A 144,179-nucleotide genomic window follows, 5' to 3' on the forward strand; every position below is an offset into this window, starting at 1 on the left:
TTTTACCAAATAGTCCCACTCTTTCAACTTCCCCCTCCCTGCCAAGATACTGCAGAGGAAAAAAATCAATTCTAAATACAGGTGTTATTTGTATTCCTTCTGGGGTGCTTATGAAACTAAATTAATTGATGAAGAATTTAAAGTGATATTCACTAAGGTTTTTGAAGGAACTGTTTTGTCCCCAGAAAGTAACATTCTCAGATGTGATCCTAGTGTTAAAAATTCAAGACTAAAAGAGAGAAGAAGCAAATGGAAATGCAAAATAATGTTAGTTTTATTTTTAGATTTCCTTTCTATGTTTGTGTAAGGGGTAGGTACGTGAGTAAATGCAGACTTGAAATTTTCCAAAGAAAACTGTCAGATTGTAAATATGGAACATCATGGTTGTCAGTAGGTTGAGTGGAAAAGAAAAGGGGTGGGGGAACAGCACCAGAACTCAGGCATCTGGAGAGCCGAGTTTCTGCTTTGGATATGTGTGACCTTGGAGAAGTGGTTCAACACTCCAGAACTCCATTTCCTTCATACAGTTTTGAAGATGGCAGCCCCTGGCTAGTGTCTCCCCTTGGTACCTTCACTTTCTGAACAAGAGCTTCTAGAAGCTATGTAACCTAAACACGAATTAATTCCTTCCCTATACTTCCTTTAAAATTTATTCTCTTCCTTGTTTTTTCATAACATAAGTGGGATATTTGGTCAGGGTCATTTACAACAGTGCCTCATGCTAATGACCTACTATCTTGCTATCTTGAGAAGTGTTACTTTGTGGCTTGTCTAAGGTATATTTTAAAATCTTATTTTTTTTTCTTTCTGGTTCGCTTAGCACATTTTGGAAATTGTTTCCTTTCAATGCTGTTTTGTATAAATTGAAAAACGCAAATGCATTGCAATATTTTAAATATGAACAGCAAGTGTTCTATTAATAACCAAATGGAAAAGAAATAAAATATTTAATGTTATTCTTAGCTTAGTAGCTCATCATTTATGAGCATTATTTATAATTTTCTAAGCAACTTCCTCTTGTTTCCTACAAATGTGCAGCTTCCCAAATGAAGTCTATATCCTTTCATACTTGTTCTACAATTTTATTTATTTATTTATTTATTTGGTCATTTGTTCATACTTCAAGGAGCAAATTTCCTTAAAGTCAACAGAACAATTTCCAGTGAAATCCTACGACCAATTGTTTTACAAAAAGCAAAGAACAGGACCATCTGTAAACTAGAAATCTCATTTTCATATTCTATTTATTGATTTGTTTTTATGTGTATTTTAGCATCTCTGTATGTGCATATGTGCATGTGAGTGAAGGTACTCTCAGAGACATCAGCTCTTCTTGTGCTAGAGTTGCTGCCATTTGTAGGCAACCTAATGTGGTTACTGAGAACCAAACTCAGGTCCTCTGGAAGAACAGTGAGTGCTCTTAACCACTGTATCTCTCCTGTCCTTCATTCTCATGTTTTAGATGACATGTCAAATTTCCAAACAACATATAGATTAGGATTTCTTAAACTTTCCACAGAATCATTTTTACCTATGCAGTGGTTTGAATAAAAATGCCCCTCACCTCCCAGGCTCATAAGGAGTGGCACTATTCAGAGATGTGGCCTTGTTGGAATAGGTGGCTTTGTTGGAGAAAGTCTGTCACTGGGAACAGGCTTGAGGTTTCAGATGCTCAAGCCAGGCCCAGTGTCTCTCTTCTCTTGTCTTTCCACTGCCTGCCCATTTGGATGTAGAACTCTCAGCTACATCTCCAGCTCCATGTCTGTCTGCATGCCACCATGCTTCCTGCTATGCTGATAATGGATTAAACCTCTGAACTGTAAGCTAGCCCCAGTTAAAGCTTTTCCTTTATAAGAGTTGCTGTCATCATAGCACCTATTCACAGCAATAAAACACTAACTTTGACAACCTGAGATAATTTTATGTGCACCTGACTATATAAGTATATAACACAATTATATCATCTAGTGTCTTGTCTTAAGCCAAGAGATGATGCAAAGGAAATTATGCTGTATCTTCATCCAACTCGAGGCCAAAGTAAGGTCTGAGGAGGAAGTACAGTTCATAGTACTGTGATCTAAGTCTTCACAGACATTAGAATAGGAATTTTAGATCCTTCTACAGCTTAGGTAGTCAAAACTGTATATCATGCTTTTTTCTAATGTGATAACTAATTTTGGTTGTCAATTTGACTGTGTCTGGAACAGATTAAAAACCTAGAAAGAGATTTTCTTGATTGGATGATTTAAGGTGGGAAGACCAATGCTGAATCTAGATCATATACAGTTCAAAGAAATATTCTAAACCCAAGCAATGCTTTTTGGCCACTGGTCACATAAAAGCTTTTGCTTTTTGCATGCCAGCCCACATTCTCATTTTGAAGTTCACCAATCCTGCTCCTCTAGGATTCTATCACTGATATTAGAACCTACTTCATCTGGATTCCAACTGAGATGGAAGACCAGTAGCTCTCATGGAATCCACTGGGATTCACATACCAAATTAAGACTGGGGAGACATCCAATCTTGTGGACTGAACAACTCAGGGATTTTTGACCTTTTTGTCATAAGATAGTAATTGTTCAGCTATCTGGACCATAGTCTGTGAAACACTTCAATAAATTCCCCTTTTTAAATATATATATATAAACTCATCAATTCTGTTCCTTTAGAAAACCCTGACTAAAACACCTAATAAAGTTTTTCTTTAATGTCTAATATATCAGACACCACTGATAACAAATCATAAATGTATTTTAAAATAATTATTTGATGCACATACATTTTTACTATTTATTGAAGACAAAATAAAATCTGCATATTAATGATATATATATATATAATTATTTTTGCACAATGAATTAAATCTTAGATGGATATTTGATATAGAAAGACACACAGCATCTTCAGTATCTTTTATAGTTGATCAATATTTTGATTTTATACTCCAAAGTACTGAGAACATTTCTTCACATAATTGCATGGGATTAAAATGACATTAAAATGAAAGAAATTATTAAAAATTCTGTCCTAATCTCAAGCCAAAATCCATTTAACAGTTTTGAAATCAGGTCAGCAACTCAAAATGTACTAACACAGTACAATTCAAAGCATACTAATTTGGTACTTACAATCTAAGGAATGATGATAGGAAAACATTAAGCTCTTGTTTTCCATAATTAAGCCATTAAATTTCTATAAGAGCATAAAAATAGATAAATATGTAATAAAAACACTGTGACTCATAACATACAACAGACTCAGCTCTAACCCAAGGCATTTCCATGAAAGCTTGTGACCTTGTTTGACATTTGCTATCTTTGCATTACACGTTGCATAAACTGTACTTTATGAAGGTGCAATGTAGATGATTAAAAAACACACTTCATTTCCGCAGAAGTTCTGAGAGTGCCCCCTTTAACTTCAGACATTTCGAGAGCCCTCTTCCTAAGAAGACAAGGCATCCAGTATCTGAGCATCCAGGAGAAAATAACACAGTCAGGTATGGAAAGAAGTGAAAACAAGAAAGGTTGGGATGTGAACAAAGGATGGCTAGAAGATGTGTGTGGTTAACAGACACTCATTTTCTCAGTGTCCTCAAGGGAAAACATATTCAGAGGTGGCTTCCCTTGACAATTCTCTTCTTGGTTCACAGTCTGCTGCCTTTTCCTTACATTCTTCAGCAGTAGAAGGGATCTCTGTCCCCAATGTGACTTTTCATGGGGAGATTTCAACAAAAGTCTCTGCATCGCGGAGACAGCATGGAAGACAGAACAAAGAGAAAAAGAAATGACTCCATCCAAGTCTAGTTTGGTGAACCAGTGTGTTTCTTAGGATTACTTACAGGATTATGAATTACCAGAAGGGAACTGTCAGTTCAGCATAGGTAACAACAAAAAAGCTGAATTTCTGAAATTCTCTGCTAATCTCCCCAGACTACAGTCTTCTCCACAGCAACTGCTTACTGCTTCTATATCTTTGAGGGGCCTTATGAATCCTGTAGTTTTTCCTAGCTTTGTCAACTTTGCAAGTTACCCTGGCTCTTGAGTTTTATGAGCTTCCTTCCTCCCAACCCAGAGGAAAATGTTTCAATTATTTAAAAAAAAAAAAAAAGAAAAAGAAAAACAAAAAAGATACACATCACACTTTTCTTATAGGGTTTCAGGTCTACCTTTGTAACCTCATTTAAGTTTAATTAACAGCCAAAGATCCCATTTCCACATATAGTCATATTGGGGGTTAAGACTTCAACATACAAATGTATAGAGGACACAATTCCATCAGTAGCACCACTAATACAAAGATAATAAGGAAGAGGAATAATAAGAACATGCCTTAGAGCCAGGCATGGTGGTACATGTCTTTAATTCTAGTTCTTTCAAAGCAGAAAAGCAGAGGCAGACTGACTCTGTCTCAAAAAGAAAAAAAGAAAAAGGAAAAAGAAAATGTGCCTTAGTTTGATGAACGAATTTTCAAACCATACATATTAATGTTAGTTACAGAAAGTGCTTGGAGATACATGGTTGATATATTTAAGATAATTGCCTCTATGTGATTCAATCCCATGTGAGATCTAATTCACTTCCAGTTTTATTCACATGATTTCTTCTACCTAGGAAAACACTCTGCCCCCTTTTGCTGTGATTTATAATCCTCTAGCTCAGGTCACTCTAAGTGAAGCCATTCCTCTGTTCCAATGAACTCTCAACCTCAGAATGTTTCTGCAAGTTCTCCTGGAGTGTAAATTATGAGATTATTCCTAACCTTGTCAGGCTCTAGTGACATACTGCCTACTATAATATAATAGAAGCAATTCATAAAATACTCTTTCACCTCAACCAGTGTCAATATCTGTGGCTCCACACCTACCATTGTTCCTGTTCCACACTGAACATTTAATACAAAGGGTGCCTTATAATACAAAACAGACATGTGAGAGTTCATTTGACTTGCTAATTCTCTGTTGTTGCTGTAGCATAAAGGTGATATTAGCAGGATGCAGAGGTGTTTCATGAGAGTAATCTGTGTTCCAGTTGGTACTCAATGAATGCTTCCAAGGTGACATGGTCAGTAAACTTGTTTATTCGGGTGGAGCCTGTGGCAGACATAAAACTTTAGGTATTTCCAGAAGCCTCATCAACAATGTCCAGAGAATGGAACAAAGAAATACCTTGCAATCATCACAGAAAGCATGCAGCATAATCCAAGGTCAGCACTTGCTGGATCTCAGAGACAAACATAGCAAAATCCTAACCTCAGCATTTCCATCCAACAAGGAAGTAAAAGTAAAAGAAATATACTCCAGTTCTAGAGAATCAACAGTTGTGTTTGGGTACAGAAGACAGAAACACAATTCTTTATATCCTTGTGAATTTCAAAGCTGATGAACTATTTCAATGACATCCAAATTTGTTTCATTTGTGATTTTTGGAGCATTTACTATCTTAAAAAACTTGATATCTGTGTTTATCATTACATTAAAAAATTTTGGAACATTTACTATCTTAAAAAACTAGATATCTGTGTTTATCGTTACATTAAAAATTGAGAAGCAGTGAGTTAATCAAATAGCATTTTTTTTTCATCTAAATTCAACCCAGTTATGAGAACTCAAAGCAAAGGAAGGAGATTTAGGTGTTTGATAGTAACATACAAATAATTAAATATGCACAGTTCCTCTTAGCTGCCTATTTGACTAATAGTCTTATCTACAGATGGTTTAAAATTCAATTTACTTAGCGCTTCCTCTGCTGTTGAGCAAAACCTGGTGCACACTTCTCTAAGATGCCACTTGGTTATTTTCTCAGCTGCTCCCTGCTCTGGCTGTCAGCTCATCTCATCATCCAGCCAAGAGACCTTGAAGACTGTTTACTTCCCATTCTACTAATTAGGAATGCATATTTGACCTTACTAATCTCTTCAGAGGAACCTGAATAAAAGTGATGTGTTTTCTGAAGTGATGATCTCTGAGTGAGAATTAGTATAAGAGAAAAAAAAGTAAAGTCTTAATGTTTGTCCAGGGGTGCAAACATCAGTGTCTCAGGACCTCTTATTGTCTTGATCCAAAAACTAGTGCAGAGGCCAGATTGGAAAACATGTCAATGATGCCATCAGCTTCATTTGTAAAGCATCATACAATATAAATAGGGCTAACATTAGAAGAGTCTACTGAGAGAATCTTTTCATGGTTTGGCTGGCATTCTCCAGAAAAAAGTTAAAACATTTGTCAGCACTTCAGTTAAGTTAAATTATCAGTATACTTTTCTTCATGGAATCCACATTCTTCTTCTCTCCTGTTTAATCTATTGTTTTCCATATATACCATGCTTCTTTTGGAATCAAGACTTGCTGACTTACATAACTGTGAGGGCAATGGAAAACATGCTCTATTGACATTTGAGATTTCTTTGTAATTTGCAAATTATGAACTCATTTTTTTCTGCCTTTTGTTATACTTAAAAATAGATAACAGAAAATCTAAAAACCTGAAATCTTCTTTATTCATTTTTCTCCCTTCTTTTCTATCTTTAGTGTCTCTTCATTTTATGTCTTATAGAAACAAGGAAGGTGACATTTCCAAGTTCCAAAAGCATTATTTTCTTTCTCTACACAAACATAAAGAAGGATTCACAAACTTGGATTCAAACTTGGTACTATGTAACCCAAAATGTTATTTGTTTGTTTGTTTGTTTTTATTGTTGTTGTTGTTAATTATTTAGGGGCATGCCCATGAGAGCAGCAGCATGTGCTGTGTGCGTTTATGTGTAAACCAGAAGAGGAAGTGTTAATTCCAAAGGTGGGAGGAGAAAGACTACTGACTCCAATTATGGCCAACTTAATTATAGCAAGCAATTAATTTAAATAAGCTTTCTTTTTCCTGTACATGGGCTGCCTCACCCTAAGGCAGGATTCGAGAGGTCAGCATTGAATGTGAGGAAGACAAGGCTTTTATAGCTCAGGGATAGTGGGTTTTCAAACAGGGGATTTGGTGGGTAAAGTAGGCAAAGTTACAGGAGCAGAACATAAGCATAACAAGTCATTCCTAATGACCTCCTGAAACTTAGAAGTGGTAACAAGGTGGGCATAACAAGGTAGTCTTAACAACAGGAAGTCAAAACAACATAGTCATAGGTGGTCATAAAACCTTTTGAAACGAAGCTAGGGTTACAAGATGATTATGAACAATTTTTTGAAACAAAGACATGATTGCCATTCCTGCAACAGACGGTACAGAAACATTTGTAGCTAAAGTTACAGGTAGGGCATAGCCCAATCCTTCAGAAACAGAGGTTTAATCATATATAGGAATGAATCTAATTTGTCTTTACTTGAAGATGGCTTTTAAGCCTAAAATGGAAGCAGGTTAGTTTTTCAGAAGTTCTAGATATTTCTCTATCACTCCTAACCTTATCTTCTTGATATGGAGTCTCGCTGGACTTAAAGCCCACCATGTTGACCAGGATAGCTAGCCAGAGAGCTTCTGGGATCGCCCTGTCTCCATCTCCTACTCTACAGTCATAGGCACACAGACCAGCTTGGCTTTTTAAGTGGTTGATGGGGATTGAAGATCAGATCCTCATACTTACACCACAAGAGCTCTTACCTACTGAGCCATCTTAATCTGGAAGTTTTTTTTTTTTTTTCTCTCTCTCTAAAATAACAAGAGAAAGCTCAGGGTGCTAATTTGAAGGTGATAAGTCAAGTACAAGGCATATAGTCCTTGCTCTATCTCTGTCTCTGTTTCTATCTTTGTCTCTGTCTCTCTCTCTCTGTGTCTCACACATACACAAGACAAAAAACATTTATTATTATGTACAGGAGTTTGTTAAGCACGAAATAGTCAGTATTACCTCACTAATTAACACAGAAAAATAGACACTCCAAATATTAAATACCATATAGTAACTCACCTGATTAAAGGATAACAACCCATCACTCATGACTGTTAATAAACTTCCACCATATTTCCCTTCCAAATTCAAATGTATTGAGTTTTTGTTTTTATGTTGCCACAATTTAAATCACAATGAAAGGTAAAGATGAAGGAATCGAATTAAGAATACAACAAATGTCCAATGGCCACTCTTGGTTTTTTTTATGCAACACATATTAGTAGCTACTGGATTCAACTTGTTGTCAGCAAATCTGTCAGGTCTTGGCTGCAATGCACAAGGAAGAAATACTGAAGATACTTCTTTGCTAACACAATTTGTTTGTCTGTTTGTCTTTTTCTCCCCTACTAGGTTTGCATTAACATTTTCTTTCTTTTACAGAAAAAAAATATTCAAATACAAAGAGGAAGCAAGCACTTAATCCACTTCTAGTACGTCTGTGAGACATATGGCCTGTGGAGTAATTTAATCCAGCCCACCATGGAATCTGAAAATTGCTTCTTCCATCCCCTGCTGAAGCTCAATCTGAATGCAGGAAGAACAGTCTCAAAAAACAAGAGCTCCTGAGTGCTGCTTCTAAGGGGCAGCATGGCAGAGGTGTGGAACAGTAGGGGTTTATGAATTCAATTTACCCATATGCAGAAGAGGGGAAGAGAAATAGTGGTAGTCCCACTCTCTTACAGAGCTCTGGGTGGAATAAAAAAGAAATGAATTCAATACTTCTGACTCATTTAGAGGGATCACAAAGCAGGTCTGAGTTTGGAACAGAAGAGAAGTTTTCAGAAATTCATACCTTGAACAAGTCAGACAAAAAAAGATTAAACAAAACTGACACCATCATCTTTTAATAAAAATAAAAGTGCTTTGTGCAATGGCAACCTCCAACACACTGTGAGAGATGCCTATTAATGATAGTTCTTCGCTACTTAGGGATAATAAGATATAAATTTGCTTACATCCTCTTTTCAAAGATTCTTGGATATCTGAGTACAGATGATTTAAATACTTAATGGTGTTTCTTTGAAAAAAAAAATAAAAGCCTCTTCAATTCAAATAGTTAGACCACGAGTAACAGTCTCAGTAATTTGTTCTTCCACAATGCCTATTCCAATTTATTCTGTTTTATTATTTTTCTTTATTTCAGGTTTCTTAGTAAGCCTTTATAACCCACAGGGCTGAAAGCTATTCAAATATGAACATCACAATTACATTAATACAATAGCCAAGTTACATAATTCTTCATAAAATATCAATCACATCCAAGAAGCATCATTTAGTAGAGACAGTTTCAAGAATTTAAATAGTTTTCTTTTTTCAACATTATCAGTAACACTTTTCAGAGAACAGCATGGCACCCAAGAGATAACACATGAACCTCCCTGGTTGCATTCATAGCTGAATTAGAACCTGAGAATCTCTTGCTTCAATTTCGGACTGTTGGATACAGCTATCCATCAGTCATTCTATTAACGGATATTTTTAGACATTTTTGTGTAGCTGTAGTTTTCCCAGTCCTGCCCAGCTCTCACAGCCCCGTGGTCCCACAGCCACTTAGACTCAAATGAACACACAGAGGCTTATATTAATTATGAACTGCATGGCCTAATTGATAAGGTTTCTTGCTAGCTTACTCTTATATCTTAAATTAACCTATTTCTATAAATCTATGCTTTACCACCTGGCTTGTGGCTTATTGGTATCTTTATGCCTTGCTTCTCATGGTGGCAGCTGGTAGCACCTCCTGACTCAGCCTTACTCTTCTTAGAATTCTCCTTGTCTGCTTATTCCACCTATAGTTTTTGCCTGGCTACTGACCAATCAGTATTTTATTTATCAACCAATCAAAGCAACACATATTCACAGCATACAGAACATCCCACATCATTTTTCTATCTGCAGAATATATGTCATAGACAAAATGAAAACCCACAGTATCTGGGTACTGACAATAAACTGATCATTTTCAGTTGTATCTGAGTGTGGCGAAGACATTCAAATGTCCTGAGTTCCAGTTGTTGCTTTTACTGTAAGGACATAGTTAAGTCTCAAACTCAGGGTAAATGGCTGGAGTACCCATTTATCTGAGCAGACCTGCTGCCAGTATCTGTTGCAGAGTCATCCTGATTGGCATACCCTGCTGTATCCTAAGCTCTCCAGCCCTGGGACTGGGCTGAGTCCATTCCCCCAGCTTTTCCTCCCTTTATAACCTAGCCATTTGGGATATGCTGAGGTCTTGGCCTTCTGTCTTGCTCCTGGCCTCTTGGTTCCTGGTTTCTCTTCTCTTCCTCTATCACTCACCTCTACCTTCTGTCCTTTCACAGCCCTGTTGATTTCCCTTCCAAAGGACTCTGCCACACTGAACCAAACTGCTGATTGACTCTCCTAAGGTATGTACAGATCACTTGTTTCTGCTGGCTTCTTTCACCCACCAAATTTGACTCCAAATTCTACAGTCCACTCCTCTCTACCTTATTTCTACTATTCATCTCTAATGTTCTACTCTGTAAGTACCTCTCTTGCCTCTGACTTGTTACACGCCTCTGGGGCAACTCTATGGCTTCCACATGGGCACATCTCTCTAAGGTGGCCATCCTCTCTTATAGAAGGACTGAACTCATGGCAGGGCCCAAGTAGCCTTGCTGAAAGACCAGGCCTCAGTTTCAGTTTCTTGGGTTGAGCTGACCCCCTTCCTCCTTGGATAACCACTCTCTGTCACCTCATGCTGACCAAAGATAGCTACCCCACCCTGAAGCTGGAATGTCCCTGGCTCCCAACCAATCCCCTGTGGATTCATTACTGCTAGGTTCAAATCCACCAATCAGCCCAAAGGTCCAATTCCCCCACCCTGGAATTCCCCTACCTATGCTTAAAAGGAGCTTTCATGCTCTTCACTATTTTACCTAAATGTCAGACCCCTGCACAGGGAAATTTTGTTTCAGGAAATAAACACTCTTGCTAATTGCATATGTGAGTGGTGGTCTTTGTAGAGGTGGAGTGATCTGTGGACCCTGACACTTTCTACTAAAGACATATACCTACCTGCAGCACTTTGCAACCCTGTTCTCTCTCAGAATCCTCCTGCAATATACTGTGACCCTTTTACTCTCCTCTCCCTAGGAGCTGCCTACAATCCCACAACTTTATTAAAGCCCTCACTCTGGACTACTGCAACTCAATTCCTTACCTCTCCCTCACAGCTCTCAGCTCTCTCTTCTCTAAGCCTGTCTGGGCCACTACACTCTCTCTGAGCTCCCTCTTGGCACTTACAGGAACCTTCCCCATGTGGGGTCTGTTTTGTGACCTCATCTTCTCCTTCTTGGACTACAAAGAAATTGACCTCAGTACAAATCAATTGCCAAAATATTGGAATGCTCAATTTTCAAATTCTCACATATGGTAACAACTTCTGCCACTGTACAGACAAATGATCCCCCAAATCTCTTCTATCTAAACTTGCTCTGCTCTATTCTTCCAAAAGTTTCTTATGTCTAAGATTTCTCTACTTCAAGCTTTTAAAAATCATTTGTCTCTATGAATTCTTTGCTCTCTGCTCTCAAAAAATCTCCTAGGACTATACTGTAAACTGTCTCAGAATTTGTAAGTTCATTGGGTATTGTTAAAAAGATCTACACATGAGTAATTTTAATTTTCTACAAAATACTATTTTTGTGATTCAGCTCTTATTTAGAATATACCTTGTATGTAATTTGGATCCAACTCTTATTAAAAAAAAATCTACTAGTAAAATAGATATTTTAAATAGTAATTATGTGACTTGCCTCCATCTTAGCTAATGTCCTTATCAATATGGAAGCAATCACTAACATGACTGGCAGCCATCTTTACTAAGGTGAAAGAGAATACATGTCATGTGACTTCATTACCTTCTTGATTAAGATGACCATGTGGTACAAACAAACAAAGGCAACATCTATGGAAGTTCTTAGTCCTACTGAGCAATCTGCTGATCATTATATTTCCGTTTGGATTAAGGAGACAACAGTAGGTCTCCAAAATATTTTGAATTACTATGGATTTTTTATGTTGTTATATTCCTAAGGTTATGAAGATATACTCAGGTTAACAGAAACTGACTTAGTGATGTATGTCTAAATACTTATATCTTTTCCAAATGTGTTCAACACCAAACTCCTAGAGACTATAAATAAAGAATAAAATGTTAAATAAATAATGTATATTTATAAATTCCTATGGTCTAGTACGATTAACAAAAGCTGATTTATAGATTTACATGTAGCTACTTATGTCTTTGTCAAATGTTCAATACCAGGTTTCTAAAAATTTTAAATAATAAACAACATTTGTTTAATAAATAAGGTTTATAAATTCCTAAGGTTATAAAAGTATACTCAGGTTAACAGAAACTGACTTAGAAATGTATGTCTTGTTATACCCAGATGGTGGGGACCCCCCAAAAGACCACTATGAAGACCTAATCTCATATGTAAAAGCAAAGAGCCTTTATTCCAAGATCTGGGTCTTGGTCCCTCTGTTTGTCTGATGGAGCATTGAGCAGAGATCTCAAGCAGGGTAGGGTTTTTATCATAGCAGAGGTTGGGGTGAGGGGATTTCCAGAGTTCAGGATCCTGATTGGCTGACAATTCTCTAGAGATATCTGTAAAACAAAAATAGGTGTGTGCTAGACTAAAGGACATCTGCCCACCTTTTCTAATGGTTGGAATGTTTGGGATGTTAGGTTATTTCCCCATCCTTGTGTAGAACCCTGGGTGGTATCAGTTTAAGGCTTTTCCTGGATCTGGTTGTTGCCTGCCAGTAAGCCTGTCACAAAAGGCTTACTGTCATTAGGCCCCTAAGCTTGTCATGGCAGCTGTGTAGTCAAGCTGTTTGGGGGCCTCTCCACATGTCTAACTACTTATGTCTCTACTAACTGCTCAACAACAGGTTCTAGAATATTTTAGATCAGTAACAACATATGTGTGAATAAGGTACATTTAATAAATAAGGTTTATAAATTACTAAGATCTTACTTGAGTTAACAGTTACTGACTTAGAGATTATGTCCAGCCTCTTTGTCTTGCTAACTTTGCAAGACTGAGTGATTACTGATATTCTATGGTGATGTACTACAAAAGAATCAGGAAAGTAAGGTTCTAGCCTTTCTGTAAACTGTATTTATGACTTAAAGTTTTATTTTGATGCTAAAGGATTTTCAATTAAACCTTCAACTTTTTTTAGGCTCAAACTTAATGGGATGAAACTGTAAAATCCTAGTCTTATAAAAGCTACTAACTTGTTGTAAACTGTTAAAAGATAATTAAGACATGCAAGTTAATACTCAGTCACTTTATTCTTTAATGTGATTAGAAACAGACTCATAGTCATGCTTAATACAAATGTGATTCATTTAGCAACAAGCTTTATTTAGTCTTCTGTGTATGTTTTCAAGGTTAAGCTTAGAGCAAGTAACTAAAGACTGTAAAACAGAGCGGGCCACCTGGTTTTCTCAGCATCTCTCAGTAGTGTGCTCCTTCCCCCTGCCTCCTCCAATGGAGTCTCAGTAGTAAATGAAGATTCCTTTTGATTTATTCAGGTATCTGTGGAGTTTTCCTCTTCAGTTATATCATAACACAAATATCATTCAATGCTCTGGGAATATTAGGGCTACAATTTTACTCCAGTGTCTATGTAAATAAAACACAGTGACTGGAATTCTTTCTATTTCTACTACTAGACTCATTTCCAAGAAGCAGTCCTTTACTGAGAAATGAAATTTGCTAACTCTTCATTTTTTTGTAACAATATTGTAATGGACTCTGTACATCTAGTCCAGTGCATTCACTTTCTTTTTTCATTCTGAAAGAAGGAAAAAAAGCCCCAGATCATGAAAAATTATTTGTCTAAATTTTCAGCACCTACACTTTAGCTTTAAATTCTACTTTTTTTCCCCCCTGGCTTTTTTGAGACAGAGTTTCTCTGTGTAGCTTTGGAGCCTGTCCTGGAATTCTCTCTGTAGACCAGACTGGCCTCAAACTCACAGTGTGCTGGGATTAAAGGCATGTGCCACCACTGCCTGGCTTAAATCCCACTTTTTAATGTACTTAGTTCAATGGTAGAATGAAGAGTTTGCCCAGACAGAAGTGACTAGGATCAAGTTCCATGAATTTGGTTCCCCTCTTTAAAGCAGGTATATTTATAAAGTGAGTAAATTACCTACCCTGTGATTGACTGACAATTTAAAAAGAATAGTGGGTACATGTCTCACCAACAGAGATATAGCTCATAGCATATACACGTGTTATAGCATAGTAAAAATGGTATATTGTTTTCTTCTTCCATGAGACATGTAATAAATACCTAATTATAACACCTAGTTAATTAACATCTTACAATATATCTGACAAACACCTCTGAAAACTGCCAAAGTCTTCAAAAACAGGGAACGTTGCATAATTATTACATCCAAGAAGAGCCTAATGTGTGTGGTTCTGAAACAACAGCCATACCAAAGTCTACTAGGTAAAAACTAAAGCATCAGAATATAATACACACTCCAATTATTGATAATAATTGACTGCTGTGGGTTGTCTTTCTGGATGCTGTGAATATGTGTTGCTCTGATTGGTTGATAAATAAAGCTGCATTGGCCTATGGCAAGGAAGCTTAGAGGCAGGCAGGAAATCTAAGCAGATAGGAAAAGAAAGAGGAGGCAGGGAGATGCCAGTGTGCCATCAAGGAACAACATGTGCCAGCATACCGGTAAGCCACAGAATACATGGCAAAATAGATTAATAGAAATGCGTTAATTTAAGATACAAGAGCTAGCTAGCAAGAGGCCTGCCATAGACTATACAGTTTGTAAATAGTATAAGCCTCTGGGTGTTTACTTGGGTCTGCTTCAGGACTGGGCAGGAAACAGGAAAACTTCTGACGACAACTGGCAGTAGTCCATGAACTTCTGAAGTGCATAATGCAATATAAAATGTTACTGAGAAGAGAAATTGGACGGAATCTAAATTAGAATTTTCTCTACTATTTTTAATTTTTCTATAAATTGCTATTTTTTAAAATATAAAGTTTACTTTTTAATATTTCTAATAACTAGCAGAACTATATAGGAGGAAGATAGCTTGTAAATTTTACTATTATTTCATTTTTAAATCAATAGTTGCATAATTTTTGCCTCATTCTTCTGTATCATAAATGAGGAAAAGCAGGAAGGTGGCTTTGTATAGCTGAATCAACCTGAAGAATAGTAGAGCCAAGGAAATCAGCTAACTAGCTTCCTTCAGCTTGACACTCATCCTTCCTGGAAGTATACAGAGTCCCAAATTAATCACAGGTGCATAGACCTGATTCTAGTCTGTGTAACACAGTTTAGGAAAGGGGACTCAGAACCTTGAGAGCAAACAGCTTTTCACTTGCTTATTTTTTCTCATTGTGATGGAAAGCTGATGGCTATTATCTTTGGTACTCCATACCAAAATGTGAATGCATTATTGTGGAAAAGATAATAGAAGCAATAGCAGTCAGAATTTTATATCACTCTGTGTGTGTGTGTGTGTGTGTGTGTGTGTGTGTGTGTGTGTGTGTAATCTGTTGAGAAAACTATGACATTTGGCACATCCACACGCTAATTGAAAGTGATTATCAGTACTGCAGATCTATGGCAGTGTGTAAGCAAGCTAAAGAGAATTTCCCATAGCTAAGCACCCTGTGCTTTCATCTTCATTGTGGCTCAAGCAGCCCTCTTCAAAAATTTCTCTATGGTCAACTTGCCAAGTCTACTTCATCTCAAGGAAAATGGAGACCAGAAACTCATTACAGACTTTAGAGTTGCAGATCTAGATATTTAAAGCATACTACAGGGGAATCCTACTTAATTCCAGAGTGTCTGCAGAATTAATAAATGGGAAGGATTAGGAGATAGCCAGTAAGGAAATGAAAGAGGCAACTTATAGTCTTTTCCTTAAAAAACAGAGCTCTGTTAGAAAGTTCTCAGAGCTCTTAAACATATGAATCATGCATTTGCTCACATAAGACATTCTATCTATTCTGACAGAGTTACATAACACAGAATAAATTAATAACATCTTTGGTAAATCTCAAGCTTTCTAATATCATCTCTTGGAGCTGCAAAGTTGGAAAGGAGGGCAGGATAGAAAGAAGAGGAAATGAATTTGATATATTTCACTTCATTGACTGTCATATTTTTATAAATTATTGGGGAGAGATACTTAGACAAAATTTAAGCTAAATGAATTATTTAATAAACAGATGCCAAGTGCAAATGCATAATTTATTACTACTATGCATAAGCTAGTTTAAGGATACCAAAGTTTTTCTTCTTTTGCTAAACTAAAATATTTTCACATATAACTAATGCATATCTGAGGGAACAGTGCAGGTATTGCCACACTCAGTCAATTAACCAACCTTCAATTGAGCTTAACCAATACTTTCACAATATATACATGTTCCTATGGATTTTGAAGGATGCAGAAGTGATTGGGGACACAGGGTTTAAGGAAAAATGTTTAAGCACTAACTGCTGTTCCTAGATTTGTGTCTACAATTGTTCTCTTGCATAAGTTATCTTGTTTTGGTCACCTGCCCACCATTGTGAAATTCAGAATACATCTTACTAATTCTCACCTGTGCAAACATTTCCATTTATGAACAATTTGGGGATACTTGCCTAAATCTTCAGCCAGTGAATAGGCTTATTTATTACATTTCATTCATTTGATGGGTAAAAACTGTACTCTAGGGATTGGAGATTAAGCTCTTTAAGAGACTATGCTTAGCATTCAGACTCTAAAAGTAAAAAAAAATGATAATAATAATAATAATTGATAATAATAATGAATTGAAAGATAAAAAGTAATATAAGCCTTACTGTGTACATGATGATTGTAATTTAGCAAAAAGTGTCAAGCAGCCCATTAAGATCTCTTTAGGAAGTGTTCATTTCTACTGTGCATGTGTGCAAGGTACTGTCATTGAAAGAGTAAATATGGAGGAAAAACAAACTAAAAAGAATACAAGTGCAACAATGTGTAGAACTCTAAAATTTTATTATTCATTATTCTGTGCCTGAGTTTCATCTTTAATGAAAGTTTCATGATACAATTTACCTCTTAACATTGTTGTAATAAGGAACTGAATTTTAACATAAGAAATTAACTATAGAGTGGTCTAGAATTCAATGAAGAGTTAAATCTTGGAAAAAGACAATACTAACATTCAATAATCTCTCAAAAGTACAATGATGATTCAATATGATAATGATTTAGTTTGGGCTTCTTCTTACCAGTATGTAGGCATATAACTTTCATAAAACAGTATACTTCCAGAATCTTAGGCTATTTGTCTATACAATAAAGTTGTGAAACATTTTGCCTCAAGTTTTTTGAGTGAAAGTTCCTGGATAGAACAGGACCTAATACTGAAGCTTTTGCAAAGTTGATTAAATGATTAGGATGTCAATGATTTGTAGAAGTTAAAATGCAATTTATTTGAGGCTACCATTAATTCATTTTGTAGCTATTCCTTGCCCATCTATGTGTCTATCCTACGTTGTGACTAGCAAGTGAAAAAAAAGTGAAACATTTTGAAATGCATTAAGTGAACATATCATAACTCTTCATCAGCCAAAGGCTAAAAATGTAGTCTGATAGCATCCAAGGACTACAACAGAGATTTTCCCACTTTTTAAATAACTAGCCTATATGATGTCTCAACCAATGTGTGGTTTTCACATCAACATCTGTCCCACAGACACACTGCTGTATGAGTACCATGTATTAAATGACTATGCCAATGGATCCTCTTCAACCACTGCATTTTAAAATCATCTTGATTTATTACTGTCTATGCTACATGTTATGAAAGTTATTATGTTGAGACAAGGAAGTATCATGAGCCTATATTTGTGATCCTGGACCATGGTCACTTATATTCAGCTCTAGAATATACTATCATTTACCCACTATCAGGTTAGAGCTGTCTTGTGGTAGTAGTGATAGCTTCTTCCATTTTTAGTTCTTTTTTTTTTTTAACATTTTTTTCTTTATTATTATGTGTTTTAAATTTTATACATCAGCCATGGGTTCCCCTGTCCTCCCCCCTCCCGCCCCCACCCCAACCTTCCCCCCAGCCCCTCCCCTCCATTCCCATGTCCTCCAGGATCAAGGCACCCCTGGGGATTCATTTAAACCTGGTGGATTCAGTACAGGCAGGTCCTGTCACCTCCTTCCAGACTGAGCAAAGTGTCCCTGTGTAAGCCCAAGGTTTCAAACAGCCAGCTCATGCACTAAGGACAGATCCTGGTCCCACAGACAGGGTGCCTCCCAAACAGATCAAGCTATTCAATGGTCTCAATAGTTCTTGTTTTAATTGTACAGAAATGGGTTTTCTGAAGTGAATTCAGTGGTTTTAACATGGATTCTTAGTCATAAGTAGGTTTAAAATGCATTATTCTTTCAGACATGTCTTGAATAGTCCAGTGGGTTATTAGTAAATGTGGAGGTCAATGGCATAAGAAAGCAAGAGCTGAAAAATGAACAGCTTGTTCAATTGATAACTTATCCCCCATAAACAGGGGAAAGTGATAACTATTTATGAATAGCAGATGTTGGTGCAATTGTTTCTGCTGGAGCCATAAATACAGTTTTGTAAAATGCAGTGGGATCTTCAAGATAACCTTAATCTTTCATTTCTGAGAGTTGTCAAATTCCCCATTATAGGAAAATAAAATGTCTTTCCCTGGTAACTAGGTTAGAGGAATTCTAGATAGTCAAGATGATCACTATTAAAATTAAACAGTTGTCTCCCATCATTTCTTCTCTTTCTCTGTCTCTATGCTTCCTTATCTACTTTGGAACCTAGAGACCCTTGGGCTTTTCCCAAGATAGATGCCTGCATGATAAGAGCAGCACGCTCTCATTGTTCCCACTACTGATCACAATAGCAGAGAATTTTCAGTTAACAGTAAGTTTCTCAGCCTTCCACAGCAAGTCATGTTTTAAGTTTTGATCTTTCTTTTTGAGGTCTCACATCTGTTTTGATTCTACTGTGGCTTCTGACCTTGAATTCACGTCACTAAGCATCACATGATGTTCTTTACTGGCTTTAGTTAGACCTAGAAAGTATTTACTGACTACCTACTATGAAGGAGCCTATATATTGGCCAAAATGAGTTAGCTAACAAATTAATGTTTTTCAGTATGTGCAGTTATTGAGCACATGAAACATGCCTAGTATTACTAAAGAATTGTGTTTTAACTTTTAATTTATTTAATTTAATTAGTTTAACTTTAATGTAAAGTGCTATGTATTTCTAGGGCTACTGCAAAATATTTTATACCAAAGAATATAGTGGGGTAAATATACTCAAAGAAAATTATATACATTCATGAAAATACCATAATGAATGCTATTTTATACAATTAATTATGTTAATTTACACTATTTAAATTGATATTAAAGTTACTAGATTAAATGCCACATAAGCTTTAAAACCCCTAATTAATCTCAGCCTCACATTTTCTCCCTAAAGTCATTATTAATCCATCTATAAAGTTTAAGTTTAAAGTATATTTAATGTCTTCAGATATTTTATGCCCATCTTGATTACTTCATTTAGGTCACAATTCTGTTTGTTCCTATCCTGTGTAAGTTACAAGAGGCCCTGCAGAGAATGGTCCCCAGTCTGTCATAGAATAATCATTTTGTGCACTGTGAAGATGTGTCATTGCCATAGCAACTTCTGATTGGTTTAATAATGAGATGAATGCCTAATAGCTTGACAGGAAGAGGTTATGCAGGACTTCTGGTCAAAGAGAAAAGGAGATGAATCTAGGCATTGGGCAAAGGGGATGACAACACATACATATGCCAGAGGAGATAGACAGGAAGCAGGATGTGCAGGAGGAGAGGTAACAGCCAGAAGCCACATGGCAGCTTGTAGATTAATAGAAATGGGTTAATTAAAGTTATAGGAGCTAACTAGAAACAAGCCTAAGATAAGGCTGATCTTTCATAATTAATAACAAGTCTCTGTATTATTGGGAGGTTCAGGGAGCTGGTGGTACAGAGAAAGACTTGCAACACTAACCCTTCTCTGAAATCTCTTTAGAAATCTCACCCTCGTTCTTCTCTCTTATATCTTGGACAAGGTCCTTGCTGCTCCCTCAACATTCCAGGTCTTTACACAAGTAGTACTCTGTTTAGACAAAGCCCTTTCCCCAGGTATGTGTGTGCAGTGGAGAGGATAAAGATGAACTTAATCAAATTTCATTATATGCAGATATGACTGTTAAATAGTGTTTTAAATGAAAATGTATATTTCTGATAATATGTTGAGCCACAGATGTATTAGGCACCATAGTTGGGCACTCATATTAACAAGTTAAGAATGGGACACATTAACCTATGCTACCATACAAATTTTATTCAACTTAGTCAAGTGCATCAAGGGAATATGAACAGAAAAGGAAGACCTTCAAAGGCTTAGATATGGACGTATACTTGCAGATAATTTGTTATATTACAAGTGTTTGTGGCTGAGAGAGCATGAGACTCTAAACAGCTTTGTAACTCTTTTGTTCATCAATCTAGACTCTTGCCTTACTTCAGCTCCCTTCTGAACATTTGCCCCACTAAATACAGTATACATATCGCATAGCAACTTCACAGAATTAAGTTGTCAGCACATAGGGAGGTTTTCTTCCTGACCCTTTAGAAGTGATCTTCTTTGAAGTGTCTCATTTTCTCCTGACCAGGATCTACATGATGTCATGTTTGCAGGTACCTTAGGGGACTCCCCTTGACATTGAAAGTCCAACAGTGCTTCTTCCTCAGATTATTGCCTTATAGTCCCCTCACATCCTTGCCTTGTGTATAACCTATTTTTACCACAAAGTTTGATATTTTGAACATATTTTATATCTGTCAGCTTGAGTTCTGCTCAGTGCCCCTTCCTAAAACATAAACACTTCTTAAAGGTCTTTCTGACAACATATCAAGCTTTGTCTAACACAGCTGACAGATCTGCACTTTCTCCTAGACTGAGTTTCTACTTACTAGGCTCAACTGACGTGTTATGGTACTGACACAGGCGGCATAGTCACATTTCTGGAGTATGTAATGTGATCAATGACTCTAGAATATATGTCATAGGAGAAAATAAAGCAACACCAATTCATCATCTTGGGTGTGTTCTGGTATCATTTACTGAGCCAGCAAAAGAAAACACAACCCAGATTTCTAGCACCTCAAACTTAAAGGAGATTTTAGGACTTATACAGAATTCAGAGTATTGGGAATATTTGAATACAATACTGAAATTCACTGAACTCAAAGTATTAGCATTATTTCTCCAGTTTAGATTCAAACTTCACATCATAAAATCTTCCTATGCTTAACTCCCAAATGCCAGTTCTTAAAACATGTAATAGTAAGCATAATCTGCTTTAATAAATGCAATGAATGATATGGGATTAGCAGAATATTATATGTCTTCTTTTGCTATGACACTATAAAGTTTTGTCTTTAATAACAATGGAAATGGACAATAATAAGAATTTAGTAAGAGTCAAGAATTCCATTAGGTTCCTTATTTATGGTAACACAATTCATCCACATTGGAATCTTAACAAAATATTTCAACAAATATTAAGCTGTGAGGAAAACATGATATGAACTAACCAAACCAAATTATAAATATTTTTTAAAACCTGTAGAAATAGAAGACTCACAATGTAAACCCAAATCTATATAAGCTTAAAAATCTATTCTCCTTAAATTGTCCTTTGAACATCTAAGGAACAAATATCTTGGGATTCCAAAAGTCATCCTCTGTGGCTATGATAAAAATGGTTCTACTTACTCCAATATTCTTACATCTGTGACTTTTGTGTTCTATATTTTTTTCATTTTTCTATAAAATTCCCACCAAATTTAAGAAGAAAGTCCAGTCAGGCTTTTTCTACATCATGTCTGAACATTCCCTCAAATGTTCTAAGAACCAAACTCCATTACCCTCAGGAAGCAATCCAAAAGGTATACAAAGAAATGAAATTTAGCAGATGGATGTGTTTCACTTTGCAGAATTTGGAAGATTAAAATATGTATACCATACCAGTGACACCTATTCAGGATTTCAATGGGCAACTCCTATGAGCTCTGAAAAGGCTGATTCTGTGATTACACACCTATTAGAAGTTATGGCCATCATGGGAATACCTGTACAAATTAAGACTGGCAATTCCCCAGCATATGTCTCAAATACAATGAGACAATTTTTTTGCTCATTACAATATAAAGCATGTTACAGATGTACCGCACAATCCCACAGGCCAAGCAATCATAGTAAGATACAATTGAACTTTAAGGGATATGCTAACTAAACAACAGGTAACAATGACTCCTAGAAGTAGATTGCATAAGGCCTTATTAACCTTGAATTTTCTCAGTGCTTATGAGAAAGGAACAACAGCTTTGGAGAGACACTGGACAAAAGAAAAAACTTCAGAGCTAAAACAACTGGTTTATTTCAAAGATGTGTTGACCTAAAAATGGAAAATAGTTTACATCCTATGTTGGGGAAGAGGTTTTGCTTTTGTTTCTGCAGGAGAAGAAAAGCTACAGATGCCAACAAAATTAATTAAAAATTTGATTCAAACAGGAGAAACCCCTTGATGAGGAGAAGTAAAAGTTCATCCACCAATGTGACATCTCTACAGTTGTAAGAAAAATTTAACAAACAAAGGTTGGGACAGGGTTCTGTTTTCTGTCTTTACAGGATAATAGAAATACCCATCTTCCAGAAATCAGAAGGCCTTGGATATTCAGATATAAACAACAGAAGGAAAGAACCTATTGGTACCAATATACTCTACAGGATAATATCTCAAAGCCTAACATCAATACCTCTTTAACTCTAGAATAAATGTGGTTCTGGTTCAATTATCAATCAAGCTGGCTTTGGAGTTGGAATTTGGCTCTCTCCTTCTCTAAACCCAAGAATATTACTAAAACAAAAATTAGGAGATTCTGTCTCATATCAGAAGAGCCAACTGGTGTGAGACAGAAGAAAACCAATAATTTAGGAACAGTTGTCATCTAGACTCTATTTCTTACTATGCTTCCATTGCCTTTAAAGAATTCCTTCTCTATCCAGTGTAAATCCAAAACTTTCCATCTTGATATTAAAAATATTCAAGAAGTATTTTCCAATAGCAATCTCTGAAGTCTCCAGAAGAAAGATGGGGCCCCACAAGAACAACTCTACCTAGTCCAGAATGATGTCATGGTACTCATGAACATTATTCAGTGATAAACCTTGGATTGAAAACTCTCCAGGACAGTTCCAAGATGAGATGGTCCATCATACAACACTTCTATCCAGAATCTCAGACAATTTACCAATTACTCTGAGACTGGCTGCAGAATCTACAGATAGTACAATTGAGACCTAACAATCTGAACTTTCTTACAAGACCCCACAGAGACACCACTGACCCCTAAACAGCAGGAAGCAATTCTAAGAAAATGACACAATTTCTCCCAAAGTTTTCATGTTTCTCAGGGTTATTAATAATGGTTTTAGGGTTGGGGGTAGAAGAAAATATTGGACTCAATGCTCTCCTTAAGAAAAAAAAAAGTGGGGGAATGGATAGGTATAGGATATCAAGATAGATTATTGTATAGACTAGTAAACTGATTTAGTAAAATATCAGCCTTAGATAATTTGCACTATTATGGATTCTTGTATATTGATACAAATGTAAACTATTTTTATATTCCTATTTAAGATAATTTGTATATTAATACAAATATAGAATTACATTTGTTGTAATGTACATATGTTTATACTCTTATTTGAAATATTTTGCACAGATAAATGTAAAATTATATTTGTTATTCTGTATGTATGCTCTACCTCTGTTTAGGGTATTTTGTATATTGATACACATATAGGATTATTGTCATATTGCACTATACATTCCTATTTCTGCTTAAGCTATTTTGTCTGTTGTCACAATTTTGAGGTTATTATCCCTTTACCACACATTTGCTTACAGACTTTTTACCTTGCTTACATGAAGCCTTAGTCCTTAGGTTATTTAGGTAGATAAGACTTACAGATTTGTAGTCACTTATGCTTGTCATCTCTATAGTTATGTTAATTAAGTTGTCCAGATTTATAGATATATATATCAGATGGACAGGTAATCTTCAAACACTTCATAGACCTAGAGCATTTAAATAATTTAGAATTCTGTTGACATGAGACGTAATTGCTCCTGGCAGCACCAATTTTATCCTGAGAGAATGCTGGGCTTCTAAGACATTTCTATTTGGAAGTTTGTCTTCTTCTTGGCACAAAATGGACCACAGAGCAAAGGACTGCCCTTTTCTTGACTGCTGACAATACAAACGCTATCCTTTATAGATAAGCAGGATACAAGGAAAAGCAACAATTGAGCACTGCCAAGATAGGGTAAGATGGTCTTTCAAATTTCCTGCTTCTGATAAGTCTGTCAGATACTCTAGGCCTATGGCCTATATGATTGCAACAATGATGCTGAGAAACTGGGTGACTATCCAGGCTGCCAGCTGTCTTTGTCTACTCTTGCAAGACTCCCAAAGGTTGCTTATATCCATCTCCCATTTTTCAGGTATTATTATATTCCTTTCCCGGTCTTTGATGAGATTGAAGACTAACAGTTACAGTGTAGTTAGAGTTTTCCTGCCTGGCCCAGTCAGGACAAATCTCTCTTACCCGCCAGTCCCACAGTCGCTCAGACCCAACCAAGAAAGCACACAGAAACTTACATTGTTTACAAACTGTATGGCTGTGGCAGGCTTCTTGTTATCTACTTTTTCTGTCTTAAATTAACCCATTTCTATTAGTTTATACTTTGCCACATGGCTTGTGGCTTACCGGTGTCTTTACATGTTGCTTCTCATGGCGGCAGCGGCTGGTGGTGTCTCCCCAGCCTTCTACTTCCCAGAATTCTCTTCTCTCTTGTCCCGCCTATACTTCCTGCCTAGCCACTGGCCAAACAGCATTTTATTTGTACAGAGCAATCTCCACAGCACTTCCCCTTTTCTTTTTTTTTTTTTAAGGAAGGTTTTAACTTTTACATAGTAAAATTACATATAACAAAACAATTATCAAGCAAGAATTATAGTTACATTATTAAAGAAGATATCCTATCTTATATTGGTGAGTCTAAGGTTTTATATCTAACTTATCATTTATCATAACTAAGCAAAATTATAACTATCTAGTCTTCAACCACATCAAAGACCTCAGAAGGATATAATATTACCTGAGAACTGGGAGAAGGATGCAAGCATTTTTCGGGAGTCTTGCAAGAGTAGACAGAGACAGCCGGCAGCCTGGACAGTCACCTAATGTTCCTTTGTAAAGCTGGGGCATTTGTCTTCAGCTCATAGGGTTAGAGTCTCTCGGTCACTTCTCTCAATGTCCTGTAGAATGTCTGGCAGTTTCCTCTGCAAAGCAGGAACCTGAAGGACCATTTTGTCAAGCAAAGTTTAGTGGTCACCTTTCTATGGGTCCTGCATGTCCAGTTGATCAAGCAGTCCAGGCAAGAACAGTTTCTTGCCCAAATGGCTATTTTTTGCCAAGGTGAAGATAAACTCCATATAAAGTGTCTTTAATGCCCATCCTCCTCTCTGAAGTAAATCGGTGCTGCCAGGAGCAGACATGTCTCACTGTCCAGAAAGTCTAAATTTTAAAAGTATTTTAAATGCCATATTCTGTAGGTCTTTGAAGTATTTGAAGATTACCTATCTGTCTGAAATATCTCTATGTATACCTAGAAGACTTAACTAACATGGCTACGAGTATGATTATCACAGATGATTACTTATTAATCTATTTTTAATTATCCATTACAATTTTAAATGAGCTATACAAACATAATACCTTAAACATGAGTAGAAATATATACAGAGTATAACAAAATTAACTCTAAGTTTGTATCAATAGACTAAAATCTATACCAATGTAAAACATTTTAAATGAGTTGTTCTTTAGATGTAAGTTCATTAATCTACCCTTTTATCCTATCCTATCTATATCATATCCCCTTTTTATCTTTAGAAAGAGATTGCATTTATAATCAACCTGTTTTAAATAAAATAGTGGTTTTTCTCTGTCCCACATCAGAGGGCTCTTCTGATTTGGGACAAAAGAAACACTTAACCTTTTTTTTTAACAATATGTCTGGGTTTAGAGAAGGAATGAGCCAGCTTGATAATTTGGGGAATGTGGGCGTAGTTTCTCTTACTACTTCCTGCTGGAGGGGGGCGCTGTATCTTATGGGGATACAAAGAAAATTTTAGGATTATAGAGTAGTCCATTAGGGTGAACCTCTGAGCCAGTTGCCTTGAAACAATTCTGGATGTCAGATCATCTGGGCCATGGTGTCATCGGAGACCTTTCAGGTGGTCTTGGCTGATCAAACCTGATATATCTTAATCTGGAACAAATCCACAGCCTCTGGCTTTCTGTGAAAACAAAAGCAGAGACTCTTTTCCAAAGCAACATATCCTTATATCCAAATTTTGAAGTCAAGTTACCTTTAAAATTTACATATTTGTTTAACTCAACAGCTTTTACGATCAAATCTTTTTCTGCAGTTAAAAATCCCAAAGACAACATAAACCAGATTCTCTGTGTAATATCCATCTTTGTAAGACTGAAATGCCCTGTGGCTGCTGGCTCCACCCACCTCAGCTTCCCAACATGGTGGTGGTACAGTTTACCGCCAGCTCTGGGTCTGGAGCCATGTGTACCATCAACTATCAGAAGCAGTTCTATCAAAGCAGTTCATAGCCCAGAAACTTTTGTTGTTGTTGTTTTTAACTAGCAAAGGCTAAATCTACCACACAGCAGAGTAAGGTGCCACTTGTAGACTCCTCATTCCTGCCACACTGCAGGTCAGACGCACACGCCAGGAACCCGCCATAGTAGCTCAAACCGGCAGGCTGCCGCTAACTTGAGAGAGACAATTAGGAAACTGTTTTTACCTCCGTCTTAGAATCTTTTTTTCTCGGATTTTAGGTGGAAACTCTGCCAACACGTTGGACGCCATTTGTAGTTAGAGTTTTCCTGCCTGGCCCAGTCAGGACAAATCTCTCTTACCCGCCAGTCCCACAGTCGCTCAGACCCAACCAAGAAAGCACACAGAAACTTACATTGTTTACAAACTGTATGGCTGTGGCAGGCTTCTTGTTATCTACTTTTTCTGTCTTAAATTAACCCATTTCTATTAGTTTATACTTTGCCACATGGCTTGTGGCTTACCGGTGTCTTTACATGTTGCTTCTCATGGCGGCAGCGGCTGGTGGTGTCTCCCCAGCCTTCTACTTCCCAGAATTCTCTTCTCTCTTGTCCCGCCTATACTTCCTGCCTAGCCACTGGCCAAACAGCATTTTATTTGTACAGAGCAATCTCCACAGCATTACAGTTACAAACTTCTTGTATCATAGCTAGAACATATTAAATATTAGATTCAGGTTCTTCAGGATAGGACACCTTTTGGAATGATCTCTGTACATGCTATTTATCTATAACTCTAGACTTCTCTGGATGCTAGAATGTAACTCTTGTTTGATGTTGCTTTTGTTGGTTGTAGTTCCACTTATTTATATCATTATCCTTTATTTCTCCCTCATAATTATTCCTATTGTATATAGTTTTGTGTTAGGTTAGAACTTTCTTCCTTAGACAAAAGGGGGATATGTAGGGGTGGTGGTCTGTGCTTTACCCTGAAGCACTACCCATAGTGTGGCAGCAAGTAACTGCTAGTTACATGCCCACCCTGGCACGTGTCCCAGACAGGGACCCCTTAAGACCTGGGAGGAGTACATGCTCTCTCTCCCTCTCTTTGCTATGTCATGGTCTTGGATGCTGGTGCTATGGATCAAGGCAGAACTCTCCTGAGAACCACATTGGACCACATCCCACCCCTCCTGGATTCTGTGACCAACTCCATTATACTTGTTGTGAGTTAAACCCTGAATAAATTCCTTTGACCTTCAAATAAACTCCATGAAATTATCCCATTATCTGCCTTCCCTCTTCACATTAGTGTACCCACTTGAAGGAATACAAAACTTAAAAGGAAGACTTTTAAATCACTCATGTGTCTGACCATTTTAGAAATCCAACAAACAGAGACCAACCCCTAGCTCCCAACCACACTGGAACTCCCATCTGGACTAGAGGTGAGTGCCTGGGTTATAGTCAGAGAGGCAACTGCCCTTGGGTCCCACCGCTGGACACAGGCCACTCCAGGAGGACCTGACCAACTTGGCCCCAGTTTCCTGCCAATCAGCGGGCCCTACAGGAAGGCTCCCCTTTTCCAAGACTGCAGGCAGACACAGCAGTCTCCACACCCTGCCCCCACACCCATCTGCTGGAGACCCCAGACACTTCCTGAGAATCAGAGACCAGCCCCCAGTGTCCATCCTGCCCTGGAACTCCCATCTGGACCAGAGACCAGAGGAACTCCCATCTGGACAAGAGGAGCTCCCATCTGGACAAAATAAGGAGACATCAGGGACTTCCCGAGACTCAGAGTCCAGCCCCCCAGCTCCTATCCGGCCAGCACTCTCATCTGGACCAGTGCTTCCATCTGGCCCAGAGCTTCCATCTGGACCAGAGAGAGGCTCCCGAAATCTGTCAGGTCTCTCTGGACCAAGTACACTGATAAGACCAAGAACGAACCCAAGAGGAGATGGGCAGATGTCAAGGCAGAAGTACATACAACAAAATAAAGAGCAATACATCATCACCAGAGCCTAGCCCTTCTCCAACAGCTAGACCTGAATATCACAAAATGGAAGAAGAAGAAGAAGAAGAAGAAGAAGAAGAAGAAGAAGAAGAAGAAGAAGAAGAAGAAGAAAACAACCTTATAAGTAACATCATGAAGAGGCTAGAGCCTTATATAGAAGAAATCAAAAATAAAGTAGAGGAACAGACAAACAAAAAATGGGAAGAACACTATAAAAAAAAAAAACTAGAGGAAAGGACAATTAAAGCAGAAGAAAACAATAAATCCTTGAATGAAAATCATGAAAAAGCAAGGGAGACAATCCAAGACCTGAAGAGGGAAATAGAAAAAATGAAGAAGACACTAGCAGAAGGAATGTTGGAAATAGGAAATCTGAGTAAACAAACAGGAACTTCAGAGGCAAGTATAACCAACAGAATGCAAGACATGGAAGAGAGGATCTCTGGTGTTGAAGATACGTTAGAAGAAATATATTCATCAGTCAAACAAAACACTAAAACCAACAAAATCATGACCCAAAATGTCCAAGAAGTTTGGGACACCATGAAAAGACCAAACCTACAAATAATAGGGATAGAGGAAGGAAAAGAATACCAACTCAAAGGAACAGAAAATGTATTTAACAAGATCATAGAAGAAAACGTTCCCAACTTAAAGAAGGAAATGCCTATGAAGATACAAGAAGCCTATAGAACACCAAGCAGACTAGACCCCCCAAAAAAGTCCCCTCACCACGTAATAATTAAACAACTAAACTTACAGAATAAAGAAAGAATATTAAGGGCAACAAAGGAAAAAGGCCAAGTGATTTATAAAGGCAAACCCATCAGAATAACACCTGATTTCTCAATGGAGACTTTGAAAGCCAGAAGGACCTGGACAGATATAATGCAGACACTAAGATACCATGGATGCCAGCCTAGACTAATATACCCAGCAAAACTTTCAATCATCATAGATGGAGTGAACAAGACCTTCCAAGGCAAAGCCAGATTTAAACAATACTTATCCAAAAACCCAGCCTTACAGAAAGCACTAGAAGGAAAATTCCAACCTAAGGAAGGCAGATACACCCATGACAACACAGGCAATAGATAATACCACAGCAGTAAACCCCAAAGAAGAGAAGTACACACACACTACCACCAAAAAAATAAAAATAACAACAGGAACAAACAATCACTGGTCATTAATATCCCTTAATATCAATGGACTTAATTCACCTATAAAAAGACACAGACTAACAGAATGGATATGAAAACAGGACCCATCTTTCTGCTGCATACAAGAAATACACCTAAAATTCAAAGACAGACACCTCCTAAGAATAAAAGGCTGGGAAAAGACTTTCCAATCAAATGGTCTTAAGAAGCTAGCTGGTGTAGCCATTCTAATATCCACCATAATAGACTTCAAACTAAAATCAATCAAAAGAGATGATGAAAGACATTACATACTCATCACAGGAAAGATCCACCAAGATGAAGTCTCAATTCTGAACATTTATGCCCCAAACACAAGGGCACCCATATATGTAAAAGAAACATTACTAAAGCTTAAATCACATATAAAACCCCACACATTAATAGTGGGAGACTTCAACACCCCACTTTCACCTCTGGACATATCGGCCAAATTGAAACTTGACAGAGACATAATGGTCTTAACTGATGTTATGGCTCAAATAGACTTAATTGATATCTACAGAATATTCCCCCTGAACAAAAAAGAATATACCTCTTCTCAGCACCCCACAGGACCTTCTCTAAAATTGACCACATACTTGGCCACAAAGCAAATCTCAACAGAAACAAAACAATTGGAATAACTTCCTGTGTTCTATTGGACCACCATGGTTTAAAGTTAGATTCCAACAACAAAAACATAAAAAACTGCAGAAATCCTACAATCTCAGGGAAACTGAATAATGCTCAATTGAATCACCAATGGGTTAAGGAAGAAATAAAGAAAGAAAATAAAGACTTCCTAGAGATCAATGAAAAGGAATACACCACATACCCAAACTTATGGGATACTATGAAAGCAGTGCTAAGAGGGAAATTCATAGCACTGAATGCCCACATAAAGAAGCTGGAGAAATCTCACGCTAGTGACTTGACAGCACACCTGAAAGCCCTTGAACAAGAAGAAGCAAAGTGTCCCAGGAGGAACAGATTCCAGGAAATTATCAATTTGAGAGCTGAAATCAATAAAATAGAAATAAAGAGAACAATACAAAGGATTAATGAAACAAAGAGTTGATTCTTTGAGAAGATCAACAAGATAGACAAGCCCTTATCCAAACTAACCAAAAGACAGAGAGAGAGCATCCAAATTAACAAAATCAGAAATGAAAAGGGGGACATAACAACAGACAATGAGGAAATCCAGAGAATCATCAGGTCATACTTCAAAAACCTCTACTCTGCAAAACTGGAAAGTCTAAAAGAAATGGATAATTTTCTGGATAGGCACCACATACCTAAGTTAAATCAAGACCAGATAAACCATGTAAATGGTACAATAACTCCTAAGGAAATAGAATCAGTCATTAAAAGTCTCCCAACCAAAAAAAGCCCTGGACCTGATGGTTTCACTGCAGAATTCTACCAGATCTTCAAAGAAGACTTAATACCAATACTCTTTAAATTGTTCCATACAATAGAAGCAGAAGGAATATTACCAAACTCCTTCTATGAGGCTACAATTACCCTGATTCCTAAACCAAACAAAGATGCAACAAAGAAAGAGAACTACAGACTGATCTCCCTCATGAACATTGATGCAAAAATACTCAATAAAATTCTGGCAAACAGAATCCAAGAACACATCAAAACAATTATCGACCATGATCAAGTAGGCTTCATCCCAGGGATGCAAGGGTGGTTCAACATACAAAAGTCCGTCAATGTAATACAACATATAAACAAACTCTAAGAAAAAAAACACATGATCATATCACTAGATGCAGAAAAGGCATTTGACAAAATCCAACACCCCTTCATGATAAAGGTCTTGGACCAATCAGGAATACAGGGAACATACCTAAATATAATAAAGGCAATCTACAGCAAGCCAACAGCCAACATCAAATTAAATGGAGAGAAACTCAAAGCAATACCACTAAAATCAGGAACAAGGCAAGGCTGTCCCCTCTCCCCCTACTTATTCAATATAGTACTTGAAGTTCTAGCCAGAGCTATAAGACAACATAAAGAGATTAAGGGGATACACATTGGAAAGGAAGAGGTCAAGCTCTCCCTATTTGCAGATGACATGTTAGTAGTATACATGAGTGACCCCAAAAATTCAACCAAGGAACTGATACAGCTAATAAAAACTTTCAGCAACATTACAGGATACAAGATCAACTAAAAAAAAATCAGTAGCCCCTCTTTATACAGTAGACAAACAGGCTGAGAACGAAATCAGAGATACATCACCATTTATAATAGCCACAAATGATATAAAATACCTTGAGGTTACTCTAACTAAGCATGTCAAGGACCTATATGACAAGAACTTTAAGTCCCTGAAAAAAGAAATTGAAGAAGATGTCAGAAAATGGAAAGATCTCCCATGCTCATGGATAGGCAGGATTAACATAGTAAAAATGCCGATCTTACCAAAAGCAATCTACAGATTCAACACAATCCCCATCAAATTACCAACACAATTCTTCACAGATCTGGAAAGAATAATACTCAACTTCATATGGAAAAACAAAAAACCCAGGATAGCCAAAGGAATCCTGTACAATAAAACAACCTCTGGAGGCATCACAATCCCCGACCTCAAGCTCTACTATAGAGCTACTGTTATAAAAACAGCTTGGTACTGGCATAAAAACCAACATGGGGACCAATGGAATCGAATTGAAGACCCTGACATTAACCCGCACACCTATGAACATACAATTTTTGACAAAGAAGCCAAAAATGTACAATGGAAAAAAGAAAGCATCTTCAACAAATGGTGCTGGCATAACTGGATGTCAATGTGTAGAAGGCTGCAAATAGATCCATATCTGTCACCGCGCACAAAACTTAAGTCCAAGTAGATCAAAGACCTCAACATAAATCCAGCTACTCTGAACCTGATAGTCGAGAAAGTAGGAAGTACTCTTGAATGCATTGGCACCGGAGATCACTTTCTAAATATAACACCAGTAGCACACACACTGAGAGAAACAATCAATCAATGGGACCTGTTGAAACTGAGAAATTTTTGTAGAGCAAAGGACATGGTCAACAAGATAAAGCAACAGCCTACAGAATGGGAAAAGGTCTTCACCAACCCAACATCTGACAGAGGGCTGATATACAGAATATATAAAGAACTCAAGAAATTAGACATCAAAATGCCCAACAGTCCAATTAAGAAATGGGCTATAGAACTAAACAGAGAATTCTCCACAGAGGAATTTCAAATGGCTGAAAGACATTTAAGGAATTGCTCAACATCCCTAATTATCTGGGAAATGCAAATCAAAATGACTCTGAGATACCACCTTACACCTGTCAGAATGGCCAAGATCAAATACACAGAAGACAGCTTATGCTGGAGAGAATGTGGAGCAAGGGGAACTCTCCTCCACTGCTGGTGGGAATGCAAGATTGTACAGCCACTTTGGAAATCAATATGGCACTTCCTTAGAAAACTGGGAATCCATCTCCCCCAAGACCCAGCTGTAGCACTCTTGGGCATATACCCAAGGAATGCTCAATCATACCACAAGGGCATTTGCTCAACTATGTTTGTATCAGCGTTGTTTGTAATAGCCAGAACCTGGAAACAACCTAGATGCCCTTCAACTGAAGAATGGATAAAGAAAATATGGTACATATACACAATGGAGTCCTACTCAGCAGAGAAAAACAATGACATCATGAGGTTTGCAGGCAAATGGATGGATCTAGAAAAAATAATCCTGAGTGAGGTAACCCAGACTCAGAAGGACAAACACGGTATGTACTCACTCATAGGAGGATACCAGATGCAAAACAAAGATGACTAGACTGCTAGTCAACTCCAGGGAGGCTACCTAGAAAACGGGACCCTAGGAAAGACCCAAGGATCACCCAATGACAGAGAAATGGATGAGATCTACATGAACAACCTGGACGACAGTGGGAGTAATGAAGGGCAAGATTTGAAGGAAAGAACGCTTAGGGGAGCAGGAGATCCCAGCTGGATCAAGAACAGAAATGGAGAATGAGGAATAACAGACCATGATAAATGAAGACCACATGAGAACAGGAATAGGCAGAGTGCTGGAGAGGTCCCCAGAAATCCACAATGATATATCCTCTGTAGTCTGCTGGCAATGGTCAAGAGAAATCCTGATCTGATCTAGTCTGGTGATCAGATGGCCAAACACCCTAACAGTCGTCTTGGAACTGTCATCCAATAACTGATGGAAGTGGATGCAGAGATCCTCAGACAGGCCCCAGGTGGTGCTCCAGTGTCCAACTGTCGAGAAAGAGGAGGGTCTGCAAGAGCGTGAATTGTTGAATCCAAGATTGCAAAAAGCACAGGGACAAATACCCAAACGAATGGAAGCACATGAATTATGAACCAAAAGCTGTGGAGCCCCCAACTGGATCAAGCCCTCTGGATAAGTGAGACCATTGAATAGCTTGATCTCTTTGGGAGGCACCCAGTCTGTGGGACCAGGATCTGTCCTTAGTGCATAAGCTGGCTGTTTGAAACCTTAGGCTTACACAGGGACACTTTGCTCAGTCTGGAAGGAGGGGACTGGACCTACCTGTACTGAATCCTCCAGGTTTAAATAAATCCCCAGGGGTGCCTTAATCCTGGAGGACATGGGAATGGAGGGGAGGGGCTGGGGACGGTCGTGGTGGGGGCGGGAGGGGGGAGGACAGGGGAACCCATGGCTGATGTATAAAATTTAAAACACATAATAATAAAGAAAAAAAAAGAAATCCAACAAACATTAATTATCTCTCAAATTAAAAGAATTCTACATTGGTATGTTTCTTTTACTTCTTTCTTTATAGAAAAGCCCAACCTTGTAACATTTACATCATGACATTGTCACCTAAAGTTCATACTTGAGGCTCATAAAACTGAGTTATAAAGAAAAGCAAAAATCATTGCATAACTTTTCAGTGTGTTCAAAATAAATTTACAACGTTATTTTGAGCTTCACTGATAGCTATCTGCGGCCACATGTGGCCCAGAGGACACGGGTTGGATAATGCCTACAAAGTGGAGAAATTTAATATAATACAATTTTAATAACAGGTTAACTTAATTAATTGTTATTATTACTTGTTGTAATTACTTTATATTTTAGCATCTTTTTCATAAAGTTCACTTGTGTACTTTTATTTCTTCTTTGACCTGATCATTTGTTTTCAGAAACCTAACCGAAAGGGGGAAATTTTCAGTCCTAGGTGCTTTTGAATATTCAGAGATCTCTATAATGTGTGCCTTTGAAGTTCCCATCCACATCCTTTGGCAGCATTGAGACTAGTGCTCATACGTACTATTTCTTGAGCCATAATCATTGTTTGTGATTTATAGGCAGATGCAGGAAGCTCCAACAAGTTTTGGCTGACATCCTTTCTGCTTCTTGCTAATTTCCATGTTGGAATGCAGCTTTCATTTCATTAGCACTGTGTTCTTTTCTCTTCCTACACTGCACGTTATTTCTCCCCTTTATTATGTTTCCTTTGGTAGCCTAACACTTGGATATATATAAAAAAAAAAGTGTTACTTTTGTTATCTTCTTTCTTTTTGACTAAAGGAAGAGAAATTAACACGCTGATGAAAAAAATCACATGTGTTGAACATGCCAGCACACTAGAACTTTTCAAGGCCTCTCTCAGTCTGTCATTATTCCAAAGCTTACAGAATGGCACAGCTTTACTCAGATTTCAGTTTCCATCTCTGCTCCATGGTGGCCCACAGTGGAAAACCAAATGGACCTTTTACTGTGTTATTAGTCCTCGTGAGGGAAAGGAATCCAATTTGTGCATTTATAAATGAACTAGGCAAAAAGGATAAACTCGGCAGGAATTAAAATAAACATGCCCTGTATTTCAAAATAATAAAACAGTATTTACACAGAAGTTAGGATGACTGTGTATTGAGGAACAATTTCTCAGGTGTACTAGAAAGGGGAGGGTCATCCACTCAGAAGCTATACCAAATGACTGGTGACTGATAAAATAAATAGTAACTAATGAATATAAGACTGAAGTAAAGGTAGGCACACATTAGGAAGAATACTGTGTGTGCTACATTGTGTTAAAGAAATAATATTGGTTCTTAAGTAGAAAGAGACAGGAAAGAGAATGGGGAGAACTGGATAAATTTGGCGACTGCTTTCTAGGTACTAAGATGTCAGTTAAACTTGAAAAGATGCTTAGCTCAAACACCTGGTCCTGCCTTATTGGTTTAAACTGGCAGCTGTTGTGCTTTTAAAAGATAGGCTATATTCTCCCTAGTGGTTCCATCAATCTTAGTTTGTCTCACTCTCACATCTAAGTGCTGACCAGAAAGGCGAAAGTGGAAGTTCAAAATAAGCAATTTGGGCTCATTCTTATGCTTTTCATCTTTATCTTGGAGGCATCTGGTCATCCAGGTATGCTTTTATCATGAAAAAGAGAGAGATACTACCAGCCCACAGAAACATATAAGACATCTCAAAACCTGGGCTTAAAATTGGCACGTTTTTTTGTTTTTGTTTTTGTTTATCTGATATCACGTAAAGCTATATAGACAAACCGAAAGCCAAAAGTCAAAGAAAAGTTCAAGACTTCTAAAACAGTGTGAAGTTACTAAAATGTTACATACACAGCCAAGAACAGGAATACAGGAGCAGTATGCCAATCAGAGCTAATAACAGTGTACTCACAAAAACAAAATAGAGATCTTGTCTAGAGAAAGGGAGATTGAATTTCATAGTTATTGCTATAAAGACTAAACTAGAACAAAATTTAAAAGTTTGTGAATACTGAAGTAAATATAAAATAAAAGCAAGCAAAAAAGATGTCTATGTTAGAGTTCTGTACAGGAACAGGGTTGTTAGGATGAATCATAAAAGGAGGCTTATAAGATTGGCTCTCAAATAAGGGAAGGTTAGTCCCCAAGCTGGAGAGCATGAGATCTGATAACTTCTCGTACACAAGTCTAGATGTGCCAGCAGTCTCAATCCAGTGTTGAGGCTTGCAGGATTCTTGAAGCTTTGCTTCCCTTAAGTCCATTTAGGATGGACCAAGAAGTTGAGATCCAACTTCAGAGAAGGTGGCAACAGCAGCAGCAGAAGAACAGACACACTAAACAGCAAGACATGTAGGCAGGTGTACCAGCAGCATGCTTTTCCTAGGACTCCTTTCTGTTTAGAAAGTGCTATCTGCTCTGAGGAGGGTATTATTTCAATAGTTAACATTCTTGGAACCACCCAGAATGTGTCTCTTATTAGGTTCGAGATCCAATCAAGTAGATAATGAAGAAGGAGTAACCATTACAAAACCAGACCTCAAAATGAAATAAAGTTAACAATTAAATGTACTAATTTTCATTTAAAACAATGCAACTGATGATTGAGTGCATCAGTCTTTTAATAAGCAAAAATGGGCTTACATGGCAGAAGGGGATGAATCAGTAGTTCACTGTGCATACTTCTCTTAAAGAAGGCCGAAGTTCAGTTCCTAGCACTCATATTGCGTGGCTCACAGCTACATATAACTCGAGCTCCAGGGAAACTGATACCTCTAGACTCCATGGGCACTTGAACTCACATGCATATACTCACTCATAGACTTGCATGCACTTAAGTAAAAATAAAATGAAAGTATTTTTAAACTTAGGCATAAATTGCCCATTAAAATATTTCCTAACTAGGAAGCTGGTTCAGTTGGTAAAGTGCTTGGCACAGAAGCAGGAGGACCTCAACTTGGGTTCGAGTATTCACCTTAAAAGCCAGGCGTGGAAATGTGTGCTTGTAATCCCAGGACTGTGGAGCTGGGCACAGAAGGATCGTTATTTGTTGGCCAACCAGTCTAGCTGAATCAGTAAGCTCCAATTTCAGTGAGGGACCTTGTCTCTGGCTTCTACACATACATGTGCACACACGCACACACACACACACACACACACACACACACACACACACACACACACACACACACACACACACACACACACTTTTCTAAATGGCTCAGAAATTAAATACCCATATCTCCTTACTGCATAAAAGTGTCAAACATAAGTGAAAAAAGAATTAAAAGTACTTTTTAAATATTCAAGGCCAGCCTGGACTCCAAAGTGAGTTCCAGGAAGGGCGCAAAGCTACACAGAGAAACCCTGTCTCGAAAAAACCAAAAAAAAAAAAAAAAAAAAAAAATGTACAAACAAAATATTTGGGAAAAATCAAGGAAAATAATGGAGAGGTTGTGGTATGTTCTTAACAGTTTTAAAGATCAGACAAAAAGCAAGAAGGAAGTTCACAATGAGGATAGTATAATTCTCAATATTTTGCAATAATGAACAGAGAAACAAATTTTATAAAATAATTAAGGTCATACAAAAATATAGATATATATCTGTATTTTAAATCTTCTAACAGTTGAAGACTAACCCCAAGCACATAAAGTAAATAAAAAGTAAGTAGTTAGAATAAAAAGGATAGAAGCCATCTAATTTGTTTTTCAATATATATATAGAGAGAGAGAAAACAAAGTTTGCAATCTGGAATATATTTGACAAGTAAAAAACTGATTAATTGGTTATAATCTTCTTATGATGACCACAAAATAAACAGAGACCTCTGGGGCCAAATATACCAGGTTTATTATTTATTGCAGTAAGAAAATTGACACACTAGAAAATATGTTTACTGCTCCAAAGGCAATGGGATCTTGGATAATGGAGCTGATAAATGAGGTGAACTAAAGTCTCATGCAATAGCCAACTTTATTCAGAGCATCAGACAACTTATACTCTGAGTGTTAAATCACATGAGTAAACTGTACAATCACAAGGACAAGCTGCTTGGGGTGGGCAAGCAGTACACAACAAAAACAAGTTTTCAATAGAGGCACATAAAAAATAACAATAGCCAGTTGCAATAAATAATTGCAAGTAAATAGAAATAAACCCACTCCTATCTGCTACACCTGGGAGGAGCATGAAAACACATTACAAGAACAATTCTATGTTTTGAGGAAACTGAGGTCACAAGACTCTTGTTTTGGTTTCTTAGAGTTTTCTTACAAGCATTCAGAGTTATCTTCACACTACTCCATTCTTGGAGCATGTCTGATAATGTGAAATATCTCACTAGCAGCATTTAGCAGTGGCTTTATTCTAGATATTCTGGGAAAAGTTTCAGAGGATGGGAATAACCTCAGGATATGGCAGTATCACAGAGTAGGGAGAAATCAAATATTAAAGAGCTTAACTCTTCTTTGGGAGGCAGGAGAAATTAAATGGAGGTTAACAGCAACAGCAAAGAAGTACTCAATACTGACATGAGGAGGGACACTGTTCCTCCTATCACTGTCTTGTGATATCCTGTTTCATTGTGATCACAGGGGTTACTGTATTGATGGTGCTATTGTGTGAAATTATGTCAAGTCCACTGTACAATGTTTTTTATGAAACTATCATGCTCGATTTTTTAAGTATTCAAGGTGGTCATTTTAAAGATATTTCTTCTGTAAGGCAGAGTACACCATCAATATAACAATATGGCGGCCTACAGAATGGGAAGAGATTTTCACCAATTCCACATCCCACAGAAGGCTAATTTTCAAAATATATAAAGAACTCAAGAAACTAGATAAAAAACAAACCAAATAATCCAATTAAAAAATGGAGTACAGATCCAAACAGAGAATTCTCAACAGAGAAATCTCGAATGGCCAAGAAGCACTTAAAGAAATGTTCAACATCTTTAACCATTAGGATAATGCAAGTCAAAATGACATTGAGATTCTATCTTAAGCCTGCCATGAATGGCTAAAATGAATAACACAAGTGACAGCTCATGCTAGCAAGGATGTGGAGCAAGGGGAACACTCCTCCACTGCTGGTGGGATTACAAACGTGCACAGCCACTTTGGAAATCAATATGGTAGTTTCTCAGAAAAATGAAAATCGATCGACCTCAAGCCCCAGCTGTATCAATTTTTGGCATATACCCAAAAGATGCTCAATGATGTCACAAGGACATTAGCATCTCTGGGTCTGTGGATTGTAGCACAGTTATCCTTTATTTTATAGATAATATCCACTTATGAGTGAGTACATACCATGTTTGTTTTTCTAGATCTGGGTTACCTCACTCACAATGATTTTTTTTTCTAGTTCCATCTATTTACCTTCAGATTTCCCAATATCATTTTTTTAACAGCTGAGTAAATACTCCATTGTATAAATGTACCACATTTTCTTTATCCATTCTTTAGTTGAGGGGCATCTAGGTTGTTTGCAGGTCCAGGCTATTATGAATAATGCTGCTATAAACATAGTTGAGCATGTGTCCTTTTGGCATGATTGAGAAAACTTCAACATGGTTTCTGGTGACAACACAGACCACAGACCATGGATATCCACATGGCCTCCAGCTGCAGCATAGGCCACAGATTCAGCGTGGTCTCTCCCATGGCAGCAACATGGCTTCAGGTAGTAGTATACACCATGGACCTCCACATGTTTTATAAGGAAAAGTAACTGTACTAATAAAGAGTAAAGAAATATAACATGGCAATAATTCAGAGACTAAGTAGATAACAGCAAAAGCAATATCTGACTCTCAGTTTGTTGGCATGGACATGATTAGTTATGACTGTAAGAGACATGCCATTTTGGTTATGTAACAAAGCACAACTTTTTAGAAAATACAAACTGAATAAAATGCTTAGAGATTAAGTGATTTCAAGATTGGAATAAGTGTCACCTGAAGCTTATTTATTAAAAGTCTGAAAATAAAGCTGCTATGGCTGCCATGTCTAAGTCTGAAAACAAAAGCTTGGAGCCTTCAAGAGGCAGGGTCCAAGAGGAGGAACAGGAGGTCATTGTGTGCTTTTTGAAGTGATGTTAAGACCTTCTCACTGTTTTGTTTTTAACCAACAAAAAATGGTTCCTGCAATGCAAAACTGCCTAGCAGACATGACATCATGACTCTACAACTAGCTTTTATGCAGGTTTGTGAAACAGAAAACTCACAATACATGTACATATATTCATGGAGAGAAAATATAGCAGTGTTTGACAATTGACTAAGCTAAATTAGTTGGTATATAAAATTTTATTCTTGAACCCTTGAGAAATTAAATATTTCCCTAGGAATTTCAGGGTAAACAAATTCATATTTCATTTTATGAGAATCAGTGGAGAAAAATTATATGACATTCCCAGGAAAAAGTTTTTGCCTCATGTATAAGCGAATTAGAGATGACCAAATCCTTTTTGATAATAACTATCTTTGGATTGTAATTCAAGAAAACAAGACTTTTCTAATATTTATTTTATTTTATGTGGGTAGTTTTGCCTCCACATACATGTGTGTACTGTGCATGTGTATAGTGCCTAGAGGCCAGAAGAGGGAGCCTGAGCCCCTGGAACTGGAATTACAGATGACTGTGAGCCACTGTGTGTGCTCTGGGAATGGAAACCAGGTCTTCTGGAAGAGCATCCAGTGGTTTTAACCACTGAGAAATCTCTGAAACTCCTGGCATAAATTTTACAAGAGCAATTTATAATCTGAATATTTCTACAACTTTTTTCTTTTGGGGCTTATAGTATAATTACATAATTTCTCTCTTCCCTTTCTTCCCTCCAACCTTCCCTTGTACCCTACCCAGGTCTCTCTTATTCATGGCTTATTTTTCTTATGTAAATGCAAAATATACATTGTTGATAATATACATGTTATATATATTCCTAAATATATAAATACAAACTGCTGAGTTCATTTAGTGATACTTATATGTATTTTTTTTATTTTTCTTTATTAAGAAATTTTTTACTCACTCCACATACTATCCACAGAACCCTCTACTCCCTTCTCCCACCCCCCAGCCCTCTTTCCCAAGCCACCCGCATCCCCACATCCCCCAAATTGAGGTCTCCCATGGGGAGTCAGCAGAGCCCAGCACTCTGAACCTAGGCAGGTCCAAGCCCCTTCCCACTGCACCAAGGCTGTGCAAGGTGTCACACCACAGGCACCAAGTTCCATAAGCCTGCTGTATTTAAGACTGACCATTTTATATTAGCTAAGAAATTAGTGCACTATTTCTTAGGAAAGACTATTTCTCCTATCGCAACATTCCTTAGTTGCCTGCAGATTTTTGTCTAGGGATGAGGCCTTATGAGCATTCCTCCTTCCAAGTTAATATGTCTACTGGTATTGCCACTGTTCAGGTGGACCTTGATGAGACTCCATCAGTTTAGCTTCCCTGACATTTCTAGGAAAAACAATGTGCAGCAATATTCCTATTGTCTCTTGCAATATTTTTGGCCCCTCTTCTGTAATAATCCCTGAGTCTTAGGTGCAGGAGTTTGGTTGTAGATTATCAGTTGGGATGGGACTCTACAAACTTGTTTTGGTTTGTGTGTTGATTTATTGGTTATGGTTTTCTATAATGGTTTCTGTTGCAAAGAGAAGTTTCCTTGATGAGAGGTGAGAACTTTACTTATTTGTGAGTATAAGGACAAATAGTTAAAATGTAGTATAAGAATCATGTTGGTTGTAGGTTTTCCTCCAAGCATCATAACATGACTTCACTTGTAAGATGGTATATTTTCCTGTGGTTAAAAATAATAATTTGTCATATTTAATAATAATGAGTTGGTTACCATTTAATTCTGAATAACTGGTGGCTAGAAAATTCATAGCAGGACTTTAAATTTATATAAGCTATACATGCTTGTATTTTTACTTTATATTTATTCTCAAAAAAGATACCATAAACTAATGGATGTTTCCATGTTTAATAGAATCATAATGGGTAGACATTAATATTTATACATTTCAACACATTTTTTCTTTAGAGAAATAAAGATTGGTAATTTAACTTCAATAGTTTTTATGTAATTATATTTAAATGTTTATATTTAATTCTGTGTCATAAAGCATTTCAAGAAGATACAGTAATGAGGTTTTGTGTGAATACCTAAAATACAATTATCTCTCTATATATACAATACATATGTAATTTTACATATGCATGTATATACAAATAATACAACATACCACAATTAATATGGGTTCATAGTTTGATTCGTTTTCACAGTCTTTTTTTCAGTGAAATGACTTTTTTATTACAATAAAATCAAAGTGAGAGGGTGATACCCACACATTTTATAACTAACTGCCTGTACCTCTTTAGAAATTGAGGACAAAGTTATGATTTTTGTACTGCTCTCAAGTCTCCCTAGAGCACCTCAGTATTTTGTTTGTTACTTAAACTGTGAGTTCTGATCACGTTTTAGGCTAGAAGTCCTGCGTTTATTTCTTCCATACTCTTACTCTGATAGATCAATCTTTAACATGAACTTTGAGCGACTTTTGTAAACGTTTATTTACTCAACCTTTTCTCAGATCTGTATTCAAACAAAATGCCTGTGGATGATAGACACAGCCTAACCATATTAAGTCACCAAACACATTGTTCCAGTTCAAGTATACCTTGTTTGATTATAGATGTTCAGTTCAGCCTCTTTTCCCTAGAGGCAAAAAAGAAGCTAAAGTACTGTATTTATAACTTAAAACGAATTGGTACAAAAGTTGAATCAAAATGGATCCAACTAATATGCTCTGAATTTTTAAAAACATATTTTGGGAAATTCATTTAATGAACAGAACAAATATATGTTGAGATTTTAACAACAACAGGGTGTTGACCTTTCATTTTCTATGCTGAGGCAATATGCTTCTTCTCATTCCCCCATCTTTACTGGCATTGTAGGTACAAACCTGACCAAAAAACAGGTCTGCTGTGCCAGAGATTGTTTCTCAAGAGGTTATGGACACATCAACTTGTACTGGTGCTATTATGAATCTTACACAAAAGAATGTGTGTATTGACTGCATAAGAGAAAAGAAGGGCATGTCAACTCAAACCCAGGAGTTCACACACATGTCAGAATGTTAAAATGTCTCATTTACTTTCATTAACATGTATATTAAATGTGTATTCCATGTTTATTTTCATTAAAAGTGCAGTCAAATTTGTCCTTTCAGAAGCCATTATTCCCTCAATTTCATTTTGTAGCTATAACATCATGGCTTCCATCACCTTCAACATTAATAAACTAGGTTAAAATTTTGGGTAGTGAAGGTGGCTCTAGTATAAGATTGGGAGATATTTATTTTCCCATAAGATAATACAACTGAACTTTCTGTCTCTTGCTGCACAGTATTTCTTTACCTTTGTGGCAAGGATAGGTGAGCATATGCTTTTCAAACCAAAAGTTTTCTCCCTTTAATATTTTTAAAATTGGGGGGGTTAACCTATAATTATAATATTTATTTTTTCCCTTTCCTGTATCCAAATCCTCCCATATACCCTTACCCCACTCTTTCAAATTACTGGCCTCTTTTTTCATTAACTGCCATTGCATGCATATAAATTTCTTCAATAATTTTCAGTCCACGTAATGTTACATACACACACACACACACACACACACACACACACACACACACACATATATATATATTACGATCAATCCACATGAGTCTATTAAATGGGTAACAGAATTTATTAAGGTATAAATTGAGGAAATACACTCACAATTACAGAACTGACTAGACAGCAGAAGTCATCCTCTGATCTGACCAGGAGCTAATCCACCTCGCAGACAGGAGCAGGGAGAAAAGGGGCATGTGACCCTTCTCCAACTCTTTATCACATAGAATGGCAGGAAGCACTGCCTCCTTTGGGCTGTATAGCCCAAGGTCATGGGTGGAGCAAATATTACTACATATTTATGTTTTCAGAGAAAATCAATTGGTGTGCTCTTCCCTGAGGAAGGCCACCTCTTCTACATCCAGCTTTCCTCAGTTGCTAATAGTTTTGCTTTTGTTATTAGATTTTTTTTATTTATTTATGAAGCTGGCATATACTTGATATTTTATGAAGAGTTTGAAATTCTTTTTTAGAATAACCTAACCCATGTTCTTCTGTCAGGTAATGTATTGTAGAAAAACATTTATACTTGTAAAGAAAATAAATAAGGGATGTCATTTGAATTTGAGAATTATGTCATGTACCAACACTTAAGAAAAGTATACAAATTATAAAAATAACTCTGAATTTCAATACAAAATTATTTTTAATTAGCAATCTATGTGGTGGTATTGTGTTCCCTGAAATATTGTGCACCCTAATAAACTTATCTGGGGTCAGAGATAGAACAGCCACAATATTAAACATAGAGGATAGGCAGTGGTAGCACATGCCCTTAATCTTAGCATTCCAGAGGCAGAAATCCATCTGTTCAAGCATGGTGACTCATACCTTTAATCCCAGGGAGTGATGGTAGAAAACAGAAAGGTATATAAGACGTGAGGACTAGAAACTAGAAGCTTTTGGCTGGTTAAGCTTTTAGGCTTTCAAGCAGCAGTTCAGCTCAGTTTCATCTGGATGAGGATTGAGATGTTTCCAGTCTGAGGAAACAGGATCAACTGAGGAACTGGCAAGGTGAGGAAGAATTGGCTTGTTCTGCTTCTCTGATCTTCCAGCATTCACCTCAATACCTGGCCCCAGGTTTGATTTTATTAATAAGACTCTTCAAGATTCCTGCTACAAGTCTATATATGAGGTTTTGTGATGCCACCTCTCCTATCTTCTTCCCGGTCCTCTTGTACCATCTATTCCCATCAGCCTCCTTTATGCTTCAATATAGCATACTTTCCATTACTCGATCTTTCCTTTCTTTGATACCTCTTTATACTCTCTTGTGATCCCTTTTCTAGTTTCATGCACTATATCTCCATATACATCCACATATATACATAAGTAGGGGCATTAAAAGTAATGGGAGCATATAGGAGATTTAGCCTTTTTGTATATGCTGAGGAGTGGTATAGCTGAATGATATGGTAGTTCTGTTTTGTATGGTTGTGTGTGGGGAAGTAGGGGAGAATATTTAACATACTATGCAAGTGAAAGTCAGGGGGCAATTTTCAGAATATAGGGACTTAGGATCAAACTGAAGTCATCAGGTTTGGTGACAAGTGCCTTTATCTGCTGAGCCATCTTCTAGATCAGTTATACTTAATGAGTTGATTATAATTCATTTTCATACAAGCATATAATACATTTTGTTTCACCCATTTCCTTCTCTTATCTCCTGACCATCCTCAACTTATTTCTAAATTTATGTTTTAGAGTGATATTGTGTGTATGATTCAGCAAGTTTCACTAGAGTTGCTTCCATGAGCATGAATAAGGGGCAATTTACAAGAGCACATGCAACTTCCTTTTGGCTGCATCAACTGAAGAAAATGTCTGATCCTCCTCCAACAATAATTAAGCCTATATATCTTCAGGAAGGGGTAGGTTTCATAAGCCTCACATCCTAAATGATTTTAGTTGACTATATATCATGAGGGAAGGATGGGACTCTATGAGCCCCCTATCCATGAGGCCATGTTGACAGGTCCAATCTTTTGCAGCTATTAAGTAGGTAATCAGAGCTTGCTAGGTTTGTGAGTTCAAGAGTCATGCCATACCCAGAAGACAGCATTCTATAACACCCATCCCTTTCCTCTGGGTCTTACATTCTTTCTGCCTTTATCTTTGCAATGTTCTCTGAGCTTTAGATGAGATGATATAGATTACTATTTATAGATGAGAATTCAACAGTCATTTTAATCACTTATGATCTTCAATAGCTTGTTGTCTATTGCATAAAAGGATTTTCCCTGATCAAGTCTGAGAAGAGCAAGACTGTACAGGCATAAGACTAAGTTTTCAGTAGGTAGTTTAATGGGTACCACTTAACCATCTAGCAAACAATTGTAGCAATTTCTTAATGCATATGACCTCCACAACCACAAGTTTATTTATTTATTTATTTATTTGTACCAATTTTACAGGTTCATGCAGGAATTCCCCCCTATGAATTCAGCCTCAAATATAATCAGAGAGTGATTGGTGATCCCCATAGCAGTTATGTCCCAGGCACATCTTGACCAGCAGGTTAGTTCTATAACTTGCAGAGTCCACAGCTGATTAAGACTATTGGTGACTTCCTCCCCTCCTCCAGCAGTCATACAGCAGTTTTTTGGCACTTTGAAGGCTAGCCACCTGGAAAGAAGCTTCTAACTCAATTTCATTCTGATATCTTTGGGTCTTCTCATCAAAGCATGTTCTATATTTAAAAATAGGATTTTATCATCTAGTCAACTAAGAATATTAGTGTGGTTGTGGAGGTCATATGTGTTGACAATATCTGTGTTGGCTAGTTTTATGTCAACTTGACACAATCTAAAGTCATCTGAGAGGAGAGAAGATCAATTGTGAAAATGCCTCTGTAAGATCGGAGAAGATGGTAGGGCACTTTCTTAATTAGTGATTGATAGGGAAGAGCGCAGCCCACCATGGATGATTCAGTCCTTGAGCTGGTGATACTATAGTATAATAAAGCCGGCTGAGCACGTCATGGGGAGCAAGTCAGTAAGCAGCACACCTCCATGACCTCTGCATCAGCTCCTGCGTTCAAGTTTCTTCCCTGTTTGAGTTCATGTCCTGACTTCCTTCCTTGATGAACAGTAATAGGGAAGTGTAAGACAAACAAACCCTTTCATTTCCAGGATGTCCTGGTCATGGTGTTTCATCACAGCAATAGTAACCCTAATCAAGACAGCATCCTAGGAAACAGCCTTCTCCCATGGCATTGGAATTTTTGTTTAATAACTTATGCACCTGAGAGATACTTTATCCACTCAAACAGACTATTTCTGTTAACTCCTTTCTCCCTTAAACTTTATGTTTTAGTTAGCTTATAATGTAATAGTTTTCCTTATAGCTTTATCATAAATCCCTATTTCAATTTTTCCCTGTTCCTCCTTCCCTCTTCTCACCACTTCTTATCCCATGAAAACCTTTCCACCTCTGGTATTTTTCCTTGACTTCCTATCACAGTTGTTCTACTAACCTCATTCTGTCCTGAAAGCCTCTTCCCCCCTCTTCTGGGCCCCTTCCTAATTTTCCTGGTCTCTGTATATTCATTCCAACATAAGCACACATGTATAGAAATTAGAAGCTCAGATCCATATGTGAAAGAGAATATGAGGTATTTGTCTCACCTAGTCTGGGTTACCTCATTTAAAATATTTCCTAGTTATAGCTTGTTTTCTTGATAGCTGAATAAGGTTTCATTGTTTATGTCTGTTGTATTTTCAATATCCATTTTCCTAAGTTTATAGATGTCTTGGCTGATTCCATGTCCTAGCTATTATGGCCCAAAACAAAACAAAACAAAACAAAAAACAAACAAACAAACAAAAAACAATGATCATGGACATGTGGACATGCAAATATCTCTACAGCAAAATATAAAATCATTTGACTATATGCCTGATAGTGATTTTGTTAGAGAATATCTTATTCCCATTTTTAAGGTTTTTTTTTTTTTTTTTTTTTGAGACACCCATACCGGTTTCCCTAATGGCTACACCTGTTTGCTCTCTTCCCAGGTGAGAATAAGATTTCCTCTTTTTCATCATCTACCTGGACATTTATTCCTTCATTTTCTTGATGATAGCTTCTTTGATTGAGGTTAGATAGAATTTCAATGTAGTTTTAATTTGCATTTTCATGATGGCAAAGGATGTTGAATGATTTAAAAATACTTATTGGGATAATCAACAGTTCTCTAATTGAATTTAAGACCTGTTAAAAAAAGAGGAAGTCAGGCTGGAGAGATGGCACACAGGTTAAGAGCACCAACTGCTCTTCCAGAGGTCCTGAGTTCAATTCCCAGCAACCACATGGTGGCTCACAACCATCTGTAATGAGATCTGGTGCATTCTTCTCTATACATAATAAATAAATAAATCTTTATAAAAAAAAAAAAGAGGAAGTCATGCATAATACCCGAAAACTAACAAACCACCGAAGGCTAGTAAAGTCATGGATCTTGGAAGAAAATCTACAACTACCACTTTACTAAACCAACATAGTCCACAACATTCCAACTATTTGTCCTTCTACCCACAGGAGAGTATAGTCCTCACTCTTCACCAAGTAAGTTTCTCTTTGCAATAGATGGACAACATCATAGAAAACTATAACCAGTCAAAGCACAGTGTTGTGGAGCTTAATACCAAAGGGTACATATACAACTTCTTCATCTAAGGTCAGACATCATTGTGGGAGTGGGTATCGAAAGATTATAACAATAAGAAGATTAAGGTATTTGGTATGACATTCCTAAGAATGTCAGAGGCTACAACCATAAAGTGTCACTGAAATGAGTACTTAAATAGAAACTGAACAAAGAAAACAAAACATGCTAAAGTGGATGGGAGTGGAGTAGATGGGGATAAAGTGTACAGGGGTCAACCAGTTATTTAATACCAAATGGTCATTATACAGATGTATTTTGTGTATTTAGGAAAATATACATATGAATATATATCTGTATACCACATGTATGAAGTGTCCATAGAGGCCATAAAAGGGTGTGAGACTCCCCGAAACTGGAATTGCAGATGGTTGCAAGCTGCCACATGGCTGGGAATCAAACTAAGGTTCTCCGGAAGGGAAACCAGTGCTCTTAGCTGCTAAGTTATCTTTTCAGTCCTATATTATCTTCTTATGTGTTTGGAATTCTGTTCATTAGTATTTGTTGAGATTTTTATTTTGTATCTATGTTCATGGTGTCAAGTTACTCTGGCTCCACAGAATGGATTTCATAGTATTACTTCATTTCTACTTGGTGGAAGAATTTGAAAAGTATTGGTGTCAGACTTTTTTTCTTTTTATTACTGTGGCATCTACTTCTGGGATTTTCTGTCTAGGGAGTTTTTTGATTATTGGTATAACTTCCTTGTAGGGCATGGATCCGTTTAAATTTTGTGTAAGTCATATGAGTTGAGAAAGTCATCCATTTCTATATTTTTCAGCTTTGTGGAACATACGTGCAATGTATTCTCAGGGATATTTACTATTTCTCTGGCATCTGTTATAACAACTTCCTCTTCTCTTCCTTTCTAACACTGTATATTTTTTACTTTCCTTTTTCTTTTCTCTTTTTGTCACTATTAAATTTATATTATACTTATTTAACAAAAAAGGGTTATATAATGTAAGTGAGCATGCCATATGTTGACTTGTTTGAAACTATTATTGGATTGTTCTATTGGAGAAGCAATAGAGAGATCATGGAGACAGATCCCTTGGGTATGAGAGTGGCATTTTCTCTATGGTTATTTGTTATTGAGTTACTAAGCCAACAATGCAAGGCTTGTCAGACTTACCACTTTCTGAACACGATTTCTTCTTTAGAAAACTAGATCATATGTATTTTCAAGATTTTATTCCATGTACAGTGCTTATACATTTTAAAATGTCTTATGTATGTCTCTTTGTTTTCTTCTATAGTCATTAAAATTCAAGCATATCATACTAGTCAATATACCTCTGCAACATCCACTACAATGTTGTCTTTTATTCTGTCTGAAGAGTAATTTTTCCTTTTTTTCCTTTTTTTAAAATTTAATTTAATTTTACATATCAGGCATGGGTTTCCTTGTCCTCCCCCCTCCTGCCCCCGCTCCCTCCTTCCCCTCAGCCCCCCCCCCCCCATTCCCATCTCCTCCAGGGCAAAGACTCCCCTGGGGATTCAGCTCAACCTGCTAGATTCAGTCCAGGCAGGTCCAGTCCCCTCCTAATTTTCACTTTTATCCTACCATCCATGCAAACCTATTTTTAACACAATAATATATTGAGAGAGCCTTTCTTATTGTAATTTCATGATAGAAAGATTGTTAATAATAATTGAAAATTTTAATTATAAAGTATATTATATCACTTGGCATATGTGGCTTACTAAGAAATATGGGTCTTTTCTATCTGTAACCACAAAAAAAAAGTGACATGTATGTCCAGAGTACAGTTTATGTGATTCTACTGGGCTAGGGATTTTTTTACATTTTACTATTTAATATTATTCATAATAGTCATATATACTTACACTTTAATATTTTTTATTGCCACATGCTCAGTATATTTGGAATTTATTGGGCCTTCTCACATCTTGTTCTATAGAACACTACTTGATGAACTTTGCTGAACAGTCACTTTAGTCCCAACCAAGGAGACCATAGTGCTGGGCTTGTAAGTTTGGTAAGTGAAAGCCCATAGTAAGTTGATGAACATTCCAGATATATATGTATATCATATGCATTTATAGAGATAGAAAAATATATAGATACGTAGATAGATGATAGATAAAGCTAGTTCTCAATTCTTAGGCTTTTTGTGGGAATATATAATTCACATTCATGATCATCATGAATGTCACAAAAACAGTTCAGGCAGTCTATGCAAACAGGATAGCAGTGCCATATTTTAAGTTTTAGTATGTCCTAAAAATGATATAGCTGCACACAAATTTGTAATATGTTGGCAATGTTTACATGACATAAACTAAGATAAATGCATAATTGCTCCAATAAAATAAATGCTTGACAGACAATTCCACCTAAAATATTCTCCTTGTCCCAGTTCAGATATTTTATTTTATACGGAGTAATTAACACTAAATGTCTATTTGACTTGCTTTAGAAATCAAAAATAACAATCAGGAATGGCTGATGAATACCAGTTGTATCTGGCAGGGTTTTTTGTTTTGTTTTGTTTTGTTTTGTTTATAGTCACATGCTAGTTCTAAGCCATTGTGTAAATACTTCACATTCTTTGGACTTCAGTGTTGAGGGCAAAGTGAGCATGGCAATATCCCAAGGGAGATAGAAACAACCACAGCATTAAGCACATAGTAGGTCAATAAACCAAATCTGCAAGTCACTGTATCTATTAACCTTCTTGTCTTCTATGGAATCAGAAGAACTTTCTGTCCAATCTTAATAAGCTTTCATATGCTGTCTCATCTCTGCTCTGTGATGAAAGCTTGGATTTATGACTGAAGCAAACCAGGAAATTAATATCAGATCCAATCTTACAACCTTGGTGTTCCTTTCTACAGGTATCTTAATGTTGATTTTCAACATTGATGTTCATACACCACATATGAGGAAATTATCTGGTCTCTATCTATAAAATTGTTGCTAGATCTCAGTGCTCACAGCTAATATTAAGAGTTTCCTTAGACTCCTTTCACCAAGTTTCTGAGTTCTTTGAACTCATCTAAGATGGATACTATATCAACCTTTCTCATTTTCCTTCCAAAATGAAATTTCTTTTAGTTTTCTTTTTGCCCTAAGCAGAAAACACCTCTCCAGCTCTCCAGCAGCTCCAACAGCCTTTTTCACAGTATCCAAAGTTGTATGTGCTGCTTGGAATCACTTTGGCTTATTACAAAGGCTCATACTGTACTTCATTAGCAAAGCTGCTGTGAAATTATGAAACATTTTGGTGAAAATTACAAGATATTTAGACTTGTTTCTTGCTGGAAAAAAATATGCAAAGCCCTTCAGGGAAAATATAGCCAGATGGTATCAGATATGTTTATTGTTTTCCTATGTATGTGGAAACAAAGATTCTAAGAGGTTTGGAATGATCTTTAGAAATTAGAGTTAAATTAATATAAAACTAATATCAAATTAAAACATAGAAATGGAAGTATCTATTACCCTCTTATTAGTGCCTTTCATTGTTGTCTGTACTCTAAGGTTTTGAAAAGTTTTCAGAACTGAGTTGTGAAAAGTTCCAGAAAAACAAAGCCAGCAACCTCTGTTATGAGTGTTATGACTCTTGTAAGCTCAGGAATTAACACTTATCGCCCCCCCACTCTATCTCATATGTGTGTGTGTGTGTGTGTGTGTGTGTGTGTGTGTGTGTGTGTGTGTGTATGTGTCTGCATCAACATTCTGCCTCTACCCAGAAAACCTTAGATAACACACATCCATCCACAGGCATATAGATTCATATTGTACACACGTTTTCATTTAAGAGTCTAAAATTTGTAATTCATGTTCTCATTAGGTTCTGTCAGAAGAAGTGCTACCATGTTTAGGAGTTCATAGGTGCTGCTCTGAGGACATTACGGGGGCAAGTGACAGCACACAAGAAGCTGTATAGGCAGGGGATTAGCACTGGCTTCCAGATGCTCTGTCTGTAAGGCAAAAAGTTATTTACTAGTGGGAATAGTTGGAGTTCAGATCTGACTCTCATGCAGATTGGAAAGGCATTTGGGAAACTAGAAATCAGCCATCTCCTTCCTTTAATTGATTTAAACTTCCCCTTCCACATTACCTAATGTTTTCCCTTTCATTCCCATAACAATCTTCCTTCACATCCTATTTTTTCATTTTGTTTTCATTTCCATTTTGTTTACAGAAAAGCAGTGTAAACATCCAAATGAGGTATTTGGTCATGAGAAAACAGTTTCTGAACAGTATGTAGTAGAAATAATCCCCTTTTTAGAGTACACATTTGAAAATGTATTATTGATAGGCAAAGCTATTTCAGTGTAAGGCATTTTCTTGTATTTTGACATTCACATTAATTTTCTCTGGTTGAAGAAGAGGGCAAATATGGAGAGAAACATTTTCTTTCAGTGAGAAAAGGTTAACCTAGTGAATCAGTTTATTTTTCTGACTTTTCACAAATAGATATGGCCATTTTCTCCAATAGACTCATGAGAAATGAAGTTGGAAATTGAATTACCTATCCTATTCTTTTTCTTCCTTTGTTGCATTTCCTTAATTGTCTTATTGTTTCTCGGGACTGACAAGCAGACACATGCCAGTAAACTTTGGAGAGTTATCAAGAGGCCTTTGGAACATGGTGGTGCTCTTAACATCATGGACCACAGCTTAGTATTCTCAGAATGGTTGCTCATGTGAAAGTAGCTATGACAAGCTCAGCTCCACATTCTTCATTGAGTCAAGATGGAAAGTTTGGTGAAAACCATTCAGAATAGGCTTGATGTGTTTAAGATTGAAAAATAAAATCCTCTATTGAACAACTTTCTGTCCAGTGGTAGACATAATTGAAATATAACCATTTCGTTCTTTATTCATTTTGAATAACAAAACTAAATTTAATAAGAATAGTTTCAAGAATGTGATACTGGGGACCTCACTTAGGATGAAGTTAATCTTTTCATTTGTTTGTTTATGCCTTGCATTTTAATTTGAATCAATTTACTAAAAACATTCTTTAGGATAAAAATTTCTGAATTTGCAAATAGCCTCCTAATTATTTTAATCCCCAGTCTATATTCTTTTTCCATCTTGTCCTTAATTAACCAGCAACATGTACCAAAAATATCTGTAGAAATCATGACACCATATGTCAATGGATTGAGGGAGATGAATCGCATCTCTCTAGATACAGAACAAATTGACAAAACTGGCTTTCCTCCACCTTTACAAGGAAATCAGAGGCACTTGGGGACTTTGTAAGGCATCAACCTTCTTCTCTTCTTACATATAGAGAATAATTTGAGACATATGACATATTTTTTGTAGCAAACAATGTCTTTACCTTTGTTCTTTCACTGATACAAATCCATCTGTCTAAAGTTTAACCTCAAAAGCAGAGTGAGAAAAGCAATGTTCAGACAACATGCATCAGAGATTGAAAACCGAAGCTTTCTTCTTGCCAAGTGTCTATTTGTTAAGAAAACCTGGATGCTCTCTGCAATATAACTATGAAACACAAACATCCAAAGGTGACATTTTAGGAACCCAGTGAATATGTTCCTTTTTTTAAATAAAGAAAAAGCTCCCTATATACATATACTCACAAATATTTGTCTATGTATATACATATCTGTCATCACAAATATATTTATATATTTATGTCTATACATACACATTGTATATATAAACATATTTGTGTCGGTCACAAATCCAGTTTCAAGGAACTTAACTGGGCTAAGTTGCATAGGAAGACTGCAAAGCATGGCAGAGGACATCTCCAGCCTGACCTGCTATGTTGAATAGTTCAGAATGGACTTGGCCAAGGAAGGCACATATGACAGTGTTCAGGTCTCTGGATGCTTTGGATCAGTCTTGGAACCTTGATTTACTTCCAGTCACATAAAACTTCTAATTCCTGAAATTAAGTGAGTCAAGGTTCAGAGGAAAAAGGTGAAGTGTTTTAGACTCATGAGTTATTGACTGGAAAAGGTCAAAACAATCATCAGTCTCTCTTTTAATTTTTTTCATAGTTTATCTTTTTAGTATTAAGAAATTTTCTATTCATATTGCATACCAACCACAGATGCCCCTCCTCCTTCTTCCTTCCCCCCCCCCCCAGCCTTCCCACCCAACTCACCTCCCCATTCCAACCTTCTGCAAGTCAATGTCTCCTATGGGGAGTCAGCAGAGCCTGAGGATTTTTTTTAAACAGTCAAAAGTAGACCCAATGTCACCAAGTAACGTTATTGAAGCCATACCAACCTGCAGTGCCTATTCTGAATCCAAGTCATTCACCTAATTTTTTTGTGCACTTAACTGCTCATTCATTTACTTTTTAATGTATTATTTTATCTACTCATTCACAGATTTGCAAATAGATTTGCCTGAGCTAGAAATCCTGACTCTGTCTTTCTTAGCTAAATAATTGAATTGAATGATCTTTTGTCTACCTTCAAAGTTGTTGTAGCTATCAAAGGACTTGGTTAATGCAGAGTCTAGGACTGTAACCAACACACTAGACACACTCTATGTATTCACTGTTATTATTTGTCTTTAAAGGTTGTTTCAGATTAAATGCTTTAAAATCAGCCTCTCAAGGTTTAATTTCACTTTAAGACTTATTCTCAAATTTTCTAATATTTTGAGTAGGTCTTCCTAGACCAAATCTAATACCATAAATGTCTCAGATTTCACTATTTTATTTTCCAAATTAATCCTATTTGCTGTTTCATCACATCCATTGCTTCCATAGCATTATTCTCTAGATGTCGAAAAACATGTAAAGATTTACTTAAATTTCAGGATGGCTTCAATTTTCTTTGTTAAAGAAAGAGAAGGAGTTAATACATGAATAAATGGTCTCTAGTATATTTGTAATTAAAATGTTTTTAAATTTGAATTTTAGACTTAACCTATAAACAGTATATAGCAGATGAACTACTGATCTTATTTTTTAAGTAAATATTTTAAGTCTGTATATGCATGTGTCTACAAAATAAGGAAAAAACCACTTACCACAAAATATCAAGAATTTGTAGAAGTGATATTCAGTAATTAAAAATTGTACATATCCTTGTACAGGTACAATGAAGTTTCTCTGCCCTTAACCATGGCAAACAGCCAATATGACTAGTGAGTAATAACAAAGACTTTAGAAGTCCCTTCCAGCAAAGTTTTTCATGGCTTCCCTGTGCAATATGACTATCATAACTTATATCTTTGGAGAGGATTTTGCTAAGTTTTGCAAAACCTGTGGGTCAATATCTTTAAAAGTATCTATAGTAGTATTAACATATTTTAGGTTTTAAATGATACTTGTGATTCCTGTGGGACCAGGATCTGTCCTTAGTGCATGAGCTGTTTGAAACCTTGGGCTTACACAGGGACACTTTGCTCAGCCTGGAAGGAGGTGACAGGACCTGCCTGTACTGAATCCACCAGGTGTAAATGAATCCCCAGGGGTGCCTTGATCCTGGAGGACGTGGGAATGGAGGGGAGGGGCTGGAAGGAAGGTGGGGGTGGGGACAGGAGGGGGGAGGACAGGGGAATCCATGGCTGATGTATAAAATTTAAAACACATAATAATAAAGAAAAATAAAGAAAAAAATCCCATGAAAAAAAACAGTAGTATTATAATACATAGAGGATATGAGAGAATAAAAACCTTTTAAAGATTTCTTTCTCGACAATTGGACTCCTGGAGCTCCACCTGGGGCCTGGCTGAGGATCTCTGCATCTACTTCCATCAGTTATTGGATGAGAGTTCCAGCACGACCTTTAGGGTGTTTGACCATCTGATCACCAGACTAGGTCAGATCAGGCTTTCTCTCGACCTTGCCAGCAGTCTACAGAGGATGTATCATTGTGGATTTCTGGGGACCTCTCGAGCACTCTGCCTATTCCTGTTCTCATGTGGTCATCATTTAAGATTTCTTGGTTTTGGACTAAGACTTAGTAAGAAAGTTGTCCTAATTAAGGACAATGTCATTTGCAAATAATGTTTACTAAAACCATAATCCAGAAAACAGTATCCAAACACATACACATCAATATAAACTATATGGCTTACATATTATTTGTAGATCTGATTCTAACATACTCTGACTCAATCTAAAGTTCAAAATCAGTGATAAGAAATAGAGGAAGGGATTTGTACCTGGTTGCACCTAGCTAAGTTTTAATATTATTATGCTATTGACAAACACATCATAACACAAGAGTAGTATACAGGTCACAAAATGATGCCTGTTAACCTGATTCCCATTTCCTTTCTTCCCCAACTTCTTATCTCAAGGAATGTGCTACTGTGTCATCTCCCTGCTCTGTTGAGACTGGCCGCTAGGAATAACACTTCCTCATCATCCATTATAACCTGCCACGGAGAAAATTCAGGCCAGCTACAATGCTTGGAACAAAGCTATTGAAAATGTAAGTGTGGGTGTTTCAGCTTGGTTCTTATCTCATTTGAAATTGAAATATGTTTGCAGTGCTCAGATGTGGGAAGATTAATTATCACCTCTGTTTCAAAATAAGCAGCAGTAGAAACCCATCACATGAAAATGTGGAAGTGACATTGTTGACAGCTAACAGGAGAGGTTTTCAGCTGGAAAAGGGTGCAAACAGAAACAAATGCCTTCGTATTTCTAATCTGCAGCCAAGCAAAAATGATACTTGATACTAGCTCACTTGTCTCAAAAAACTGGCCACGTTTTGGTTAGGATGTCACACACAGCTTAAGGAATCCCTGAGTTCCACCTATCAGTTATAGCAAGCTTTCCGTATTTTCCAAGGTCATATGAGCTCCTGATCCCCACTGTCCCAAGTACAGAGTAAATGTGTCTGGAATGAGGTCTTAGGTAAAGAAATGAATGTCTCTGAGCTTTAGTGTCTCCCTCTACACATAGTAGGTACTCAGAGTGAGTACAAGTTGGTTATGTATTAATGTGAAGAAGCAACACAACATCTGGCATGTAGTAAGAGCGCAACAATTGTTAGCTACCACTGTTGCAAGATCATCCTACTCCTGCACTGAGGCCAGGGAGGCAACATGTCTTCCCTGCTCTGAAGATAGAGCTATCATTGAGAAGCTGGGATAAGACATTGTTAAGTTTATTCTTCCTCAAGCCTCAGTGGGTCTAAGCACTCATGATCACTTAGTGCTTCATTGCAAAAGACTCTTTTTGTTATTTTAAATGTTGTGTCAGGACTTCCACTGTTAATACTGGGTCCTCAAGAAAGGAATGCTGGACCATTTAAGTCCTAACACTGTGTACCCTAGGCCTTATTATAGGCCCTCTAGGTTAACAGGAAGGCTTAAAGCTGATATGCCTGAGAGATAACAAGAGATGAAATGGTATATATTGAAATCATTTGGCCCCCTCTTCTGTCACTATTTCTCTCTTAATTTGTGCTACACAATGACATAAAGCACCGCCTTTAAGGATGAGCGTGTCCTGTGGTTAATCATCCCTACATGGTAAAACACCACACACTATAATTTAACATGAAGAGCAGCTAGGGGCTGTGCTGAAACCTGTCATGACTCACGGGAATCTACTAATTTTGTCCTGTTCACCTTCATTCAATAACTTTGCAAGAATTTCTGCCCACATCAGTGGGGGTGGAGAAAATGGGAAAGAAAAAAAAAAAGGAAAGGAAAGGAAAGGAAAAGAGAGGGAAAAAAAAAACCTCTTTGTAAATGGCCCCTGGAGTCTGTGCCATTGATAGCGTCTTCCCAACTCCCCGGGCAAGCTTTCTGAGCCACTCTGAGCCCTCCAGAGACACGTTCTTTCATGAAAGCCAAGCTCCCTTCTAGCAGGCTCTCACATCTTCGGCAACAGCAAGTATTCTTTAAGCTGCGACTGTTGTCACGATCCGGATGCTGTTGGTGCAGGAAAAGGCAAACAAGTCATCCTGATTGTTTTAGGTTTGGATTAGTATTGTGTGCACAGAGAAACATTTTAAAAGACTTATTTTGACTATCAAAGTGAGTTGATATGATAGCAGTCGTCAGGGGAAAAATGTGCTTCATGCAAACACACAAATATCCCAGAGCAACCAGCTCTAGCTACTTTACAGTTGCACATTAGAGGGGAAATTGCCTTCCTGAGCATCTGTGAAGAAGAGGATGTCTCTGAGTTACTTAGGCAAGGGTACCAGGGAAAAGTGCCATCCAAGGTGATGTGGATGAAAGTAGTCCTCATGGCATGCAATCTCACTGCATTATGTTTGTGGCCTGATGCACATGTGTTTCTGTCAATTATTTATAAATCAGACATAGTCTAAGGATTTAGTTTGCTGTGTCCAAAGACAACGGTAACTAACAGAAAGGGGAGTCATTTTGGGGTTAGAAAATTGGGAAATGTAAGCAACTAACCTGAAAAGTAAAATTAAAAATCAGTAGAATAGATAAAATAATATTCATTCACTGAAAGCAGTTTTAAGATTCAGCATAGCTACCTAAACAACCATGTTCATGAGTGGAAGGCTCCTCAGACCACTCTTATCATATTAAAATTTTATATTTATGGTGGTGGTGCATGCTTTTAACCCTAGCACGCAGGAGGCAGAGGCAGGTAGATCTCTGTTAGTAAGCCTGGGTTATAGAGTGAGTTCCAGGAAAGGCACAAAGCTACACAGAGAAACCCTGTCTCAAAAGACAAAAAATAAAATAAAAATATAAATAAATAAATAAAATTTGCTATTTACTACCAAAACAGAAAACTTTCTTTGACATGAAAGGTACTATACAACTATCTACAAAAAATACATGAAATTAAAGATGGGTTTTTACCACAACTTCCTAATAATCTAATTAGTTTTTAATCATTTTGAAATGTCATATGATTGCCAGGTTCCAAGAAAAATCAAACCTTTCATCCATTTAGCTCAGTAAAAACATTTATATCTGCCTAAGGGTTCTTTCACAATTTATATTACCAGATCTATTTTCAAGCAAAAAAAAAAATGACTACTTACTTTGTTACAAGTATTATTTGTACACAGAAGTCTCAATATGCTCTCCAAATGTCAATCCACAGTGTCATCTGATGCCCTCCGTATTTACATACATCAAAACAGATCAAAATGACTTATTCACATTTCCTAGAAAAGAAAGTTGCACAAATTATTCTTTCACATCACCTGAATAACTACATAGATAACCATATTTTAAAATACTTCAGAAAAACAAATATTTAACATATATCTTTATATGTGATTACATTCTCCAAATTTCTTACTTCTTAATAATGAAATTGTTATAATAAACACAAAACCAATTCTACTTTTGTTACAGAGACAAATGCTAAAAGATATTATGGAGGTAGCAGAAGAAAGAAGAGACAGACATTCATCTAGTGCAAGAAGTCTGGTGATTTTGAAGACACCAGCTCAAAAGCTTTGCCAAAGACTGAGACTCTCTAGGAATGTCTGGGCCATGCCCACCTTGAGACAGAATGCTTTCCACAAGTTCCTGACTTTGTGCTAATGGTCTTTTAGTCCTGCCTGAATTTCCTGGCTTAGTTGCCAGATCAGAAGACATGAATTTGTTCTGGAATGCTTAGCATGTGCTTCTGCTTGTGTTTTTCTTGACTTTTCCTCTTGCTCTACATCTGAGATCATTTGGGTCTTAAATCTATCCAGGATTTTTTTCCTTAAATTTATGTATATGTACCCAGTTGTGACATAGGCACACACTCTGCACCTGTGGAAGCCAGAGATCAATATCTAATGTCTTACTCTCTCACATTCCACCTTACTTTTTTGTTTTGGGGGGGGGGGTGCTTTGTTGTTGTTGTTTTGAAACAGAATCTCTCACTGAACACTAAGCTTATCATTTCTGCTAAGCAAGTTGCCCAGCAAGCCTTCAGGATCTGCCTGTCCTACTCCCAACCCAGAGCTGGGTTTACACAAGACTTCCTCCCAGACACCTGTTATGGGGGCACTGGGGATTAGAACACAGATCCTAATGCTTATGCATTTTACTTCTCAAGGTATCCCCCTGGGCCTCACTATTCATTCTTTCTTATCAAATAAAATGTGGCTTTCCTATGAATATTTATTCTCAAAATAAAACAAACAAAAAAACCTCTCTTGTAGCCTCACTAAGAGACCCTGAACCCAATGTTTCATGTCCTTCTCAAGAAATCTTTTTAGGTGTACTGGAGCTTCCTAGTGGCCAAAGAGTTGTCATTTGCACTGTCAGAATCTTGTCCTGAACTGGGTCCTTGAGGAAGGTCCACAAGTCGGGTAGGATGAGGTAGGATGTGTGTGGTAGGATGAGTACTCTTTCTTGTCTCCTTTTATTTGTATACCTTACTCAAGCATTTGCTTTCCTTCATCCCTCAGTTTGGAGGCAGCTTATAGACATGTCCTTCTACTTCCCCTAAACATAGAGACTGACTCTACCCAACTCACTCTATTAGCAGACAATAGTGGAGAACAGAAGAGGGTACTAAGTAGGTCACACTGAACACAAGCTTGACTCTGGGCCAGGGAGGCATTGCAGTTGCCTCACTCAGCAACTTGTCAAAACTACAAATACGGAGAGGAGAGGTTTCTCCCAAAAGCCAGTGTGGCTATCAGAAGAAAACCAGTGATACTTGGAAGCCCTAAGCAATTGACCCTGCTGAGTCCAGTTATTGGTCTCCTGTGACTATTAAGAAGAAAATACATTAATTAACATCTGGATGGGTTTGCATTTCTCATCCATTTACCAAACATACCCATCTCATGAACAAAATAAGACACAGACTATGGTTGTTAATTTCATGTGCCCAGTTGATGGGACCATGCAGAATCCAAATATGTGCTCAAATATTTACAAGTATTTTTGATGATGTTTTCTGTTTTCAGATAATATTAACATTTACATTTATAAGCTGAGTAAAGTATACTGCTCCACCTAATGTGGGTGTGCTTAATCCAGATTGGAAACCTGAAGCAAACAAAAAGTTTGACCCTTTTATAGGTTACATAAAATTGTCTCTTTTGACAGTCTTGTGGAGGGGATTTGGGCCTTTTCTTTCCTTCAGAATTGAATTTAAATATCAGCTATTGTTAGTGTTCCAGACTTTGAACTGGAACTACACCATCAGCTCTCCTGGGCCTCTAGCTTGCCAACTCACTCTGTATATCTTGGAACTTGGCCTATATAATTATATGAACCAATTATGTGCATATGCAATTTCATATACACATATAAACATCTCTTATTGGTTCTGTTTTTCTGGCAACCCCTAAAATGTTAGCTTCCCTTTGTATCTGTGTTCTCTGTGAGAAACACTAGAGTAAAGGAAGACTTCCATAAAGTCTTAGAATCTACACAAAGAGCCACTGACATTTTTACCACTGGGAATAACAAACAAATCAAATTTTACTTCTCAGTCAACATGGACAGGGCCCAGTACAGTGTACAGGACAAATAGTCCTCCAGTCTGCCGAGTTCTGGAGCCCACTGAGTATGAATGAGTAACAATTCTAACCTCTAGCCATCACCATTATATGTTAAATAGTATTGAGGCAATCTGAAGTCTTAAGAAGTGGGACAAAAACTCTGCATTATATCTCTTCACTTCTCAGTTTCAGCTCTTCTCATAACTCATAAAGGCTTTGAGAAAACTAAAAGTACCTATCAAAGATTACAACTGGGAAGCATTCAATTAAATGTGGTTTCCTTATTTTCTCTTTGTTTATAAAAGAATTATCAAAACAGGCTTGTTACCCTGAGTAAGTCCTGATTGCAAGATGTATCCTTGGCTGTCATTTAGAACTTAAAATTTTAGAACATTCATATCATTTCCTAAATTATTAGAATGACTCACTGTGCCTAAGATACACAAAGTGGTGTAGGCTGAATGTTTGCTTTCCTATTGAGCATTTAGAACTTTTGCTAATAGAATTTGCCAGTATGACCAGCCCTTGGTAAAAACCTTGAGCACTGGTCTCTGTCCAGTTTCTCTAATGGATGACATTTCACATTTTAATGCTGGAAAAATGAAATATGTCTTATATGACACCACAGGAAGAAGATTCTTAGAGTCATGCGCCTGGCTTCCAGTTTTTTCTCCAGGTTTCTTTTCCTTTTTCTAATTTTGTTTTCATAGTAATAAATCTTAGCCATGCATAGAATTATTGTGTGTACATTTCTGTGAATCAGTATGAATCACCAGAGTTGTATCATTGAGCCCCAGACAGGTTTCTGTTTTCTTAGCCATTTCTCAAACTCTGCTTACCTTCCAAACTCTTTTACATAAGTGTCCATGCCTGCTTTGCGTAGATTCCAGGCAAATATCCCTTGCTCAGGAACAGTGAATCTGGACATATCCCAAAGTGATACTGGATTTAGCATCAAAGTCCTTCCTTCTGTGATAATTTGCTGGTGGGTTAATTAGAACATATAACCATATTTGTCTGTCTGAATTTTAAGTTTATATTTCTGGTTGACACATATGTCATAAGAACAGACATAACAATTTTTAAAGGCAAGTATTATCAAAATGTACACCTGAGCCATGAAGAAAAGAATCAACAGAGTCTCACAGATGGTCAATGAAGTAGATTAGTAGGTAAGGGCTCTTGCCACCAACTTGATGACCTGAGTCGGAGTCCTAGAATCCATATGATGAAAAGAGAGAACATACTTCTGTGAAATATCATTTGACCTCCACACATATGCTATAGCACTTGTTTACCCCCTTACCCCTTAATAATAAATAACTCTAATAATTAAAAATATTAATGCAATGACTAGCTTTCAATAATATCTTTTATGTTAAAATCTCTAAGGTGAATTTGTCATAAAATCTCCATCAAAGTATCTAAATGGGATGACTAGAAGAATGTGTATTAAGTTATGTCTTATAATAGATAATTATTTCTTCTCAGTTGATAACATTAAATTCTTTAATCTTATGGTTGTTACTTTTTACTTAAATAGTATAGTTAATGACTATTGCTGAAATTATTGTTCTTGTCTCAATCTTTCAGTAACAACAGTTTTTAAAACATTGGATTTTATGAACAGAAAACTTTCTAAAGGATAATTTTCTTAAATGGAAGTAATGCAGATTTTTTTCCTTCTTTGCAGCATAGAAATATACAAGACTCACTAAACTCTAACAAATAAGAGCTAACACACTAATTTAGGTTGCTTAATGGAGGCTTAGGACTTCAGAGGACTGCAAAATTTTAAGAGTTATACACAAACCATTTTCTATTAAGTGTAGAAGAAAGTATTTATTCACTTCCCACAAGCTCTAAGCCAGCCTTGCTATTCTCAAAAACTTCCAAACTTTATTTGCTGAAGAATAAGGCACAGTATGCCAGGCACAACAGAAGGCAGAAATGAGGCACCATGCAGAGACCAGGAAGATACAGAGAAGTGCTCCTGATGTCCTGATGAACCCACCATCATTACTCTACATTCCCTCCTTAGCTCAGCTCTGACTGGCAGATATGCTGCTCCTCTTCTATGGAAATGGAAGAGTGCAGCATGCTCTCCGGAGGAACAGCCTGGCTTAGGGGGAAGATTTTAGTTACTTGTAAACAGTCTAATAAAAGAACCATGCCTCTTCCTGATGATCCAGAAATGGGTCCTGCTATCCACCTATGTACCCCACATGATCAGTTACCAGCCAATGTGCATACATATTGATGAACTGTGTATTCAGCATTTTAATTAATAAACAGCATGCTTTTGTGGTTTATTGATAAAAATTAACCAAATGACTGATAATCACAAGACATTATAAAAAACTTTCAACAATTTAAGATTACAAAATATTTTGTGTTCTCAAATATATATATGTGTGTGTGTGTGTAATATATATATATATATAGTGTGTGTACATATAGTATATATATAAAGAAAATAGATAAGATAACATACTTGGATATGTAAAAGTCTTTAGCACCACAGAAATAAAGGGGAAAAGGATATTGCTTTTGCTTTCTTTTATTCTTCTCTCACATAATACATCCAACCAGTTTCCTCTCCCCCCTCTCCTCCCAGCACACCGTCCCCCCCCCAAGTCTCTGTCCTCCACATCCACTCTTCCTCCATATCCCTTAAGAAAAGAGCAGGCCTCCCAGAGATATCAACCTAACATGGCATGACAACTTACAATAAGACTAGGCACTGCCAGGTGGTGGTTGTACATGCCTTTAATCCCAGCACTCGGGAGGCAGAGCCAGATGGATCTCTGTGAGTTTGAGGACAGCAGGAAAGGTGCAAAACTACGCAGAGAAACCCTGTCTCGAAAAAAAAAAAAAAAAAAAAAAAAAAAGACTAGGCACAAATCCTCATATCAGGTCCAGGCAAGGCAAATCACTAGGAGTAAAAGGATCTCAAAAGCAGGCAAAAGAGTCAGAGACACCATCCCTTCCCCCTGCTCCCAATGTTAGGAGTCCCACAAGAGCACCAAGCTAGCAACCACTGCATATTTTCAAAGGACCTAACACAGACCCACACAGACTCTATGACTGTCACTTTAGACCCTGTGAGCCCCTATGACCCCTGTATAGTTGATTCTGTGAGCTGTGTTCTCCTGGTGTCCCTGACCCCTTTGACCCCAACAATCCTTCCTCCTTCTCTTCTGTGGGGTACCTCGAGTTCCAAGAAGAAGGACCAGATGGAGATCTCCAATTTGAGCTCTCTCTGGGGCTATTGTTTGGCTGTGAGACACTACATCTGTTCCTATCAGCTGCCAGAGGAAGCCTCTCTGATGACAATTGGGCTAGGCATTGATCTATGAGTATAGCAGAATATTATTAAGAATTATTTTATTGATTTTTTCCCTAGATCTCTGGGCTATCCAGCCTCTCGTTCCTGGTCAGCCAGGCAATGTAGGACATTAGCTCCCTTTCAAGGCAATGGCCTTGATTAGAACTCTCACTTGTTAACCACTACCACAAGCTCTGTGCCTCCATACCCCAACACATCTTGCAGGCAGGATAGATTGTAGGTCAAAGGTTTTTTTTTTTGCCTGAATTAGTATCCCAGTCTCACCACTGGACATCATCTCTATTACAAGGAGTTCATGCTAGGGTCACTCTCATAGAATCCTAGGGGTTCTACTGCATGAGTTTCTACATCATCCTGAAAATGTAATTAAAAAAAGAAGAAGAAGAAGAAAATTGGGGCCAGCAAGTTGAGTCAGTAGATATAACCATGCCACAAAGCCCAATGACCTGTGGCCCACATGGTGAAAGGAGAGAACTGGCCCTTGAAAGTTGTCCTTGGACATTGTACTTGCACTGGAATAAGCATGCCCCCACAAAAATACATGTGTGCACTCACACAATGAAATAAGTGTGATTGTTTAAAAACTTCATGAAGCAAAATAAAATAGCTTTTCAAATTAAAGTAAAATAAAAAGAATGCATTATTTATAGAATAATTACAGAAAAGAATTTGAGGCAATATCAGAAAAAATGCCCCAAAACTAAAGAGAATAAATGAGAAAATAGTTAATTTATAGGGATAATTTTAGGAGTCTATAGTCACTATAAATGTCCTTCAAAAATGACATAGTGTTCCAGATATGTGGCTAATGCCTGCAATCCCAGCACTTGAGGGCAGAGACAAGATTGCTGACATAAAGGCCAGCCTTGTCTGCGTGTGAGTCTGTCTAGAAAATAAACATATAAGTTTTTTTCATAACTGAACATCATCTGTATCTAGACTTAAGGAAACTACTAGTTGCAAGAATAAAAATGGAAATTCTCCAATCATTCCTGTTAGTGTGCATCACATCATCATACACAGAGTGAGTGAAGATTCTGATTTTTCTACTAGACAAAATTATATATATAACAAAATTATAATAAAACTAATAATACAACAATGAGCACATGTGGTGATATTGTGTTTCCCCAAAATATTGTGCACTCTAATAAACATATCTGGGGTCAGAGAACAGAACAGCCACAACATTAAACATAGAGGTTAGGGAGTGGGAGCACATGCCTTTAATCATAGCATTGCAGAGGCAGAGATCTGCCTGGATCTCTGTGAGTTCAAGGCCACACTGGAAACAGTCAAGCATGGTCACTCACACCTTTAATCCCAGGAAGTGATGGCAGAAAGCAGAAAGGTATATAAGGCATGAAGACTAGAAACTAGAAGCTTTTGATCTGGTTAAGCTTTTAGGCCTTTGAGCAGCAGTTCAGCTGAGATCCATTTGGATGAGGAGTCAGAAACTTCCAGTCTGAGGAAATATAATCAGCTGAGGAACTGCCGAGTTGAGGAAGCTGTGGCTTGTTCTGTTTCTCTGATCTTCCAAATAAGTTTATTATGGTGCATGATATTTTTGGGGAACACAATATCACCACAAGTACATTCTTTTCTCAAAAGCAGGAAAAGGAGGTGCTATTGTATAAGACTCAAAAAACATTTAGAAAGATTTTCACATAGAATTTTATCTATAATCAATCTGCCAATTAAGGTTTGATTAACTATATTAGTCATGGAAGGGATAAGATTTCATTGCCACATCATATATTCATTAAGTGGTGAAATATTCCTGGAAAAAGAAAAAAAAACTGGATTTATAAGGTTAGGTTAGTGAAGAGTAGAACAAAAGAAAAATCAAAGAACGGTAAGAAGTCATGAAATTCACAAAGCCAGTCAAGGTGCCAATCCACTTTGGCTTGGGAGAATGTGGGAGGGTCCCTTTCATTGAAACAAAATGGCCAGCCTGCAGCTTCCTGATGAGCTGGACTGTAAGGAGCAGAGAGCTTTGCTGTCAGAAAGTTTGCCTGATATATTCTTTGAAAAACTGTGAAAGAGGAAAAATATCATTCATATTAAAACATTTAAACATTTTGCAAGGAAGAAATTCATTCATAACTTATAATGTAGCATAGAACTGAATTATATTTACACAGTCATAGTAATGGTTTAATTAAATACTGATTTAGGTACAATTTCATACATCAAGATCTTAGAACATTTAAAGGCAAGTGTGTGTGTGTGTGTGTGTGTGTGTGTGTGTGTGTATGTGTGTGCTTGAGAAAGAGACAGGATGGTGTCATAAGTGATTCTTTCCCATTTTTTAAGTTATCAATAAAATGTTTGCTATTTAAGATTGAAAAAATGAAGCATCAACAATTTGATCATATTATATAGAATTATTGAAGTAAATATAAGAAGATATACTTGGAACTGATGAGATTAGTAACAGACTGTGGGTGACAAGGTGTAAGAAATAATGAGAATATTTTATCATTACAAAACATTTGTCATATACATTCATGTGTGCTCATGCATATTAACACATGCATATAGGTCTATATTATACATTAAACAGAAAAATTGAGATCTAATTTTAAAAGACAGAGAGCAAAATTAAGCTAAATAAATTATGCAACCAGTTTAGTACAGACAAAATGATTGTGAGGAAAAACCCTAAGGAAATAGTCTTTAACAAAAAAATTGAAGCCCAAGTAAGCTGGAAAAGCAAAATCAATATAGAGCTATTTTTATGAATAATGCTGTTTGATGATCCAGGTTTTGTCTTCAAGACATTGGAATAGAATACTGGTGTCCATTTCCTTACAGAAACTTCAATTCAAACAATTATCAATGTACAATATATCTTCACAAGAGCTAAGTAAAACAGATGAGAAATCTCAGCACTTGAGTGTAGCCCTGAGATTAGAGAAGAGGAATAGAAAAAATTGGAAAGACATTGCTATGTAATAATACCAATGTCACTTTCTCCCAACCCTATAAAATACAATGTGGAAAGAGACATAATCTGAGAAGAGGAAGAGCCAGGAAGTGAGCATTTGTCACTGTCTTGGGATCCCAAACCAGGCTCTCCCAAATAGAACTGGGAGCCCTGCAGACCCCCATGACCTGAGTCCTAAGACAGTGCTGTTAGTCTGTACCTCTATGACTCTTCTGGACAGAGCTCATACACCAAGGCTTCAGGCCTGTGTGGTAGAACTATTTTCTCGATTATCCTATTGCCAACACAAACCTCAGTGGCTCACACTGGAATGCCTTTAATAGCAGGACATCCTCACACAGGCCTCAGATTCTGAACAGCTACTATTAGGTTGATCTCAGCAATCTTGGGCTCTGGTTCCAGCACTGAGCTGGCCGTACAACCCCAGTCATCAGGCTCCATATTTCTGCTAACACCTGTGGACTGAGCATCTATGTCTATTGTAGTACTAGGCAGTATTCCATAGTCCTTGCCTTCATATCTACTTGGCAGATTTGGTTTCTGAATCTTCCCTCTTATCTGAGAAGCCCAGCAGCACCTAGATGGTGCCTATTAACTCAGCTTTCAGGAAAAACTCTGAATATAGTGTTGCTCTGAACCCAAACTAACAGAGCCAGGCTTCAAGTCACCCTTGTACATGATTGGCACTTTTGGCCTCAAACACCAGATAAAAACATATAAACACAGATTCTCAGCCTGCTTAGTACCAGACTATCTTTTAAGGCTCCACTTTGCCAAGCTGGAGCTAATGTATATCTACTTGCTATATGAAACTTAAGATATAGCTATCTCTTCTTTCTGTATGAGAGACAGGATTTGGGCCTATATCTAATATACACTGGATAAATTGCTATGGATCCAGGCTCCTTTGCACTGTTCCCAAATACCTAGATCCTAAGCCATTCCTTGAAGGTCTAGGTATAAGTCCACTCTGGTGTACCTAGCCTATAGGCTAACACTTGAAAAACCATTTTCCAAGGATTACACCAGTGTATACAGGCTCTGGCAACTCACACAGAGCAAATATCAGATCCATACTACCACATACAACTATTGTGTAGCAGTTTCCTCTGAGATGGAACTCTCCACTTTGCAGGGAAGCACTTTAAGACACAGAATGTTCTAAGGGCAGATAAAACATTCTATCCTGTGAGGATGCTTATGAAACTCAGAAAATAAACAACTTAGAGATTTCAAGAAGTCCCTGAAAATGAGTAGAATCACTAGTTCCATCCTTCCCTAAGTATGTATAAATAATAAGGAGAAACTTGTCAGACAAGCTGAGCTGCTTAGAAAAGACTCAGATCAGTCAGGCAACATGGGAGAAACCTAAAGGCTAGAGAAACTGCCTAGGAGAATCAAAGAGCAGCTAATCCTCCTGGAAGATATTCAGGCCAACTAAAAAAACTTGAAAAAGACAATCTCCAACCTCTTGAGCTGCTGGCAGGCTGTGCAATGTGGTCCAGGTTTCCAGCTTTTATGAGCTGTCACTCTGGCTGTGGCATGGCAGGCTTTGGTGATACAACTGTCTTTGAGCAATTTATGTTCCTGTAAGTAACCCCTCATCCATATTTCTAAAAATAACCTCAATAATACTCCCTGATTCCACAATTCAGACTTTAGTGATATTCATATTTGGTCTTTTGTAAGTTTCTTATCTTGGATGAACAGACTTTTTGTTCACATCTCATCAGAAATAATGTCCCAGAACACTGCCAACCTTATAGACTCAAGTTCCAGGTCCATTCTATTTTTGTCAGTAGACAAGTTCCTCCCAGCTCTATGAGCTTCGGCAAACTCAGAGTAAATAAAATCTTAATACCAGATAAGCTTTGATGTCCCAAGTCTATAGCCTACTCTCCTGCTAATCCAGTACCAGGTCAGCTTGCCTAAGGATAATCATCAGCAAGCAAGTCCAAAGACTATACCATAAAAATAACTGAGAGTTTATAGACATGTTGTTAGATTAAAGAGCTTCCAAAAATGTAGGCAATCCATAAAAACTAATCTTTCAGCCCTATCAAGTATAGAAACATAAGCATAAGGCAAGAGGAAAATGGAAAAACCAAGGTAGCAATCTAAGCTAAAGGACATAATTGTCTCCAACTAGCTATCCAAACAAAATGGAGATGTACACACTATCTAGCAATGAATTAGAAACATTTGTTTTGAATGACCTAAATGTACCAAGTTCACAAAATGAGGAAGTCTCCTACCAAGTAAGACACATAACTCATTTAAATTATATTTTCAAAAAAAAAATGAAATAATTTGGCTAGCAAATCAAGGCACTTGATTCACAGGCCCCTTTGACTTGAGTTTAAACTCTAGAATCCATGTAGATCTAGTACTCATTCCACAAAGTTTCCTGTAACTTTCACACACATTCCGTGACATATCATGCCTCAATAATAATAATGTTAACTTTTAAAATTTTTAAAGGAAAAAGAAATTCTGCTGTATCTATGCTTTCTTTGGACTGCCAGCTCCCAAGTAATTACATGGAGACTTATTATTACATATAAAAACTTGGCCTTAGTTTAGGCTTATTCCCAACTAGCTTTTAAAACTTAAATTAGCCCGTTTATATTAATCTAAGTTCTGTCAATGGCTCATTACCTCTCCTCCACATTGTCCAACCCACCTCCTCCATGTCTGGCTGGTGACTTGTGCCTCTCTTCTACCCAAAGTTCCTATCTCTTCCTGCCTAGCTTTTGGCCATTAATCTCTTTATTAAATCAATCAGAAGCCACCTTGAAGTGACACATCTTTACAGTGTATAAAAAGATTTTCCCATAGCATTTCCTCCTTTTTATATGAATAAAAGGAAAAGATTTTAACTCTAATACAGTAAAATTACATGGAATAAGAAAAATTATCAGGTAAGAATTATATTCACAATACCTACTCCATTTGTATTTGGCAAATTCAAAGAAAGTATTCTATTATATATTCTCTCTTGGTAAGTACAATGTTTAATACCTAAACCACTTTCTATCATAACTTGAATTATCAACCTTAAGATTTCTTTTCAGACCTTAAAGCATTTTCTTAGATAAACAACTTAAACTTTTATGTCTCTCAATCTTACAAATTTTACATCTCTTTTGTAAATTTCTTTTCTGAACTTGGTAACAAAGAAAAAGGTATTACTATCTAGCCTTCAACCCCTATCTGCAACCCAAGAAGGATAAAATATTTTCTGAGTAAATAAGAAGTATAGGGCAAGCAAGTATAGAAATGACAGAGACAACTGGCTACCTGGACAGTCACCCCAGTTTCCTTTGCAACACTGGGGCATCCATCTTTGACCTACAGGCCTAGAATATCTGACAGACTTTTCTGTGAAGCAGAACTTTTGAAGAACTGGCCTACATTATCTTGTCAATGTTTGACAATCAACTTCCTTTCTGTCCTCCTTGTACAATTTGGACAGCATACTGTTAGCAGTCAAGGCAAGGGAAGTTTTCATCCAATGGCTAACTTTTCCACATTTAAAGCAAACTCCATATGGAGGTACTTCAATGCCTACTGTCTTCTCTGAAGTACATTGGTGCTGCCAGGAGCAGACACATCTGTCATGAAAAGCCTTATATTATTAAAACATTTTAAGTGTCATATTCTGTAGATCTCTGAAGTATTTGATGACCACCTATCTATCTAAAATATGTCTATTTAACCTCAAAAACATATCTAACATAACTATAAGTTTGATTGTTATAGATGACTAACTACTAGCTTGCATTTCTTAATTATCCTAAACAGTTGGTAACAGAATTTTACATTACATTTTTCAAATGAGCTGTATATGTATAATACCTTAAACAAGTGTAGAAACATATATACAGTATGTTATAACAAAAATAACATTAAATTTGTATCAATATACAAAAATACATACCAGTGTAAATATTTGAGATCAGTAGTTCTTTTTAGTTTAAAAGTAGATTCAATAATCTACCCTTTTATCCTATTATTACTATACCCACCTTTTTTTTTTCACTAGATAGGAGAAAGGAAAAGAAGGATAGAAGAAAGAAGAAGAAAGGAAAAAAAGAAGGAAAAGAAAGAAAGAGAGAGAGAAAGAAAGGAAGGAAGGAAGGAAGAAAGAAAGGAAGGAAGCCCTTAATCCAACCTCCCTTGTTTAGTTTTCTCCCTGAACATGACTAATAACAACTTGTAACTAATCCTCCTAAACAATGACAAACATCCATAACCTATGGAAAGACCAAAAACCACCTACCTCACCTCTTGGGAATGTGGGCATTGTGTTGTTAAAGTTACTCCCTTTTGTCTGGTGGTGATAGCATTTTTAGAGGAGCCTGAGAAAATTGGGATAATGGTCACGTCCTAGTGGAGCAAGCTCTATCATGTGTTGTTCGGTATCTCTGTATAATGGGAAAATGTAGGACTTAAATGGTGTCCTGGCTAGAGTAGTCTATAAGGCTAGACCATATCTCAATGAGCAGCTTTGAAATTGTCCTAGATGCAGATTTTTGAAGAAACTGCAACAGAGACATTCTGAGAAGCTGGATCACTTGAGCTACTTGTCTTCATTGGTGCCTGGTCTATTTTCCCCTGAAAACACAAACTTAAAGGTAACACACATATCTGCATTAACACAAGTATGGAAAGTGCAGTGTGTACAAGTCAGCTAAAGATGATTTTCTGTCCTATGTTTGAATAGGTAAAAAGCATCTGTCAAATTTATAATTCTGTTTGGACTGCATAACCAAACTGTACTATAAAACTCCATCCATGCCATATGAAAAAAAATGGCATGTAAAAAAAGTCATGAGAGTTAGGGTCTAAGAGAAGCTCCTAAGAAAGACCAATAGTCACATATGCAATTTAGCAACAGCATTTATTTCCAGCATGATGGGGTGGCAAATAGTGACAGGAAGGGGGTTGTGTCACTAGCTCCTTTTAAGCAGAGTTAGGGGAATTCCAGAGAGGAGGGATTAATCTGGTGCTGACTGATAGAGGAAAGATTAGTCTGGGAGTTGATTGGTGTAAGGCTATAGTGGTTAGGGGCACATTGGTGGGGGGGGGTGTCTAGTGTCTAGGCTTATTGACAAGAGGGTAGGGAAAGCTATCTTTAGCTAGCAGAAGTTTGAGAGACATCTGCTGAGCCAGCAGAAAGGGCCTGGGGGTGTCTGCTGAACCAGCAGGAGGCTAGGGAGGCACCTACTGATTGGTGGCCCCTAAGTTGTGGTTTTCATGAGAATTGCTCACTCAGCTCTAGCCCATTCTAGTGAACCAAAACATGGTCTATGCCATGGATGCTAGGGGAGCCTGTTAGGGCCCTGGCTTGGCCATCCAGTCCTTTCAATGAGGACTCTGTAACCAACAAGATTTATCATGTCTTATCAAGTCTCAGAGTTGTTTCCATGTAGAGAGATCAGATCTGTCTTAGAGTTTTTCTTGGTTTCTTCCTTCATGTCTATAGCCAGCATTTTTAGGAGACCTCCCCTGGTCTTTATTAATTTTGAAGTAATCTGTAGCTTTGTTTCCAATGCTAACAAAAGCATAACCTCTCCTCCAACAAAACACGTTTCCTATGTTTGGATATATGTGTCCAAAGTTGGATGACCTATGTAGACTGGCTTTCTTTAGAGTGCTAGCTCCCAAATAATGATGGGGAGACTTATTATTAAGTATGAAAGCTTGGTCTTAGCTTAGGCTTATTCCCAATTAGCTCTTAAAACTTAAATTAACCCATGTGTACTAATCTACATTTGGCTCCTTACTTCTCCTCTATACTGAATTCTACTTCCTCCACTTCCTCTGTGTCTGCTGGTAAAGAGCACCTCTCTTCTTCCCAGAGTTCCCTTGCCTTCTGGGAAGTCCAGCCTATCCTCTTCTGCCTAGCTATTGGCGTTAAACTCCTTGTTAAATCAATTAGAAGGTCCACAACAAGACATAATTCAACTATAAAAGATCATGACAAAGGAAGTATCTGGAAAACAATAAGAAAGGAAAAATGAAATAAAAAACACAAGTGACATACCAAGGAGTTCTAGCACTCTATACATATAAGTGTATTTAAAGTACTGAGGAAAATCAATTTCTAACCAAGCTACTGTAGCCCTAAAGTTGTCATCAGAAATGAGGAGAAATAAAGGCTTTACCAGGCAAACAACAGTTTAAGTTCAGTACCACCAAACCTGTCATATCAGAAATGATAATGGAGATTGTTAAGCTGAAAAACAAATCATTCATAACACAAAAATTTCTGAAATTATGAAGTATACTAGAAGATGTGAGTGAATCTGCAGTTACAAGTAAAATGCTCCAATACAGTGGTGGTATCAAAACCACACACTTTATGCCTAAAAAAAGGCTTCCCTGTGTGTGGTATACTCCTATACATAGATTTTTTTTCTTTTTATCTTGGTAAGTTACTCCTTATTTTCCACCTTTGAGGGGTTGGTCTTAGCATAGTGTTAACTGCATTAAATCTAATTAGTGACCCTTGACATTACTGTAGCTGAATACTTGTATAGTTCTCCAGGTTTGGGAAGTTTTCTGTTTTGATTTGTTTGAATGAACTTTTCTAGTTTTATTAAGCACTCATATATCTTTATTGTTTGCATGTGTACGTATTGTGCATGTTTCTGCTTATGTTTTCAAGTGTGGATGTGTGTGTGTGTGTGTGTGTGTGTGTGTGTGTGTGTGTGTGGATGTGTGTGGATGTGTGTGTGTGTGTGTGTGTGTGTGTGTGTGTGTGTGTGTGTGTGTGTGTGTGTGTGTGTGTGTGTGTGTGTGTGTGTGTGTGTGTGTGTGTGTGTGTGTGTGTGTGTCTCGGCCAGAAGCCCACTTCATTTACTGAGGCAGGATCTCTCAGTAAAATGCAAGCTTGCAGATTCTGCTAAGGTAGCTACTGACATTGCTTCTGGGATCCCTTCTCTCCCTCCTGAGCACTGGAATTACTAGAATTACAGGCAAGCTTTCACATTCATCCAGATTTTTTTTAAACTATTATTGATTCTTTGTGGGTTTCACATCACTCATTTCAATCCCACTTATCTCCCTTTTCCCCCTCATCTACCCTTGAAATCTTCTCTCCAAAACAAAACTCAATTTAAAAGAAGCCCCAAAACAAAAACAGAGAGAGAGAGAGAGAGAGAGAGAGAGAGAGAGAGAGAGAGAGAGAGAGAGAGAATGTGGTATGGCCTGTTGAGTCACAGCTTACCCTTTAATCGTTCATCTTTACTTGTAAGTGTTCATTTCCAGGAGTCATTGGTCTGGCTTGAGGCCTCTGACTTATGCTACAACATCACGAATGATGGGCTATAGTGATATTTTATTTGTGCTGAAATGTGATTTTGTTTGTATATGAATAAATAAGGTTGCCTGGGGGTCAGAGCTAATAGCAAGCCATAGCAGAAGCCAGGCAGTGGTGGCACACACCCTTAATCCCCAATCACATGACAGGCAGATCTCTCAGTGTTCAAGGATACAGCCAGCAAGGAGACACAGACTTTTAATCTCAATATCAACCACAGAGACCTAGAGGTCTGTAAAGACTGGCAGTGATAAGGAGGTCACGTGGTTGGGTTTACAACCAATAAGAAGGCAGAACAGAAAGTCAATAAAAAGACAGACACACACGAAATGTGTCTCTTTCTGAGGGGAAGGACTGCAGTGGCAGTGAAGGGTAAGAAGGCGGTTTTAAGTCTCAGCTCTCAGCTACTGCTCTGACCTCTTGGGCTTTTAACTCTGCATTTGGCTCTGTGTTTCTTATTTAATAAGACTGTTCATCTACACTGGGCTCTCACTGGGGCTCCAATTGGACATCCTGCTGTTGTCCTGTGTTGTGGAGATCCTATTGTTTTGGATATGTAGGTTCTCCCCTTTACCTGTTCCAACAGTTTGTAGATGAGGTGAATGTTGATGTGGGCCAACTCATAGTCCTGATTCTGAGCCTGGGTAGTAGCTGGGTTGGTCAGCCTGCAATTTTTCCTCATTGACACTACCTGGATGAGCTCTCCAGCACTGCTTTGGCTAGCTCACCCAATGCAGCCTGAAGCAAGGAGCAGAGCCAGGAGACAGTTCTCCTGCTCACAGATCTGAGTCACCCACACTCACAGGGCCAGCTCTACTGTTTTGGCCAGGCAAGGTGCAGGGTCCTCTCTCCGGACTATTGTAAGAAGTATATGGGGGTGAGGGGGTTGGGGGTCAGCTTTCCTGCTCTCATGCCCTCAGAGCTGGCTCACCTGCACACCCAGCAACAGGGTCAGCTTTAGTGAGCTGTCTAGGCAGGGTATAGGGCTAGCTGTCTTGAATGCTGCAGCTGGTGAGGGACAGGGCTAGTTCTCTTACTCTCATGACCGCGGGGAGCGAGGAGCAGCTCTCTTACTTGCCACAAGTAGCAAAGGGCAGTTGGGGGAGGGCACCTTTCCTTCACCCATGCCACCACATGACAGATGGGGGGAAGCAGGGTTAGCTCTCCTGCTCTCACACCCTCAGGGGTGGCTCATCTGCCTCCCTGATATAGGGTCAGCTCAAGTGTGCTGCCCAGGTGAGGCACATGTCTGTGATGAGGGGTGGGACCATCTTTCTTGAGTGCAGGGGCTAGCTCTCTTGCTGCAGTATCCAGTAAGTGGCAGGGCCAGCTATCCCAAGGCCAGGGAAGGGTACGATTGGCTCAGCAAAGCACTGTTCCAATGACTGCCTGTGCTAACAGGGCCACGAACATCATCACAGACCCCAGCTGCTGTAGGACCATGGATCCAGACATGGCTCTCAGCAGCAGCTTGGGCCCAGGTGGCAACACAGGCTAACGGGATCAGTATGGCCCTGGTGGCAGCATGACCTTCAGGCACCGATGTGGTCTCAGGTGGCTGACCAGACCCTGAACATCTGCAGAGCCCTCGGTGGTAGCAGGCACAATGGACATAACTCTAGATTCAGACCACTATAGGGCCACAGACCTAGACATGGTCCTAGACAGTTACCCGTGCCCATGTGCCTCCATGGCCCCAGGTGGCAGCACTAACCACCCAGATTGCTTGGGCTCCAGCATTGGCATGGCCCTCAGACACCGACATGATCTCAGGTGGCTGACTAGACCCCAGTCATCCACATGGCCCTTGCTGGTAACAGGAGCCAGAGACATCAATTCAGATCATGGCTGCTGCAGAGCCACAGTTCCAGACATGGCCCTCAGCAGTAGCCATGGCTCAGATAACACCATGGCCCTTGGACACCCTTATGGACACAGGTTGCAGTCCAGACACCAGACATTTATGGGGTCTTTGGTGGCAACATGTACCACGGCATCAATACAGACCTGGACTGTCCATCTAGATTTTGTTTTGTTTGGTTTGTTTTTTTGTTTGTTTGTTTGTTTTTGGATTTTATAAGTTTTATATTGATATAAAATATATAGAGCATGACATTTATTCTACTTCAGTTTTACATGAAATTGTCCATTCAGATTGAGCAAATTTCCATTTATATTCAAGTTGGGAGAGACAAAGTGAGGACCATTCTTTTAAGTATCATAAAGGCAACTAATAAGAAACATTTTATATAATTGTTACAATGTGGGGCATTTACCCACCAACCCCACAGCTCCCCAGAGTTTTCTTGAGAGTGAGCAGCAGGAAATATTAGATAGAAGGATTTAGATTGTGGAGATAAACAGAAAATACAGGATAGCCTCGAGAGGGCCTGGAACCTTTTCCAATGGGCCCTGACTGTCTGTGCCCCAGGGTATTTATAGAGACACCAAGGGGTGGAGCAAAAGACCTCCCCCAACCCCCCACCCCCAGCACAGCCAAGTGCAGACCATCTCAGACACCTGCACTCAGGCCTGTGGTCCTGTTCATCCTCTCTATGCGGACCTGCTTGGTAGAGATGGAACCTGAAAACAGGCTCCCACAGGTCCCCCTTTCTTAATATAGAAAAAAGTAACTCGTTATTAATGGCTTACAGCAATCTCCATAGCTGTTACTCCTCCCAGTATGGGAGTAGAGGATGATAAAGATGGCATTTCTCTTTTGAATTAGGTCCAAGGTAACTACAGCAGTGTTAGCTGCCTCGAGCCCTTTCTAAACCAAAAACTTAATGCAATCACAAACCTAAAGAATCCCTTAACTTCATCATTACCATTAACCAGTTAACATAAATATTGCTATACATGGTCACAATTCTCCCAGTATTACAACTCAAAGCAAACTCTTTACAGAACCATTTGAATTAACATAAATGGTGCTATATATAGTTAAAAATTTTCTCAGTCTTACAACTTTAACTGTTAATAGAATCATTTGAATGTTTTGCTAACAGAACATAGGAAAAACTTCTGATGTAGTCACATCAAGCTTAAATATTTCCTTAACTTCACAAAACCAGGGTGCATTAATATCAATAGGTTAAACATAATTTCTGCAAATGTAATTCAACCTTAATTCACTTATAACTCCTCTTTTTTTTAATTATTTTTTAAACAAAATCTCAAACCTTGTTAGAAAAAATCCAAACTTAGACAATTCCTAAAAACCCATATGGAAAAGCAATATTCTCAACATAACCACTAACACTTTGAAAACTTTGCAAAACATCCGAAAGCAGTTTCTTAATAAAACTCTCTACACTTTAAAAGTAGTCTCTTAATATACCCCATTTGCATTTCTTACTAATAAAACATGACATTAATCTACTCAATAAGAAAGCACAGGGACAAATAGCCAAACTAATGGAAACACATGAATTATGAACCAAAAGCTGAGGAGCCCCCAACTGGATCAGGACCTCTGGATAAGTGAGACAGTTGGATAGCTTTAACTGTTTGGGAGGCATCCAGGCTGTGGGACCCCGGGCCTGTCCTTAGTGTATGAGCTGGCTGTTTGGAACCTGGGGCTTATGCAGGAACACCTTGCTCAGCCTGGAAGGAGGGGACTGGACCTGCCTGTACTGAATCTACCAGGTTGAGCTGAATCCCCATGGGAGTCTTTGCCCTGGAGGAGATGGGAATAGGAGATGGGCTGGGGGGAAGGGGGGTTGGGGGCGGGAGGGGGGAGGACAGGGGAACCCATGGCTGATATGTAAATTTAAATTAAATTATAAAAAAATTATAAAAAAGGGAGAATTATTATTCCTTAGTCTATTTAATTAAAAAAATATTTTCCATCTAGATTTTTTAATTGCAAGGATTCTGATGATCCTTTCTCTTGAACAGCAAGTGTTTCACTCAGGAACCATCTCTTCAAATCTACCTTTCCAATATCCTGAATAATTGTTCTTTTGAGGTTTCCCAAAGTGCTTGGAATTTTCTTCATTCTATTTCATCCTTTTTCTCTGTCTCCCCTAGCTGTGTTCTAAGTCACTAATGCTTTCTTTTCCTTTAATTGCTCAGTTCTGTTATTGTGACTGCAGGTGTTTGTAGAGAGCTGCGCACAGCCGCACCCATAAGATGGCGCCATCTTCTGCCCCCACCTTCCTGATGGTGAGTGCTCTCGGGAGTAAACAACTCCATATTTGGCTTAGTCCTAGGATCTGGATTGCTTCCATGAACCTGGACCTATCTGCAGTGCCCATGTGGCAGGCTGGGGTTGGCCACCCAGGGACTATTTAGGTTATGGGCTGGCTTTCCCTGGGGTCAGAAGATTGTTCAAGGTTCCTGAGTAAACTGCTGAAAGAAGAGCTCGGTGTTGCATCTTCCTTGCTGGTCGAGGTGGTTTTGACAGGTTTTAATGTCACTTGCTCTATTTTTCATTTACTATATTTTTCAAGTCACAAGTTTTTATTTAATTTTCCTAACATGTTTCCGTCTGTATATTAAGTTCCTTTGTTAAAGTATTGAAACATATATGTCATCTGTGTTTGTTTGTTTGTTTGAAGATGTATTGAGTTAGCCTAAAATTACCCACCAGTGGTGATTCTTCTACCTACTTGATAGCTGGTCAACTTCTATTATTTCATTTTAATTTTCAGGTGTGTGTCAGGGGAACAACTTGACCACACAACTGCCATGACAGGCTTAGAGGTCCAGACAGCTTCTGTGACAGACTTACTGGCAGGCAACACCCAGATCCAGAAGAGGCCATAAGCTGACCCCACCTAGGGAAGGCCTGCATCTAAAAGGATATACCTGACATTCTAAACATTCCCTATACCCCTAGACAAAAGTCAGCCTATCAGGCTCCGGAACTCTGGAAATCCCCTCACCCCAACCCCTACTATGATAAATAAATTTAAAAAAAAAAAAAAAAAAACATCCTGCATAGGCTCTGGGCTCTCTGCTCTCACCTCTGCATGGGACAGAGAGTCCAAGCTCCAAGCTTGAAATAAAGGCTTTTTGATTTTACATATGGGATTTGGTCCTGAGGTGGTCTTTTGGGGTCCCCTCAATCTGAGTATAACAATGAGACCATATTTTCTTGAATTCTCTTGATGCTTGCTGACATATATTATCTGAGCATTGAAGAATTGTGCATATATATATTTCAAAGACTTCTAGTCAGACTGCTTATTTCTTCTAATACTGTATTCACTTCCACCATTTCAGCAGTATAAGGACACCTAATTGCCAATTTTCTAGGAGTCTGAGTCTGGCATGATTTTACTGTTTTGGGATAGTGAATAATTCAAGCTTAATTTTCTCCGAAATCTACAGTTATTTACTAGAAACCTGGAAAGTATTTTAAACATATAGTCTACCCAAAGAAAATGTGGTACATATACACAATGGAGTACTACTCCACAGAGAAAAACAATGACATCATGAGGTTTGCAGGTAAATGGGTGGATCTAGAAAAAAATCATCCTGAGTGAGGTAACCCAGACTCAGAAGGACAAACATGGTATGTACTCACTCATTAGAGGATACTAGATGTAAAACAAAGGATGACTAGACTGCTACTTACAACTCTAGGGAAGCTACCTAGAAAACAGGACCCTAAGAAAGACACAGGGATAGCCCAATGACAGAGAAATGGATGAGATCTACATAAACAACCTGGATATGAGTGGGGGTAATGAAGGTCAAGGTTCGAGGGAAAGAGAGCTTAGGGGAGCAGGAGATCCCAGCTGGATCAAGAACAGAAAGGGAGAACAAGGAATAACAGACCACATGAATAAATGAAGACCACATGAGAATAGGACGAAGCAAAGTGCTAGAGAGGTCCCTAGAAATCCACAATGATACATCCACTATAGACTACTGGCAATGGTTGAGAGAAAGCCCAAACTGACCTAGTCTGGTGATCGGATAGCCATACACCCTAACTGTTGTGCAGAACTCTCATCCAATAACTGATGGAAGTGAATGCAGAGATCCTTGGCCAGGCCCCAGGTAGAGCTCCAGGAGTCCAATTGTTGAGAAAGAGGAGGGACTGTAAGAGTGTGAATTGTTGAGACCAGGACTGGAAAAGCACAGGGACAAATAGCCAAACTGATGGAAACACATGAACTATGAACCAAAAGCTGTGGAGCCCCCAGCTGGATCAGGACCTCTGGATAAATGAGCCAATTGAATAGCTTGAACTGTTTGGGAGGCACCCAGGCTGTGGGACCCAGACCTGTCCTTAGTGAATGAGCTGGCTGTTTGGAACCTGGGGCTTATGCAGGGACACTTTGCTCAGCCTGGAAGGAGGAGACTGGACCTGCCTGTACTGAATCCACCAGGTTGAGCTGAATCCCCATGGGAGTCTTTGCCCTGGAGGAGATGGGAATGGGTGTGTGTGTGTGCTGGGGGGAAGGAGGGGTGGGAGTGGGAGAGGGGAGGACAGGGGAACCCATGGCTGATATGTAAAATTAAATTAAAATAAATAATTTTTTTTAAAAGTATAGTCTACCATTTTGGGCAGGTAAGATGGCTCAGTGAATACAGATATCCACTGCCTACTCATGACCTGTTTTCAATCTCCGGGTTCCACGTGGTAAAAGGAGTGAACCAACTTCCGTAGAAGGTCCTCTATGCTTGACATGCACACTGTGGTGTATGTATGTCCACACATATGCATATGCATAGAAAACACAAAAAATATACTAAGAAAGAATCCCTTTATAAAATGAAAAGTTATAGTCTGTTCCACCAAGTATCTCTCTGGGGATAAGTGAGCAAACATCTCTCAATTAGGGTCACTAGCCTGTGGTTGTCTCCTCAGAATTCTGCCAATTTCTCTCTCTTTCTGAATATAATCACCATGGAATGATTATTTGCCTGCTCATGTCCAATGTTTGTGGCCACCAAGACTAAAACATCTTTTACTCACTGAACCTATAATCTGCCAAAACATTCACAGCACCATAGCAAGATCAAGACTCACATTTCTATGGAATGCTACTACTGAAGTTGACCTATGGCCCAAGTCTGTTCCAAATGGCCACATATGATGCTAACTAAAAGGGAATTGCAACACATTGGGGCTTGTATCTTCCCCATCCACAACACTAGGTTCTTTCTGTCCACAGAGATTAGGGAATAGGCCTCATTAAGATATACTCAATGTTATATTTACCCAGCATGATAGTAAATTCTTTTAAAATTACTTTTATTTATTTTTGCACATACTAACCTGTACAATTTCTAATCAGACAGAATCCCAGCTCTGAGAAGAATGACACCAAGTCCCTCTCCTAAACAAGAAGGTATTTATAGTTGGTACCTGCAGGAAAAAGGGAAAAAATCAGTTTTCTCCAATACAGTATTAGTGAATAAATTCCATATCAAAGTCCTATGCTTACTGCTCTTTGATAATTGTAGTCAATAGGGTCTTGCTCCATGCTATTGTTTCCAGGGATGGAGAACTGTTGGTAAAGGCAGTTCCTTGGTCACCAAGTCTAAATATTAGGCTGGACTGGGACTAAGTTTAATGGTATTAGGGACCTGTAAAATCTCAAGGTCACACATAGGCATACATCACGGATTGCAATGATGCCAGCCTAATTGCATCTGTCCCACCAGGACACACAACTCTGCCTGCCATCAGGATAGACCTAGAGGCTTTGTCTAAGGTTCAGGTCTGAGTATAGAAGCTGTTATTTTCTACTCAATGCTGAGTTTTAGGTTGGCAAACCTGGCACTGAGCTCTAAGACAAAGTCTAATGCTAGAAGGTATAGAATTGTTTTTCTCTCTGCTGTCTGAAACCACATGTGTGGAGACAGTCCTTTGTATCTATAACTTAGTACCAATAGCAGTTCAGTTTGTATTTTAGCCCAGACTTAGGATGGTGGGACTGTGCCTGGTTCTTAGGTTCCATACAGTGAACTTGGCATTGGGTTAGGAGTAAAGACTGGTTTTAATTCTTCTTCCCAGAGGAAGAATGTGATATTTCTCCTCATGCTGACCTCAAAGTGTGGGAGTGATGGTTAAGTAATCCTTTCCTTCCTAGCTTCTTTAAGTGGATTATTTTTCATTCTACTAAAACTAAATATTTTGATCTCTGACCCAGCTTCCTTAGCTCTGTGAAGATAGTTTTTCTGCAGTGTCACAAATTTGTCTGAGTGGTGACAATCAACAGAGATCTATCTCACTCAGCTAACATCTTGCACTTTATTCCCTTAGAATTTAAATGGAGACAAAATCAATTACTGAAAAATATCTTTACAAATATTAGACTTAAAATAATCTCTGGCATGTATTAAATGCTTGGTTGTTTCTTACTAATTAATTCTTTGTTGTTAAAGAAAACTGACTTCAGAGAAGGTTAGCAGAAATTCAATATTGAGGATAATCCTAAACTGAAATTTATAGTATTGTATCTTTTACACTATAATGGGGCATATTTAGTATGTTCCATCACTTTGCAAGTACTTGAATATGTTTTCAACCTCAAGCATAAATTCTGCTTGCAAATTATTGAACAAAATAGTAAAAGATTAACTGTTACTACCTGCAACCTTAGGATCATCTTAGTGTTTCTAATGTGCACAATGCTTCTATCATACTTTGATATACTTTAACTACTCAGCCATGCATTTTGAAGCTCAAGAAAAGGTGCAGATTGGGCCTGCATCTACAAGGTAGATCCCTTGCTTAGCATGTGAGCAGGGTCTGAGTTCAATCTTCAGTATCAGTATTTAAAATCATACAGGTAACCATTTGATGCACAACTAAATGTAATATATAGTAATTATCTATGGTGGTGGACTGCATAAATTTTTCTGTTCTTTTATCTTTTTTCTATTTTTAGAAAATCTCTTAGCCTTTCTAGTATAGTTCTCTCTGTAATTATATGCTTTCCTTTTTTTTAACTGTCAATCCATTTATAAAAAAGTATGTTAGGCCAATTTTTGAACAACAATTAAAAGTTCTATGGTAAGTTACATGAGTTTAATGAGAGCTTTCTAATCACCTGGGCCTTCTTTTCTTTTCTTTTTTTTAAGTAAAATGTCAGAATTCATAAGGACAAATTCTAACAAGCCATTTAGTGATTCCTAAACACAAATGATGCTACTATTTTATGATTACATATTAGATACAAGCAAAGATGAAGATTTAGTGTAAACTAAGGCAGGGATTAGACTATCCTTTATAAAAATGTCTTGACTTTACAACATTGAGGTTGTAGACAGACCTGGTATTTTCAGAAAATTATTAGAGTATAAAATATATAAAATCAGAATTTGGAGGAATCAAAGCTGTTTTCCAAACCTATAAAAATACTTCACTACTTTTATAATTCATATTGAACAATAGAGGTTATTTTAAATATATTCCTTCAGGAGAGGGGGAAGAAAGATTGTAGGAGTAAGAGGGAGGAAGATACCAGAAGAACATGGCCCACTGAATCAGCTGAGCCGGGCTCAGAGGGTTTCACAGAGACTGAAGTGAGAAGCACCAAGCATGGGGCCTACTGATCTGCACCATCTCCTCTGTCTATATGTAATGCCTGTTTGCTTGGTGTTTTTGTGGGACTCTTAACAGCAGTAGCAGGTATATCTCTGAATTTTTTGTCTGCTCTTTTCCTCCTTGTGGGTTGCCTTGGACAGCCTCCATATGAGGGCTTTTACCTTGTCTTACTGCATCCTGTTTTGTTATGTTTGGTTGTTGTCTCTTGGAGGCCTAATCTTTTCTGAAGGGAAATGGAGGGGCGAAGGGTCTGGGGGGTGCAGAAAGGAGCTCAGGGGGAGCTGGTAGGAGTGAAATTGTGTTCAGGGTTTATTGTATAAGAGAAGAATCTATTAAAAATTATAAGGTGCTAAGCATTACAAAAAAAAGATGTGTTCCTGAGTTTTGCAGATAGGTTAAGCAAGGCATTTGTATAATAAATGTTCCTTCATTAAATGTTGAAGTTCTGCCAACACTAATACAGCACTTCAGTCATACCCACTATATATTAAATGTTACTTACAAAATGGAAAGGTGTATAAACATACACCTCAAGCACAGTAATGTTCACTTTTATTCTTTTGTCACCATAGTTATTATTCAAGATGTACTATAAATAAGCCTATTTAAAGTGAATTTTCAAGTGATACGTTACTGAAAAGAATGGAATTTGAATACTCAAGTTTCTGAAATGAGACATAAGCCCTTAAAAACACAAAGTATCTTCAGTCGCATTATATTGATATTTAAGTGTAAGCAGTTTTGCAGTATGACACATTGACCACCATGAAATATTTTTTTCTGACTTTTAAAATTGTGTATATCAAATGTCTTCTTATGAAAGCTATATTTTGAGGTAACAAAAGAAATGCTATTTTCTTTAGAATCTCACTATATTGGGGGCAAGGATTATTTTCTGTTTCTCTCATTCCTGTATCCTCAGCACCTAGTGCATACACATCAAGAGGTTAGACATTATAGACTAGGCGTTCAACATCTTTATATAAATGATTTTAATCAAAACATGAACCTTAAAGAGACTGGGTACTGATCCAAAATGTAAGACTTTAAAAGGTTTGAGATATTTGTGGTAAATGGAGAAATGCTCCAGACAAGAGCATGAACAGGTAAATTACATGAAAATATGTTACAGACCTCCATCAAACCTTTATTTTGTCAACAAAGCAGTGTTAAATACAATACAATTATTTGGCTTCCTTCCTTATATAATAAGGTTTTTAACATTGTAATAATCAATTTGTACATGCACAGAGAGGATTATGTTACATAGATTCTTAGTAACTACTAGGTAAGTGTTTACTGACTAATCTTACAGCAATCTCTCACTATCCTTATTGTCTCTTAAAACTGTTCACTGTTAAAACGAGGCAAAGTCATTGAAATTGAAGGCAGTCTCAGTTCAGGCACTGAGTTTCAGAGCAGGAGCTCTTGTCAACCCAAAATAAACCAGTCATTTATTGAAAAAACTACTAACATCATGTAAAAATGATATCAGAGGGGCTAGAGAGATGGCTTAAAACTTAAAAACTCTGCTCATTCTTCCACTGGACCCAGGTTTGATTCCTATTCTCACATAGCCATTCAGGTCATCTATAAAATCCAGTTCCATTGGATCTGATCCCCTCTCTGGCTCCAACAGACAGCAGGCATGCATGTGGTTCACAGATACACTTGTAAGCAAAACACCCATAGTCATCAAATAAAAATGAAAAGGCACCATAGCTAACCCAAGGATCTCCTCTAACAAAATGTAAAATTTTCTGAATGAACAGGAATAGTGAAAATATTAGATGAAAATATGTTGTGCTTAAATCTGCATTTTCATTGTGAATATTTAATATTTCATTAACAATTTTATATAATGGTTCAAAATAGAGACCAAATTACAAAAAAAAATAAAAAAATACAAAAAAGTTTTATTTAATATTTGAGTACTTATTTTTCTTTTTAGAATGTTTCATTATCATATATTAGTTATTTGAAATAGTGATTTCATTATGACATTACCACATGATTTGAAGAATGATTAAAGAAACTACTACTCCAATGAGCTAATAAATACCCTAGGGTCAGTTTTTAATTTCTATCTGGGCATTAAATTTAAGTTTAATCAGTAGTTTCACAGAAAATATCATTTCTCTTGATCCTGATTTTGTCTGCTTAACTATTTTTCCATTTTATATAAACATATATAACATGATTTCCATTCATTGTTAAAGATAATTTTAAATTGACAATATTGGTTATTTTTAAAATTCATAAAACTTGCATGCTTTTTTAAATACAAAATAAAACAAGTAAACATTTTGGAATCACAAAGTGTAGCTGATAATTTGCCAAATTTTAAAGAAACAGGAAAGCAAGTTCCTTTAAAATATTTTAAATGTACAAGACATTGGTGGAGTGACTGTCACTTCCTCTGATGAACACAGAGATGTTTACTTGCACAGAAAGTATATTGTTAGCAATGAGGCATTGTTCTGAGAAATGAATCTAACATGTTGACAACTTTGTGTCCTGTGTGATCAGGATATACATGATATCCTAACCAGCCTTTATTATGTTTCTTGTACTAGTATCTTAAATAGACTGTGAATTTTGGTAGCCTACAATAACTCAATATTCTTCTGAAAATATGTCTAAATGATGTAGTAATACATGAGGATAATTTCCTTTAAATTTTTTCTTTCTCTTTATATACATTCACAACTTTGCCAAGGAAAATGTTCCATATTATAGTAGTAGATTATCTTATTTTAAATATAACTTAATAACATTTTATAGTTATATCCCAAAGGAAAAACACCTGGGTGAGTTTCATCAGAAATGTATAACCAAAATTATTAAAAACTGAAAACCTTACTATAAGATTGTATTTGTATAGCTTTTAAAATTGAAATCAATTATGTGAACTACTTTGTTATGAGGGAAATAATGTTTATAAATTTATATATTTGTGATTTGGGTGCCTAATAAAACAATAGGCATCTTATGTTGTTTTGCTACATTTCCTGTTATAAAAATAATAGCCTCCAATATTGCTTTGTTCAAACACAAATTATCCTAGGAAGACATTTTGAAAATCCTACATCTATTAATCTTATTTAATCCTTCAGTATGCAAAACTCTTCTTTTCTTGGGTGCTGTAAACTCGGGTGTCACTTTCATCTTTACAAGACACTTGTAGATCTAACTGAACACCTATGACTGTCTACTTGATGAAGACCAGCATTTCTGGAACCTCATGAGAATAACTCTCTTCTCAGAACTTTAGGCATCTTGATAGTAAATAACCTCCTAGAAATGCTATGTGTTAACATAGAGCACAAAGTAGTACTTTAAAGAAGTTAATATCCACTTCCTGCAATATACACTGTTTAATGTAGCAGAAATAAATTTACTAATTTTATTTTAGATTATTACCCAAATAATCTTAGAATTCCAACGAAATTACTTTAGAGTTATCTCCAGGTTTATAACAACTGACAAAATTGTTTATATTTAAGACATACAAATATGGTTAGATATGCATATATAGCAAAATCATGTCCACAGCCAAGCTAGTCTCATATCCATATGTGGAAGGCTTATTCTAACTGTGAATCAATTATTCAATATATTATTATTAACTATTATGGTGGTTTGAATAGATATGGCCCTCATAGACTCATGTGTTTGAATGTTTGGCCTATAGGGAGTGTCAGTATTAAGATGTATGGCCTTGTTGGAGGAAGGATGTCACTGTTGGAATAGGCTTTGAGGTTGAGGTCTCACATGCTGAAGCTACATCCAGTGTGGGAGACAGTTCTCTTCTTATTGCCTGTAGATCAAGATATAACTCTCAGCTACCTCTCCAGTACCATGTCTGCCTGCATGCTGCCTTGTTCTCACCATGATGATAATGGACTAAACCTCTGAAACTCTAAACCAGCCCCAACTAAAGGTTTTCCTTCATAAAAGTTATCAGTATGTCTCTTCATAGCAATCAAAACACTAACTAAGACTGAAGTTGGTACCAGGGACTGGTTATTGCTGTGATAGGCCTGACCATGCTTTTATTTAGAGGAATTTGGACTTTGGGAGTTTGGATTAGAAAAGCAATCACATGCCTTAAATGGATCTTAATGGGCCATACTAGTAGGAGCATGGAAGACAGTGGTGCTGAGGGTAATTTGAACAGTAGGGGCCTGGCCCAAGATGTTTCAGAGGAGAAAATTGTTATTATGTGGCCTAGAGATTGTTCTTATTATGTTTTGGACAAAAGTGTGGCTGCTTTTGTCTTTGTCTGAAAAGTTTGTTTGTGGCTAAATTGAGGAGTTTTGGATGAATTCCATTGGCAGAGCAAAATCTCCAAACAGGCTAGTATTGGTTCTGTTGTGTGGTTTTTAATGATTATTCTTACTCTGAACCATAATTAAAAGGAGCAGATTGAACAAGGAAAAATACAGAATATACAATTTGAGGACAAAGATGGTACTAGGAAGTAGAACGGAGCTATAACCTGTGTTCATGGAGACAAAAATTAAGAAATGGAATAAACAGAGTGGAGATCTCAGGACAAGATTATACCCAGCTAAGTGAAAAGAAACTAAAGAAAAGCTTAGGTTCAGGCATAGTGTGCATGACTTTAATCCCAGTACTCAGAAGGCAGAGGCTTCTCTAAGTTCAAGGCCATCCTTGTCTGCACAGCAAGTTCCAAGACAGCCAAGCTTAGGCTATGAAGGAAACTGGAAAACAGAAAGCTGCTGCTGATGTAATTTAATGATGGGGGCATGGTCCAGCCCCAGAAAGTAGCAGAAATTGGCAGCCTCAGCTGCATGATTCTGGCTTTAGAGTTAAGGAAGAAAGGGATCTTTCTCTGTTACTAAGGAGTTATGGAATCTCCCTCTGTTACTAAGGAGAACTACTGAGGCCAGGTGTGGGTCAGGAACATCTTTGCATACAGGCCTATAGATGCCATTGTGTGAAGCTGTAAAAGGGAAGCCTGGATTGTTTTGGAGACCCCAAGATGTTAGAAATGGCAGAATCATAGGATATCTGTCAAGGAAAGTTGATAGCAGGGAATGGAACCATCCCAAGAGAAAGAGGTGTGTTTCATTCAACAAAGATGAAAGGATTTGGAGATCTGAAGAGCTGTTTGACATCAGATATGGAGATTCAGAGTTTTTGGTCTTGCTTTGGTCCAGTATTTCCTCACTAAGATCCTTCCCTGTTTTGGAACTGTAGTGTATATGCTGTGCTGTTATATGTTTGAATTATATGTTTTTTTAATTTTATAGGGGATAACAGTTAAGAGATTGCATGGAATTCAGAAGAGCCTTTGGACTTTGAAACATTGTTGAGACTGTGATAGATTATGGGTACTTTTGAAGTTGAACTTCTGTTATATTGTGGGTGCAAGCCTTCAGAGGCCAGAGAGTAGAATTTGGTGGTTTGAATAGGTGTACCCTTCAGAGACTTATGTGTTTGAATATTTGGCATCTAAAGAGTGGTGCTTTTAGGAGGTTTGGCCTTTGGAGGAATTATGGCACTGTGTCAGTGGGTTTTAAGGTTTCATATGCTCAAACTACATCAAATGTGAGGGACAGTTTACATTTTGCTGACTGCAGTCAAGATGTAAAACTCTCAGCTCCTCCAGCACCATGTCTGCCTGCATGCTTCCATGCTTTCCAACAAAACAATAATGGACTAAAATTCTGAAATTGTAAGCCAGTCATGGTGTCTCTTCATAGCAATAGAAACCCTCACAAAGAACTATGGTTACTGTATTCTACATTAGGTCTTCAGAACTCGAATACTTATAACTGCATCTTTGTGTCCTTTGCCTTAAATCTCCTAATTTTTCTCACCCATAAGCCTTGTTGAGAACTCATCTGTTCTGTTTCTCGGTTCAAGAAACTTTAGGTTCCAGGTGTAAGAATCATGCAGTATTTATCCTTCTGTGCTTGATTTATTTCATTTGACATAATATCTTCCATCTCATTCACATTCTCACAAATGATAGACATTTGAAGGCTGAGTATAGTACATTTTTTTTGTCCATCTGTCAACAAATACTTAAGTTGTTTCCATATCTTACTGTTGTGATTGACATGGCAATGAATAAGGGCTACAGGGATCACTCTTTGAGGTAATAGTGTTATCTCCTCTGTGATTACTATTTGGTATATATTCTATATTTAAGCTTTTGGAGAATTTCAATACTATTTTCCATAATGGCTAGACCTTTTTATATTTCCACTAACCCCACAGAAAGGCTCATTTTTCCCCAAATCCTTGCCAATACTTCTTATCCTTTCATTTTTCACAACAGCCATCCTGTGTGGTGATTTGTCATTATAGTTCTAATTTGTACTTCTCTTGTGCCTAGTCACAGTGAACAACTTCTCATATACTTGGCTATTTGTGTGTCTTCCTTAGGAAAGTATGCTTTTCTTAGAAAAGTATGATTTGGTTCTTGATATTCAATTTTATGAGTATGTTCACTATAAAATCTTATTAAATATATGATTTGCAAATATTTTACTCCCTCTATGATTTGCCCTTTTATTTTGTCTTTACCTTTTACTTGAAGAAATCTTTTAGTTTAATACCACTTTCCTCTTTTATTTTTGCTTTTGCTACTTGTGTGTTTTCTGTATATCAAAAAGAAGAAAAAATCATTCTTGAATACTTTATCTTTTCCTTTAGGTTTATTTTTTTTTATACTTCAGGTGTTACCTTTAAAGTTTAATCCTCTCATTGGATTTTTTTTAAATGAAGTCCTTCATAGGGCAGGAGTACTCAAGGAGATAGTTGTATTAATCAAAGAGATTAAACTGTAAATTTCACATATAATAAAGTACGAATATAAAATAATTTAATTTCTTTCTCTTGGATGATGATCCTAAAATCTTAAGATACAATAAATAAATGTATATTATTTAGTGCTTCTCCAAGTTGAGTAAACAGAAGCATCACACAATGCTCCTGGACAATTAAAACACAGTATGCAGGGCACAGCTGATTCAGTACAAATGGGCAAGTAGTGTGGATCCAGAATGTGTATTTGCAACAAGGCCCAGGTGATGTTGAGGCCCATTGGCTGCAGCCAGGCATCTTCATTCCTAGTTTAATTTGTTTTAATTTTTAGATAATTTGGTTGTAATCGGTCCATAATCCATTGTTCACTATTTATAACTCTATATTGAACAATATCTCCCTTTATGTACATTTTTAATTTAAAATGTTCTGCAGCTACTGTTCTCATGCTCTTCCTTCCAGGAGACAGCTTTAAACAAAGGTGACTATCCAGTGCATACTGTTACAGAGAAACAAGTTCAAGCCCATCAATCTTGATAATTGCTCAAAGCATCACTAAGGATAAAAGTAACTTTATCACTACTGTAGGTAAAACTTGTTGCTTTAGCTGGGTCTTGGGGGAGATGGATTCCTAATTTTCTAAGGAAGTGCCATATTGATTTCCAAAGTGGCTGTACAAGCTTGCATTCCCACGAGCAGTGGAGGAGAGTTCCCCTTGCTCCACATCCTCTCCAGCATAAGCTGTCTTCTGTATTTTTGATCTTAGCCACTCTGACAGGTGTAAGGTAGTATCTCAGAGTCGCTTTGATTTGCATTTTCTGGATAATTAGGGATGTTGAGCAATTCCTTAAATACCTTTCAGCCATTTAAGCTTCCTCTGTTGAGAATTCTGTTTATTTCTATAGCCCATTTCTTAATTGGACTGTTGGGCATTTTGATGTATAATTTCTCAAATTCTTTATATATTCTGGATATCAGCCCTCTGTCAGATGTGGGGTTGGTGAAGACATTTTCCCATTCTATAGGCTGTCATTTTGTCTTGTTGACCGTGTCCTTTGCTCTACAAAAGCTTCTCAGTTTCAACAGGTCCCATTGATTGATTGTTTCTCTCAGTGTCTTGTGCTACTATACCCAAGGAATACTCAATCATACCACAAGGGCATTTGCTCAGCTATGTTCATATTAGCATTGTTTGTAATAGCCAGAACCTGGAAACAACCTAGATGCCCTTCAACTGAAGAATGGATAAAGAAAATATGGTACATATACACAATGGAGTACTACTCAGCAGAGAAAAAAAATGACATCATGAGGTTTGTAGGCAAATGGATGGATCTAGAAAAAGTCATCCTGAGTGAGGTAACCCAGACTCAGAAGGACGAACATGGTATGTACTCACTCACAGGAGGATACTAGATGTAAAACAAAGATGAGTGGACTGCTACACAACTCCAGGGAGGCTACCTAGAAAACGGGACCCTAGGAAAGACACAGGGATCATCCAAAGACATAGAAATGGATGAGATCTACATAAACAACCTGGACAACAGTGGGAGTAATGAAGGTCAAGGTTTGAGGGAAAGAAAGCTTAGGGGAGCAGGAGATCCCAGCTGGATCAAGAACAGAAAGGGAGAATGAGGAATAATAGACCATGATGAATGAAGACCACATGAGAACAGAAATAGGCAGAGTGCTGGAGAAGTCCCCAGAAATCCACAATGATACATCCTCTGTAGACTGCTGGAAGTGGTCGAGAGAAAGCCTGATCTGACCTAGTCTGTTGATCAGATGGCCAAACACCCTAAGGTCGTGCTGGAACTCTTATCCAATAACTGATGGAAGTGGATGCAGAGATCCTTGGCCAGGTCATAGGTGGAGCTCCAGGAGTCCAATTGTCAAGAAAGAGGAGGGACTGTAAGAGTGTGAATTGTTGGGACCAAGATTGGAGAAGCACAGAGACAAATAGCCAAACAGATGGAAGCACATGAATTGTGGACCAAAGGCTGTGGAGCCCCTAGCTGAAGCAGGCCCTCTGGATAAGTAAGACAATTTAATAGCTTGAACTGTTTGGGAGGCACCCAGACAGTGGGACCCGGACCTGTCCTTAGTGCATGAGCTGGCTGCTGTTTGGAACCTGATCTGACCTAGTCTGTTGATCAGATGGTCAAGCACCCTACAGTCGTGCTGGAACTCTTATCCAATAACTGATGGAAGTGGATGCAGAGATCCTCAGTCAGGCCCCAGGTGGAGCTCCAGGAGTCCAGTTGTTGAGAAAGAGGAGGGACTGTAAGAGTGTGAATTGTTGAGACCAAGATTGGAAAAAGCACAGGGACAAATAGCCAAACAAATGGAAGAACATGAATTATGGACCAAAGGCTGTGGAGCCCCCAGCTGGATCAGGTCCTCTGGATAAGTGAGAGAATTGAATAGCTTGAACTGTTTGGGAGGCATCCAGGCTGTGGGACCTGGACCTGTTCTTGGTGCATGAGCTGGCTGTTTGGAACCTTGGGCTTACACAGGGACACTTTGGTCAGCCTGGAAGGAGGGGACTGGACCTGCCTGTACTGAACCCACCAGGTTGAGCTGAATCCCCAGGGGAGTCTTGGCCCTGGAGGAGATGGGAATGGAGGGGAGGGGCTGGAAGGAAGGTGGGAGCAGGGGGTGGTAGGGGGGAGGACAGGGGAACCCATGGCTGATGTGTGAAATTAAAACACAAATATAGTAAATTTTAAAAAAAGAGAAAAAAAAAACTTGTTGCTTTATATGTTAGTGTTTATATGCCATAGCACAGCATAAATTATTTTTCTGATATTATACTTAGGGTTGAAAAGCTTTTCTCATTTAATGAAACTTTGAAATAAACTACATATCATTCATTCTCTAATCACAAACCCAATAGGATAGTGTTTCATATATTGAGATACTGATTATTGTAGTGGGTAGCTGTTCCAGCTTTGACCTGGAAGTACTACCCCCATTGAATCTTCTGGTAACTATCACACTTAACACTGCTGGACTTTGCTACACCTTTCCCAGATTCTATAACCTATCCCTTAACTTGTAAGTTACCCCACAAAATAAACCTCCCTTTTAACTACACAGAGTTGCCTTAATACTTCAACCAATGGATTATTCTTAGGTTTATTCCCAACTCATCAGTAACTATCTGTTCCTTTTTCATTACATTGCTAGATATCAATAGTACAGTAGTAGACATCAATGATTTACAAAGGATTTCTAGGATAGAAACATTTTTAAGGATGTGAAACCAGTATTCCCTTAATGCCTGGCACTGGAATTTCTTTTATTGTAGAAGTACTTTGTTAGAAACTGTCTTGGTAGGTTGTTTGAGAGACTGAAAAATGTGATGATGAGTCCAAGCTGCAATAAGGAAAGTGATAGTTTCTATTGCTCACAGCACCAAGAATCCTTCTCAGGGCTTGCAGAAATTAGCAACTCAATTATCATAGCTATTTTTTGAGCAGTTAATTATTTCTCCTTCATGTTTTAGACAATGTAATTGAGGAAGATTAAGTGATTTATCCCAAGTCATTGCCCCTGTTATTGGCCAAGGTGGGGTTTGAACTTATCCATCCTGTCCAAGCTTCAAATAACACACAATGCTGATAGCTGAAAAAAAAATTGTATGTATTTGTTGTTGCATATTTGTTGTTTGTTAAAGGAAAAGTAGAGGAAGAATTAGGGAAAGGAATGGTGATGCAGGATGAGAAAAGAACCAAAGCTAAGGATAATGAAGGAGACTGCTTTTTAGAGAGTGACAGAAAGGATATTACCAAGAACATTCAATATGAAATGCCATGTGCTTGTGTTGATCAGTACATACTGTATTAGTAAAAATGCCCCCCTTGACCATCCCCTTAAGTTAATAATTCATCTTCTTAGATGAGATTGTAACTCAGTGGTAGAATATTTGCCTAACGTCCATGAGGCTCTGTGCTGTAGAATTAGCACAACAAAAAGAAACAAGGAAAAAAACACAAAAGTGTATCTTCTAACATAACCTTCTACTATAAGGATCTGTGGGATGGAGTTTCACAACTGGATTGGTGTCCAGAGATTACACTAGGCTATGAAGAAAGACCACAAAGCTAGGAATGGGGTGGTCAGAAAATCTTCAGCCCACTTCATCTGCAAATTCTGGAATCAGGATTAGACTTCAAATAACCTTTTGTAAATTTCAAGAGAAAGTAGTCTCTGTTGTCATTTGCATTTTAATTTATTGTAAGAAAATTATCAAGATTTTTATCAACTCAAATGGAGGGTAAAAATACTATTCTTGATTATTTTAGCAATATAACAGCAAGCACAGCTTGAGATGCATATCTACTTTAGTTATAATAATAAATTGAAAGTTAATTCAGAGTTAAGGCAAGGGTAATAAACTGCAATTTCTCTTCCAGTTTTCTTTGAATTTTTAAGACATTTAAAAGATATTCTTGAACTATCATGACACTATTATGCCATGGAACACAGACAAATTAATTTTCCTTCTTAGACATAAGCTTTTTCTTTTCTTCATACATATGCACTATAGCACAAACCAGGCCAGGCTGGTGGAACGTGGAACAGTCCCAGGATATGACCTGGTTCACTCTGTGCACTGACTGTTACTGTGCATTAGAGACCATCTGGGCCCCTGAGGGCTCCCAGCCCAAGCTGTAGCAGGAGAGCCTCCTGGTAGAGTCAATGAGATTACTAATAAACTTGGCTCAGCTGGATGATACTCTTTGCATATCTTTGCATTTCCTTGTTCTTCCAAGGAACTGCCTTCAGGAGAAAATTCACCCAGGTCACCAATTACACTGCTCCCCAGTTGGTTTTGGAATGCATCAGTAGACTTATTTATTGCAAATAGATTAACATTTTTTGGTTATAAACTTCCTATATTTTTTAAAATTAAAAATAGAGTAAAATACTTAACTTTAAAAGAAGACATTGTAACTCATTAATTCACTTCATAATTAAACTTTTATGAAGTATTTGGTATGCACTTAATGCTATACCTGGCTGGTAAGAAATAGATTGTGGCTTTTCTTTAAATGGGTTCTATGTGCAAAACCTTTTTCTAAGAGCTTTAAACCTGCCATCACAGTAAACCACAACCCTGAGACATATCCCCAAGATACGAGTTAGGAAATAAGCTCAGAGAAGTTAAGTATCTTACTATTCTGTAAATTGTCTAAAGTGTAAAGACTAAATGTCGTCTCTGGTCCATATAAATCCAGTGTCCCTTCTTTTATCAGTAAATAGTCTGACCCTCAAAAAGCCCACAGTTTTATTGTATCTAAAACTCAGTATTTAAAAAGTTGTTATGCATTAAAGACCATAGTAACAGGCTGACTGAAAGCCGTTAGCAAGACAGTTTACACTTTTTATTAGAGCAAGGGTAATTCGTCAAAGACTTTTAAACAGAAGTGAAATCAGCATTCCAGAAGCAAGAAAGTAGAGGCAAATTTGGGGCAGCCTTTTCATACTTTGAAAAAGTGTGAAAAGTTGAGTGTGATACTTAAAAATAAGGTTGAGGTCAAATCAAGAAGTTTCTTATATCACACAGTTATGGGCAGAACATATGAATGTTTAATGATTGCTCGGCGAACACTAGGGACAACCCAATGTTTGGTACAATTTCTCTCACCCAAGTGCTTTGTCTATTTAAAAGAGACAACCCAATTTCTGAGAACTTCTAACTTTTGCAAATTTTTTTCCTTTATCTAGTTAATACAGACTGGAGTTCACTAAATGACACAGACAATTCAACATGATTCTAGGTCATGGTCATTCTTTCACAAAACCACATCACTCCTTCGGTTCAAAGTGCTGGTTCCCTTATTGATGGTTGAGATCATATCCAATTTCCCTTGATGGTTACACAGAAAAGTAACTTTTTTATACTAAACTGAATATTTAAAATTTAGTTTTTAACTTTTGAAGGCTCTTTCATCCTATGATTCATGTCTTATCTGTTGAAGAATAATGTGGTAATAGAAAGGAGGGCTAGATAGATCAGACAGATGAAGGAGTATATATCCTTACATTCTTTAAGTGTGTAAAGTATGTCCACTATAGATAATCACTGTTTTAATCTCTTTTTGAAGACTTTGGGTTAATGTTTTGGAAGATTATGTTATAATTACATCATTTATTCTTTCTCTTTCTTTCCTCTAACTTTTTCACATAAACCTCCTTTCTCCTTTTCTAATTTGTAGCCTATTTTTTCATTAATTGTTGTTATATACATATACATATGTGTGGTGGTTTGAATGTATTTGGCCCCCATAGCTCAAAGGGAGTGGCACTATTAGAAGGTGTGGTTTTGTTGGAGTAGGTATGGCCTTATTGGAGTAAGTGTGGCGCTGTGGGAATGGGCTTTGAGGTCTCCTTTGCTCAAGCTACTCCTAGTGTCATGGTCCACTTCCTGTTGCCTACTGATTGAGATGTAGCCAGCCCCATGTCTACCTGCATGCCACTATACTCCCTGCCATGATGATAATGAACGGACTGAATCTCTGAACAGCAAGTGAGCCTCCACAGTTATATATTACTAACTACATAAATACAACCTGATTAGTCTGTATAATTTTATTCCTATGTATGTTTTCAGTTTAGCCACCATTTGATATTTGTGTGCTTTCCTCTGGGGAAAACTATTGATCTAGCTTTCACCACCCCTTATTTGCCTATAGTTCTCTGTAAGAGTTGAGGGCTGTGTTCTTTTTCCTACTCACTTTAGCATGTCTATTGTTGTTTTCTATGTTCAGTTCATGTTTAGGCAGTCAGGCTAGTGAATATTTATAGGTGTAGTTTCTGACACAACCTCACAGCAAGATCCCTGATCATCTGACTTTTTCAATCATCACACTCCCTCTTCTACATTGATATCTGAGCCTTAGGTGTTTTGTAGATGCATCCAATGAAAGTGAGCTCCACAACTCTTTATTTTTATTATTTATGGTTTTTTTGTAATGGTCTCCATTTGTTGTAAAGAGAAGTTTCCCTGATGAAGGGTAAGGATATACTTTGAGTATAAGGACAAATATTTAGACTGTATTTAGATATTATGCTAGTTTAGTAAAGTGACAGTTGTAGGTTTGCCTCCAAGATCCATGACTTCACTAGCTCTCAGTAGTTGGCCAGATTTCCTGTACAAACCATGATCCCCCCCCTTTTTTTTAAGCAGAGCTTAAATTCAATTAGAGAGGTGCTTAGTACTATCATTGTATGCATCTTGAATCCCCACAGTTATCCTGCCCATGTTAGTCATTGTTGTGGTTAAGACTGTTGGACTGTTGGTTGCTTCCCTCCTTTGGAAGCTTGCAAGTCACCTTCTGGTACCATGCAAGCTAGTTCTCAAGAAACAGGCTTTCACATATTTTCCAGCTCATGGGCCTCTAGGTCCTATGTCTGAAGTGTATAGTCTTTTCAGCAATAACTTACCTTCTGCCAATGAGGGCCAACCAAAGGTATAACCATAGCTTATAATGTTGAGAGAGTAGATCTACCTCGGGTCCCAAATCCAGTACCAAGTCCTAATCTTGCTACCCTGATTGTGCTCTAAAAATAACCTCTAGGTTCTCTCCTGCACTCACCCTGTCTGTCCCCACCAACTGGTTCCTCCAATGCCATATCTAACCTCTCCACCAAGTCAAATTCTGCATGTCTTCCCCAGGGTCTAGCCCAATGAGTCTGACTAATCCTCATCTTCATAGACCCTCCTCACTCCTGAGATCTAACCCCACACTCCAGACTTGGACTAGGACACACATTCTGCATGCTCAGTCAAGTTCCCTGTGTCCACTTGACATTATTCCACTTAAGCCATTTACAATCTCTAGGCCCAACTGTCTCCAACTTCTTTTCTTCTGCAACTAATTGCTCTGACTATATCAGACACATAAAAAATTGACAAAATAAATCCACATGCCTACAACTCATTGAAAAACTGCAAACAATATGAAACTCCAAGGTAGTATCTCCCTCCAAAACAGATCAATCCTATAGAAATGTTTGCCAATGAGAATTACCTAGATGAGCCATGGGATACATAATTTAAAATAACAATCACAGATTTCATCAAAGAATTAAAGGAATTAAAGGAAACGCAAAGAAATTGATAAATGAATTTTTTTTAAAAAAAGTACTTAAAGATAATAAACAGCCGAATGATACCCAAGAAGACATAAACATAAGGCAGATGGAAATAATGAAAAAAATCTAGGATTTGAAAATGGAAGTCAATATAGAGAATCATTGAAGAAAACTCAAGCTTAAAGAAAGATGGAATTGAAAACTCCAATAACTCAACTAGAAAACTCAAGGGAAAACCTAACAAGTAGAACAAATTAAGCAGAAGATAGAGAATATCAAAACTAGTAGACAAAGTAGAAGATCCAGCAAAATAAGCAGGGAATATATTTGCTTATATGTATAATATCACATAGCATATATATAATCATGTGTTTAAAAAAACATGAAAGTAACATACAGAAAATAGGACACACCATGAAAAGACCAAAAACCAAAACTTTGAATTATAGGCATAGAGGAGGAAGAAGAATCTCAAGTCAATGGCCTATACAAATCTTTAACATAATCATAGAAGAAAACTCCCCCAAACTAAAGAAAAACTCTTCCACACAAATAAAAGAAGCACATAGAACATCAGACTGACAAGACCAAAAAAATTCCCATGACATATCATAGTTAAAAGACTAAATGTATTTTGTTCAAATAAATAACTATATGGTGAGGGAAATGGTGACAAAAAATAAAAGTTGGTGGCCAATACATCCAGGCATAGTGGGACACACCTTTAATCCCAGCACTTGGGAGGCAGAAATGGGGGGATTTCTCTGAATTCAAGGCCAGCCTGATCTACATAGCAAATTCCAAGCCAGACAGAGCTACACAATGAGACTGTATAAAAACAGAAACAAAGACTAAACAAACAAACAAATAAGTAGTAACCAAACCTAAAACAACTCACTGGGGTTTCTGGTTGTTCCTTCTTCAAACACACCCCATCCTCTTGGCTGATTGAGTGCATTATGACTATGGCAGAGCTTTGTCAGGAGCCTCTGTATTAAACTCACTACATGAATTCTCAGTATTTTAAATTTTTCCAGTAAGTGGAGAAAAAACTGGGTTTCTTATGTAATTTAATGCATCCTTCCAATCACTTCACCAGGAACTTTGAAGACTCTGTTTTCCAGAGTCAATGTCCCTGCTGACTTCTCACTGTTAGAATTGATGTAGCGATTACCTTACTACCAAGACAGAAGTGCACTTTGAGGTTTCCTGTTTGTTTCCACGTGCAAAGTTTATACAAAGCAGAATTAATTGGTTTTACCTGTCCTTGGCCATTCCTTCCTGAAAGGCAAACTTTCAAATGGAGTCATTTAAGATGCTGTATCCCAGTTTGTTCCTAGAAATAGAAGTTAATCATAGTAATTGTGTTGTCTTACATTTTAAGCCTTTATGGGACCTGGAAAATACTCTGAGAGATATTTTGCATTTTTGCTAGAACAACAGCAATGCATTATCATCTAAATCTTGTGCTTGATTAATAGCACACTTGTTATTAATAGGACAAACCACCTTAGGGTGGGGAGTTGAGTTGATGTCAATTCCTTTCTTTTATTTTAATGCCTTGCTGAAATGTCTCTGAAGCTTCACAAGAGAATTTGCTTTAATCAACATCTCCCCAACCTTCAAAGACTTCGTGGAGGTGTTTGTGAGACAGCTGCATGGTGAAATAACCTTGATTGCTTGTTCTAAGAATCATCTCTGCATGCCATATAAATTTGTGAGGAGCCTCTAACAAAAGCTGCTGACACTGAAGCCTAGATTCTACTCGATTCAATCTACAAAGCACCCACTTCCCCACCATCACTATTTTTAATGAGCCATACTTTATCTTTTGTACATGTACATGTGATTAAATACATCCCACAATAGAACTTTTGCATGTAATAATTCATAGTTGATTATAAAATCTTTAAATATTTAAAAGTATGACAGAAGGATCAAATACCATATCTAACAATACCATTGAACTCTATTAGAGTATGTCTAATAATTTGTACTGTGAACTGGCTTCATTTTATATGTTATCATAATTAAAATAAAACATAAACAGACTATACTGTACTGGTTTACTTTTAAGTAGTCATAGAATTCATGCCTTTTTAATAAGAAAAAAATCATCTTGATACTACACTGACTTCCTGATTAAAGTTCCCCTTATTCCATTAGCAAACTTAAACTTCTCTGTTCAAATCTCCACGAATCATCTATAGAGAAAAGAGAACCAAATCTAGTAGTTGTACAATCAGGAATCGTAGATTTAGGCAGTATAGAAGTCTACTTTTGAATTGTAGTTCCTTATTATTTAACAAAAGAGGATGAAATTCATCAGTGTGTTCTGAATGGTGTGCCATGGATAGAGCAAATGACTTTTACAATTACAAGTAGACTGGTGGCAGAGGAGGTAACCAGGGAAGTACTGTGGGAGAGGAATAAGGAGATGGAAAGCCATATTGAAGAAGCAGAAAACAAAAATACCTGGGAATAGAAGCAGGAGAAAGATACACAATCAACATTTGATTTGCTTAGTTGGCCAGACACTGTGCTCAGCACTTTCTAAACATCACTTCCTCTAACTTCAACTGTGGTTTGAAGCAGAACAATGTGCTGAGGCAGAGGTAAAAATTGACATAAACTTTGTCCTCTAATAAGAAAAATGGGAAGGCATTCTTGATAGGTTCTTTAATCAAAACAACTCCGAAATGGATTTAAAAAACAAAAACAAAAACAAAACAAAACAAAACAAAAAAACTCTTCACAGTGAAATGTTAATGTTAACAATCTTATAGCATTCAAGTTTGTGTCTTAAGCATAAAAATTGAAATATCAACATTAAGATTTCCTCACACCTCCTGCCACCTCTGACCTCCCAAGTCTTGGAAGTTGTCACTATCATGAAGGTAGCATACTTTTTTACATTAGTTTTTAAATCTCTTATATGATTTTGACACTGTCATTTTACTGATACTTTACACTGTAAGGAGTCAGCCATTTAAAAGAAATTAGAACTTCTATTTAAAAAGAAGCACAAGTTGGTGAAGAATGAGAGAGAGATGTTCTACTGGAAAACAGTGTCAGACTCAGTCACCAGATTCACAAATTGGATCACCTTGTCAATCTCACACACATCACATCAAAACAACATTAATTTAAAAAAATACAGTAGCATGTTTATCTTATGTACATGTTACATCAAAACAACATTAATTTAAAAAATACAATAGCATGTTTATCTTATGTACATGTTATTTTTAAAAAAATAAACACAATAGAATTACAATTTAAAATTTGGAATATAGTGATGCACACTAACAACCCATTATTAGAGAACAAAGCAAAACAAAACAAAACATGCTGACAATCATCTCCTATAGGTTCCTCTTGTTTTGTTATATAAGAAAATATGTAGATGAGTGGGCTGGGTGGGGGGGCAGAGGGTGAGGAGTGGGGGATGGGAAATAGGGAAATGGGAGGGTCAAGCTGGAACAGGGACAGAGTGGGAGGACAGGGAAGAAGATACCATGATAGATGAGGACATCATGGGAATAGGAAGAGGAAGGGTGCTGGGGAGGCTCTCAGGAATCCACAAGGTTGACCCCACCTTGGTCTGCTGACAGCGGTCCAGAGGGTGCCTGGACTGGTCTATTCTAGTGTCCAGCCTAGCAAATAACCTAGCTGTCATCATAGAGCCTTTGTCCAGTGACAGATGGAGGCAGATACAGAGATCCACGGCCAGGCACCAGGCTGAACTCCAGGACTCCAACTGATGAGAGAGAGGAGAGATACTGCAGGTGAAGGACATCAAGATCATGATGGGAGGATGTGCAGAGATGACCGACCACACTAGTGGAAGCCCATGAACTGTGGGCTGGTGGCTGTGGAACCCCCATAGGACTGGACTAGGCCCTCTGGATACAGAAGACTGTTGTTTGGCTCCAACTGTTTGTGGGATTGGGATCTGTCCCTGGTCTATGAGCAGGCTTCTGGAATCCAGTGCCTGTGGTGTGACACCTTGCACAGCCTTAGTGCGGTGGGAAGGGGTTTGGACCTGCCTAGGCTCAGTGTGCTGGGCTCTGCTGACTCCCCATGGGAGACCTCGATTTGGGGGATGTGGTGATGCGGGGTAGCTTGGGAAGAAAGGCTGGAGGGTGGGAGGAGGGAGGAGGGGGTCTATGGATAGTATGTAAAGTGAGTAGTAAATTTCTTAATAAAGAAAAATGAAAAAAAAGATAATATGTAGAAGTCTTATTTTTTAAAGTGTTCATTTTAAGTACAATATTGAAGAGTTCCAAATAGGAGGTCATGAAAATCAGGCTTTAAAAAAATTATGCTGTAAAAATATGTTTGGTCCACATATAAAAATTATAGAAAATACCCTTTTAAATTTCTTTCCTATTAAAATACTTACATCAGATATTTATTTAATATTAATAAAAAGAGATAAAATATAGTTTCATATGCTCTGAATATTGTTGATTACTATATTAAATTAATTTCATAGTAAAATACCACACAGTTCTGAAATAAAACATTTGATATACCACCACTGACTTCAAACCAAAAGCTTAAGGTAGGTATGAAATTTCTAGACTCCTTCACTAAATTTTATGTTCTTTTGAGACTTTAGCAAGCTAAAAAGTCAAAACAAAATCAGAAGGTGAGAAATGCTGGGCTGGAGGCCATCCAAGGCCTTCCCATCCTGCATTGCCACTGCTGGCAGATTCTCATCCTTCCTCCACACACTAACCAGAGACCTTGAAGGAAGGAAATGGAAAAAGGAAGATATATAATAGCTCTGGTGGATCGATTCACTCATGAGGTATAAATCAAAATGGAAGTCTGGATTATATTTAAGAAAATCTATATGCCCCCAGCTCTGGATGTGCTGGCTTGCACAAAACAATGTAACTTAACTGAATGCTCAATGCAATAGCTATGCACAGTCCCAGTTCTCAAAACTATTTAACCAACAGAACTTTAAATTTTCAGGAACCAACATTTTCTAATATTAAAATTTTATTTTAGTTTCTACTGTCTGTCAGTGTTGGCTAAGTAGGCACATGACAATATTTGCTAGATTAAAACATGCCTAGTAAACTAACATTTTATAAAATGAGGGATGCATGTATTGAGAATAACTTTTGACCTATCTCTGGCTTGGACTTCCTGTATTTGTGGGAAGGTGGTGAAGAGTACTGGTAAGTAATGAGTGCATTTCAGTATGAGAATAATGGGGAAATATATTAAGTGGTTTAATTCAATGTTATTGTAAATTAGCTAATCTAGTCTTTTGGCACAAAATAAGCAGTGTGCTTATTATGCATTTGGAAAGTTTTAAAAACAAATCAATATAGACATCCACTCAGGATTTTGTTCAGCAGTGCTGCTCTACTCTGCATTGTTCCCCATAGTAGGTTCATTGTGGAGATATGCCATACTCAGAACACCTTCCTGCTGTTGGAGGAAGCCACAGAGGAACCAGTGCAGACATGGACGCACTCTCACTCAGTTAATTACCTTGATTAAGATTCTCAGAATTAAACGGAGTTTAATCAAGGACCCTGTGAAGTCATGAAAGCACCAGTTTTCTGGGCTTGCCCTCTCTTTCTGCAGATGGTGAGTTGCCAAACACAATCAAAGGAGTCTTAATTACAAGGATAAGAGGCAAAGTCAAAAGGGAATCAGTGAATCTATGCTTTGTGATGGAGACGGAACAGCACCAAATCAGTAGCAAACGCAGTGTGCTTTGCATGGAGAGAGCCACAATGCATCGAAGCCAAGAACACTATCAACAGCCCTGACAATTCCAAAGACTGAATTAATAGCTATGCCAATAGAGCTAAGGTAGTGGCAAATACTGAATCTTTGTCAGAGATAATGATAGATGTGAACTTTTAAGGCAATATTTGGACTGATATTAGGAAAAAAATTCATGACACTCCAGCTGTTACTAAGCAAGCATGACCTGGTTTGAATCTAAATTAGCTATTACTGGAAATAAACTCTGACAGAAATGGAAAGCTAAAAGAGCAATAATACATGGAGGCCAATATAATTTGTTCGAATATCCTGATTCCTTTTAATTTGAATTTGGCTACAAGTAGAAGTGATTATGAAAATCATGTATTCCATGACATGAGTCAATATTCCCCCAAACAGAAAGTCTGTCCATTAAAATCATAGCATCCCTTTTGTGTATTGTGATACTAAGACTGCCTACATTTCTGTAATTAGTCTGTTTTCTCCTATAAGGTGAAACTTATATTTAGTTAAACAATTTTATTGATAAACTGGAAGGGGAAAGATGTCATCCCCATAACTAGCTGAGAAATAAAACTTAAGCTATGTAGACATCTCATTCTGAGATAGAAAGGCAAATTGTGACTTGTCCGCTGTTACTGGTTTTTTTTTTTTTTTAATAAAATATGCTTTATAAATGTTTCAGTACAGTCTTATTTGTTTTAAACATCCATGTACACATACACACACACACACAAACACACACACACACACCCCAAAATATACTTTCATTTTACCTGAGGGAAATAAAATTAGAAACTAACTTAAATAATCACATTTTCTTAATGTGGACAAATGCTTCTTTCTTACTAAACTCTTTGTACACCAACAACCATTAGAGAAGTGGACAGCACAGACAGGCACTAAAACAGAGGTCAGTATTAGAAGTTAGTTATCAAGACAACAAGAGCCAAAATAACAAAGTAAATAACATATAGTATCTCTCCCAAGATTCTCTGGTCTGATTTCCAGTTCTACCTTCTCTTACCTCATCTTTAACTGGGAATGAGTAAGATTGCCTTCTATATAATGTTGTAATGAAAGTTAAATAAACTTATGTGTGTGTGAAACTCTTTGAAGGGTATTTATCACATGAAAATGGTACATGTTATATCTTGTCCATTAAATCCCTTTGCTTTATTATAAAGTTATCGACTGCCTGCACTTTCATCTGCAATCTCCAATTGGTAAATGTAAATATTTGGTGACAATACTCCATAAGATTGCTATAGTCCTTATTCACTCATTACATTCTGTTTTTTATCAGAAAGTATGTACTCTATTGTAAGATTTTCAAGTGCACCCCATTCAGGTTTATATGTCAATAGTACCTTCATCTCCCATGCTGCCACTTTCTCCACACTACACAGTATTGAGTACCTAGGGCCATGTTAGGGAAACTGAGGCATAAGCAGCTTTCAAAACATGTGGACAGCACTGTACTGCCTTGCAAAGGAAGATTTCAACACCCACACAACAAAACCACAAGGAAGATGATGAACCAGTCAGAGCTGCATTCACTGGGCATTTGGACAAATGACAAAGACATGATGAGCTTAAATTATTGCTTTTAAAAACTATTAAATCCAACAAAATTATTTGGTATAAGTGTATGGACCTATGAACTTTTAGGAGTCACACTTCTTCAGTCATTTCATAACTCCTTGCTTTTTCAACCACCTATGATTTTGATTTTTATTTATTTATTATTTTTAATTATATTTGTATTTTAATATTAAACATCAGCCATAGGTTCCCCTGTCCTCCCCCATCCCCCATTTCCCCCACCTCCCCCCCCATCACCTTCCCTCCATTCCCATGTCCTCCAGGATCAAGGCACCCCTGGGGATTCACTTAAACCTGGTGGATTCAGTACAGGCAGGTCCAGTCCCCTCCTTCCAGGCTGACCAAAGTGTCCCTGTGTAAGCCCAAGCTTCCAAACAGCCAGCTCATACACCAAGAACAGGTCCAGGACCCACATCCTGGGTGCCTCCCAAACAGTTTAAGCTATTCAATTCTCTCACTTATCCAGAGGGCCTGATCCAGTTGGGGGCTCCACAGTCTTTGGTTTATAATTCATGTGCTTCCATTCGCTTGGCTATTTGTCCCTGTGCTTTTTCCAATCTTGGTCTCAACAACTCACACTCTTACAGTCCCTCCTTTTTCTCAACAACTGGACTCCTGGAGCTCCACCTGGGGCCTGACTGAGGATCTCTGCATCCACTTCCATCAGTTATTGGATAAGAGTTCCAGCACGACCTTAGGGTGTTTGACCATCTGATCAACAGACTAGGTCAGATCAGGCTTTCTCTTGACCACTTCCAGCAGTCTACAGAGGATGTATCATTGTGGATTTCTGGGGACCTCTCTAGCACTCTGCCAATTCCTGTTCTCATGTGGTCTTCATTTATCATGGTCTGTTATTCCTTGTTCTCCCTTTCTGTTCTTGATCCAGCTGGGATCTCCTGCTCCCCTAAGCTTTCTTTCCCTCAAACCTTGCCCTTCATTACTCCCACTGTCATCCAGTTTGTTCATGTAGATCTCATCCATTTCTCTGTCATTGGACGATCCCTGTGTCTTTCCTAGGGTTCCATTTTCTAGGTAGCCTCCCTGGAGTTGTGTAGCAGTCTAGTCATCTTTGTTTTACATCTAGTATCCTCCTATGAGTGAGTACATACTATGTTTGTCCTTCTGAGTCTGGATTACCTCACTCGAGATGATTTTTTTCTAGATTCATCCATTTGCCTGCAAACCTCATGATGTCATTGCTTTTCTCTGCTGAGTAGTACTCCATTGTGTATATGTACCACATTTTCTTTATCCATTCTTCAGTTGAGGGGCATCTAGGTTGTTTCCAGGTTCTGGCTATTACAAACAATGCTGACATGAACACAGCTGAGCAAATGCCCTTGTGGTATGATTGAGCATTCCTTGGGTATATGCCCAAGGGTATATAGCTGGGTCTTGTGGGAGATGGATTCCCAATTTTCTAAAGAAGCACCATATTGATTTCCAAAGTGGCTGTACAAACTTGCATTCCCACGAGCAGTGGAGGAAAGTTCCCCTTGCTCCACATCCTCTCCAGCATAAGCTGTCTTCTGTGTTTTTGATCTTAGCCATTCTGACAGATGTAAGGTGGTATCTCAGAGTCATTTTGATTTGCATTTCCTGGATAATTAGGGATGTTGAGCAAATCCTTATATGTATTTCAGTCATTTGAGCTTCCTCTGTTGATAATTCTCTGTTTAATTCTATAGCTCCTTTCTTATTGGACTGTTGGACACTTTGATGTCTAATTTCTTGAGTTCTTTATATATTCTGGATATCAGCCCTCTGTCAGATGTGAAGAATTCAACCAGATCTTCAAAGAAGACTTAATACCAATACTCTTTAAATTGTTCCTCACAATAAAAGCAGAAGGAATATTACCAAACTCCTTCTATGAGGCTATAGTTACCCTGATTCTTAAACCAAACAAAGATGCAACAAAGAAAGAGAACTACAGACCGATCTCCCTCATGAACATTGATGCAAAAATACTCAATAAAATACTGGCAAACAGACTCCAAGAACACATCAAAACAATTATCCTCCATGATCAAGTAGGCTTCATCCCAGGGACGGAAGGGTGGTTCAACATACGAAAATCTGTCAATGTAATGCACCATATAAACAAACTCAAAGGAAAACACACACACAAAAAACAACAACAACAACAACAACAACAAAAACCATGATCATCTTACTAGAAACAGAAAATGCATTTGACAAAATCCAACACCCCTTCATGATAAAGGTCTTGGAGCGATCAGGAACATATATAAACATAATAAAGACAATTTACAGCAAGCCAATAGCCAACATCAAATTAAATGGAGAGAAACTCAAAACAATACCATTAAAATCAGGAACAAGACAAGGCTGTCCCCTCTCCCCATACTTTTTCAATATAGTACTTGAAGTTCTAGCCAGAGCCATAAGACAACATAAGGAGATTAAGGGGATACAAATTGGAAAGGAAAAAGTCAAGCTTTTTCTATTTGCAGAAGACATGATAGTATACACGAGTGACTCCAAAAATTCAACAATGGAACTGACACAGCTTATAAACACCTTCAGCAACATAGCAGGATAGAAGATCAATTCAAAAAAAATCAGTAGCTCTCCTATATACAATAGACAAACAGGCTGAGAAGGAAATCAGAGATACATCACCCTTTAAAATAGCCACAAATGATATAAAATACCTTGGGGTTACTCTAACTAAGCATGTGAAGGACCTATATGACAAGAACTTTAAGTCCCTGAAAAAAGAAATTGAAGAAGATGTCAGAAAATGGAAAGATCTCCCATGCTCATGGATAGGCAGGATTAACATCGTAAAAATGACGATCTTACCAAAAGCAATCTACAAATTCAACACAATCCCATCAAATTACCAACACAATTCTTCACAGACCTGGAAAGAATAATACTCAACTTCATGTGGAAAAACCAAAAAACCCAGGATAGCCAAAAGAATCCTGTTCAATAAAGCAACCTCTGGAGGCATCATGATCCTGGACCTCAAGCTCTACTATAGAGCTACCATAATAAAAACAGCTTGGCACTGGCATAAAAACCGACATGTGGACCAATGGAATCAAATTGAAGGCCCTGACATTAACCCGCACACCTATGAACATATAATTTTTGACAAAGAAGCCAAAACTGTACATCAGAAAAAAGAAAGAATTTTCAACAAATGGTGCTGGCATAACTGGGTGTCAGCATGTAGAAGGCTGCAAATAGATCCATATCTGTCACAGTGCACAAAACTTAAGTCCAAGTGGATCAAAGATCTCAACATAAATCCAGTTACTCTGAACCTGATAGAAGAGAAAGTAGGAAGTAGTCTTGAACACACTGACACCAGAGATCACTTTCTAAATATAACACCAGTAGCACAGACACTGAGAAAAACAATCAATTTTTGGGACCTGTTGAAACTGAGAAGCTTTTGTAGACCAAAGGACATGGTTAACAAGACAAAGCGACAACCTACAGAATGGGAAAACTTCTTCAACAATCCCACCTATGTTTTTTTACATGTTGTATCCCAGAATATGTACCTGAATTAGTTCAGTACAGGTATGAATTTAAGCTTAATGTAACTTACTATATGAGATTGTTCAAAATACACAGAACTATAGGAAATAATTTTTGTAGAACTTTTCAACAAAAATCATTTAAAAATTATATTCAGGCAATGCTTATTGATGAAAGAGACAGCAGGAGAGACGACTCAGTGGTTAAGAGGGCTAACTGCTCTTCCAGAGGACTAGATTTGATTATCAGCCTGTGGTTAATATATTATGCACCCCAGTAAACTTATCTGGGGGTCAGAGAACAGAACAGCTACTAAAGCAAGCATACAGAGTAGGCAGTGGTAGCATACACCTTTAATCCTAGCATTCTGGAGGCAGAGATCCATCAAGATCTCTGTGAGTTCAAGGCCACAATGGAAGCAAAGCCAGACATGGTAGCACACACCTTTAATACCAGGAATTGAGATCTCATGTCTTGCTTGGGAAAGACACACACACCTTTAATCCCAGGAAGTGATAGCAGAAAGCAGAAAAGTATCTAAGGTGTGAGGACCAGGAACTAGACCCCTTTTAAGCTTTTAGGCTTTTTAAGCTTTTAGACTTGTAGCAGCAGTTCAGCTGAGATCTATTTGGATGAGGACTCAGAAGCTTTCAGTCGGAAGATTCATGGAAACATGATTGGCTGAGAAGTTGGCAAGACACTTTAAGATTCGTGTTATACCAGCTCACACATGGTGTCTCACAACTGTGTTTAACTCTAGTTCTAATGGATCTAACCACCTTTTCTGGACTCAGTAGGTATTGTCTGTATGTAGGACATAGATATACATTCAGGAAAAACTCTATAAACATAAAATAAAAATAAATAAATGTTATAAAAATGCAAGAACCATTGTATAAATACATCATTACAAACAAAACTTTTTTATACTTGAGTGTGTTGTGTCGGCCTGTGTTCCCAGTACTGAAGAAGCTGATGCAGGAGGATCATGAATGTGAGGCTGCATATAAATATGAATAATATAAAATACCAAATGATTATAATTTTTACCTTAGGTATTTGTAAAGTTATCTTAACATTTAGTTGAAGAAACTTAATCCAAATAGAAGAAAATTATCATATTCACATTAGATTGTAATCAAAATTAGATCATGAAAGTCATTATCATGGCTAGATTATGATCATCAGATCTATTCTATAATATAATGGATTCTGGAAGCTCAGTTAGTTTTCATGCAGCTAGTAATTGAAAAGCCAGAATTCAGACCCATGAGTCCTCTGTCGTCTACTGTTAAGTTCTATATTAATGAGGGATAATGATTCAAGTTAAAAGATGTGAGATGACTTTATGTCAGTCAGGTTAATGTTTCTCTCTTTTGCTGCAATATTTGGGAATAAAAACATTCAGGTAGCTCTGAAAACATGTTAATTAATTAGTTAACTGAGCATCACTCCCCCTTCACTTTGTATAAACAGAAGGTTATCATGTTATTATTTTTTTCTTTTCTGGAAAGGACCATAAATCTAATGATACACAATAAAGTAGACCATAGATTTGAGAAGTTGGCATGCCCATGACAATTCCCCTCTCAGGTGGTAAAACTCAAGGAAGAGTTTTATAACAAAGAATCTTGTTTCTAGTGTAAGAGAAGAAAAGCCGACAAAGTCAGAATAGAAGAAAGATTTTAAGCACTCCCCAGAGTGGTGTCATCTCAATTGTTCTTGTAAACTTCAATCCAGGCCTAACAGCAAAGCTTAATGCAAAAGAAAGAGCACACCCCCTCTTATTTCACTGGGGATACTAAGAAATCCAGTTACATCCCTGTAGTAGATGCTTCCAGAAGATGGCCGGAGGGGCAGTAACCCTAAACAGGACCAAGGTCCACAGTACAGTGACAGCAGATCTATGTATCCATGGGATGAGCACCAGAGCAGCAGGGGAGGGTTTGCAGACACCTTCCTGTGAGCAAGAACCCATTTCTAGTTAGATAACAATCCTCTAATGTCCCAGAAGAAGAGAACCCAGTGACAGGTTGAAGAACAGGAAATCATTGTTTCTTTCCTTGCTTAACACACATGATCCACTTATCCTGCTTGCTGTATCCTGAGCAAACATGAATCACTCATTATTCATTCTTCTCTCTTACCAAAAAGTTTTCTGAGCTCTACATACCCAGTTCTTTTTAATCATTTGACGACCTACTGTGGGAATCCTGATCATATTTAAAATTGGGATTCTTTCTTATTCAAAACATATAGTCAGTTGCAAATTCATAAAGCAATGTTTAACTAGTGTCAACCAGAATTATGTCACAAATTACATATATTTGCATATTTAATTCTCATGTGGCATACTTATTTATTCTGTTGATGGTTTAAAAATTATGGATATGAATACAGATAATTAAATATCAAAAATTTCCTGAGAAGGATATAGTGATGTCTCCATAACCACCCACTCCTAAATGACTTTATAAAAAATAATTAGTATTATAGTTACTTGTCTGTAAGACCAGAAAGTTTCTATGCATTCTACAACATACACACACATACACACACACACACACACACACACACACACACACACACACACACACACATGCACGCACACACACATACATCCCTAGTGTTCACCAAACAGCCATTAAAAACAAAAATGACCATGATATGATAATCACCTTTCTATACTGTATTTTTAAGCTAATCATGAACCTTGAAAGCCTCTATATAAGCTAGCATACATAGCTCTACATAATTTCAGCACTTTCTGTATGCAGACATAATGTAATACACTTATCAAGTGACTCAGTTAGAGCAAAGTATGATGACAGCCATGATTAGACTGTGTACTTATATTTGGTATACCTTCTCTAGAAAATATCATTTGAAGGAAGGTTTTATCAAGTTCCAGTTTTACCAACAATCTATGAGAGGCATATCTTTCTCTCTAGACCAAAGGTTATTTATCTTTAAAGCTTTTACATGATGACAAAGCATTACTCTGTGTAATAAATAATATTCCCAATAAGTGACAGAGGCTTGAAGGCTTTCAGTATGATAAAATTAAAACTAACAAATGACTGGATCAGATTTATTTCAAATTATATTCTTTTACCATGAATTACTTTTATTTTGATGCAACGTTTTATTTTATTTATATTTATTTTAATGCACTTTAAATCAAAATATAATTACATCACTTACCCTTTTCCTTTGTTTCCTCTAGCTCTTCCCATGTTTCATCCTTCTAACCACTGCCATCCCCATCCACTCTCAAACTGACAGCCTCTTTTTCTTTGTTGATTGTTTTTTGTGTGTGTATGTATGAAACATATAAATCCAACCCGCTAAATTTTTTTTTTGTCTATGTGCATTTGGTTTCAGGGCTCACAACTTTGCATGGAGTAACTAGTTAGAGGCTTCATCCCTGGGAGAGGCTAATTTTCCCTCTCTCAGCAGCCATTAGGTGCCTATAGTACTTTGTGTACAGGAAGAAAGCCAACAAATTTTCTTCCTTCCATGTTAGCATGTCCATTGCCATTGCCATTATTTAGATCTTATTTATACAGCTGTTTCTAAGAGAGACAGTCTGCAGAAGACTTCTTCATGTTCTGTCTCTTAAATTGTTTTCACTCTATCTTCCAAGATGTTCCCTGAGCCTCAGATGCAGGAGCTGTACTGCACATGCATCCACAGGGCCTCAGGTCTCCAATGTCTGTGTCCCCACTGTGTCCAGCTGTGGTCTTCTGTAATGATTTCCCTCTGCTGTAAGTAGAAACTTCTTCTATGAGGAGTAAGAACTGTATCTATCCACAGATTGAAGGCTAAAATTTTAAATGTAATCTAGTGAAGTGGAGGAAGTAGGTTCTCTTTTAAGATTCATGACTTCAATAGCCCCTGAAAATCACTTAAAATTCTAGTATCAAGCATGATTTCCCTCCTGCTGTAACCAAGCATGATTTCCCTCCTATTACATGGTCCTTAAGTCCAATTAGGCAGCTGTTGATCACCACCAACATTTGGTTGCCACTTACTTCACCCTTATAAATATCTTGTCATACTGGTCATTGTGGTTCACCGGTGTCACAATGGGTATGAATATTAATTGTTTTTCTTCCTTGGCAACTGGCATAGTACTTTCTGATACTATAGTAACTAGACTGCAGGATGGAGGCATCCATATTAGATCCAGCTCAAATATGTGAGGCCTGTATTCTAAGTGTGGGGTGACTTCAGGAATAGAGACTTACTTTTAACCTTTGAGATGCAACCAAGGGCAACAGACATTATCTATATAGTTTTTGGAGTTACTTGGGCTACCCTGAATAACAGCTTGAAAGTGGTGTTTTTTGTTTTGTTTTGTATTTGTGTGCCTGGTAGTTTATTTTTCCTAGTTTATTGTTTTTATAGAATGCACTATCAGCTAAAATACCATATATAATTATATATAGGTATATAATGTCTTAGAGTTTCTATTGCTGTGAAGAGACATCATGACAATGGTAACTCTTATAGAGGAAACCATTTAGTTGGGATAGCTTGCTTGCAGTTCAGAGGTCCAGTCCATTATCTTGGCAGGGAGCATGGCAGCATGCAGACAGACAAGGTGCTGGCTACATCTTGATCAGAAGGTAACAGTAAATGGTCTTAGACACTGTATGGTATCATGAGCATTAGAAACCTCAAAGCCTAACCCCACAGTGACACACTTCCTCCAATAAGGCCATACCTACTCCAACAAAGTCACATCTCCTAGTAGTGCCACTATCTATGAACTTATGGGAACCAATTACATTCAAACTACCATTATGTATGTGTATGTGTGTATGTGTATGTGTATGTCTTATACATACATATATACACACTATAGATCACATATATAGTGTATATAATTTTAGGTAAATATAAGATGATTACTCGAGGGTTTATGAAACAACTTTGTTCATCTCTGTTCCTCCTCCCTCCTTTTCCTCTTCCTCTCCAACTAGTAACCCTTCCCATTTTTTCCATTTATTCCTTCATAACAATCTGTATCCTGACCTTTCCCTTTCTAATATTTTTACAAATAATAGAATTATTACTTGAGATATCTTTGAAGTTAAGTAGGCTTTTCTTCTGTTATGAATTGTATCTTTTATATGCCCCTTAGAAATTCAGCATGAAATAATTTCCTAATTTTGAATTTTCTAAAAATTTGAATATTTGTCTTAAAAAATAACATAATCACTAAGTAAAGTTGAATGAATTTGCAGAGAAAAACACATTTTGTTACATCAAATGATTGGTAACAATAAATCATTACATTAATGTTAGAATGTATTTTATTGTTCATTTTCACGTTTTATCCAGTATATTCACTGAAGAGAGAAGAGTCAAGAACATAGAAGTATGAAGAGCAGAAGAGAAGATACAGATAAAAGATTGAGGAAGAGACAGAAAGGACAGGACTGGTGTGAAATGGCCTATGTACATTTCCTTGTGGGATCTCCTTTGTGCATCTAAACATGTTTCTTTCTGACATAGAAGTCTCATACACAATAACCTAAGTGTAATATTTCTACTGAATTTTGGGTTGATTTTGATGAAACTGATCACTGAGCAACCTCTGTTAGCATCTGGGAGACTATCATGTGAAAATCAGTGGAAAACAATATGAGGAGAGGAGACTAGATGAGAGAATTTGTTCTGAGCAGTTCAGCTGCAAAGGATTCTCACACTACATACAAAATCAATGGAGGTGTAATCACCGTGAGCTTTGTTTTAACTCTTTTGGATAGTCTGGTCTTGTGCAGAGGGAATCTCACACTCTTACATTCTTCTAAAATATTAACCAATAGTTATTGTGTAAAAATTGTAGAAGCAGACAAGCAGCAGAGGATGATTGATCCTTCTACCTCTATTCTATAGGGGTATGGGCTGGTTCCAACATAGCTATATTGGCTGCTTTCCCACAGAGCACTCCCACCCTTTGAAATTTTCACCTCCTTGTGAAGCAGCTACATGAGAATCTGTGTAGCTAGGGAACAGTAGAAACTCTCTAGTCAACTGCAGAAATGGTGCAGTTTTGGTGGCAGGGTGTTGTGAAATCTTTGGTGCTTTCTCATCAAATGGTGCAGTTTTGGCGGCAGGGAACTATGAAGTCGTTGGTGCTTTTTCATTCTATCACTTAACTCATCCCCCAGGCTAGGCAAGTCATTATTAAACTCCCCTAAAGAAATGGAGGGTGAGTCCTGTGTGTCCCCCAAATTCATCTCTCCTCAGCCAGTTGACGTATACATGTGTTACCTCGAATGACAGGTCTTAAAATACATATTTTACAACTATTTCACTTCAGGGTTTTAATATTGCACAGGATAAATACAGTCTAATTGTTTTGACCCTTTTTATTCCACATAGCATTCATTTATTATTTTGGAATTCTAACTCTGTTATCTATTTTATTTATGACTTTGAACAACTCACTAAACATCATTGATCCTCAGCTTGCTTATTGACAAACCACATATAACACTTCCTACTTTGCAGTGTTTAGTATAGAATGAGTTATATAAAATGCCCTTTGACATAAACGCTGTTTATTTTGTCCAAATAAGAGAAAAAATGGGTTTCTTATTATCCACCCTGGCTAGGGAAAAACCACGTAATAAGAAAACCTTTGCTTAATAAAAATTTTAACCACATAGAACACACTAAGATGTCACATCTTCATGTTATTACTTCCTGGATTATGTGTCTCCACAAGTCATATTCTACTGTAAGAAAATTATATGGAGTTTTTAAATTTGTGAAACTTATGGTGGGAGTTCCTGCAGAAGTGTAGCTCCACCTCCGAGACAACGGATAACAAACTGTGTTGAGAACATTTCAGAAACAAATCCAAATACCTCATGTTTCCGTATTAACATAGAAGTCATAATTCCTTTTAAAAGATTCAGTTGTTTGGGTTTTATGTGTATGAGTATTCCCCCTCCCCCCCCATGTATGGATGTGCATACAGATCCCAGAGAGGCTAGAACAGGTAGTAAGGTCTCCTGAAGCTGGAGTTACAGATGGTTATTAGCTCCCATGTGAAAGCTAGGAAAGAACCCATGACCTCTGCAAGCGCTGTCAACATCCGAGCCATTTCTCCAGCACCTAACGCTAATCATTCTCGTTGAAGGAAACAAACACATGCTCCACAGACTAGCCTGCATTTATAATGAATATTTAACTGTTTTGTGACAGAGAGTATACAGATCTCCTTTACATAGCTTACTGGGTTAATCCTAGACTAAGTTATTATTTTAATGTAGATTAAAAAGTCATAAAAAAAAAATCTCTAAATACCCCTTCTTTAACATTTGAAAAGTAAACTCAACCCTGGTCACCTGAGAATTTTTAATTCCTCTGTTTCTTGTCCCTGGTAATTTTGAGAAAATACTGTTACTATGTAAATTCGGTCAACTCTTACAAATATGCACACATATTCTAAGCAGAGATCCACATACCCTAGGTCTCAGATTCAGGGAAACATGGCATCAAATCTCTTGAGATATTGTACAAAGGACTTTTATTTGAAAGATAGTGTCTCAAGAACACATTTGACCTGAGGCATATCTGAAATGAAATAATGGTGACATATGTCAAAACAGACTGTTTTGTCATCTAAAACATTTCCCCAAATCTCCCACTGGTACGATAATGATACTTTGGTTCTGAAAAGTAGGTCTACTCTGGTGGGAAAAGGCAAAGTCATAAGATCACAGATTCTGCTCTTCCTGAGATCATAAGTCTTTCACCCTGGTAGCTCAAGGTAAAAATGTCTTCAAATATAGAAATAAGTGGAAAGTGTTTGTTCTTTAGATTTAGTGTAAGGACTATGCTTTGATGTTTAGACTGAGGGCAAACACAGCAACAGTTAAATCCCCTTACAGTGTTTGTCTCTGTGGATAGTATAGTTAGATTATGGTTTGCCTAATATCATCCATGGACATTCTGGGAATTTGGATTTCAGAGCTGCTTTTATAACATTCTTTACCCCTGCAGCATCTAACAAGGATTACTATCTCCATTTCACATCACAGATTGAAAATGAGAATTAATAAATAATGGTAAATGATACAGGTATCATGTAAAAGAGCCCCAGAAAATGTCCTTGTGAAAAGTTGCAAAACTTTACTAAAAGATTAGTAAAAAAAAAAACAGATGATTGTGATTGTTATCCACTGTTCAAAATAATACATCCATGGAAAATAAGCAGATTCTTTTAGGCAGGACTATTTATCTATTCAAACAATTTATAATTGCCCCACACCATACCTATCTCAGTCTAAGTACATAACCTAATATTCAGGAATTGTTCTTTGAAGGCCAGTGCTCACACCTTTAAAACATAACCAGACCAGTTGACTGTGTTCTTAAAGGTTGCCTAAATTCTAAGGCGTAAGCAGCATTTTGTCATCAATGAAAAGAGCTTAAAGTACGCTTTGCCCAACACCTTGTATTTCAGCAATTAATAAGTTGTATGCTTTCTCTTACACTTTTTGGCTAATGTGTAGAGTTTTGAACTTTTTGTTGTACAGAATATGAGAAATAGTAAAAATAATAGATTTAAATGATTTTAAAAACTAGCATAAAATGCTCAAAACTGTCAAGATCAAAGAAAATATCTTTCTTCCATTGTTGCTGACCTTACAACATAACCCTGTCATACTCTTGACACTTCAATAAATCAGTGCTGGCTACTTTGTCAAACTGGTTTGATTGCTATCTGTTGGTCAAAATGTTCCCTTTAATCTTAATGATTCCTGACACTGAATTTTGAGATAAATCTCATTAAATTATAATGGGGGAAAAAGTTTTATAATATAGTTGTCATCTAAGACTAATGAACAATGGGATATATTTTTCAAATTAAATTTTAAAAATCTAGGAAATTTTCATATTCAAGAAATCTGCATAGTTTAAGACAAAATTGCTTATCTAAGAGAATGAGATAACAAACCACACTGTACTGCAATTGTTGTGTGGTTAAAAGCTCTACAATAGCCTGTACACCATCATCAGTCTCCTGCTATAGCTCTTAACTTGCTGGCAAGGGAGCTACCACCCTTGCCACCATACTAGAATGTTAGAATTAAGCAGGTGTCATGGCTTGTAAAAGGAGGCTTCGACTTTTGCAAAAGTGAAACAACTATCTAATTCAAAACAATTCTAAACCCCTCTCCTCTAAATAAGATATGTGCCAAGAGAAATACAATTCTTTCAGAAAATAATCACCTCCAGGAAATCCCCAGAGGATAAGTTTAATACATTGTTCCAGACCCTCTGTGCATTGCTTCAGCATAAGACAGCAAGAAAATTAAAAGAGTGGTATTGTGTATGGAAGGCACGGTCTTTCTTTCAATACTTTTAAATGAACTCACTTCATTCTTATTCATGGAAGGAAAACACCCACACACTTCTATGAAACCAAAGTCAATAGAAGTACCCATGAATCTAAAACAAGGATTTTTGTGAAAAGAATATGCTGCAGGTATTCTTAACATTGAACAACTTTCTACATGTTGAATATAACAATGCTTCTTTTGCTAAAATAATGGTAAAAGCATCCTCCTAACTCATAAAACATAGCAGCACCTATTATTTTTTTCCATACCCTGCATATCTAGTCAGAAAGCAAGGAAACTGAACCTATTCAGATATGAAGGGAAAGGAATAGTCCTTCCATACCTTTCCATTGGAGAAATAAAGAGGAAAACAATTTTTAGTGCAATGAAGCCAAAAATAGGATTTACAATGTTAGTTTTTGGAAAGCCAGTATGTTTCTGTTACTTTTAGGGGTACTTTTGACAATACCTCTCATCTTAACAGTTTTCAAATCTTCTAAGTTGAGATGTTTTCTGTGAGAATGTGTTCTATAACTATACACAATCATCTATGTACAAAAATGTGAGTTTCCATGTTAGTTTGTAACTCCTGGGATTGTTGACATGGATCACAATCCAATGAGAAAGGTGTGAGTACAAGCATGGAAGCATTAAGTCAAAGTCCAATGTTGGCATTTTCACCACAAAGACCTCTCAGGTGGTGACACCTAATTTGGAGTGGAAGGCATTGAACCATATTCCTAATGTCAGATGGAAGACAAAATGAGAATTCAAAATGCTAAAAAGTAATCAATGAATGAATTAGCACATCTTTAGTCTTATCCTGACAACTTTCATGCTCTAAGATACACACTCATTAAAACATAATTCTTTTTCTCAAGCCAACATGTTTATAAATGATGAGTCGAAGTTCTGGGATTTCTATCCTTAGGAAAAAAGTCATTAAATTTATTTTACTAATGAACTGCAATCACATTTAAGAGTAACTTTCATTCATGTTAGCCTGATAAGAATAACCTGATTGCAAATTCCTGACTCTTAACAAGAATGTCAAATAATTAAAACCTCAAAGAGAAAGAATACGTGGCTTTGTTTAGCAAAAAGAGAACTGTAATTGCAGTTAAAAGGAGTTTTAATTTTTTATTTTCGTATTTCCTTGTTTTTTGTTCTATGTAACATTTTTAGAAGGAATCTCATTCTATAGACCAGAGTGAGCTGGAGACCACTGTATGGCACAAGTTAGCTTCTAACTCCAGGAAATACTCCTGTTTCAGTGTCCTAGTTGATGAGATTATAGGTACAAACCAGCATTCCCAGTTAATATTTTGAAGTTTTACATATTCACCACAAAAAGAAACATTTTTAAAACAAAATGTTAAAAAAAAAACAACCCACTGACTTCAGTAGTAAGATGCTGTACCAACTGTGTAGATTTTACATATACTTTATGGCTTCCAGTTTTGTATTTTTATGGAATCTCTAAAGGAGTGAACCAATGTGTCTCTGGGTCTATATCTGCATCTTATGCCTTTGCTTGGGCTGTTTTCCTTCTGTTGTTTGTTTTGTCCTAGTCCAGTTTATTTATTTTTATCTTCTTATATTTTATTGTATTACAAGGGGTGGGAATATCTGGATGGGAGGTGAGATGGGAAGGATCTGAGATGAGTAGAGGGAAGGGAAACTAATCAGAATATACTGAGTGAAAAATATATTTTCAAAAAAAGAAAATTAACTAATAAATAAGGAGTTTTAATTTGCCAAATTGTCCCAGGAACATTAAACAATGTTTTGTTTAAGCATCTTTTCTCTTCAATTCCTTACCGAACATTTTGCTATAAGGTTTTCATACTTGAATGTGGGCAGTTCTGCAAAAGGATTAGGGGGAAAGAGTATCCTACATTCTTAGCAGACAGTCCCTGCTTTGAAGCAATCACATAACAACACAAAGAACAAGGTAGTATAAATTGTTTTAAAAATAATGCTGTACTGTTGGAATCTATTATGTAAAAGTACATTGGTCAATATTTGGCATTATTGCTTTGTCCTGGCTCACAAATGAGGGATGAGAAATGAAGGGAGGAGAAATAGAAAAGGGGATAAGGAAGGTTGGCTTATAGAAGAAAAGCAAAGATGAAAACATCTGCCCTGCTTTCCAGTGTTATCAATAAGCTCTTGCTCACTTTAGACGGAAGCATCTAGCACATGAAGGGTCAGCCAAAGAGAAAGGCTCTATCTCATGTCTATGCCATATTATTATCAATCTTAGTTAAATATTTTCATTTATTATTTGAGGTGTGTGTGTGTGTGTGTGTGTGTGTGTGTGTGTGTGTGTGTGAATGTGTATGCATAGCATGTGTGGCATATGGTTGTGGTGAGCTTTCACATGGGTGTTGGCTTGTTGGCCAAACTGGAGTCCATAGGAAGGAGTCAGATGTCCTTCTCTATTACTCTCCAACTGTTGTTTTTTTGTTTTTTGTTTGTTTTGTTTTGTTTTGTTTTGTTTTGTTTTGTTTGTTGTTTTTGTTGTTTTTTTTTTTTTTTCTGGTCGGTTTTCTCCTTGAACCCTGAACTCTGGTTTGCTTGTTGTTTGTTTGTTTTGTGGGTAATAGGCAGTAAGACAGCTCCAGTGATCCTTCTGTCTCTACCTCAGCCCTGAGGGTACAGGCCTGTGAAACATGCAAAACTTCAGCTGGTTAGTTGGTAACAGGAATCTGAATCCTCAAGTTTGCACATCAAGGACCCTTGACTGTTGAGCCATTGCTTCAGCATTTCTTCAATTTCCTTTTAACTTTTCTTCCTTTCCTACAAAATAATAATAATAATAATGTTTTCCTATACCCTATGCCAGTGTCAAACTTGCTATATCTATGATGACCAGGAAATCCCTGGTCCTCCTGAATTTACTCCTCAGTGCAGATTACAGGCAGGCTACATTACACTAGATTTATGTAGTACTAAGAATGAAACCTAGCACCAAGAGCTAAATATGTAGATCCAAAGTGTTCTTTGTTTTGTTTTGTTTTTTTCTTTCATTGGTTTCCCCTTTTATTATCAGTCAATGATAGTCAATGAACTGGAAACTTTGGAGCTAGTGGCATTATTACTAGATCTCCTTCATGACCCCCTGTTTCACCAGAAACAGTGATTAATAAATGAGAAAGCCTATGATCTAATAAGTTCTCAAAGGAATTGGGGGAGGAAGTTTCCATTGATCTGAGAGAAACAAGTGATAACAATACATATGTTTTAGGATACTAACATGATTATAACATATTTCATTAGACTATAAAAACAAGAGTTGGATAGATATTGGTCATATGCTAACATGTATTATTATGATGATCACAAATGAAGCTCTAAAATGTCAACTGTTATTCTATCATTTTGGAAAGACAACTCCCTAGGGTGTTCCTGCTTCCCACACAAAAGTATCACTATCCAACGTAATTAAACACCAGAAAAGGCAATTCACTCAATTACTTTATGGTTCTTTACCCAACTGATTCTTCCAGCAGGGTACACTAGAAAGAGGTATTTCCCTGTCTTAAAAACAAACCAGTAAAGTTACAATAAGGTATATTATTAAATGGCTATATTATGTATTTAATTCAAAAATGTATAGTATTGATTTAGACTACCAGAAATTTACATACTTGTTCTTAATGATCAACAGAAAGAATTTTGTTTAGTTGTGTTTTATAATAAGTTGAAAATTCAAATATTTGGCTTCAACCAAAGGTTAAGAGTAGAAGAGTTGAACAATTCACTTCCATAGGAATGTAGCTGTACCTGATACCATTCATATAAAGACCTATGAGACAAGTGATTTTTTTTCCTTTTGTCATAAATGAGTATTATTTATTTTGGGGAATAATAAAAACATAGCCAATTATTGTAGTGGGTAGCCATTCCAGCTTTGACCTGGAAGTTCCAAGCCCCACTGAGGCTTTGGTAATGGTCATGCCTACAAGGTGGGCCTGAGAGAGGACATTGAAGAACTGAGTTCTGGATGCTGGAGCTCTCTTGGTTCCAGGACCTTGGATGCTGGAGGTAGACTGAGCAGAGTTCTCCAGAGAATACCATCGGATTGTGACATACCTTTGCCAGAGCCTGCAACCTATCCCTTCACTTGTAAGTTATGCCACTAAATAAACCTCCCTTTTAACCACATGGAGTGGCCTTAATAATTTCACCAATATCTGGCTCCCAATGTGGGGCACGAACCCACGACCCTGAGATTAAGAGTCTCATGCTCTACCGACTGAGCTAGCTGTTGGGTGACCCTTGTAAGGACCCTAGTAATATAGGATACAAGTTCTAAACTAGTCATCTTTTGTAGCTAGGTAAGGCTTCCAATGGTGGGAGTGGGTTATATTTGACTGAGTTGTTCACCAAGGAGATCAGGTGGAGATCCATAAATAATCAAAGCTGATACTTAGAGAGAAGGTCACTCTGTAAAAACTGATAGCAAAGCCTCATTGCCAAGGAGAACTTTCTACTCGTCTCATTAAACATAGAGAGACTGAGCTGGTGCCTTCAATCTGCCTTCACCCCTACATTTAGTCTCTGGCTGTAGAGGGTACTTTGCAGGCTACAGAAAAAGAAACCAGTACACTAACTCAGCCACAAACCTCCCACCTAAAATGTGTCCTACTTGTAAGATGTGCTAGGGTAATGGTGACACAGAACTTGTGGGAGTGGCCAACCAATGTCTGGTTGACTTTAGACCCACTCCACAAGAGGGAGTCTATGCAGAACACTGTTTGGATGGCCAGAAACCAGAGACTGGATAACCCAGAGTCATAAGGTATAACCAAACATGACTGATGAAAAAACATTTATGAAATGATCCCTAATATTCTGCTATACTCATTGACTGGTGCCATATCCAGTCTTCATCAGAGAAGTTTCCTCTAGCAACAGATGGGAGCAGTTACAGAGACCCACAGCCAGATATTCTGAGAAAAGAAAGTCTAAACTGGAAGTCTCCATCAGATCCCTTCTGTCAGAGATCAAGGAACCATGTGGAAGAGGAGGAGGAAAGACTGTAGGAGTCATGAGGGATGGAGAATACCAGGAGAACATGGTTCACTGAATCAACTAAGTAGAGCTCACATGAGCTCGCAGAGACTGGAACAGTAGGCAATGGATCTGCAGGGGTTTTCACCAAGTCCTGCATATATATGTTGTGGCTGTTAGTTTGGTGTTTGTGGAACTTATAAGAGTGGAAATGGGTGTGTCCCTGACTCTTTTGCCTGCCCTTGAGACTCTTCCTCCTCCTGGGTTGCCCTGTCAAGCCTTGATATGAGGGCTTTTCCCTTGTCATTACATCCTATTTAGCTGTCATTTCTTGGAGGCCTGCTCTTTTCTGAAAAGGAAATGGAGGGGAAATGGATCTGAGGAGAGAGGAAGTGGACAGGAGTTGGAAGGAGTAGAGGGAGGAAAACATTGGTTTTGATGAATTGTGCAAGTAAAAAATCTGTTTTCAATTAATGAAAGGAAGGAAAAAAGGAAAGGAGGAAAAATAGAATCCCGGTGTTGCTGGTGCCCCCATCCCCACTATACTGAAATACAATGGCATATACAGATCTGTATTTACCTAAGTGTAGTTGGAGTTTTCCTGCCTGGCCCAGTCAGGACAAATCTCTCTCACCTGCCAGTCCCACAGTCACTCAGACCCAACCAAGAAAGCACACAGAGCAATATCCACAGCACTTCCCCTTTTCTTTTTTTTTTTAAAGGATGGTTTTAACTTATACATAGTAAAATTACATATAACAAAACAATTATCAAGCAAGAATTACAGTTACAATATTAAAGATATCCTATCTATCTTATATTTGTGAGTCTAAAGTTTTATATCTAACTTATTTTGGATCATAACTGAGGAAATTATAACTATCTAGTCTTCAACCATATCAAAGACCTCAGAAGGATATAATATTACCTGAGAACCAGGAGAAGGATGTAAGCATTTTTCAGGAGTCTTGTAAGAGTAGACAGAGACAGCTGGCAGCCTGGACAGTCACCTAATGTTCCTTTGTAAAGTTGGGGCATTTGTCTTCAGCCCACAGGACTAGAGTCTCTCAGTCACTTCTCTCAGTGTCCTGTAGAATGTCTGACAGTTTCCTCTGTGAAGCAGGAACCTGAAGGACCATTTTGTCAAGCAAAGTTTAGTGGTCACCTTTCTATGGGTCCTGCATGTCCAGTCGATCAAGCAGTCCAGGCAAGAACAGTTTCTTGTCCAAATGGCTATTTTTGCCCAGGTGAAGATAAGATATGAAGTGTCTTTAATGCCCATCCTCCTCTCTGAAGTAAATCGGTGCTGCCAGGAGCAGACATGTCTCACTGTCCAGAAAGTCTAAATTTTAAAAATATTTTAAATGCCATATTCTGTAGACCTTTGAAGTGTTTGAGGATTACCTGTCTATCTGAAATATCTCTCTGTATATCTAGAAGACTTAACTAACATGGCTACGAGTATGATTATCATAGATGACTAATTATTAATCTATTTTTAATTATCCATTTCAATTTAAAATACAATTAGAAATATACACACAGTATAACAAAATTAACTTTAAGTTCATATCAATAGACTAAAATCTATACCAATGTAAAACATTTTAAATGAGTTGTTGCTCTTTTAGAAGTAAGTTCATTAATCTACCCTTTCATCCTATCATATCTATATCATATCCCCTTTTTATCTTTAGAAAGAGATCGCATTTATAATCAACCTGTTTTAAATAAAATAGTGGTTTTGTCTGTCCCACACCAGAGGGCTCTTCTGATTTGGGACACAAGAATCTCTTAACCTTTTCTTTTAGCAATATGTCTTGGTTTAGAGAAGGAGTGAGCCAATTTTATCTCCAAAGCCAGCTTGATAATTTTGGGAATGTGGGCATAGTTTGTCTTACTACTTCCTGCTGGAGGGGGGCGCTGTATCTTATGGGGATACAAAGAAAATTTTAGGATTATAGAGTAGTCCATTAGGGTGAACCTCTGAGCCAGTTGCTTTAAAAATAGACACAACCTAACTCAGGCCTGTTCACCACAGTCTACACACATGCTGAGTTTCCCAGAATGAGACAACTTAAAAATGAATATTTGTTATGAAAGCTCAGAGGCAGGGGCACAAGAATGTAGTAATTTCTGAGATTCATTATAAACATTCTTTGACTAATCTAACATACATTCTATTACCAGTTATTCTATAAATACTTTGGAAGCTTACTTTGCAGCATCATTTTTTTCCTACACTTGGACTCTTAACAAAGCCCTAAGCAGATGAAGATCTTTTGGGTGGAGGTAGACACATGAATACTTAGGGAGCAGCAAATACATATTTCATGAATTTGAAATGATTTGAAGGAAATAAACAGCATGTTTAATACACAGAGCTGTTTTAAATAACTATGAGAAAATGATTGTTGAGTTGAGACTAGGCACATGAGGAGCCAGATTCTGAACTATAATAATGATGTTTCATTCAGAAGAACTATGAATTTCAAAGGCCCAAGGTTATAAACAGTTTATACAACTTAAAAATAGAAAAACAATGAGAGTGGCTGAATTCTCACAAGTAAAGACAAAAGCTGAAGGGCTAGTAATGAAAGGAACAGTAATCTGGTTTCTTTTTTGTATGTGTGGTTTTTCCAGACAGGGTTTCTCTGTGTAGCTATGGAGCATCTTCTGGAACTCACTCTGTAGCCCAGGCTGGCCTTGAACTCAACAGGATCCACCTTCCTCTGCCTCCTAAGTGCTGGGATTAAAGGCATGCGCCACCACCGCCTGGCTGGTTTCTTTTCTGTCGTAAGAAAATATTCTGACCAAAACAACTTACAGAAGAAAGGTTTTATTTTGGCTTATAATTCTAGAGTGTAGAGTCCAACAGGAGAAGGAAGACATGGCTACTAGCAGGGAAGGCATGGCAGCAGGAACAGGAAGCTGGTTGGTTACATTAGATTGACATTCATGAAGCAGAGAAAGCCAAGCCAGGTTATAAAATCTCAAAGCCTATTCCTGAGTGACATACTTCCCCCTGTGAGGTTCCATCTCCTACAGGTTCCATAACCTTCCTGAATACCGCTGTTGGCACAGGACTAGGAATTCAAACACAGGAGCCAATGGACATATCATATTAAAATTACAAGAACTACCAAGTCTTATGTAACATAGCACTGTGTGCCACTTAATGGAATTTAGATTTTTCAATATGCATTGGAAACAGTGGCATCCTCTGATTGTTGTCTTTAAAAGTCTAGCTTCATGTGAATAATAGATCACATGGTCAAGAATAGACGTCAGAAAAATGCACTAAAAGACAGTATATTTATTGTTCAGGAGAAAAACACCATCTTAAACTAGAGCACGTGTAGGTACTTTAGAGCAGCAGCCTCATTTTGATGAATTTTATTATGTATAGATATTATATGGGCATGTGTGTATGTCTGTGGTGTGTGTGTGTGTGTGTGTGTGTGTGTGTGTGTGTGTGTTGTACATTCTTTGGAGTGGGAAAGAGGAGAAGCCAAAATGACTCTCAAGACTTTAGCCTGAATATCTGGGTAAGTAATGACAATATTTGCCATGAAGTGCAAGACCTAAGGAGACAGGTTTCCAGAAAATAAACTCTGTCATGTAAATTGCAAACACACAATGTTTATAAGTTATTTAGAGGAAATAATTTAATATGAGTGGTGATATTACAAATAATGAGTGCTATATTCCATATATTCTTTCCCAGAATATCTAATCTAATTATGGCTGAGGTGATTAGCTTCTAAATGAAAAACAGATCTAGGTATGTATGCATGGAATTCCTATCAACATCATCTACATGCGATTAACACTTTGGAATCCATTATTTCAACCTCAGACTCTGTTGAAAGTGATATCTTAACAGTATCTGTGTTATACTTTACCATGTGTGGAACTGAAAGAACAACAAAAACAATGAAAGAAACCTAAAGCTGATCACAGTTCTAGGGATGGGATTATCAAGGCACAAGTGATCTGATCAAGGAACTGGGAAAAGGGGGCTCCTAGTAAAGGGGGAGGAAAGTTTTCACAGAATCTGTTGGGAGGAAGGGGAGGGGGAAAAGCAAAATTCAAGTGACTTAGCAGGAAAAACGGAAGAAGAGGGTGGGGCTACTTAGGGAAAGGGAGGATATAAATACAAGAGAAGGAGGTAACGAGGTAAAATAACAATATGAATGGATGAAAAAATCCACAAAGAATCATATTATTAACTCTTTACCTAAAAAACCTATAATACATATAATTCAATGTACAAATATATATATACATATATATATATTTGTATACATATACTGTGCATTTATGTTATATATGTGTACTTGTGTACACACACACACACACACACACACACACACACACACACACATAATTTTAATGAACATTTCTCATCTTGGCTGATGGTGCTCCCTGCAAGAGCCAAGAAGCACCTAACAAAACTCCCAATACCAGATATTTCTCTTTTGAGTTGTTGGCTAGGGCTGTCTAAATAACTCTCAAAACATAAAAGCTATTGCTATTGCCTATGGGTATCCCCCAGAGGTGGAAGTTAAGTCACATCAACAAGGAGCACAGTGCAATAATTAATTCTATGGGCACAGTCATTTTACACATACTCTGGAAGTAACCAACAACTCTATAATTGAACTTAAGCCCTGATCAACAAGAGGGAGTCCATGACTAGTACTGGAAATCTAGCTAAGTACTCAGTGCACTGTGCTCCTTGTTGATGTGGTTCATAGGTATCATAAATGGGTAGGACATAATTGGGCTATTTGTCTCCTTCCTTTGGAAGCTTGCATAGAATTTTTCTATACTGTGAAAGCTAGTCCTCAAGGAGGTGTGCTTCCAGGTCAGTTCCAGATTAGGAGTTTCTGGGTTCTGTTTCTGAAGTGAAGACATGGTGTCTTCAGCAATAGTTGCCTTGTCAGAAATGAAAAAAACAGACTCCAGGGCCTTGTAAATAACTAGACTTTAAAACTACTTCTTTCAATTACTCAGCAAATATTTTTGTTGGATGACTCTCAGGCACCATAAATGCAGAAAAAAATAACAAAGCAAGTGACAAAACTGTACCAATGAAGCTTATTCCAGAAGTTGGGTGGAAAATCAACAGAATTAACTTAAAGATAAGTGACATGATACGGAAAGGAGAAAAAGAAAGAAAGAAATGGGAATTTGTAAATAGATATGAGATTAAAGAACCTACTGAGAAAGGCAATGTGGACTTGAGATCAGAGGACAGTGGCAAAGGACAGTGTTCCAGGCCAATTGCAAAACAATTGCAAAGGCCTAAGGGAATGTTTGTTGTTTAAAAAGAAAGATGAGTTCATTTGGGACAAGTGAACTAGGAAGGTAAATATGGGACAGATCGTGTGACACTTCTGTTATCACAGATTCTCTGCTTTTACTCTATACAAACTGGGAAGCCACCAGAGTATCTGTGCCTGGGACAGATCTGACTTAAGATCTACCAGCACACCACTGACTGATGGCCTGAGAGCATTGGGCAGTCCCTGAAAGTGAAAACTGTATATCTCAGCCCATTTGTGGAGCTATACAAATATTTGACACTGGGAAATATATGAAGAACAGAACTGATTTATTTAACACCATTATGGGGGCTTAGAAGTACCCCAAGGTGCCATCACACTCAGGTGTAAGACTGTTCTCTTCTTCACATGGTACCTTACTGCCCTCTCCTCCAAAGCAAGTCCTCATGTGGTAGAAGTTTGAAGGAAAAATGAGGCTCATAAATAATGCATTAAACAACTTTTAATTTATTTTATTATTTTACCCTTTATTTTAATTCAGTATATAAAATAATGGGTTTCACTACAAGGTTTACACATAGATTTTGTTTTTGCTGATGCTATTATCCCTCCCCTCCCCAAATCTCACCCACTTTCTAATGGTCCCCCTTTCATTCACCTCCTTTCTGCTCTTTTGTTGCATGTTCTTTGTTGTCCTCTAGTCTTATTTTTTCCCTATTACCTAAACCTTTTTTAAAACCCATTTCCCTTTTTGCAGAGTTCGGAAAATTAAAAGACAAAACATTTCCCCTTTGGTCCCTTTTCTAGTTTCATAAACTAGATCACCTCCACACAAACACACACACACACACACACACACACACACACACACACACACACACACGAGAGAGAGAGAGAGAGAGAGAGAGAGAGAGAGAGAGAGAGAGGGATATATGTATATATATATATATATATATATATACATATATATCAGATAGAAAGATGATAGATATAGGTAGGTAGGTAGATAGATAGATAGGTAGATAGGTAGGTAGGTAGACAGACAGATGAGGAAGAGACTGGGAGAGAGAAATATGAGACAGTCTTTTAAGATAAAACAGTAGTATTTGTCTTTCTGAGTCTGTGATACTTTGCTTAAGATAATAATGTAAAGTTCCACCAATTTCCCTGAAAAGTCATGATTTTAATTTTGTCTATGGATGAATAAAATTGCATTGTGTACATGAATCATATTTTCCTTAATCACTTATTAATGGACATCTAGGCTGAATCCAACATCTGGAGAGTGGGAATACCTCAATAGTGAACATGAATATGCAAGTTATCTTTGTGAGTGATATGTTGACTTGGAGTCATTAGAAAAATACTCAGGAGTAGTATTGCTGGGTCACCTTGGTAATTCTAATTTTAGTTGTTGAGAAAACTCTATACTGACATTCATAAGCTATACCATTCTATACACTTACTAACAATTAATAAGTGTTCCTCTTTCTCCATACCCTCCTCATTTATTTTTGTTTTGGGTGTTGTTTGATATTAGCCATTCTGACTACAGTGAAATGTATAGCTGGAGATTTCTCCAGTCCTACCTGGCCTACTTTCAGGACAAATCTCTTCCACCCACCAGTCCTGCAGCCGCTCAGACCCAACCTAATAAATACACAGACTTATGTTTCTTATAAACTGTATGGCTATGGCAGGTTTCTTGCTAACTGTTCTATCTTAAATTAACCAATTTTTATTAATCTATAAGTTGCCATGTGGCTCGTGGCTTACCAGTGTCTTAACATCTGACTGCCAGACATAATGGCTGGCAATGTCTCTCTGCCTCAGCCTTCCACTTCCCATAATTCTCCTCTTTCCTTGTCCCGCCTATACTTCCTGCCTGGCTACTGGCCAATCAGTGTTTTATTTGTTAACTAAACAGAGCAACACATTTAACATACGGATCATCCCACAGCAGAAATGGAATTCAAAGTACTTTTAGTTTACATTCTCTGATATAAACCTTCAATTATAAATGCTTTAATTCCATGTAGGATAGTAGGAGTACTCATGTCAAAAACACTTCTTTACAGCTGCCATTAAATATGTACACCTAAGGTTTAGAGGGGACACATTTGAACTATTGCACAAACAGCAGATAAGAAAAAAAATATCTACTTGGAATTTTCTTTGGGCCATCACTAGCTCCCAAATAATGACACAGAGACTTGTTATTAATTATGAATGCTTGGCTTTAGCTTAGGCTTGTCCCACTAGCTCTTTTAACTTAATTTAACCTGTTTCTATCATCTATGTTCTGCCCCAGGGCTTTTTACTTTTCTTTCATTCTGCATGTCTTACTTTCCTGCTTCATCTGTGTCTGTCTATCTGGCCCCAGTGTTTCTCTGGTGCCTTTTTTGCCTTCTCCTTTGAGCCTAAATTCCTTCTCCTACTTACTCTCCCTGTACTTAATCTCCCTGCCTGAAAGTCCTGCTTATAACTTCTCCCTCCCTATCAGCCATTCAGCTTTTTTAAAGCTTTATTTTCATTTATTCAATGTATCTTTCATTCAATGCACCTTGAGTCCATTCATTTCCTGTCCCTTCAATTGACCCTCTGCCCCTGCAATCCCCTCCCCCCCCCCCCAAAAAAAACAAAATTTAAGAGAAAAAAGGAAAAAAATTAAAAATTTTATCATGGGAGCTGCAGTGTGATATAGTGAGTCAGGCAGTAAACGCTTTTATCCATATATCTTTACTTGCAAGTGTTCATTGCAAAGAGTCATTGGCCTGGTTCAAAGCTCATGGTTTTTGCTATACTATTGATGTTGGGACTCTTCATGGATATCTTGTAGTTTCTCTGTGTTGTGGAGATACTGCAGCTTTGAGTCTGAGAGTCAGACCCCTTCATGTCCTCCAGCAGATCATAGATAGGGTGGATGTTGGTGTACAAAAGAAAACAACTGTTAAATCTTGCCAAGACAAGGTTGACCAGTCCTTCAAAATTCAGAGTTTACTTTCTTTATGCCAAAAGTTAGTCACTGGACAAGAAACTGCCTTTGCCTTTTTCTATCTATTGCTAAGTGATAGAAAAATCTTTATTCAAACACTAGCTATAACATGATATTTCTTATGAAATTCTGAGACTTCTAACACATTTCCTACCAATATATGATCAGTTTCGTCATTAACTTGTGCTAGAGGGCCTATAGACCTGCATGGGATCTGATACGTGTTACATACAAGTGATGATTTCTATTTCTGATTATTTATTGTACTTGAATAAATAATAAAGTTAATTCTGAATCCTCTGGAATAAGTTCAGCAGTTTCAATATTTAAAACAATTCTTTCTGCATATTGAGAGTCAGTAACTGTATTAAGAGGTCCTACAAAAATCTAATCCCATAAGAATAGCTTATAATTTTAACTTTTGAATAGAATCATAAGGGCTTAGAGCCACTTTACTTAAATTTCCTGGCTTATAAACTGCCTTTCCTGATATGTTTGCATCAGGATAGACTGTAGGGGCTCCAGAAATTGGTGTTTCCTGTACAATGTAAGGAAGGATCCTATTAGTTATCTTTATAAAGTCCCTTGCTTTGGGGATATTTGTTGCTAATTTCTCCCCAAAAATATTGCAAATTTTTTCCCAATGTTCATTTTCTGTCCATAATGTGGAAATTTCAATATTAGTAAAAGATACCACAATTTCTGCTGGGTCAAATCCTGCTAATTGATGAAATCTAAATTTTCCTTTTAAAAATTTTCTACAGAGACCATTAACATTTTTACTCTGTTTGTGTGGTAAAAATATTCATTCTAAGTTATTATCTTCTTATTGCATTAGGATTTTTGTAGGAGAATGCAGAGAAGGTAAAATAACCAGAATACAATCAAATTGTGGGTTGAAATGATCCACATATGCATCATGTAACTTCTTTTCTACCAAAGCCATTCTCTCTCAGCCTCAGTTGATAATTTTCTTGGACTATTTAAGTTTTTATATCCTTGTAAGGTTTGAAATAAATTAGTTTTTGAACTGTCAATTCAGTTATGGGCTATAGCCAGTTAATACCTCCCAGCAATTTTTGAAAATCATTAAGAGTTTATAATTGATCTCTCCTGATATGTACTTTCTGTAGTTGAATTATTTGTAAACCTATCTTTTTTGTTGTTGTTGTTTTTCCGAGACAGGGTTTCTCTGTGTAGCTTTGTGCCTTTCCTGGATCTCACTTTGTAGCCCAGTCTGGCCTTGAACTCAAGAGATCCACCTGGCTCTGCCTCTGGAGTGCTGGGATTAAAGGCATGCACTACCACTGCCTGGCTGTAAACCTATCTTATATATTAGGTAATTAATAGAATCTCTTCTTTTTGTTTTTTAGGAGTAATTTGTAATCCCCAACAAGGGAAAGTTTTTTTTCTTTTACTTATTCAAACATTTTCTTTACAGCATCTGCTTCTGAATCAGTTAGTGAGATATATTCCATATAATGGTAAATTATAGATAGAATAAACTGATTACAAATTATTTACAATGGCTGTTGTACCAAATATTGACACAGGTAAGGCTGTTTTGCATTCCTTGTGAAAGAACTTTCCACTAATAACTTTTAACAAACTGGGAATTATTATAAGTAGGCACTGTGAAGGCAAATTTTTCTCTATCCTGTTCTTACAAAGGTATAGTTAAAAAAAGCAGCCTTTTAAATCAATCATTGTAATAGACCATCATTTAGGTAATAGAGAAGACAAGGGAACTCCAAGCTGTAAAGAGCCCATTGGCTGAATCACCTTATTGATAACTCTGAGATCTATTACCATTTTACATTTTTCAGATTTCTTTTTAATGACAAACATAGGAGAATTACAAGGACTGGTCAATTCTTTAATATGTTGAGCATTTAGCTGCTCCTATACCAATAGTTCTAATGCCTGTATTTTTTTCTGGTATCAAAGGCCATTATTCCACATGGACAGGTTTGTCAGTTAACCATTTTAAAGATAAGACTGTTGATACCTGTAAAAAAAAATAAGCAGCTGATGTTCCCTGTACATCTTGAATGGTCAGTGACTGTTTTTGATAATAACATTTAATATTTTTCTCAGAAACATATGTTAATTTATAGTTTCTTTCTGAGATTAGAGGAATGTTAATCTGGGTATTCCATTGCTGCAACAAATCATGTCCCCATGAATTCATTGATATATTAGCCACATATGGCTTTAATTTTCCTCTCCACCCTTCTGTCCCTATACATTTTACCCATCTTGCACTTTGTTTTACCTGAGACAAAGTTCCAATCCCTAAAAGCTGAACATTTACCTCCTGAAGAGACCAATTTGGATGCCAAGATTTTTGTGCAATTATTGTTACATTTGCTCCTGTGTCTACCAAGTACTCAATTACAATGCCATTTATTCATATTTTTAATTTTGGTCTTTGATCTTTTATAGTTCATCAAAATATTTGCTTTCTGTTTCTCCTCAAAATTTTGTTTTATCTTCTAAAACTGTTCTGTCATCCAGAGCAGAATGGTTTTCCAAAACACACATTAAGTCTTTTAATTGATCTATGCTGACAGGGAATGACTGAACTAAAGGCCTTCTAAGGTATTTCCTAATGACAAAGGAAGGAAGATGCAGGAATATTCCCCAGCTCTGTCATCTGTGTCCTCCATGTACTGCATTGCAGGTCTGGTAGCATGTCCTCCTGTAGTGCCTTGCCTGTCCATGTTTTTTTTTTTGTTTTGTTTTTTTTTTTTCAAGACAGGGTTTTTCTGTGTAGCTTTGCGCCTTCCCTGGAACTCGCTTGGTAGACCAGGCTGGCCTTAAACTCACGGAGATCCACCTACCTCTTCCTCCTGAGTGCTGGGATTAAAGGTGTGCCCCACCACCGCCTGGTGCCTGTCCCATGTTGATCTGCATTCTTTACTCCAATATCAGCCTTTTTCACAACTTCTGCATATTCCAAAAGGCTGAAGGCTTCTGCTTGGAATCTCTCTAGGAAAAAAAAAAAAAAAACACATTATTCCTATGAATGCTTTGCCTAAAATCCCTTTTCACATGATCTTGTTTACCACAATTAAAACATCTAACCTTTTGATTTTTTTCTTAAAAATTTTAGAAGTCCTTTCTCCTATCCAAATATCATCATTTGTGAGGTCCAATATCATCTGTATTTCTAATTGATTCATCCATGGGTGATGATCTTGCCTTTAAAGGTCTGATCACCCTTTTACATTCTAAATCAGCATTTTCAAAAGCAGAAGGTTCAATTAATATTCACCTACCTTCTGGATTTGTTATTTTTCTATTTACAGCTCAAGTCAAGGTTTGTTAAAAAAAAAAAAAAAAAAACAGTGAAGACTTCTTTTGGGCCTTGTATAATTTTAGTAAATGGTTCAATTCTCTTTCCCAGTTGTTCAATCTTGTCTCAAACATTAAAAGCTGCTGTAGGGCATAGGTCCAAGGTGTGATCGGCAAATGTAATCTGCCTTTCCAGTTCGGCATAATGACCTTCAGTGAGGATTTGATCCTGCAAAATCTTATAATGTCTAGCCCTACCTTGTTGTTTGATGACTGTAGCTTCAGCTCTCCACCAGGTTCTCCATTGTAACTAAGGACCAACTTCTAACACTGCTGTAACTAAATCTTTCCAGCCTTGTGGAATAATTCTGTTCTGAGTGGCCCATAAATTTATCATACCATATGAAACTATTGCATCTTAAATCTCTTCAAACCTAACATTTCTATAGGATTCCAGTTAACTTCTGAATAGTGTTGAGGATGCCTACCAAAATGTGTAAGTTAAAGTTGATTTTCTTTTTTTTTTTTTTTTTTTTTGGTTTTTCTGTGTAGCTGGCTAAGGGCAGCTCTAGTTGCTCATGTGTAGCTGTGTGCTGAGAGTTTTTTCTATTGCAACAATAGAAGCCTGAGCAGGTATTGAGGTGGCTAACCTAGTGTGACAGCAACCCAAGCAGGGAGTCTGAGGGAAGCCTGCCACCTATGGGGAGAAGAGCCAGCCACCTTAACAGTAGACACAGGGCAGTGTTCAGAAGAAGCATGTGTGGCAGTAGCCAGCTAGTCATGGTCAGCTAACTCCATTTGGAGCCCAGGAACCTTTGGAGTTTGAGGCCTGTAGAGTTTGGGTGGCAGCTGGAAGCTGTTACAGAGACCTGCTCAGAGGGCTTGGGGCAAAAAAGGAAAAACCAGCTGGTGATGTGGTGGCTCTGGTGGTGGCTGCTCCAGCTGGTGTATTGGCAGTGGCTGCAAAGCCAGGGATGAGCAGCCATCTCATGATTTTATGTCTTGAGTTGGACACCATGTGAAGCATTTATCTAATTATTCTTTATCAGTAGAAATTGTGAGTCAGCTAATGGGGTAAGAACCTGAAAGATCAGAGAAGCAGTGGAGAAGCCACCAGTGACCTCCTTTCTCTTCCTGTCCTCCACCCAAAAAAGCTGAGATTCTGTTTAAGCCCTTACTTACTACTTCCTGTCTTCTATCTGCCCTCAGTCCTCCAAAACCTCTATGTTTAATTTTGGTCAGCTAATGGCTAGCTGCTTCTTCTGACTCAAAACAAACTTTATTTTCAGAATGTGATAAAAAATATCACACAACATGTACTAGTTCCACCTCTTTGTTCAGTTATATGCTCTAACCCTGCTTCCCTGTTCAATTGTAAATAACAAACAGACTGAACTTCCAAAGCACTAAGTTTTCTTCATCAGAGAGCCCAGTCTAGTCTAAAGGGCACAAACATTTTCTGTGTCTATGTATCCATATGGCTATCCTTTTTTTATGTCCTCACTGGCCCCAAACAAGTCCTGTCTTGGAGTCATATAAAGTCATAGCAATATGTCATTGTGTCTATCAAAACCATTGTTAAAACTTATGCCATTATTAAATGGAGTCATATTGATTTATCAGTTAGATAAGAGAATGCTCACACTAAGTTAGGTCATGAGTCCACTAAGCCATGATGTGTTTAGTATTTACATAATTAAATTACTAAGTCAGAATTAGGCTACTTGATGTGACTCAACTATATCCCAAATCCTAAAAGTTCTTAAAACCTTTATTTATAAAAATTACTGCTAACATGGAATAAATATGATTAAGAGTTGTTGAGATATAAAACAGCTTCTCAATCTACAACTTATTGTGAAAAAAAAAAGCCATGTGGTGATCCAAAGGGTGTACTCTGTTGCCATCTTTTCAGAGATGATTCAAGGGGACTCTAGAAAAGGTAGTAGCTTCAAAAAACAGACTTCACCAAAACTACGTGGAGAAACCCTGTCTCAAAAACCCAAAACAAACAAACAAACAAAAAAAACAAAAACAGACTCAAGAACAATGGACAGTAATAGGCTTGGAAGCTTCTTCAAGGGACTGTAACAAGATCTAAGCAAGCAGCATCCCATATATCCTAAATTCCCCATGAATTTTGATGAAAATAAATTACAAACTTGTAGGAACTAGTTACATAGTTTTATTGTTTCCCTCTTTCCAAATTGAGATATACTTTGATTTTTATCCAGCCCTATTTCATATGACATGATGACTATATATGTACCTGATAATGGAATAGATGGTTGGTTGGATTTTTGTGTGAATGTTTTTCTAGATGAAAAGGATCCACATCTAGAGCTTGAATTAGTGAATACCTCTATACCAAGATCTTCCAAAAATTTGGGATTCATAAATGTTAAGACTATATTGACATTAACGGGTTAATGGTGTCTATGAGCAATACTGAAGACTGGGGTAGACTCGACTATTCTAAAGTATCCATTATTTCCTTAGTCCAACATTTATAGGAAAAAAAAAACATATGTCTCTACTATTTGACATTTAGCTCACTGTGGGACTAAACTTGCTGATGGAATGCTAGCAAACTTCTCACTAGTGGAAACTGAAAGTGTTCTGGTGCGATTGATCTTACCATCTTGTAGCTCTCCTGTCACCATGAGTGACTGTCTCCTAGAAGAAACTTCTGCCACTTCAACACACCATGCAATCAGAAGTCAGCACCCTATCATGAATTCAAAAATATCTGTTGATTTTCCTAGTATTTCCCACTTTATTGTTTCTAATAAGTCATCCACTTTTATTCTGAAGCAAGTAAAACTTCAGGGTCATAATGATAGAACCCACTGTTTTTTCCAGACACAGCAACATCACTGAAATACTCCCAACAAAATGATAACAAGAATGGGCTCTTAGGGCCATGATGAAGGGATTGCTTTGTCCAGAAAAGTTTCAGAGACCAATCTTCAAGGTGTATAATTTGCTTTAATAGTCATTGTATCTTCTGAGCCACTGAAAATTAAAATTCAAAGCACAAAACATGTGGCTATACATATGCCATTCTCCATTAGTCTCAGAGATGAATTCAGGAGAATAGGTTTTTCCAGCTCAAAAATTGAGCTTTTCTGGGTTGAAGGAAGGGTATTGCCAGAAAGAGGTTTTATCTATCAGGAACAGAGTAAGAATTCTCTCAGATTTACAGTCACATTTATCTTTTGGTCATTGAATCTCTTCAGAACAAAAGTGACACAGTTAAACAACTATATTGGAAAAGTAAGTTGATCCTGATGATCAAGAGAAGATACGGTTGAAGTTAAATGATGAGAAAGGGGTACATCTCAGGTTAGGAAATTTTACTTTCAACCCTGAGTGTAACTTTAAATGGGTACTTCCAAACTGGATTCAAAATAGCATAATAACTGACTAATTTCTTTCTTGTAGACTGAAGCAGAAAGATCACAGATTTGAGGCCTACAGGGGGTATATGCAGATATCTACTCACAATAAACAAGGAGACAAGGCTAGAATAAAAAATTAAAGAGACAATGAAAGGTAATTTTCTCAAGCTAGGTATTCAGATTTAGATCCAAGACTTGCTACCAACATACACCCACTTAAAAATGGAGTACAAGTGTACAAATGTTTGGAAACTAAGGAAGATTTTTAACTAATCTTGAAGACTGAAAAAAAAAGCAGTATTCCCCTGATAGATTGAGAAAGTTATGAAATGCAATATTTAGAGGATCGTGGAAAAGAAGAAAATGGTGTTAACTTAAATTTTATATCCTATAAGAGTATCTTCAGTACAATCTCTGAAACTTATTGACAAGCAAAGAAAAATATAAATAATTCAAATTCTAAAGGTGTACTCAAAAGAAAATATAAAATTCAGTTCTGGAGACTTAAAACCAGATACTACTAGTATTCTCAGAAGTACAAGAAGAAATTATTAAACTAGCATAAACTATGGGTAAATGTGATAAAATATTGATCTAAACAACAATAGCATCATTATTTTGAAGTCATATATATATATATATATATATATATATATATATATATATATGCAAATCCACACATGGGTGTCTGCAAGTGTGTATCAAATATGCATATGACATGGAGAAAAAGGTAGTTAAAATATCCTATATGATTAAATTTAGGAGGCAGAATTTATATTTTATTCAAAAGCTTACAAATATGTGTCACATTTTCAAAATATGTACTAAAATATTACTCATAATTGTATAGACCAAAGTGGGAAACAGAATTTTAACAACACAGGCCAGCTGGTAGATAGGAAAAGAGAGTTAAGACAGATGTATAAGCCTAAATCAATTAAATTATATGAAATGTTAACTAAATGTTTATTAAAATATAAAGACTGTGCTGTAAACCTCCAAGATGCCCCCTGTCAACTCTTGACTTCTAGCATGCATGCCCATGTTCTTGAACATGAATCAACATTGTGAGTTGCCTCTAAGCCCACAAAGGTTCTCAGACCTCCCACTAAGAAAATGAACCTAGCTCTTTCATGGCCTCCAAGTGTCTCATTCACTCTTCATAATCTCAAAGAACAAAATCTTCACACCCAAACTTGGTTTGCATGTAGCTGTGGTAGGGAAAGTATAGCTTTTTCTTTGTATGTGAACTTGAGAAACTAAGATATTATATCTTCCCCTAATGGTAGCACAGGCACTGGCTAACTGCTGTGTTGGCTTCCTATTGCTATGCAACAAATTACTACAACTTGGCTGCTTTAAAAAATTGTTTTACTCTGCACTGCTATGACAGAATATTATAGATTGCTGGCTTATAAACAGCAGAAATTTGTTTCTCACAATTCTGGAAGATTGGAAGCTCAAATCAAAGTGCTGGCAGATCCAGTGCCTGGTGAGGGCTCATTTCTCATGGATGCTGCCTTTTCACTGTGCCATCACATTGCAAAGAGAGCTGATTCTCTGTGAGTTTATTTGCCTGTTTTCTTGCTTGTTTGTTGGTTTGTTTGTCTACTTGTTTCTTCTGTGGTGCAAGGAGTCAAATGCAGGGCCTTATACACACTAAGTAAGCTATGAACTACCTCTCCAAACCTGGCATCTTTTTTATAAGGGCACTGATTTCATTCACGTAGATTCTGGTAACACTATAGAGTATTTTACAAAGGCCTAATTCATTTTATTATATCATGGGTTATGCTTTTAACACGTAAGTAGATAAGAAGCTCAAATATTCTATTCCAAGCAATAACACAAATTTATCACCTCACTAAGGAACTGATTTATAATCTAGCAGTGTTTTCTATAAGGCTAAAATCAAGATGTGAACCAAGTTCTGGAGGTGCACATAGAATGACCCATTACTTCTGTGGGATGGTCTTTCTGTATGCTGTGAATATGTGCTGTTACCATTGGTAACATGCTGCCTTGGCCTATGACAAGACAGGTTATAACCAAGTGGAAAATCCAAAGAGACAGGTAGAAGAAAGGTGGAGTTGAGGGAGATGCTGCAAGCTGCCAGGGGAGCAAGATGTAATAAAACATGTGACATGTAGCAATATGTAGATTAATAGAAATAGGTTAATTTAAAATATAAGAGTTAGCTAGCAATAAGCCTGAGCCATAGCCCAAACAGTTTGTAATAATATTAAGCCTCTGAGTGATTAGTTTATAAAAACAGGTGCTGCCTGGGTGAGACTGTGTGGTGGTATTGTGTTCCCCAAAATATTGTGCACCCTAATAAATTTATCTGGAGTCAGAGAACAGACAGCCACTAGATACGGAGCCAAAAATGGTGGCAAGAAAATGGGTCAGAGCAAGTCACAACAGAAGCTGGGCAGTGGTGGTGCATGCCTTTACTCCCAGCACTTGGGAGGCAGAGCTAGGCAGATCTCTGTGTGTTCAAGGATACAGCCAGCATGATGACACACACCTTTAATCCCAGAAAGCAAGCCTTTAATCCCAGGGAGTGATGACAGAAAGAGAAAGATATATAAGGTGTGAAGACCAGAAACTAGCAGCATTTGGCTGGTTAAGCATTCAGGCTTTTGAACAACACAGTTCAGCTGAGATCCATTCTGGATGAGGACTCAGAAACTTCCAGTCTGAGGAAAAAAGACCAGCTGAGGAACTGGAGAGGCGAGGAAGCTGTGGCTTGTCCTGATTCTCTGATCTTCCAGCATTCACACCAATAACTGGCCTCAGGTTTGATTTTATTAATAAGACCTTTTAAGATTCATGCTACAGGACTGGGCAGGACCGAGAAACTTTAATCTAGACACTACCAACCCCAGTCAAACACTGAATAAAATCATTCTGTGGTGACTTTATGACCATGGAACTCACTCAGGTTGGCTATTGGCAGGAGGAAATGCTTGGTTCTTCTCTAGGTTTGGATCAATGAGTGAAATATAAAACCAATTCTATATACCATATTTTCATATTACATATGGATCAGTGGATTAAATGAGCTTCCAGGATTAGTAGGCATTCGTTAGATTTATATATCTATCTCTCTGCCCATGGTGCTGAATTGCTATCCTAAAGAGTAATTGTATAGTGTTTTTATGGTCTTGCCAGCACCTCTATTTATTCTACACTATTAGAGAATACTATGAATAGGAAAATTGAACAGTACATAATGACACACACAATGAGAATTTGATCATTTTCTATTTTTTAAATTGTTTTCTCAGAATCATTCAGATTATCAACAAAACAACTGCTTTTTTTTCAAAATTACAGAGAGTATTCCATTAACAGAAAAATTATTTTCATATAAGCAGTTAAAAACAAATAACTCCTATCCTATATAAGCAGTTTGTTCTGTGCACCAACAAGAACATGCTTTAGATTT

This window comes from Onychomys torridus, chromosome 2 (assembly GCF_903995425.1).
Source record: "Onychomys torridus chromosome 2, mOncTor1.1, whole genome shotgun sequence".
Lineage (NCBI taxonomy): Eukaryota > Metazoa > Chordata > Mammalia > Rodentia > Cricetidae > Onychomys > Onychomys torridus.